Below are 144179 nucleotides of genomic sequence, written 5' to 3' on the forward strand. Positions count from 1 at the left end.
TGATTTTTCAAACTCGACACAGAATTATTATAAATACTAATTTTAAATGGAATATGGACATGGTAAATGTAGACTAAAATGCAGCTCATGTGTAAATTTGAACAAGATTAGAACTTTTTTCATGCAATGATGTTGTTTCTTATGGAAGTTGAATTTAATGATATTTTGAATTTGTTGTTTGTTTACCTTCGGGTAGAAAGTTTCGAGCTTTCAACATTCAATTTATTTTTGATTGACTACTGTACATTATGTTTCGTTTATTTTTTCACTTCCCTGTTCTAAGAAATGAAGAAAGGGAGAATTATCCTTGTCGACTTATTTTTCATTTTATTTTGCTCGACGCAGTAAAATTTTAAATCCTTTGGACATCCCTTTCCTGAAATCTTGTTAAACATTTTTTGGAATTTTTGGATATCTCGAAATTCGCGAAAATCGCGTAAATTTCGCTTTTGCTGGGCCTTCACGCCTAACGGGCTTCTTGTCTTCTTTACTTGTGAAATTCGAGTGACAGCGAATTTGTTTGTGCTATTTGAATTTACTAAACAAACTTATTAATATTATGTTTTTTTATACACCAAATTCAAAATATCCATACCGGGATCGGCTCAGGACGAAAGTATTTTCTATCACCCTTGGAATATTGAATCAAACATAAAAAGCCAAAGATTGTATGAACCAAATAACTAATTAAAACATAAACATTTTCTTTAAACGTTCTTTTGCAACTGCAGATACTTTGTATATTGCTTTTAAGTTTATTCTTGAATTTTAAACATTCAAGACCCTCATTAAAAAAAAGTTAAAAAAAAATCTAACATAAGAAATCATTATTCTCGGCTACAATACCCCCTGGCGTTTGGAAAAAGGAGGCTGATTTAGAATCAGGGCAAAAGAGGGAAATTTCAAACAATTTTTCCCAAAAATCAATAAGCAGGGGGGGGAGTTGGAATAAGAATATCCTGGGTGGAAAATTTTCAAAAAATTAATCAGCAGCCCCCCCCCCCCCCGGCTATTAGGTACCCGAGAATAGTAACAATAAATTTGAAATCTTTCATAACTGTACTCTCAATGAGACTTGTATTTTTTTTTGCAAACGTCGTTAGGCCAACCATCACTGCATCCGTCAGAGCTTTTGAGCACTCCAAAATTTGCAGAAGAATATTCACTGCAGGGATTCCATCACATGAAGGTTTGTCCACTGCTTCGACACCATCCGCTTGGCCGAGAACAGACTGTACCTTTCTCGCTTTCGCTGATGGCATTGGGCCAAACTAGTTGACATGAAGAGCTGCTTTTTAAGACACCCAAGTTACCACTAGCGTCTGTACAAACTTGGTCAGGGATTCCATCTGCATCGCAATCAATCATTGTAAAGGTGCGGTCTTGACCGCAAAAATTATTTCCTCTAGGACAACTGTTGCCTGCTTTACTTTTGCAAACACCCGACGGCCAAGTGGACTCGCAAGCATTTGAGCTTTCGATAACACCAAATTGACCATTTAAGGTGGAACAAACTGGATCAGGGATCCCATCATCATCACAATCCAGGTAAAAGTAAGCTGCGCCTACTCCACACCAATTAGCAGGCCGGGGACAAACTGTTCCTTTACATGTTTGACATAGTGCATTGGGCCACTGGCTTTTACATCCACTCGTCATCCCAATGAAACGCCAAACTGACCTTGTAAGCCTGAACAAACTGGGTCGAGTCTTCCGTCTTTATCACAATCCATGAGTGTGAAAGTTTGTGAATCAGGATGACACCAATTAGCTCGTCTCACACATGAGGGAAGTTTTTTACCACACTGCTTTGAAAAGACGCTCGAAGTTGTATACAACAAGAGCAAACTGAGCAAATTTTCTTCTGGTGTATATTGTTCTGTGCTAGTGTACTTATAAACTGAATGATCTTTAATATTTGATCTTCTATAAATAAGCTTTTTTTTGCCGAGAATAGATGTTGATGGCGCAGGAACTACATAGAAGGACCTTCCAAAAAATTTTCTTCTCCGTTCTCAGCTGGCACACGACGTTGTTTCAACGTTTATCTAACGTTCACAACGTCCATATAACGTTAGATGAACGTTGAAACAACGTTGTGTGCCAGCTGGGCTGTCCTTATTCTAGAGTTAATGTTTAACCTGATAAAGTGATGACATCGGACAGAAAAAAAACATCCCATTCAAAATTGACACAAAGTAGCCGAATGTGTATTTAAAGACATTTTCTTGATGTAAATCTGTTGCATAAGTAGATACTTAATTTGACTTAGCGTTTATAGATATGAAAGTTTTTAGTAGGGCAAAATGGGTTACGGGTATCTGTGTCAGGGTATCTTTTTTAGCCTCCACGAGTACCAGGTAGGGTCGCAAATCAGACCAAAGCACCAAATCAGAAAAATTAGTCCCCCGTAGGAAGCCTTTTTTGGAAAATTTGGAATAAAAGTAGAACATTTGAGAAAATTTTGGAATTTCAGTCCCATTCAGGGACACTTTTTTCGCAAATTTCTACACCATTTTTGAAAAAACGAGTCACACGTAGGGTCCATTTTTCAAAATCTCACCGGAACACCCCCGTCGGTCGGCAAGGGTAGTACCCCAGATGTACTATTTACCAGGGTTCACTATAAATAAAATTATTCTGGCATAGATTTATTTGAAAAATGCCAAACGAAGGTCGAAGGTTTGCAAGAAATAAACTGCGAAGTTTTATTGTCGACAACTAAAATTCCACCATGCACTCAATGAACAAGTAAGACAGGGGTGGGGCATTTAGTTTCTGATACTTAGTAAAAGTCACGCTCAAATAATTGGTATAAAATATCATCAAATAGTTCCGGACTATAAAGCTTTCTTACAAAATCCGTGCTAAAATTTGCTGAACAATTATACACCCCCTTCTCACAGACCCATTCTTCCCACTGGAAAAATTGGCCAAAATATCGTCCTCAGACGAAAAGTATACTCTAATTTTTGTCCCCGCTGAAAATAATAACATAAGCAAATCGTTAGATGGATAGATATGATATGAGCCCTCCGAATGCATTCGGAATGGGTCCTACCCACGAAGGAGTAGGAATCACGGCGCTAACAGACACTGCAACTTGACAGACGCGAGCTGCCAAGTCATGGCGTATATACCATGACACTCGGACGACACTGGGAGAGCGATGCTCACGCGAGGCGGAACCTTATGAGTGCCACGGCACGTCACAATGTCTGTCTAATCTACACACACTCTTGCATCAGAGTAATGGTACCTTATCCCCCTCACATGGCATGGGTTGACCCGGGCGATGCTAAATTCACTTGCCAAGTGAATTGTAGAGACACAGTGGGTATCGAACTCGGGCCTCCCAGGCGGGAGTCAAGAATGATAACCACTATACCACTACGCCTTTTAACATAAGCAAATCCTCACTGCAAAATATTGTTTTCTTTTTTCCATCCCCACTGAATTTTCTGGCCCTAAAAACAATGGAATTCGAATCCCCAGCCATAAAATAGATGGGATAATCAATCCCCATTAAGTTTTGGTCCGTTATCTTTACCACCACTATCTGAAAAAATACCACCGAGTCTGTGAGAAGGGGGTGTAATTGCATTACAAGAAATCTGTTAGCAATATTTTCAAATTTTTGATCCTCATCCAAGAATATCATCTCTTCCCACAATATATGTTTACAAACTAAAAGAATTTTTTTACGAATTAAAAGCCTTTAGATAACTTAATTTATTATATTATCAAGCTTAAAAGATAGAACTGTGAACTCTTCCCTGTAGGAGGGGATAAAAAATCATGAAAACATTTTCATTCAAAAGCCTCTCTTTTCTCAAAAGTTTTTCGATATCTCCGAGACAAACTGAAGGAAATTTTAAAATGACATTGGGCTTTTCCAGAAAAGAATTGTACCCCTTCTGTTGACCAACATGAATTTTTTTTCAATTTTTTCAGGACCCACTTTGATTTTTTCCTCATTTTTTTTGGACCACCCTGGATTTTCAAGTTTTACTGAACTTCATGGAACAAATACCACTTTTCTTCTTTACTTGTGAAATTCCAGTGACAGCGAACTTGTTTGTGCTATTTGAATTTACTAAACAAACTTATTAATATTATGTTTTTTTATACACCAAATTCAAAATATCTATACCGGGATCGGCTCAGGACGAAAGTTTTTCCTCTATCACCCTTGGAATATTGAATCAAACATAAAAAGCCAAAGATTGTATGAACCAAATAAGTAATTAAAACATAAACATTTCCTTTAAACGATCTTTTGCAAATGCAGATACTTTGTATATTGCTTATAAGTTTATTCTTGAATTTTAAACATTCAAGACCCTCATTAAAAAAAAAGTTAAAAAAAAAATCTAACATAAGAAATCATTACTCTCGGCTACAATAGCCAGGGGGTTTGGAATAAGCAGGGGGTCGGAAAAAATCTCAAAATTTAATAAGCGGGGAGGGGGGGTTGTAATAAAAATGTCCTGGGTGGAAAATGTTCGAAAAGGAGGCTGATTTAGAATTAGGGCAAAAGAGGGAAATTTCAAACAATTTTTTCCCAAAAATCAATAAGCAGGGGGGGGGTTGGAATAAGAATATCCTGGGTGGAAAATTTTCAAAAAATTAATCAGCAGCCCCCCCCCCGGCTATTAGGTACCCGAGAGTAGTTACAATGAATTTGAAATCTTTCATAACTGTACTCTCAATGAGACTTGTATTGTTTTTTGCAAACATCGTTAGGCCAACCATCACTGCATCCATCAGAGCTTTTGAGCACTCCAAACTTTACAGAAGAAAATTCACTGCAGACAGGGTCTGGGATTCCATCACCATCACAATCCTTGAACATGAAGGTTTGTCCACTGACTCGACACCATCCGTTTGGCCGAGAACAGACTGTACCTTTCTCGCTTTCGCAGATAGCATTGGGCCAATCTAATTGACATGAAGAGCTGCTTTTTAAGACACCCAAGTTACCACTAGAGTCTGTACAAACTGGGTCAGGGATTCCATCTGCATCGCAATCAATCATTGTAAAGGTGGCGCCTTGATGATTGCAAAAATTATTTACTCTAGGACAACTGTTGCCTGCTTTACTTTTGCAAACACCTGACGGCCAAGTGGCACCGCAAGCATTTGAGCTTTCGATAACACCAAATTTACCAGTTGATCCAGAACAAACTGGATCAGGGATCCCATCATCATCACAATCCAGGTAAAAGTAAGCTTCGCCTGCTGCTCCACACCAATTAGTAGGCCGGGGACAGACTGTTCCTTTACATGTTTGACATAGTGCATTGGGCCACTGGCTTTTACATCCACTCGTCATCCCAATGAAACCAAACTGACCTTGTAAGGATGAACAAACTGGGTCGAGTCTTCCGTCTTTATCACAATCCATGAGTGTGAAAGTTTGTGAAGGATTACACCAATTAGCTCGTCTCACACATGAGGGAAGTTTTTTACCACACTGCTTTGAGAAGACGCTCGAAGTTGTATACAACAAGAGCAAACTGAAGCAGATTTTGATCCACATTTTCTTCTGATGTATATTGCTCTGTGCTAGTGTACTTACAAACTGAATGATCTTAAATATTTGATCTTCTATATATAGGCTTTTTTTTGCCGAGAATAGATATTGATGGCGGAGGAGGTGAGAATCCTTGAGTTTATCTGCCGAAAATCTCACGTCAGGGGGGTCTGTGTCAATTAAAATCCAGGTGGTAGAGCTTCAAGAATCATTCGCTTCAAACTTTCAAACCCCCGTATTCATGAGATATGCATCACTGCATATAATTACATTCCAGATTCATTCAGTCAAGACAGTATTTAATTAAAAATAAGACTAGACAATTATCCAAGTTGCATCCCGCAATTAAAAGCTAGGTATTATTTGATATGTAGTTGTCATCCCCTTCCCCATTGTTCAAATTAATTAGCATATTTTGTCCTGGCGGCATTATGCCACTAATGGTTCGGATCATAATTCTTAATTCCGATTTCGGATTATTTTCGGGAAACGGATTGCATAAGAAAAATTGTTTTTGTAGTCTCAAGAAATAAACAAAGAACAGTCAATGATGACGAATACTGTTTAAAAAATTACAAATGATTAAGTACGATCTAATTAAACAAATTTCTTACACTAGTTTTCGCTACTAGATTCCACTATTAACCTATTTCATAGGATTCATGCATCTGTTGTGCTATTCAAACTTCGGTTAAGGAGTTTCTTAAAATCAATGTTTTTAATTTGTAATTGTGCGTAAATCCGATCAATCGTGATACAATTAAGGTCATAATATATTGAGAATTTTGGTTATTTTAACGTTTTTCAAGATTTAAAGTTCTGGCGAGAAAGTCGATTTTTGGCTATCTTTTTAATTTAATCGAATATTTCAATTTGGGAGGGGTTGGCAGACTTCCAGGCTATATTCTGAGTCTTACTGGACTATTTTTGAACTTTTGGATCCTTAGTCTTAAGTCTTAAGTCTCATGTTAAAACTCAGAGTTAAAACTCTACCCTTCCAACCTACTTTAGAGCACTTACAAATCGATTGTGGTTCAAAAACTTCCCGGTTGATTTCCCTTTTTTCTCAAATATTATGACCTTGATTGTAGTCGGGTTCGATTTCCCGATGTTTCCAGTTTGATTTCCCGATTTGGTATGCGTTTGTGCTTGCACTTACTAGGATATACTCTTTTAAATTTTATGTTAGATATTTTATAAGAATAGGATGACCCATGACAATTAACGGAGTTTGCAGCCGTCATTACGGCTGTTATTTTTCTATTCAATTTGATATGGGTAAAATGCACAAATCTGTGTTGGAAAGACGTTAAAAAAATAAGTGTTCTGTCATCATTCGATTGACTTGGAAACACTGAATGATCTTTAGAATCGTTCGCTTCAAACTCCCGTATTCATGAGATATGCATCACTGCATATAATTACTTTCCAGATTTATTCAGTCAAGAGAGCATTTAATTAAAAATGTCTAGACAATTATCCAAGTTGCATCTCGCAATTAAAAGCTATGTATTATTTGATATGTAGTTGTCATCTCCTGTGATTGTTCAAATTAGTTTGTTTATATTGTCCTGGCGGCATTATGCCGGGTTCGGATCATAATTCTTAATTCCGATTTCGGATTATTTTCGGGAAACGGATTGCATAAGGAAAATTGTTTTTGTAGTCTCAAGAAATAAACAAAGAACAGTCAATGATGACAAATACTGTCTAAAAAATTCCAAATGATTAAATACGATATAATCAAACAAGTTTCTTACATGCACTAGATTTCGCCATTAACCTATTTCATAAGATTTGTGCATCTGCTATGCTATTCAAACTCCGGTTAAGGAGTTTCTTAAAATCAATGTTTTTCATTTGTAATTGTGCGTAAATCCGATCAATTGCGATAGTCGGGTTCGGCTGACCTATAACAATTACCGGAGTTTGCAGCCGTCATTACGGCTATTTTATTTCTATTCAATTTGACATGAGAAAAATTCACAAATCTGTGTGGGAAAGACGTTAAAAAAATAAGTTTTCTTTCATCATTCGATTGATTTGGAAACTCTTTTCCATTGTTTTTGCTTTTGTAGAACTTATAATCTCGATTCGCAAAAATAGATTAATAACTGTAATGACGTAGAAAATATTATGTACTAAAAACACAAATACTATAAAATAGGCTAATGCTTAAGCAAGGGAGGGAATCTTAAGAATCCTGCAGTTACTCAAAATAAGCAAAGAGAACGACATATTTAAAGGGATTAAAGTAGCATAGCCAAGAGGGGCGCAAAATTTGTGTAAGAACGATCAGATTTTTATGACACCGTAATTATAATTACAGTGTCATAAAAATCTGCTCTCCTACACAAATCTTGCACCCCTCTTGGCTACGCTTCTAGATTAACCGATGATCTTTTATATTTGGCTTAGAGATACCTTTTATGGTCCTAAGAAACACCTCCAAAGTTTTTGATCCAATCATTATCCAAAGATGAGATATTCGACTTTGAATTTTCAAATTTTTATTTGAAAATAATAGAGGGCATATATTTGTTTCACTTATTATAAATGCTGTAGATGCTATCTGCTAAAAGTGCTATGAAATTCCATGAAAACTTTGAAAATGATAGCAAATATTTCAAGTTTTGTTGTCTGCCATCTTGATGGTCCCTGGTTGTGCTTTGAGTTTTAAAAAGTAATTTTCATTCCACTATTTTTTCACGGTTGTGTGGCCACCATCCCGCCATTATGAAAATAACTGCTATTTTGATTTCAGATAGACCCGTGCGTGGAGCAAGCTACAGTTTCTGCTCTTCCCTTCCCTTTTGTTGGTTTAAATTTGACAATCAGGCTAAGAAAACATCATCCAGTCTAATTTCAGATGCAATTTTTACTGTGAAGAAATTGCAAACTTTGCTTTGCTTGCTGAAGGTTGATGTTTTACTATTTTTGCTGATGGGGAGTTTGTAAGTTTATTTATAAAAAGTGCTAGAGATTTGGACAGCAAAAGTTTAAATGAGTGCACTTACAGTAAATATAGTAAAAATAGCGATGAAACAAATAGGCCCAAAAATTCGATGTAAAGACTTTGAAGACTGTGTAAAGACTCATTTTTAGAGATTCCCAAGTCAAATACCTCAGCTTTGGAAAAAAATTGGACCAAAAGATTTAGAGGTGTCTCTCTGGGCCATCTCTAAGCCAAATATCAAAAATTGTCTGATAATCCATTTAAAAGATAACGAAAAATTTCACCATCGCAATTTTTTTTTTTTTTTATATGATTTGAAAAACTACATTACACTTACGAACATATACTACTTACAAAAACAAACACAGAAAAATTAAATAGCTCCTCCCCCCGCAAGGCACTAAGTGATATCGCCAAGGTACTAAGCTATTGAATAGAAGAAAAAACTTAAAGGGAAAACCATCACTAAAAGGATAAACACAAATATTAAAAAAATATTAGAGCTGTGTAAGGAGATCATTAAGCTAAAATAAGGCAACACTAAACCTCTCAGAGTCAAGAATAAATTCAATGGCAAGATTAATTATTGAGTTGTTTAGGTTGAAAGGTAATTCTGAATCACCGTACAACAAAAGGTTGAAGAGCTTAAAAGGGCTTAGTGGATAAGTATTTATGTCTAGGTACTGAAGTTTGTTGAACAAAAGATGTCTTACCTGAGAGTAAATAGAGCAGTGCAAAAGAAAGTTGAGTGTTTTCGATGGAATTTGTCCTACACGCACAAAAGGATCTAAGGTATCACGAAAACCATGTCTAAATTTATGCCCATTGAGGTGACTAAATCCTACTCGAAGACGGTTGAGAAGGACCACACCCTGATTGTCACGAGCTCCAAAAACAGGAGAAGGTTTGGGCCTTAGAAACTCAAAGATTGCATTTTTGAAGGTAGATACTGAAGGCATATCTCTTATACGACCACCCAGAATATTCCACTGTGATATGCAGTAAGGATAAAAGGAATTTCGGAAACGCTCAGTTCGAATATTAAGTTGATAAATAGGATTTCTTGTTCTTAGATTATCTGGTTCCGCAAGTCTTGCTGGTAAGTAGTTACGTAAATAAGAGGAGGCTAAATTGTTCAAAATTTTGTAGAAGAAGATCATTCTTCTACTAAATCGACGATCAGCAAGACTCTCGAGACCAAGTTCAGAAAAAAGTTTTTCTTGAGACTTCCACGAAAGCAGCCTATTATAGCACGGCAGGCATTATATTGGATAGATTCAAGCTTACGCACAAAAGTCAAATTTCCAGGATGGTCGTATATGATATCCCCGTAGTCTAAGTGAGTTCTAATGTAAGATTTATATAAAGTAAGCAGAGATTTTCTTGGTACATGTTTGCGAAGTCTGTTAATGAGGCCAATACCTTTATTGTCAACGATGTCAAGGAACACTCCTCTCGTGTCCAAACCATCGCAATGCTCAACCATAGAACTGATACCACCTCCATAGTTTGATTTCTCTTTGTATATGATATTACGGAGATCATTGACATATGGTTAAAAGAACACCAAATTAGACAGCCCAGCTGGCACACAACGTTGTTTTGACGTCCATCTAATGTTCACAACGTCCATATAACGTTAGATGAACATTGAAACAACGTTGTGTGGTTTTATTACAATGTAAACCGAACTTTTCACCCGGTTCGTACTTCTGCGTATCTTTCTAAGCCTTTTAAACTGTTTTTCAAGCACAGCTTGTCTATTTACCTTTGACTGATCAAGAAGAAATGATAAAATTTCTCAATATTTCAGAGGCAAAGTAAAGAAAAATTTATATTACTTTTGTATTACTCTAATGGCAACAGAGATCCTAAAAGAGACATAGATATATAGAAGTACAGGTTTGATTCATTTACTTAATACCAAATCAATTAATTCTGCTCTCACCACTGAGCTCATTGCAACAGTGTCCTTAAAAATACATTAAACCATTATAAAGAATTAAATAGTCGCATGGTTTCTAAAGGTCAGTATGCTTTTTTAAAATGCATTCATGTGGACCTTTATACACCCTGGACCAAGTTTCTCAATACCAGCCAAGCAAAATCTTTGATAGGAGTTTTGTAACCCTAATGGCGGTACTACTCAATAGCGGTGTAAATGCATCGAGAGGGCTAGATCACAGATCTGTAAAGCCCGAAGGGCTAGATTTGCGGCTTTTATCGAAAAGTGAAGCCTAGGTTTGGAAGGATTTCCTACCAAAGTCACGTGACTAAAGTATGCAATTTCACCAGTTTAAGAGATGTGAAATAGCGTTTGCCGCCTACTTTTTTTGATCTCGCGCTCCGAAAACAATTAAAATGCTAGATCCTATCCATCGGCACGAAATTTAAAAAGTCAAATTTTTGCTTCCCTTTTTTTTGCTGGAGAAAGCTTAAAGTTACCTATCTAGCCCTTCGGGCTTTACAGATATCTGTGGGCTAGATCTACTTCTCCTCGAAAACTTCTTACATTCGAGCGTGTCTTTGGATTTTCCTTCTTCAATTGTAATACATTCAGATGGGCTGCAAAGGTCTTAAATTGATGCTGAACTTGGATGTTTTTGTAGATTTTCCTGAATTTTCACCGTCATTTTTACATCCTATAACAGCACATCCGTTCAGCTTGTATTTGATGTCAGAATATGTTGGATATTGAATTGTTGGATCTTATACTTGGTCACCAGTCGCCCCCCCCCTTGTTTGAGAAGACGATAAAAAATTTCCTTCAGAAAATCCATTAACGCATTTACTTTATTTGTCTTTAAAAGTTCGCTTAACATTAAAAAACACTAAGGGCCCGTTTACATGGATTTTTGGTTCGTGCCGTACTGAGAATTTTCGGTACGGTCTACGGTCTGAACGGTCTGAAGTCTCATTTCGTTTACATGTCAGACCGGTCTGAGATTTCAGTACGGCCCAATATTCGGTGCGGTCAAAATCACCACACTGAAATTACAATAAGGTCAAGAAAATTGATTCGAATCAATTTTTCTCCATTTTCTCAGGGACAAAAGTGAGAGACACACGAATGTTATTAAGGGCTCTGACCATAGTCCAAAAATTGATTTTGGTATTTGAACATAAAAGTTATATTTCAGGTTCCTTAACACTTTTAACAAAGAATTGCCTTTATAAATTGCTTTTTAATCGAATCCCTTAAGAGTAATTAAGAATTTAATTGCAAAAATGACGTTATGAACTTTAAAAAGATGTTGACAATATGTTGCATCACCGTCTTTTACAAAAAGTGCTTAGTTTTAATGGGTAATTAACTTTTTTGTTTCAAAATTTCTTTACACTGTCCGCAAAGAATTGAACTAAAGTCTGTCCAGATATAATTGGCAGTGGAAACAAGAATGCCTGTAACTTTTGATAGTCAAATATAATTATGGAAATTTTTTTTGCTTGTTTTAGAGAATCAAAAGCGCTATATTTGAATGTATTTGTGGTTGAAAAATTCGCAATTTTAAGTGGTTAAATTTGCGATTGCAAAAATTGAGCTTTTTTTCTACTTATGCTATAACGTTCATTTTTACACTAGTAGTAGTTCAACCTTAGGTTAAGAAGTTTGTTAAATTTCAAGGCAAACAAAAAAGTCCTTTGGAAGATATGGGACCCGAAATACCCCTTGGTAGCACTTTTCTGTGAAATATCAAATCTCCAACTTATTACTTGAAACGGGGGTAGTGATATGATTAATAAAACAGTTTTTCGATCATAACACATTTTACGATCTCTTTAATGACCTCATAGCCAAACTGTGTTTAGTGTTTTGGGAATTAGCAAAGTTCTTTAGACTTAAAAATAACAAAGGCAATATAAGTTCATGCTTATCTTTTCAATAAAAACAATTATACTGTGATTTCACTTCGTTTCGAAATAATAAATGGCTGCGTTTAGACCAGCCTGGCATTTATAATTGCTTGCAGTATTCTTTTGAATTCTATTGTTCCGCGCAATTGTTCGGTTTGTCAAATGCCTAATGATGCCAGAGTGTTGGCATTTCGTTGGCATTTGAAATGCCATTTTGAGCAAAGGAATCCCCTTTTCTGGCATTTCAAATCAAACAAAGGAACCAAAACAAAGAGAAAAAATGAAATTTTTGTTTTTTTAAAGTATTTGCACGTTTTTTATTCAGTTCTTTCTATAGATTGTAAAATTTGCAAGATTTGCCATAGCCTAGCCCTACGGCAAAAAGTTTCAGTCTTAATGACTGCAGTTTTTGAGAAATTCCATGCTTTTCATTGTTTGATCTGTCAAAGTTGAACTTGAGGGAATCACCTTTTCAGTAATGACTCTAAAAAGACGATTCCTTGAATGCCATGGCAGAAAATACAATGGAAAAGCTATTAAAATCGAATCCCTCATGATCAAATGCCAAATTACAAATGCCAGTTGGTCTAAACGCAGCCAATGATACCAATAGCAATAATACCAATGCACCAACACTTAACATTTTCCAACTTTTAATTGCACTGTTCAAAAAAGATAACATAACCCCCGTTTTTAGTAATAAGTTGGAGATTTGATATTTCACAGAAAAGTGCTACCAAGGTGTATTTCGGGTCCCATATCTTCTGAAGGACTTTTTTGTTTGCCTTGAAATTTAACAAACTTCTTAACCTAAGGTTGAACTACCACTGGTGTAAAAATGAACGTTATAGCATAAGTAGAAAAGAGCTCAATTTTTGCAATCGCAAATTTAACCGCTAAAAATCGCGAATTTTTCAACCAAAAATACATTTAAATACAGCACCTTTGACAGAAAATTTTTCTAAAAAGATGTGTCAAAAGTTGTGACTGCTTTTTTAAGCAAAATACAGATGAAAAATTTATGAAAAACCACTATTTTGAAGATTTCGAGACAAAGAAGCATTTACAAAAATGTTCTGCAAAGATTTTTGTTGTTCGGTAAAAGATCATCTACTGCAAAAAAATTTTCAAAATGTTTTTTCTTCGCCGAAACTACTCTCGGGTACCTAATAGCCGGGGGGTTTGGAATAAGCAGGGGGGGTTGGAAAAAATCTCAAAATTTAATAAGCCGGGGGGGGGGTTGGAATAAAAATGTCCTGGGTGGAAAATGTTCAAAAAGGAGGCTAATACAGCAAAATTAGGGCAAATAAGAATGTCCCGGGTGGAAAATATTCGAAAAATTAATTAGCGGCCCCCCGGCTATTAAGTACCCGAGAATAAGCTCTTCAAAGTTGAAATACTCTTCCTCGCAAAAGTCTTCATTTTCTTCTTCAACAAATTTTTTCAATGCAATTTTTGAATTTTCAGATTCAGGAATAGTTTGTCTAACAGAAAATGTATAACATGCCATAGTTTTGTTGGTTACATCAGTCAGAAAACACATATTAAACACGGCAATTATGAAAAATTCACTATGGACAGAGTCCTTAAAAGAGTGTTGTCGCTTTCACTTTTGTTGGTAGAAAGAAGAATGTGGTGAAGACACTAGAAAACGTTTCAGGTTGGTGGGATAGAGTATATTGCAATGCACCAACGCAAAAAATCTTCTCGTTTCCCCAAAGAAAGCTGGAGCAAAATTGATTCGAATAAAAAAAACCTTTATTTTCAGCGTATGGTTTGCTGGAGACAATGCTATGAAGTTTCAAAATCGTGATGTTTTTTGCTGGTATGCACGGTTACAGATATTGCTGGAATCACTCAGACTGTAAATGGTCCAACTGGCCTGCAAGTAAAGTTCTCCAGAAAGTGCAAAGTCCCGGGGGGGGGGGGGGTCACTGACCTTGACGGCCGACGGGGACGTGCCGCTGGAGTTCGTAAAGTTGACCTTGGTAAAATGGTGACCCTGTCAGAACGAAAAATTGAAAAATTTTCCAATTTCCACGCTAACAAGTGGCAAAGATGATTAAAAGAAAAAAACCGAAACGAAAACGAAAAACTGAAAAACTTTCTAATTTTTACCCTGAAAAAGTTGGCTTCGAAGTGATTTACCCCTCGCAAGTTATGGCTCACCAAAATGCTACGTTTCTAACCCTTTGAAATGATTCAGATCTCACCCATTCAGAAGATGAGCGAGAAGTTCTTCAGTAATATTAGTCTGAGAAATAACTTACATACTATTTAACAGTTTAATAAATATGGTTTGCTCATTCTTACACCCTCTGGCCTCACAGTTATTACGCGGAGCTCGTTTTACTCTAAGGGGTTGAAAATTTTTAAAGAAATTTTTATGGAATAAGAAATTTTAAGTCCAGCAGGGAGGGTTGGTGTAATTTAAGATGCACGATCTAACGATTTACGATTCACGATGCGCGATCCGTGCATAAAATATGTTAATTCATGCGTAATTATGCTAATCATGATAAAATATTTAGGCAATTTACAAACTTTCATTCGCTGAAACTCAATTATTTTTAAAAACATCATTTATGTAAGATTATACAAATTATTCTCTTTTCAATTTAAATTCAGTTATAGATCAAAAGAAAGTGAAGGTCACGTGCATTCACCTTCTGTACTCTCTCTTTTTCATAACTTGAATCAATATAGGGGAATTGTTTACCGAAAGAAAATTCTTTCTCATAATAGAGCACCCGTTTTTTACTTCGTACATTACGGTGCACAAAACATATTGTTCGCCAATATATTCTTTTATTTGCTTTAAGAAAGAAATTCCTATATTCGAATATGATTGTTAAAACTGATGACTGAGGAGAGCAAAAATATTTCTTGTGCATTGTTTACTATCACTTTCTGTCTATTGTAAGCATTGTAAGATGTTCACAAGGTAGCTTCCATTATCAATATTATGCAAGTTTGTTTTTTTCATAATTTTACGGTATCGTAATTATTCGTAGTTCCATTGCTTGCTTATTTCTTTTTTGTTGCATGAATTTAGTGTGGAAAACAAAAGCGAGAAAAGATTATGCCATTGTTTTAGAATTATGTTATATAATTTAAGTTTTATGATAATTATTAGGAATAATCAGCATACTTTATGCATGGATCGCGCATCGTGAATCGTAAATCGTTAGATCGTGCATCTTAAATTACACCAACCCCAGCAGGGATGGTTTTGGAATGTCATCATTTTCAATTCAATTTCAAATGGGAATTCAATTCAAAGACAATTTCCCAGTGAGGCTAGAATTGTAGCGATAATTTTTTCAGAGAAAATGGAAATTCAGTTATATAATTTCCCAGTGAGGCTAGAATTGTAGCGATAATTTTTTCAGAGAAAATGGAAATTCAGTTATATAATTTCCCAGTGAGGCTAGAATTGTAGCGATAATTTTTTTCAGAGAAAATGGAAATTCAGTTATATAATTTCCCAGTGAGGCTAGAATTGTAGCGATAATTTTTTTCAGAGAAAATGGAAATTCAGTTATATAATTTCCCAGTGAGGCTAGAAGTGTAGTGATAATTTTTTCAGAGAAATGGAAATTCAGTTATATAATTTCCCAGTGAGGCTAGAATTGTAGCGATAATTTTTTCAGAGAAAATGGAATTCAGTTATATAATTTCCCAGTGAGGCTAGAATTGTAGCGATAATTTTTTCAGAGAAAATGGAAATTCAGTTATATAATTTCCCAGTGAGGCTAGAATTGTAGCGATAATTTTTTCAGAGAAAATGGAAATTCAGTTATATAATTTCCCAGTGAGGCTAGAATTGTAGCGATAATTTTTTCAGAGAAAATGGAAATTCAGTTATATAATTTCCCAGTGAGGCTAGAATTGTAGCGATAATTTTTTCAGAGAAAATGGAAATTCAGTTATATAAATTTCCCAGTGAGGCTAGAATTGTAGCGATAATTTTTTTCAGAGAAAATGGAAATTCAGTTATATAATTTCCCAGTGAGGCTAGAATTGTAGCGATAATTTTTTCAGAGAAAATGGAAATTCAGTTATATAATTTCCCAGTGAGGCTAGAATTGTAGCGATAATTTTTTTCAGAGAAATGAATGGAAATTCAGTTATATAATTTCCCAGTGAGGCTAGAATTGTAGCGATAATTTTTTCAGAGAAAATGGAAATTCAGTTATATAATTTTCCAGTGAGGCTAGAATTGTAGCGATAATTTTTTCAGAGAAAATGGAAATTCAGTTATATAATTTTCCAGTGAAGCTAGAATTGTAGCGCGATAATTTTTTCAGAGAAAATGGAAATTCAGTTATATAATTTCCAGTGAGGCTAGAATTGTAGCGATAATTTTTTCAGAGAAAATGAATTCAGTTATATAATTTCCCAGTGAGGCTAGATTGCGATATTTTTTCAGAGAAAATGGAAATTCATTATATAATTCCAGTGAGGCTAGAATTGTAGCGATAATTTTTTCAGAGAAATGGAATCAGAGTGAGGCTAAAATTTTTTTCAGAGAAAATGGAAATTCAGTTATATAATTTTCCAGTGATGCGGGTGTCTGACTCTGAGTCTGTGACACGGGGTATTCTTTTCCCTCATTTTGCTAAATTTTTGAGATTGCAATTTGTAATTATTTATCAAACTTTTTATAATTTAGTCAAGTTTTTGTAACCCTTAGTGGGACTGAAATTAGATACTTTACATTTTTTACATCACTGAAAGGGACTTTGAAGGTCTGAAAAGGCACTGTTAAGATTGGTACATACCTGTATACCCTTGATTTAAATATGGTTTATTGCAGGTGCGAGCTTTGTAGTTTTTTACATATCCATGTATGCCACTTGAGTTTCACCGGAGTGGAAAGGTACCTACAACATCGGTCAAAACATATTGAGAATTTTGGCTAATTTCTATTGTTTTTCAAGATTTAAAGTTCGGGCGAGAAAGTGGCTTTTGGGTCATTTGTTAGATTTAATCGAATATTTCAATTTGGATGGGGTTTATAGACTTCCAGGTCATATTCTGAGCCCTATTAGACCGTTCTTGAACTTTTAGATCCTCAGATCCTAAGGTGTCCTAAGTCTTAAATATCATTTTAAAACTCTACCCTTCCAATCTAAGTTAGAGCGCTTCGAAATTGATCGTGGCTGTAAGATTTCGTGGGAATTTCCCTTTTTTCTCAAATATGATGGCTGGTATATTGTAGGAAAAAATAGGCGCTGATTTAATTTAATTTGCCAGTTTGAATCTTTAAATCCTTAAATCCAGGGTGTAAAGCTTTGAAAGCTTTTATTTATATGAAGTTGCAATAGAGAAACAGTTTTTGAGCTAAATTTGACCATAAAAGTGTTCACTGTTCAAATTGAATTTCATAGACCTTTAGTATTCTAGTTTTTGTCGCCATAAATAAATATGCAATCAACAAAATCAATGTCACAATTCAATTTTACCAATTTTGTCTTTTTTGTTTCAAAATTTTTCTCGTGTAGAATCTTTTGCCCATGCTTCTTGAATAAATATTGAAAGAAATTTCCTTAGGTCAATAATTCAATGGTGAAAGGCATAACCAGAAGCGTCATGTTTATTAAAAATATCAAACAAAAACATGACGCTATATTCTGATTATTCTATTCTTCTCACCCCTAAATTATTGGCCCAAGGAAGTATCTTCCGAATAAATATGAAAAACCAAGCTACTGATCTTTTTTTTTCTAAATTCATCCGTATTTACATTCAAGTATATTTCGCGGCTATACTTCAAATAAAAAGTTTTGACCCCGATAAATGTTCATATATTTGTTCCGATTAAATTATTTAACCAGGATTCGAATTCATTTTAGCCAATGTGATTCAAATGTGATTTTAAGTAAAGATAAAGCATATTCGGAAAAAACTTATTCTAAAATATTTTAATAAAATATTATGAATTATTTATGTTGATTCTATTCATTTACATTGCAAATAATCAAATGTTCAATCAATACTGTAATAGATTTGATGTGAATATGTCTTTTATTCAATTCTAAAATTTTCTATGCTTTTGCAAAAGATTTCTTTGTGCAAAATATTTTGTACAATATTTTAGATTAGAGCAAGTTACGTCGATATAGGGGAGGTGGCTCTCTTAGTTGACCTCGATCGTTTTTAGTTGTACTAAATTTTGCATGGTAAAAGAAATCATAAAATCTTTAAGAAAAAAGCTGCGTAATTCACAAAAGATTCTGAGTTAGTCAGGCCTCGAAGTAGGAGTTGCTTTTGCAACCAAGAAATAAAATTTTAAGAATTTTTTATTAGTTTGATTCTCGACCTTTAATTTTGCGAATTTCCGATTAAAGATCTGTTAATTTTGATTGTTTGGGTATACATTTCGTTATTGCTGAAAAAACCCAGGCCGGGAAGGTTAGGTTGTATTGTGGAAGATATTTTATTTCTTCTGGCTGTGGGTAATGTCATGAGTTTGAATATGAGCGTGTGTACTTGGGGAACCCAAGTAGTGTGTGATACAGGGTTATAGACCCGGGGGGGGGGGTGGAGGGCACAACGGTAAATGACCTACCATACGCGCGGCCCTTAAGGGTATATATTCCAAGCTACCCAAAGTGCACTGTAAGAGTTGAAATCAGCAAAGATGAGAAAAATTGCACATTAAAAGGGTGTAAAATTTCGAAAATCTGGCCATATTTTGCTGAAAATGGTCAAAAAGTTTGAAGGAAGTGCATCGTAAGGGTGGTTTTTTGCTCAATTTTGAAAAATTTTCTCTGCACCTTTTGTAAGGGCCCGATTTTAAAGGCTTAATTTTGGGCCACACGTATGGTGGCTTTTGAATCGAGTGCCCCCCCCCCTCGGGGACGATGCTGACTTTTGTCTTCAATGTTTTGATTTCCAACGATACTGTGACGACGTTGCAAGTGGATTCCTAAATATAACCGACAAAAAGGGCTGATTTGTTGTCATGGCAAATACCGTAGTCGAAATACTGAATAATATTTTAGTAGTCTCTTTCTCTTACAGTGTGATGAATTACGTACTTAAGTTGTTAAGGCTTCCGATTTTCCCTAATAATCTTCTTACAGGAAATCATATAAAGGAAAACAGCAAAATAATGCGCGTTTCCTTTCTATTAGAACGAGTTCATTTAAGCTAAGCCTGGATGTGGTTAGCTTGTGAGATTCACTCAGATTCCAATCTTTTGTTCGAAAATTCCAACATACATAAGAAAACTTACGCGAGCTTGAGTGTTTATTTATTAAATAAAACTTGTTGCAATTAAGTAGTTCTCTAAGCCAATCGGATCAAATGCCAAGGAGCAGATTCACTGTCATGGTGATATCAAGAAAAGCAGAGTCTGACCTGACGTTTTGTATTGTGATAAGAATTTTGTTAAAATTGACTCATTAAACTAAAACCACACCATAGCAACGGTCTGCAACGGCCCTATGTTCATTTACAAACAGAAAGTATAATCAAAACATCTTCTTCTCCCATCGCACGGCAAATAGCGGGCATCTACACTCCCCCTTCTAACAGTCCTAGTGGCATTTCTTCAGCCGAGGGGTGTTGTTCAATACAGGATCACAATGACAGACTGAAACTCGATAGAGATTGATATATTCCCTTGTGTTTATATTTGGCGGGGATGTGAATTATTGTTTTTAAAAGGAAGACACAGCACAATATTTTGCAGTGAGGTAACTTGTGTATCTACTAAAACCCCGGGGGGGGGGCAGTCAGGTAAATTGACCGACGGGTATGTGCGGCGGTTAAGGGTATGTTTTTCAAAATATCAGAAATGCACTGTAAGGGTGGTTTTTTGATAAATGCACTGTAAGGGTGGAAATTTCAGCAAATCTGGGAAAAATTGCAAATTTTTGCTCGAAAATGTTGATTCTTTTTGCTCTAAAAGAGTTTAAAATTTGAAAAAATGCACTGTAAGGGTATGAATTTCACCGTTTTTTTTTCTGCACTGTAAGGGTGCGATTCTAAAAGCCAATTTTTTCGCCGCACATACCAACTGCCCCCGCGGACTAAAACAAGAAAGAGGAAAATAAGAACAAAAAGCTTCTTGGTTTATTCCCGTTTTTCCGCATCCTTGTATAAAATTGTGACGGGATATTGTTTTTTTTTCGGTTATTGACTGTGAGGTCTCTTTATTTATTTCCAAAACAATTCTTTTTTCCGGGATTCTAAACAGAAACATACAGAGAAAATAATCTACTGATGTCAGTGCGTCAAACCAATTTTACATTACAAACAAAATTCGATTTTTTTCAAAACAAGAAGGAACAAATATGGAGCGTCTGTTTGCTTAAACGTTAACAAAAGTCATCTACTCAATACGGATTTACATATATGTCTCAGCACATACCAACTTAATTCTCTTGACATTCATTGATTATTCAAGTAAATCTCTGAATGGTTGATAAGGGTGTTGCATGCATTGAGTTTTGCTGATTATTGTTTAATTACCATCTGCGAATTACTGCTAATCAGACCATTTTTTTATGAAGTTACGATACGAGTAGTGAATCGAGAACAGCAAATGTCGTAATAATTGGTGTTTGATTGCTTTGAATTGAAGTTTTCAACGATTTTCCTGCTTCTTTTATTATCTTTTCACATTTTTTCTAGAGTGTTGAAATTTCAAATTGCAAAACTGAAAGAGGCAAACAGCATTGGCGTAGCTGTGTGAAATCTGTAAGGTGGTAACATCGTACAAGTGAAGAAATTGTTTTAGATTTTGAATTTTATTTTGGCTTTGCATTTGTGATATTTGTTGGAAATTGAAAAATGGCCACGAAAAGGGTATGGTGTTCTTTTTATTTTTCTCTCAGCCAGAAATCCTGTTGCCAATAGTTTCTCTGTTATTTATCTCCCGTGTAATAAGTGTAATGTAACTGCTAACTTTACCCTATTGCCCTAACTCTCAAACTGCAAAGTTCTGGACACAGGTAGTGGGGAGGACGGAAGTATCCCGGGCGGGAGTGCCTTTTGTGCACAGCCTCTCTTGAAAATATTGTATTCTTTATCTCGATGTTTTAATCAATATCTACCCTGTTGCCTTTCTTTCACCCATATAAAAATTTCTTTTGATCTGTGTATAATTACTAACGGTTCTTTCATCGTAACTCTCTTCATTTTCCCTCGTCAAAACCCCGTCAAAACCCCGTCAAAACATAAGTGTGTGTCACGCCCTCACCAAATGAAGTTCCCGCCATAATAACAAAAGGGCCGTATTTTTTTCAGGGCCGTATTTTTGTTTGTCTTCTCTAGAGAGGAGGTTTGTCCTTTCGAAGGAAGGCGCGCATGTGGGTTTTCAAGATTGCAGCACAGTATTTTTGATGATTTGACCTCAATTTCTGTTTTATATTTTCGTTAATTTTCTATCAGGGAAAGATAAACAAGATGTATCAAACTCCACCCCAAGAAGTTAGAAGCCCAAGATATTCTGGGGTTAAGTCTCCCAATGTTAGAAGTCGTGTTATGGAAAAAGAAGAACTTTCAGGCTTGAACGACAGATTGGCCACCTATATTGATCGCATGAGGCAACTTGAACAACAGAATAGTAAACTGTCTGCTGAAATTACAACTTCCAAAGAATCACAATCAAGAGAAGTAGCAGGTGTAAAAGTTTTGTATGAAGCTGAGCTAGCCGAAGCTAGGAAACTTCTCGACGATACATCAAAAGAGAAAGCCCTCCTTCAACTTGAGAACAAAAAGCTCAATGCATTGACTGAGGAATTGCACCAAAAGTAATATTTTAGTTTAACTTAATTCACCAAAATGTAAAAATCTTTATTCTCAGTCAACAATGAGAAATAGTGTGAAACGTGTTACCTTAACAAAAGTAAGAATTTCAGTTTAAGACGGCAATCAATAATATGTTCCATTTGGGTCGTCTCACCGACTATTTATTTACGAAAAACCCGATTCGGAAAGTCTGTAAAATCGTCAGGTTTTTTTGGGCGCTGTTCGCAGGTTCAGATCTTTCCCAGAATCCAGACCCGATCAATCGAACTTGTTGTCGAACCAATCGAACTACTCGAACTCCATCGAACGATTAAAGTTCGATTTAAAAAATTAATCGAACTCTAAGATTTTTTAACAGATTGTGAGTGTTCGATTAAGTTCGATCAATGGATTTCGGTTCAATCAGTTCCATAAACCAATTTTGTTCGACAAGTTTGTGCTGCTCTGCCACACCGTATATTAGCTTCATTTCAAAGCCAAATTCAGAATGTAAATTGGGAAATTACTTCCGATAACAGATTACACACTTTTCCTGTATCCTTATAGCGCCAGAGGCGGGGTTTGTTGGGGCATAGTATTCCGCAACTCGACCGCGCGCGAAATCGCTACATAGGGGGCTACGGACTTTATTCCAGATAGACAAATATCCGGGTACAATAAACCTCAAGCTGTTAAGTCCGGGAACTGTCGAAATGGCAATCGCGTGCCAGGACAAAGTTTTTGCAAGCGAGGGAAGATATATGAGGATTTGCTATACCAGGTTACGAAAAGTTTTTTACACCAACTGAATCTTCTAAAGGTGGAGTAGCCTTATATATTTCACACTCTTTCTCTTACAAACCTAGGACAGACCTAGACCAAGTTTGCTATTCTTCATGTAGTCTTGAATCATGCTTTGCTGAAATTATCCTACCAAACAGTACCAATATCATTGTTGGTACTATATATCGCCATCCAAAAATGGTTGGCTTCAATCAAGATTTTCTAAAACCTCTGCTTAGTAAAATTTCTTCTGAGAAAAAGCAACTCCTCCTTCTTGGAGACTTCAATCTTAATCTTTTAAAATGCGAGGATGATTCAGAAATAATGTCCTTCATGGATATCCTCGATTCTAATCTTATACTTCCACAGATCCTTTTACCAACAAGAATAACTGAGGACTCAAGGACTCTCATTGATAATATTATTTCTAGCCCATCTGATAATGGAACTGTATCTGGCAACATATGCTTTTCCATATCAGATCATCTCCCCCAGTTTTGTCTCTTTCCATCATTTGAAGGTAAGTTTCCCGGTGAAGATAATACTTTTTTTCAGCAAGACTGGTCTCGTTTCAACCGAGAAGAATTTATTCTGGATTTTCTTGAAGTTGATTGGGACACCCTTTTTTTGAGATTTGGTCATAATCCAGACTCCTGTTTCAATATTTTTAATGACAGAATGAAAGTACTAGTAGAGAGACATCTACCCACAGTCAAACTTACCAAACGTCAAGTTAGATCAAAAACAAAACCATGGATAACGCCAGGAATTTTGAAGTCAATAAAAAAACGTATTCCTATAAAAATCCTTAAACTTTTAAGACTTGATATTTCTGTGCCAATATCGGCGCTGATAAACTACTCCTTTCTCAGTGGTATTTTTCCCTCTACTCTCAAAATATCCAAAGTTGTGCCTGTCTTCAAACACAAAGGTTCTCCCCTTGAAGTCTCTAATTATAGGCCAATTTCACTCTTATCTAACATTGAAAAAATTTTTGAGAAAGTGATGTACTCACGTCTTTCTGATTTTCTTGAAAACCATAATCAAATCTACTCTCGACAATTTGGTTTTCGTAAGGCTCACTCTACTGAGCATACACTCATTAATATTGTCGAACGTATCCGAAACTATCTTGACAATGGTGGGTTTGCCTGTGGTGTATTTGTCGATCTACAAAAGGCTTTCGACACAGTTGATCACGAAATCTTACTTGAAAAACTTGATCACTACGGAGTCAGAGGCATTGTTAATGACTGGTTCCGATCTTACCTCACTAACCGCTCCCAGTATGTTTCTCTTTCTGGCTCAAATTCCCTTTTAAAATCTATTAATCATGGAGTTCCTCAGGGTTCAGTCTTGGGTCCTCTGCTGTTCTTGTTGTATATAAACGATCTTCACCGCTGTATAAGAACCTCTGAAACATATCATTTTGCTGATGATACTCATTTACTAAATTTTTCAAAAACTGTATGGAGTCTTTGTGGGAGGGTTAATGCTGATCTCAGAGTTTTAGTCAGCTGGCTTAATGCCAACAAAATTTCTTTGAATGCTAGCAAAACTGAGTTTGTTATTTTTCGTTCCCCTTGGAGACAGATGGACTGTATTCCAAGAATTAAGCTTTGCGGGAAAATTCTATCACCAAGTAAGAGTGTGAAGTATTTGGGTGTTCACCTTGACAATCATCTAAACTGGAAGGTTCATACTTCTTTCGTTGCTGCTACATTGAGAAGGGCAAATGGGGCAATATCCAAACTTCGTCACTATGTTCCAATTCACATCCTTCTAAACATTTATCATGCAATTTTTGCTTCTCATGTTCGCTATGCTAGTCAACTCTGGGGACTGTGTGACAATACTGTCACACATAGAATTCTTACTCTTCAAAACACTGCACTAAGACTCATGACCTTTAGTGAACCAAGAACTTCTGCCACTCCCCTGTTTGCTGAACTTAAATTACTCAAAATCTTTGATCAGGTGAAAGTAATGAATATCTTATTTATTCAAAAATACCTCCAGGGTAATCTTCCATCTGATGTCCTATCAACACTTAATTTTGATGAAATTGATCACAAAACTGGCACCAGGGGCAAAGCTATTAAACTACTAAAACTTTCAACGGTCAAAACCACAAATTTTGGACTTAACTCTTTCTCTCGTCTTTCGTCAAAACAATGGAATGAGTTACTAATAAATCATCCTGACACTGATTTTCACAACCTTGATACTGATGAACTAAAATCTTTAGCTACAAAATTCTATTTAGACAAATACAAAGCTGAAAACGAATAATCTTTGTGTGTGTGTGTGTGTGTGTGTGTGTGTGTGGTGTGTGCGTAATTGTGTGTGCATGAGCTTAGTGTGTTTTCCCAGGGTGGGAGGGGGTGGGTCGTGTAACAGGAAGAACTTTATAGATAAAACCACTCAAAGAAATTTTCATAAAATAAAAGTAAAAATATTTCTTATTTTCATTATTTTGTGTCACTATTAATATTTTGATAATCGTTTATTCATTTGTTCTTTAGTTCTGTAATAATTTTTCAGTTTCTTCTAGGTTCCCCATTGTATTAGAGAAATCTATTTTTTTTTTTTGTAAGGGGTTATCCTGCTGTGTTGCAGCGAAAATATATTCAATTCAATTCAATTCAATTCAATTTAATATCATCGAACTAATCGAACTTTTTACTGACCGAACTCATCGAACTGCTATTGCTTCAAAAATTGTGAGTGTTCGCTTAGGTTCGATTAATTTTTTTAATCGAACTTTAATCGTTCGATGGAGTTCGATTTGTCCGATTGTTCGATTGGTTCGACAAGTTTGATTGATCGGGTCTGGCAGAATGGCAGGCACGGGCGAACAGAGCATATTTCTTTGAATCATTATTTTTTGTTTACTTATCCCACATTGAGTCTCCTTCAAGTTTTTTCATATACCCTTATTGAAATTTTAGGGTAGGGCCAATACCCTGGGGGCCGAAAATAAGGGCCTCTTTAAGGTTAACACATTTAGTTTGGCAAATTAAAGATGGCAGCATAAGATTCTGTTGATTGCCGACTTGATTCATCGCGATTTACTAGATCTTAAAAATCCGACAAAATTTACTACCGACCGACCGACAGACTGGATTTGAAGATGTTTTAGAACCCGAATGGAACACATTTTTGATTGCCGCCTAACTTTATTTGCCAAAATGTAGAAACATGTTACTGTAATGTTCTGTTTCTGTTTCCAATTCCAATTTCATCTTTTCACACAGGGGCCCACAACAGGTTTGTGTGCATACTTTTCAATAAGACGTAAGGAAAGGTCTCATATGGTGAGCGAAAAATTTCGCGTGTCAATTATACAATTTGATTCTATAGAAGAATATCTAAGGGCGTTTTGCACACTAAAGTTGGTTCACCTGAGTGATTTCGTAAAAATTTTGTGTGTCGTGCGCGTTGCCTTTGTTTCGTGAGTGATCCGTCGCACTCCTACTTATTTCTTCCTGGAAAAGCCTGGTGTGTGAAAATTTCAAAACATTTGCATGAGTACGTAAATACAGAAAACTTTGCCTGAACAGAAATTGGTTGAAATGCAAAAAAAAATTACACAAATGCTTCTTCTCAAAAAAGGGGGAACTAAAATTGTTTGATTAAATTCTAATCAAGTTAGAATTACTTTTTTAGGTTGGATAAAGAATTAACACATCGAAGTCGGATTGAAGATGAGCTCAAACGTGTTGAAAGACGATTACACGAAAAAGAATCCTTGATTTCTGTCATCTCCAAAGAGCGTAAACAACTTGATGAGCAAGTGAAAGATCTAGAAGGTGAACTGAAACGCCTTGAAGATGAACTGGAAAGCCAAAAGAAACTATTGGAAAGTGAAATCATTCGTCGAGTTGAAGCTGAAAATAGAGCACAAACACTGGAAGAAGAGGCTTCTTTCAATGCACAAATACATCAAAGGGTAATTTTGCTGTCAGTTTGTTGCTCTAATTATCAAAACACACATAATAATGGTGGAATATTCAAATCATATGGTCTTGTTGTGTTTCTCTGCACAATTAAGAGTGTTCAATACTTAAGTAGAGCTTGTTACATAAAGATTAAGAAACAGTGTATTTCTTCTCAATACTTAAAGTTTCTTAATCAACTGATGAATGCATAAGCAAGAAACTTTAAGTATTGAGAAGAAATACACCGTTTCTTAATTTTTATGGAATCATAATATGGTCAATATTCCGTTTACTTTTGTTTCTTCTAGAACTAGAAGTTAAAAAATTATTCACATAAGTTCAAAATTATTCACATAAGTTCAAAATTAGGAACTTTCTCGAACATGAGTTCTTGAAAAATAGACCAGGGTCCAAGATTCAGAAAAGGCCTTAAAAGTGGTTTTCGTAGGACACCCCTTAGATCAGGGAAAATTTTTAATATTATGCTCCTAATAGGTTTAAGAATTGTCAAAATAAATTTGCCCTTCGAATCTCCTGCAGTTTTCGAAAAAAATGGACGTTTTGGGCATTTTCTGATGACGTCATCATTTTCCTAGCCCGGTGTCCACTTAAGGGCTCTGACCATAGTGAATTTTTCATAATTGCCGTGTTTAAAATGTGTTTTCTGACTGATGTAACCAACAAAACTATGGCATGTTATACATTTTCTGTTAGACAAACTATTCCCGAATCTGAAAATTCAAAAATTGCATTGAAAAAATTTAATGAAGAAGAAAACGAAGACTTTTGCAAGGAAGAGTATATCAACTTTGAATAACTTAGTTTCGGCGAAGAAAAAACATTTTGAAAATGTTTTTGCAGTAGTTGGTGTATCTTTTACCAAACAATAAAAATTTTTGCGGAAAATTTTTGTAAATGCTTCTTTGTCTCGAAATCTTCAAAATAGTGGTTTTTCATCAATTTTTCATCTGGATTTTGCTTAAAAAAACAGTCATAACTTTTGACACATCTTTTTAGAAAGATTTTCCGCAAAATTTAAAATAGTTCAATTCTTTGCGGACAGTTTGAAAAAAGTTCGAAAGAAAAAGGTTAATTACCCATTAAAACTTAGCACTTTTTATAAAAGAAGGTGATGCAACATATTATTAACGTCTTTTTAAAGTTCATAACGTCATTTTTGCAATTAAGTTCTTAATTACTTTTAAGGAGTTTGATTAAAAAGCAATTTATAAAGGCAATTCTTTGTTAAAAATGTTAAAGAATCTAAAAGATAACTTTTATGTTCAGATACTAAAATCAATTTTCTGTCTATGGCCAGAGCCCTTAAAGCTTTTTTTATATAGACTGGATGGCGCGATTAAGTGGACCGGTAGTATATTTTGGTTTAAATATTGAAAATTATCGATATTTTTTGCTGAGTCAGCAGTTTTTCAGCATATTTACCAACCTTGAAAACTAAATATCTAAAGATCGGAACTTGGAAAGTTAACAAACCAAACCATTTTCGGATACTACTAATTCAGGGCTATCCAGCTGTGGGAATGATTTTTTCTGAAAATGTTCCCAGAAAAATGCTGACGTCATCGGAAAACGCCAAAAACGTAAATTTTTCGTCTTAAAAATGCTATTTCTCGGCACCAGGTGGTTGAAACTTAACAAATAACCCCATCTTCTTTATCTACTTTTCACGCTTAATCCGTTGGTAGCCTCAGATATCTGATTTTCAGACTTCGAAAAAACCGTTAGTAAAGAGGGGGGGGGACCCTTGATTAGTTCTATCGATTTACTAAAAATCGATTCACTCGAAAACTGCAGGAGATTCAAAGGACAAATTTTTTTTGTCCATTCTACATCCTATAAGCAGCATAATATAAAAAATTTGCCCTGATCTGAAGGGGTGCCCTACAAAGTGACACAATTCACTACCTCGGCACCTGGTCTAAAATATTTGTAGTCTGTTTAGCTTCATTACTGATTGTCATTCTAATCTTCAAGAAATTTTCGGAATTGCAATCACTTTTAGGAACTTGCTGAACTGAAATCTTCAAGTGAAACCTTCAAACTAAGCATTGATAGAGTTGACGGTGGACCAGCTGATTATGATACACTTGTAAGAGATAAACTTCAAGAGCTTCGAGATGAATTTGAAGATGAAGCTGAAAATGCAAAAGAAGAGCTTGAGACTGCTTACAAAATAAAGGTGATTAAAAATGTCATATTTTTGTTGCCAAGAATTCTGGCTATATAGCCAATTTCAAAGTCTATAATATAATAGATCCTCCCTTTTGTGCAAAATTTTGTTTCAGCAAGATACCAAAACAGGTCCTTCCACAAAATTCTGCACAGTTTGAAGATTTCTGCTAATTATGTTGTGTGAAGTGCATTTTTCAATGAGACAAATAACTTCCCTTCGACCACTGCTTTATATCAAAATCATTTCTAATTTCTCTTCATTTTTATACTAGTTTGAAGACATGCGCTCAAGCTCTGATAGAGAAAGAAGTCAACTAAGCAGAATAATTGAAAAACATGCCCTGATGTCAAAGGAAATGGAGAAATTACGTTCTGACTACAACTTACTTGAATCCAAGGTTTGAGAAAGTTTTCTTTTTTAATTTTCGAAATTCACAATAAGCTAATTGATTGTTTGCCAAGGTTAGCCTAAACAACTCAAAGATTTTTGAAATAACCAGTAAGCATCCTTTTTCACTGAGAATCGTCTGTTTTCACTGAGAATCGTCTGTTTTCAATTTGATCATTTTTAACAGGGTGTCTACGGGACCTTGAAAACCTTGAAAATAAACCACCCAACCTCGAAAACCTTGAAAACTATCAGTTTTCTGGGAAAAACCTTGAAAACCTTGAAAAGCACTATCCAGTCATTCGAAAAGTAAGAATAAGTAAAAAACTGCCTGCGGCGCTAAACCTTTATAACATTTAGAGAATTCCATATTTCCCTGTTTCTGTTGCGATTCTGTCGCAACTAATGCAACATATTCTTTTATCATTAGCTGAGTTTTTGTCACTAATATTCCGTTTGCACGAGCTCTAAGAAATCGACTGTTCCCCAATTTTCAAATCGCTTATCAATAAAATTTCGAGGATTCCTTAAAACAACTCTTTTGGCAATTGATTTTTGTAAAAAAAAAAATCAAAAAAAAGGCGTTTTTTAGCCATTTGAAAGAGTCAAAATCAAAATTTTCTCCCGTTGGCGCAAACCATGGTTGTCCCTCCTCGGTCACTGTAAACAATTGGTTTTGCTTCTAATTCTTCATTTCTACAGTTGGAAGACTAGGGAGCTGGAGTATTTCTTTTTGTGGTATTGTTCTCGAGAGGGAGATAGGAATTTAACTGTGGAAATAATTCCCCAGGCACCAAAAGCGAATAAATTTTATTTGCTGTCCTCTATTTTTCTTTCACCTACCACTCTGAAAGAAAACCAAAATTCCTGTAGAGAGCCATGTCAACTGAGTATCAAAAAACCTTGATAAGTGCCAAAGTTTTGGCCAAAAAACCTTGAAAAACCACTTAAAATGACCAAAAAAACCTTTAAAACCTTGAAAATTCTGAAAAAAAATCCGTAGACACCCTATTTAATGGCTGGTAATTTATGATAAATTAAAAATTCTCTATGTTTTAGAATGGGTCTATGCAAAGCCGAGTTAGTGAACTCGAGAAGTTACGACTTCTTGACCAAGAGGAGTTCAAACAACAACTAGATGACAAGAATGACAAAATCAGAGTTCTCAACGAATCTTTGGACAACTTAGAAAAAGAATACGAGACCCTCCTAGGAATCAAGATTGGACTAGATATTGAAATTGCTGCTTACAGGAAAATGCTTGAAGGAGAGGAAGAAAGGTAATATATAGAATTTCCCTTGGAAACAAAGGCCTTTGAAAGAAAAGTGGTTCCCTTTATTTGATAGTACATAGCGTCAGCCTAGTATGGGGGGGTTGCACCCTAAATCTTTCCCAAAAAAGGAGTGGGCTGGAAGTACACCATTTTTTTTTGGGGGGGGGGACCTATATAATTGGGGGGAGCTAAAATCTCATCACTTAACGTGGGGGCTAAAATAATTCAGCTTAATAGTTGGCTTCAATTACCAAAATTGAAGCTCGTGAATCTGAAAAATTTTATCTTAAACTTAGAACTGAACGTAATTTACCTTGCTTGGAAAACCCTTATTTTCGGGACAAGCTGAAGTTTTTACAAGTTCTTTGATGACTCTGTTGGTCGTTAAATGTTGAGACAAACGATTTTATTACTTTTTCTAAAGAACGCGTCATCCCTATTGTTTAAAAATAACCAATCAGTTAAGCATCTTGTAAAAATCCCTTTTTTACTGGATCAATTTTTTGAAAGTGTCTAGGTAGTGGGGTTGTCTAGCATAATTTAAGGGAAAAAATAAGATCCAGCTGAAACTTTCTCCAGACCTTCTCTATAGGATAGTTATGCCTCAGGAAAAAATCCCCTAAAATCCCACTGGTGGAAAATCCTTTTTTTGGGACATTTCTTTTTCCCCAGGCAAAACCCTAAGGGCAAAATTTTTTGAAAATTTCAAACTCATTTTCAGACATTATCAAGTATACCATTCGAAAGCTCTCGAAAAACTATATAGAAGACTCTTAAACGGGTATAGCTCATTCTCGATTTTTCTTTTAGATTAAAGATTCCGACTCCACAATCAGAACGCACAGTGCGCCGAAGGGGAACAAAGCGTGGCCGTGAAGAAGACTCACCACCAGAGGTTGAAAATGTTGCAGCTGGAAACATTGAAGTTGAGGAGTGTGACATCGAAGGAAAATACATCAAATTGAAGAACAACTCTGAAAATGTATGTGTGTAGTTTAAATCGTTTCGTGTATGCTTTAACACAATATAGTTTTAGAATTACAAGATAACAGGTATTCAGAATTTCATCATAATTTCATATCATAATGCCATCGTCTGATTAAACTGGTAAGTATATTAGAAAACGATGCACACAATGCTTACCTTACAACTAATTAGATGGTTCTAATCATCTTTTTTAGGACGAGCCACTTGGTGGATGGTTTATTCAACGAATCATTGATGGAAAAGAAGATGAAGCTGTCGAGTATAAGTTCACACCGAAATATATTTTGAAAGGTGGACAATCTGTCACTGTAAGAATCTACTGTAATGTTGTGTTGTTTCTTTTTCAAATCTATTGTGTTTGGCTGCCGTCTACGCTAAAGCATTGAAGGGACATGTCAATTTACCATCAGAGAGGAATAGTGATGATAGTCTTTTGATGTACTGAATCCCCAGCCAATCCCCACCTAACTCTAAAATTCCCACCCTCAATCCAGACAGACTCCCAGATCCCAGCTAAAAATGCTATCCCCACGAAAAATTATACTAATTCGAGGAACGAAACAAAAATTCTTACAGTATAATATAATAAAAAGGAGAAAAGTTTATTATAGTAAAAAAATTATTTATAGAATATAAAATTTAGAAAAAATTATGATTAAAATGGAAATAAGAAAAACACTAAAAATCCCCCACCTGGAGACTTTTGACCCAAAACACCAAAAACCCCACTCTTCTGGGGGGGGGGGCATGGAGTATGGATCGTCCGCTGCTTAGAAGTGGTCTGGCGAAATTCCTTAATCCAACATTCCAGATTTATCAAATTATCACGGCCTTTAGAGAGCTTAACATGTCTAAAGAAAATTTCTACACCAGGTGCCAGATAAAAATTCCAAAGACAAAAGTAGAAGTATTTAATATACAGATTCTTAAACAGGTTCGAAAATCTTCTGTCCTTTTCTTGTCTCATATGTCTAAGTGTACTATTTAAAAAATGCTAAACAGTGCCAATATCCTCTCTCGTACCCTAGGTATGGAGTCAATCTGCTGGCGTGAAACATAAAGCACCAACCGACATGGTCATGAAGGGAAGTGACTGGAACACTGGAAGTGAAATGATCACAAACATCATTAACGCTGAAGCCGAAGTAAGTTAATATTCAGTCATATTATATGCATGGTCTTTGTTAACCTTTATTTATATTTTTAAGGGAATACTGGTTTTTAATTTAAACAATTAAACACTTGCTTTGTTTGATAAAGTTGCGTCTGAGTTACAACATATCCTGTCGATTTTATTAATACACTGGCTTTTTCTGTTTGGTGGGTAAGCTAATGGTAATAGCTCCTGAATTAATAAAGCTATGGAAATTAAACTTCAATAGCTTCCAAACTTTTACTTCGCTTTATTTAACACATGATGAGTGACGTCATCGAAAAATTTATTTTGTCCTTATATCACAAGAATCTTGTGTGCCAAATTTAATTCTCAAAGACCAACTAGATAAAAGTTGAGAGAAAGCCTAGAGGGTTAAAAGCAGTCTAGGTTATGGTTTTTTGTTAATAAATAATTACCCTTTGATTATCATTTCAGATTCTTGCCAAGTATACAATGAAGGTTGTCTCAGAGGGTACTTACAGACGCTCACGAAAGGTACGTCCTATTTCCAGGTCCCTAAAAGCCTGAACAAAGAGGGGACCAAAAGCCAAAGTTTGACGACAAACTACTAGATACTAACTACGTTGAGGGCGTGGTCGAAATTATCCTTAAGTTTAACAAACTACGGGCACCTCTTCTAGCTTTAGACTGCTTTAGAATGGTTGGAAATTGAGAAGAGCATTTTTTGGGCTATCTCTGTATAGGACTATTTAAAGTTACCAAATAGCATTTTTAGCTGTTTTTAGTGTTTGCTACAAACTTATCATTTTCTTCTTGATTCAAGTGGTGATTTTCTAGAGTTCATTTGCTTTAAGTGTGTACTTTATTTCGCCACCGTATGGAAGCCAACCTCAAGAACTGACCACTATTATCATTCACAAATTCGTTAATATTTCCATTTTTTTAATTTTTCAGAGACGTACAGGTGGTGAACGTGAATCCTGTGCTTTGATGTAAATTCCCATGAAATGATGACACAAAAACATAGATGCTCCATCCATTAACCAATCAGAAACGTGTCCAAAACAAATTTTTTATTGCATGTTGCATACTTCACAGTAGATAGATAGAACTTTATTACTAGTGCTATAACGAATTTTACGATAATGATATGCTTCGCAACAACCAACAGTTTCGACTTAATCTGAAAGGGAATGGCAGAGTCACAAGTCTCCAAAAGGGATGCTAATCATCAAGTTAATGTCCCTGTCGGGCTAACCGTAGGGATATAAATGGTAATTGGGTCAACCTACCACACTGGTAGTAGTTTCAAAGGTGTACTGTTTGTATCTAGATTCTGAAGCGAATATCGTTATATAATTTGGTTTTATAAAAGATTTGTATATATTCCTTTTTTTTGTAATTTTAAAAACTTTTCTTCATTGCCTTTTCAATCTAATTACTGTATGCTTCACTGATTTTCTGGAATTAATTGCGTAGAGCTTCTTCATTGTACGAATAATTTTTCCCCTAACGAACCTAAATGCTTTATGAAATCCCTACTTTTAAGTGACTTTTGCCAAACCTCAACATAATAACCTGAAAAAATCTTTACAGAAAATCAGTTTTTATTGTTTTATTTATTTTTAAAAAAAGACTAGCAGAAATTTTCCTTTGTGTTACTCTCAAGATAACGTTTTCTTTGTAACATTTCCTTTGCTTTTACGCATTTCATTTTTTACATTCATTTGATAATAGGCTTACGATTTTTACAATATATCTGATATATCTAGTCTTCAAAATAATTCCTTGTACTTTTTTGCATTCAAAATTTTTCATTTTTCGTAATTTAAATTGAGACTTTTTGAGTCACAATTTGAGGCTTTTTTTCGATTTGGATTTCTAAAACTTACTGCGTTTAGTACTTAGATTTATAAATCAAAATGTAGACACATCAAAGCAAAGGATTTTGATTCTCTTCTGGATCCTAGATAGAGACTTATTCAATACAAGCGCCTTTTGATGGAAAACTGATAGCCCAAATTTCTTTGTCGTGTCTACATTTTGTTATATTTTGTCCAGTTTAATACTTCATGCATTCATCTCCCTTCATTATTATATTGATTTTCTAAAGTAAAGATTTTAAAAATTCGTCGTCTTTTCCCTCGCATTCCTTATGTATCAATTCATTTGAATTTTTGTTAATTTACATGAACCCCAGCACCTTTATCAATATGATGCAATATAATATACTTCGAAATGATGAATATATTTCTGTAACCAAACGACGTTTTGAAGAAAAAAAATCAATTGATAAACTAACAAATTCATAAACTTCTAATAATTATCGTTTTAGAAATCAGAAATATATTTGGAATAAATATTCTCCTCGATCCAACTAACAAAATTTCCAACTCTTGCAAAGACGGTGAAGAATTCGCTTGCTTTACAATCACTTACACCCCAACTGACTGCACCCTGGACAACAAACTGCCCAGCTTGGTTCAAACACACATATGGACCACCTGAATCACCAAAACACCCACCTCGGTTGTTACCGCCACCACAAACCATCTGGTCTGTAACTTTGTTGATATGCTTCATGTCTGTTTGGGAGATGTGAAAAACAATAATCAATAGGTATGTTTGATTTCCTAATGACTGTAGATTATTTTATGTAAAAGGTATGTAGGCAATTGAGAGCTGCGTTAATTTTAGCCCTCTACAATAACTACAGCCTCAAATTCTTATAACCGGCACTTTTAATGGAACTCTTCACACTCTAAGAGCATTTAATTTGTATGATGCTATTTCTAGCCTACTTTAATGGGATAGATTTCGCGGGAATTAAATTTCGTTAAGCCCATCTGCAAAATCTGCGAAATTTAATCCCCACAAAAATTGATCCTATTAAATAAAGTACATAATTCATGGAGTTCTAGAAAGACATTTGGAAGGATAGACTACGTCATATCTTCCTTCGTTTCGAGCGTTAAAACCCTACTCTTTGGGATATAATATGCGCTATTCTTGTTTTGAATATTGAATTTCTCCGGATACATCGCATGCACACTGAGGTTTTGATGACACATCAGAGTTTCGAAAAAGCCAATCAGCTGTGTTTTAAACATTCATTTCTCTATTGATAAACTTCTTTTGTGAAAGTTGTCTATTATGTTTAATTCAATTAAAAAGCGAATTCCCGGTGGGGGTCACTGATGGCCGCTTATAGCAGTGCCTATAGACCAAGAGTAAGTCCTAAAAACCTGGAGCTATCTATGGTGTAGACTATGACTATGAGAAGGATCGATTTTTTTGTATTTTGACCGAAAATGATTTCTCGCCAAAATTAGTTGCTTTTGTTCCCTTATTTGTATCAAAAGCGATACAAATGAAAGTACAAATGAATGCGAACGTTCCATTAAGCTCATGGAAGGTTCCAGACAGAACGCTCATATGCTACTTGTACAATACGAAATTCAACCTTTGCCCACACCTTAAGGGAACTTATTTTGGCGGGAACTAATTTGGCGGATTTGCCAAAATAACTTTCCGCCAAAATTTAATTTTTTGTTTCTTTGCCTAAATAACCCCTAAAATTCATTAAAATTGCTCAAAATAAGGCAAAATAGAACAGATTTACGCTGTCATTCGCCAAAATTAGTTCCCGCCAAAATAAAAAAATTCACTATTCGCCAAAATAAGTTCCTGCCAAATAAAGTTCCCTTAAGGTACTTACTTGTGTAACATTCTTTATTAGATACAGACGGGAGTCTTGCGTGTTTCAAGACAACAGGTGTTCCGCTCCCGACGTATTCATCTCCCCAACCGCTCACGAAACAATCTTCACCTAAAATGTCAATTCATTGGATTTTCATAACTCAAAAAATGTTGGTAAGTAGAACAGTTTTCATGTTTTAGAATTCAAGGCGTTGTGTTTTTATATGGAAGCACCAAAAGTAGCCCGGGCCCTTTTTGGGGTGCTTTCGTCATGAATATTATGAATTCATTAATAAAGATAATTATATTGAATAGTGCTCGATGATAAACAAACAAGATATCAGAGCCAAGTAAAATTGAGAGAGTTTTCTTCCAATTAAAATACACGACTTAATATTTCGTGCTTCTGCATTTGAACTAGTCAAATGTACAAGAAATTTACGAGATCAATGATACATGGAGCAAGTGCAGAAGCACGACATTTTCAGTTGCGTAATTTTATTGAAAGAAAACTCTCTCAATTTTACTTGGCTCTGATATCTTGTTTGTTTATCATCGAGCACTATTCAATATAATTTCATGGCAATGATTGAGTTCATTAATACATAGCATTGACCGATTACCGAGCAATCTACCTTATTACGCGTTTAATTAACACGAAATGTTTCCAATCCATTCGTGTTAATTACATGTCTACTTATATTCGTTTATCGAGGTAATTACTTTGATCAGGCTATTTCTAGTTGGAACAAGACTGGCAAAGATTAAAACTCAGACATGCAGAAATGAAATATTTAATTGTCATCATGCATACAGGGTGTCTACGGGACCTTAAAAACCTTGAAAACCTTGAAAATGAACCACCCAACCTTGAAAACCTTGAAAACTATCAATTTTCTGGGAAAAACCTTGAAAACCTTGAAAAATCGTTAAAAACCTTGAAAAGCACTATCCAGTCATTCGAAAAATAAAAATAACTAAAAAACCGCCTGCGGCGCTAAACCTTTATAACATATAGAGAATTCCATATTTCCCTGTTTCTGTTGCGATTCTGTCGCAACGAATGCAACATATATTCTTTTATCATTAGCTGAGTTTTTGTCACTAATTTTCCGTTTGCATGAGCCCTAAGAAATCGACTGTTCCCCAATTTTCAAATCGCTTCAGGGCGTCTTGGAATAATGGCCGTTCATCAATAAAATTTCGAGGACGCCTTAAAACAACTTTTTTGGCAATTGATTTTTGTAAAAAATTAATAAAAAACAAGGCGTCTTTAGCGATTTGAAAGAGTCAAAATCAAAATTTTCTCTCGTCGGCGCAAACCATGGTTGCGCCTCCTCGGTCACTGTAAACAATTGGTTTGCTTCTAATTCTTTATTTTTACAGTTGGAAGACTAGGGAGTTGGAGTATTTCTTTTTTTGGTATTGTTCTCGAGAGGGAGATAAAAATTTAACTGTGGAAGTAATTACCCGGGCACCAAAAGCGAATAAATTTTATTTGCCGTCCTCTATTTTTCTTTCAACTATCACTCTGAAAAAAAACCAAAATTCCTGTAGAGAGCCATGTCAACTGAGTATCAAAAAACCTTGAAAAGTGCCAAAGTTTTTGCCAAAAAACCTTGAAAAACCACTTAAAAATGACCAAAAAAAACTTTAAAACCTTGAAAATCCTGAAAAAAAATCCGTAGACACCCTGGCATAGTGTTATAACATTTTCTATTTTTTTTCAAAAGGGACTCTCGCTCGAGTATGCCATTTTGTTAGGACTGAGCTAAAAAATGACCGGTCCATAATTACAAACCTGGTGGTAATTGATATCCAGGAGCCGGTAAACAAGCCAATTGAACATCGGGCGTTATTAATACCGGACGGTCTAATTGAAGTAATGTCAAATCGTTGTTTATTTTATCTGGGTTGTAGTTTGGATGGATGAGCATTTTCTTAACTCGGAAAGTTTGTTCCGATCTCTCGTGCCTAGAAAAGAGAAATATCCTACTCATGTACACTGTTTTCTCAAATATGGACACATACCGTAATGTACATTGTATTATAATAATAGGTATTGTTTTTTCCAACCCCCACTCTTATAATACATTCGATTTTAATTGACAACTATTTAATGAAGACTCATAGAAAGAGGTTATTTTTTACCCTTTACTACGAAATTACTAACGTAACGTAAACGTAAAGTAAGTTAGACAAATTGACCCTGGTGGAATCTTGAAGATCCTTTGGATATAGTTTCTCTTTTATCCAGATTTGGGATGAACATTAAATAATCCCTTGGGCGCGTGTTGAAGAACTTTATTTTCCAGGGGTAACCCGGGAAAAACTTTGTAAATTATAGCAATTTCCAGGTGATATCCTCACTGTCTCATTTTCAAGAATTAGGTTCGTATGGATTTTAAACGGGACGACACAATGTTCACTTACTGATAACGATTATGTTCACCAAGTGTTATGATATAATTATCTTTACTTTGATCATTGAAATAGCAATGAGAGGCACTTAACACCCATTCAGGGTGGATAAGGGTTCCACCACAGTGATGTTCGTTGGATGTCTTACGGATCTGTGCTTGCCAAGGCCATTGTGATTTAGCTGATGTATCACCCATGACCACTCTTGGCTGTGCGGGGGCTCTACCACAATTAACTGTAAAAATCATTTGATAAAGATGCGTTAAGATGGATTGTTATGAATGGAGAAATAGTATACGCTTAGTAGAAGGGCTTTATTTAGCTTTATTTGAGAATAATGTGGAGTTTCTTTAACTTTAACTCTTAATGTCTCCTTAACTCGAACAAGTTTTATGGTTTCGTCAGTTAACAATGCCTTATAAAACCTTACTTTATAACTCGAAAATTTTTCAACTCGAACAGATTTGTGTTCCCCGTGCCTGTTTGAGTTATGAAGACTTCACTGTATAGCAATCAGCTACAACGTTTCACCGACAAAAAAACATAAAGGTTTGGTGGCTAAATGTGTCTCAAGCTATGTAATTAACTTTTACCAAACTCTTATTTCATTGCAAAGAAGAAGAAGGCTTTAAATGTGTGACTTGCTTTTTAAAATCCACTTCGATGACAATGATAACCTAATAAAGTTAAAATTTACTTTTCAAAAAGTAAAGAATCACAAATTTTAAAATTAGCACCTTTTTCTTCTCGTGTAGCCTCGATGTGACGTGTTGAAACTCCGTATTGTTTTTTCAGCCATTTTCTGACGACAAATCTTGACGTTTTCAAAGAGTTGTAGTGGCGAACACGAGCCTTCAAATACCAGAAAAATTGTGGACATCAAGGAAAATTGGACAGCAAGGTTTCGTGGGATCTTTGCAGAATGTCCTTTTTACGAAAGTCTTTTTCTTGAAATTTGGTTTTTCTCCCAACTTCTGTTTCCTTTGCTTTTACTTTAATTCAATTATAATCATTTTCAAAATGCTTGACCACACGAAAGGTTCAGTCCTGTCCGAGAGTTACCCCAATTTCGGGGAACCAAAAGTTGCACGAGTTTATAAAATTTTACAAAATTTTATCACATTCAATCAAAGAAAGAAACAAATGAAGTCATTGTGTTGTTGTTTTCATTAAGACAGCAATATTGTAGACGTTTCGCATCCCCTATATCAAAACATATCAGAGGGGATGCGTGCAGCCTTAGACTAGCAAACTAGTCTGTTAATTAATCATGTCAGAGGGCGGGAACATAGTAGTGGGAACATGGTAGAATAGGAGCTGTGTAGAAGAGCGAGCAAAACTTCGTGAGTGGCTGTTGATTAACAGAGCTTTCAGCCCTTGCCGCCGACGAAATCTTCTTCCTACGCTTACTTAACTCCTACGCTCACTTTTCCCACGTGATACCGTTCCAGCCCAATACACTCTTCTCGAGATGCATAAATTTATATGTTGTCCTCGTTTTCAACCAGATTTCATTGCTATGAAATTATACCAAAACAAAAGTACTTGAAATTCAAAATGTCTCATGAGGTGTAAACAACACAATTATCATTGTGAATATGTAATTTTATAGCAATGAAATCTGTTTGAAAACGAGGACAACAATAAATTTATGCATCTCGAGAAGAGTGTATTGGCGTGTCAGTCTAGTGCAGCCTACGATCTTACCTTTGGTTGCATTCGCATTCGCATTCGCATTCTTACCTCTTCAAGTTTCCAGTCAGCATACATGCCATCACTATCTTGTCCGACTTGTATTTTGTTGATCTGTCCATAATTCGCATCAAATGTCACATCAAACTTGTCGATACTACATAAAGAAACAAAAAAGTGTTTTATGTGGAAGCTCCCAAAACAGCCCGGCCGTTTGCCACCAGTTTTTTTATTGTTTAAATTCAAAATAAGTGGCAAAGACCCGGTCTGTTTTGGGTGTGTCCGTTTAAAACATTACACCAGGAATACCATGAATAGACGTTTCATACCGTACACCATTTTGGATGGAGCTTTAGAATGATTTTCTTCCTAAGACTTTTTATTTTATTTAAGCCGATGTGATTGAACAAAAGACGTTTTGGATCTTGGAGCAGTTGGTTTTGGTGACAAATGCTAATGTAAGTGTTTCCTTTATTTTGATTTAGTTTTTTCTGTTCTCGAGATTTATCAAAATCAATGCGGTCTCCGCCACAAAGGTGAAAACACTAATTATGTCTATAATGGCGTTGAAGTATCTTGGCAACAATACACATTTTCGACGGTAGCCGCCAATTCTCGCGCGGGCATATTTTTGTCTCCGTTATCCCACTAAAACCGCCGCAGTCCTTTTTTCGCACCTAAAGACGATAGAAAAATGTGTCAAAAAAGGATTGGATCGAGTTTAGGGGGATAATGACACGCACCTGACTGCGCAACTACGGTCGAAAAAAGTGTATACTTTGCAGACGAATTCCGCAAAGGTATTAAAAATGCCCTTACGAGAAGAGTCATTTCGGCCTTTTTTAACATTGTTGTAACGTTGTTTAATTGTGGACGTCAGATAGATGCAAATTTAAATTTTGAAATCTGTGCACCGAAAAGGGTTTCATCTCTAAATTTAGTCAATGTTGTGCGATAAAATAAGCTACCGTAAGCTGGTCTTCTTTGAGCAACCCCTTCTAATTCAGTCGGCCTTTATTTAGAGTTAGGATTAAACGAAACGTCGGAATCACTGATTGAAACTGAAATTGCTTCGCTTTTGAGTAGCGGCAAAGAAAAATTTAATTAGTGATATTCAGACCTTCCAACTATTTTCATCTCTAAAGTAAGATGAGAGGTGTCAAGGCTAGTTCAATTTACGCTAAGCTCATACTCACCTTCCTTTCTCGTAATATTTTTTATCATTGGGTAATTTCTTCCATTCGGAATGTCCAGCGTTTCCAAAGATCTTGATCCAAACTCCCGCATTTGTTCCGGCCCAACTCTCATGACCGGTGTAAAGTGTGATCTCATACACTTTATCATACATAATGGTGGCTAACAATGAGAAAAATTGTTCATTGTGAGACTGTTCATTGTCATACATAGTGTTTACCCCCACTATAGGGGTTTGTTGATTTGGGCTTCCGAAGTGTAATTTTGTTAACTATTTTAAAGATAATAACATTTAGTATACTTAGCTATCATAAGTCCTCGATAAAACAAGCTATTTTGTGTTACCTTAATTCTTTTTCAGAGTTTGAATTTTTCTAAATGAAGTGCTGGGACTTAGGGTCGCTGAATTTAGGTGGGAGTTTTAAGTAGTGGTGGGACCTCATTTTTTTGGTGGGACCTGGAACCTTTGATGTGAACATCTACAATGACCAAAACCATGCTTGGAACTCAAAAGTTAAACACATTGTACGAACATTCTTAGCTCTGTGGATTTCGTAGATTTTTATTTCAGGAGTTAGGACAAATGAAAAATCTAAACATCTTGCTAAAAACACTTCTGTGTCACAGACCTGCTGGGACCCCAGCCCACTGGAAAATTTGCCAAAAATTGCGTCCCCGGTGGGAAAATACCCTGAAATTTCAGCCCCACTAGGGAATTGACTTTAATTCCCATCCCCATTCAATGTTGAATTATCCAAACCCATCCCTACTGGATCTTTAAACCTTGGAACAAGAATTTCTGTCCCTATTGGGATTTCAATAGGACTTTTTATCCCCACTGAGGAAGAAAGTTCCACCGGGGCTGTGAGACAGGGGTGTAAAAAAGGTGTTTACCTGATGTTGCCAGTTGGCACTGATAGGTCAAAAGTACCATGAAAAAGATTTGAATTTTCATTGTTACTATTCACCAAATTCAAAATTGAACTCTTTGATCTTGCACGTTTTAAAGTCAGAGCTGAAATGACACTAAGCTTTTTCTAATACTCTGATTTATATTTTATGGATATACAAATATTACATAATGTGAAATGCGTATAGATATGGCTATTCTTTCGTATGCCAAAGTTGATCCTTGTTCAAAAGAGAGCCCTTAAAATGTCCTGGGCACGAGGCTTATCTTGCTTTTTTTCTATTTAGAAAGTCTGTTTCGTTATGAAGAAAGGATTGCAAATCTGTATTTGAAATAAGTTTTCACATTTACATGTAAATTTTTGAAAACATGAAAATTACATAGAAATTTTCATGTATTTAAAATGTACTGCTTGAAAAATCGTTTTACAAAAATTAAATTGTTTTGTATATATTGTTTTCGGGCACTGTTTTTTTCGAGTATACTTTTTTATAAGAACAGATGAGACTCCGATGGCCAAAATATTAAAAAAATCCAATTTTTTAGGTAATTGGACAAAAATACTCACAAATGATGAAATTAAGAACATTTTAAGAACACTCAACACTCAAAAAGGTATGGACATCTAAAGGCTTCAAAAATTTTGGAAGTTCTTATAAAAAAAGCTTTTAGGAGTCTCTGGGATTTTACCAGATGACTGTTGAGACAGCTGGTACAAATATTGAAAACTCCTTGATATTGCGGAACAAATTTAATTTGCCATATAACAGTCATTGTTGAAGGGCTTTTATTCCCAAAAATCAAAATTTTGCCCTTATTCTAAATCCCGAAAGTAACACACCTTCTGTCTCACAGCCCTGGAAAAAGTTTTCAATGGGAAATTCTATTGTTACAAGCTAGAAATAAATGCATTGGGGTGGTTTTAGAGAGGAACTTTATCTGTTGAATTTTAGATGGCGATAAAACAAAAGTCATTTCTAAGTGAGATGGGGCTTAAATTGTAGAGAATTTTCACAACCGGGGACGAAATTTTGGCCCAATTTTCCAGTGAGGTGGGGGTCCCTGCGAGTTTGTGACACGGTGGCTTACATACAAACTGACAATTTTAGCATACAGGGGATGAAAAAAAAATCCTCAGATACTTGACTCGATGAAAGACTCTTTCTTATAAATAACATTTAAAACAAAGGATTCGCATTCCATTAACTAAGAAATTCGGTTGAGGAATGTATTGTCAGAAAGTTGTAAAAATGTCTTCAGGGCAGGGGAGGGACATGCCAAAATATCGTAAAAAGACAAAGACAAACTATCAAAGTTTTAGAATTTCTATGGCACTAATTGGCTCTACAAGTAAAACAATTTTTGTTTGACCAATTTTCTTTTGCCCACCTTGTATTAGCCTGGATATCCAGGCTGTAAACTAATTCACAGTCTAGTTTTTTATATTTTATGTACTGGTCTCCCTAAAGCGATTTGCATTCTCCATATTAGAATGCAGTCCGCTTGCTTGCGCTCACTTCGCTAAAGCCGTACGGACTTATCTACACGTCGCGGGCTAATTTGAAGCAAAAAAAGGATAGTCCTCCACTTGCTAGTGAAGATAGAGCTTTATGTTACATGAAAACATGAAAAAGAAGAAAACAGAGGCAAGTTCGTTTTCCAAGAAAACATGGTTGGTCATGATAATACATGCAAACTTGTTCATGGACTCTGGTGTAATCTTTGGATATTTTAAATAGTTTTAGATTCTTGTAAGGCTGCTTTTTATTGAATTCTGTTTCGTTGCCCTGGGTTGGCTAGGAAAAACATGGGTTTGCACTTTCATGCTCTAGGGAGACCAAGCTCTATAATTTTAGAACTTTGTATGTTGAGGTAAATTTAGTTTTTTTTTTGGATATCCAGGCTAACCTTGTATATGTAGTGCAGTAATTTTTAGTTCGCATTTATGGAATTTTGGTGGAAGTTAAAGAGTATCAAAGAGCGGTCGCAAAATATGGAATTTTTGCTCCAATATGATAGATAGTATAGGAGCCTTGCAGTATTTTGGGGAGGTTTTTATATTTCTTTTTAATAATGTTTCGATATTTGAAAAAAAAAATTTAATTTAAATTTCCTAAAGTTTAAAGTCTAATTTAAAGAATTTATAATATGCATAAAACAGGAGAATTCATCTGCGACATGTCATTATTGGGACAATCATTTCTGTGTAAATTGTGAATATCAACAACACGAGAAGACAGGACGATGGTAACGCAACCATAAATAAAATTTCCTGCTCCGGGGAGAGCGAGAGAGTTCCGGGTTGAGATGGTGTTGAATGTGTTGACTGGGCTTCTCGTAAACTATGGAAATAAAAAAAATATCAAAAATACAAATGAAAGCATTGATACTCTAAAGTCCCGAATAGACGTCCCCACCCGCTTATTAATTTTCGAAAATTTTTCGAACCCCCCGTTCTTATTAGGACCCCCCCGTTTATTAATTTTCAAGTTTTTTTGTTTTTGAGTTGAAGTGTAAATCAGGCTTAATCTATTTCGAACGACCTTAGAGTACTGCAAACCAGGTCAAATACGTGTCAAATGATGATGATTTTCAGGCCCCCCGTTTATTCAGACCCTCCCGTTTATTATATTTTGCAAAAATTTCGGACGCCCCCTTTTATTCAGACCCCCCCCCTATTATTCAGGACCTTAGAGTAGAAGAGAAGAGCAAGGTGAATAGAAGAAGCTCAGTAGAGCTTAAATTACTTAATGACTCCTTAACTAGAATCAGTTTACTGTATTTTTGAAATCTTTCATATATACAGTAATGGGTATACTTCGACCCTCCTGTAGGCCGACCTTCCAATCAGAAAAAAATCAACGTGGAGCTAGAGGGATAAAGTGATAAAAATCTACTTACACATCCATTTCAACAGCATCGTTAAAATACCATCCAGATGCAATAACAGCCATAGCAACAATTGTAACGGCCAACAACATTCTTTTTAAAGAAAACGTTTGCAAGAATCTTTCGCAGATCGTTTTTCCGTAAGTTACGACGGTTTCAACGAAACCCATGATCATCGAAGATCCTCGCTTGTAGAACCTTTGACCATTGTCTTTCAAAATCCTCATGATGACGGTCACCCTCAAAATGTTTTTCAATGCAAATGCAACTTTGCGGTTGATTATTTTTTTATATTCGTCAAGAAACTTATCAATGATGAATTTTGTGTAAAGCAATATTGAAATTTTATGGTGATATGTCATCATTGGCACAATCATTTCTGTGTAAATTGTAAACATCAACAACACGAGAAGACAGGACGATGGTAAGGCAACCATAAATAAAATCTCCTGTTCTGGGGAGAGCGAGAGAGTTTCTGGGGGCGATGGTATTGAAGGTGTTGGTGGTAAACTATGAAGATAAAGTAAAAACAAAAGTACATATGAAAGTACTAATAGAACGAGGAAAAAGTAAAAACACAGTTGAGTTTCAATAACTCGAATGTGTCCTTAACGCGAACGATTTCCTAATCCTCCCGTTTCCGTTCGAGTTATCGAAACTCTATTGTATTATTGGATTCTTTTAGGGGCCGTCCACATAGTACGTACGCACTAAGGGGGGAGGGGGGGTCTTCTTAAAAGCGTATACTTGCGTACAGGGGGAGGGGAGGGGTAAAAGAAAAATTTACGTACGCAAAGATAGTTTTTTCATAGCCCTTTTTCGCTTGTTTCTTTGTCGACTTTTACGCTTGTTATACGCATCAAGGAAAAGAAAAAGTTTCTTGATAAACATTGAGTTTCTTATATGAGATAAAGGTCCGAACAAACGATTTGAATTCAAAATTTTCTTCAACCGAGGGGGGGGGGGTTTGAATGAAAAAGTACGTACTTACCAGAGGGGGGTATAATAGCCATTTGCGTACGCTTGCGTACAGGCGAGAAGGGGTTACTCGATTTTCGATATTTTACAGCGTACGTACTATGCGGACGGCCCTTTCTATGATCGGTTTTTAGTCTTTCAATCAGAAAAAAATCAACCAGAGGAGCTAGGCAGTTAAGATGACAAAGGTCTACTTACACGGACGTTTCAACAGCATCGTTAAAGTACCATCCAGATGCCATAACAGCGATTACAACAATAGTAATGGCCAACAACATTCTTTTTAAAGAACACTTTTGCAAGTATCTTTCGTAAATCGTTTTTCCATAAGTTACGACGGTCTCAACGAAGCCCATGATCAACAATGATCGTCGTTTGTAGAATCTTTGACCATTGTCTTTCAAAATCCTTACAAACACAGTCACCCTCAACATGAATCTCAATGCAAAGAAAACTTTATGGTTGATGTTTCCTTCGTATTTTTCCATAAGCTCATCATGGAAGAACTTGAACGTTTTATATAACGCTAGTATCGTAATCTTAATTTTCTTGTAGGTGTTTTGCATTGAAATTTTCAATGAAATCCTTTTCCCAAATACCATTACAGCCTTTGCAAAGCAGATGGCAGACATTATAACGATCGATCCAATCAAACTATACAGAACAAAGTCTTTCAAAATATCCATTTTTTGAAAGTCTTGTGAGCTCTTTGCAGACTCCAATGGAGTAATATTCTCAGATCTAAAAATAAGAAAATGATTGATAATTTAGAAATATTGCAGAGTTGAGTTTAATTACTGGAAGAATTACATCTGATTTATTTGCGTTCGATTTGTTAGATCCCACCCTTACCTAAGACCACCTTTTAACCATGCTAGAGTTTTTTAACTTAATAGGTTGGTACGGGTCAAGTAGCTCAGTCGATAGAGCATTCGCCTTACAGTCTAAGGGTTGTGGTCTGGATCCACGGTCACCGCCAACTCAGGGAGAATAGCTTAGGTCAGTTAGTCAGATCTAGGTGGTAAGTTACTGAGAGTAAGTGTGGCGCTCCACCTCAGCATTGGATCTCCCAAGTTTAGCGCCCGTGGGGGAGGGGGCACTCGATTTTGAAACAACGGTATGTGCCGCGCAAAAACTACTTTTCAAAATCGCAACCTTACAGTGCAGTTTGAGATGGTTGACAAGGTACCCTTTCAGTGCATTTTGTCTTGGTTTACCTAACCCTTATAGTGCATTATGTTTCTCAACTTTTTCTCAAATAAAACGGGTAAATATTTAATTTTAAAGTTAAGCCTTGCTGCGAAAGAAAGTTACGGAAATAACAGAATAAGATTATTTTTAACTTATCTGCAGTCAAGCAAGTGTTATCATTTAATATTGGCTTGGCTGAAAACCGGTTAACAATATTGTAAAATTCGACCCTTACAGTGCAATACCACAGAAACACACCCTTACAGTGTATTTTGGGGATGCTAAAAAACCTACTCTTAAGCGCGGCACATGACGTAGGCCAGATCATATGAGTACCCCTCCCCTGGGGTTTAGCGCAAATAGAAAAGGGGATAGACTCCCTCACTCCCGGGTCCGCCGACAGCCACCGACAGACACTTACTTTAGGTTGGTATTTTCAATATCAGCACTTTCTTTGTACCTAGGATAAAGTGTCAATTATTTTCAAATTTGAAATATTATAGGTTGTAAGAAACTTACCCAAATAGTTTAAAATTATATCCAGTAAAATAGCAGATTGCCAAACAAATGACAACAAATCCACCAAAAGCTGCAACATAACGTTTCTTTGGTCCTTTAAAATTTTCTCTTTGTGCCAAAACTCCAAGCGCAATAGGCAAGCCAACCAACATCACCATTTGGCACAAATAATTGACAAGGATTTCCCTGAAGAAACCAACTGGCACTGGTGGTGGTGATGGTGGTGCACGTGTAAAGAACGCACGTAAATCTGCAAACCTATGGAATAATGGAAGATGGAATAACGAATTCTCTTTTGAGATCAACAGTTAGATGCCTCGGGAGCTTAAGAGGTCAAGTACGTCTCCCTCACGATCAAATTTGAATTTTTTTATCATATAAATAGGTAATAGTTATCGGACCGTTGCGAGTACAATATGAGAAATATAGTTCCAAGGATTTTTCCCGGGTATACGGAAAATCTGAAACGAGTGAAATATTACTTTATCGGCAACCCAAAAACAAATTTGCAATCTGATTGGTTCAAAAGAGTTCAATATACCGCCCCCCCACACTTCTAGAATTGGTGGGAATGTTTTTTGTTTTCAAGAAAGAAAACTTGTTCCTATCAACAAAACCTTTTACCAACAAAGGTTTTTCCCTTGAGGTACTATTTACTTACCGGTATGATCGGTACATATATACGGTCGCTGACGAAATAGCAACGGTGCTTAAGACAATGACCAGATTCTTCACCTTCCTCTTTCGATCGATAAACTCATTTATTCTATTTTCTCGGCGATCATAGCTATAGAGTGAAAATAAATATGACATAAGTCTAATCATTCATCTGTGAGAGATATTAAAGCTGCCCTTAAAATAGACTATGCTATAGTCTATAAAGACAAATCAGTAACTAAGAAATAAGCCCAAAGTCGTAGAAAACTCGCAAGCAGGGTCTTTTGCCGAACAGAGTATACATCTGGTAGAATTTTCCATTCTTCAGCCAAACTAGCATGTACCAGGGAGACTCTTCTTCGCTGACTGAAAAGATAACGCGAAGTTCGGTTTGTTATGGTTAGACAACATTCGGTGTCTCAGAACATTGTATGCAAAATTCTGAACGTCTCTGCAAAACATAAAAAACGCCCGTGGGAGCGGGGTGGTAAAGGGTACAACAAAACTCTCCCGCCGATTTTTGTTCGTATACTGCCATTAAGGCTCTAAGGAGGATCAATAAGTTAAACCTTGAAGACTAATAATCTCATGATTAATGAAAAATTTACTTACCTTGATTTGTAACGAGAAAAACCAAAGACAATGAGGAAATAAAGGGCGTTAAACGCCCATAAAGCGTAAAGTTCATGCCAAACATTCTGGGCGTTTACTTTGGGTGGTCCATTGAAAAAAATTTGTATTGTCGTGTACCAAGTCTTTTGTGGTGGGTACCTACAGGAAATTGAAGGCGTATATCAAATATTTAGTTAGAGATCATTTTGAAAAGATAGAATTACGATTCGACATCTCAATCAATTCAAACAGAGACAGACAAAACGGTTTCTTTTGACATAAAAAGCTAAGTAGGTAGGCAAAATAATAAGACATTGTTCCCATGTAGGCCTTTAGGGTGCTTTACTGATTTGAAACTTAAAAAAAAAAAAAAAAATAAAGAATAGACACATAGACTTACAGAACATTTTGAATTTCTTTTGGAACAATAGTTCCAAAAACCCACAAAAATGACAGTGCGCAGCATATGTATATATTGAAACTATGACAGCTGTGCGTCAGACGAAAATTTTCGTCTGAAAATACGATTTTAGGGTCTGTATAGTTTTCCACACCAAGTTGCTTCTCCACTTCAACTTCAACACTGCTTGTGGTGCAGTGGGTATCAAATTCGTTCGGTTGCTCACTTAATTTACTTTTCAGTGTGCAAACTGATTTCTTCAGGTCGATAAACTAATAAAGTTGAAAAAATAATAATAAATAATAGGAGGTTATTTTAGAAGACTTGGACATTAGAAATGTGGTAGATATGACATTTAGTTAGAGTAGACTTTGTACGGATCCCCTTTGATTTGTTTTGGTATAAGGGATGCCTAGACGATCCTTTAGTCTAAGACGAAATCGTACAAAAGAAAGGAAAAGTAGCCACGCGGGAAGTAACAAGTCGGGCGAGAATTTTGTCCGCGCAGGCGGGTAAAATTTCGGAGGGACCCAATGTCTAATGCGTCCAATACGTATCATTCATCACTTCCGCGGCATTTATCCTCTACGGCCATGAACGGCTTTAACCTCCGCAACATATTTTCCCGAGCGCTAATCTTGACGGACGATAACATTGTCTAAGGGGATGCGTATCATGTATAAAATTCCCGTCGGACAATTACCGTTCGTCTTTGTAAGTACTTATTAGCTTGATGAGTAAGTTTTATGATATTACAATTGTTGGATTTTTAAACCTTTCTTAGAAAATTGAAACATGTTACCCCGAATTTGATGTAACTCTCAGACAGGGATTTTATACACGATACACATCGATCTCCTGTATCAAAACATCAAAGGAGAAGCGTTCAGCCTACATTTTGAGTGGTAGGGCTACTGAGCCCCCATCTCACCCCCAGCGGATTGTCCGATCACGCCATCACGCCATAAATTCTTCTTAGGCGAGGCCACATTTACTTATACGTGAACATAATAATGGAAATCTTAAAGGTTTTATTTTTACATAAGTGTTCCCGTTGCTTATCAGACACATATTTCATATCAGGACAGTGTCTGCCTATTATTTTATTGTGCTGATAGAGCTAAACAAAAAAAAAGTTTTTCTTTTCCTCTTTCTGATCATCTTGCTCCACATCCGTGTCAATCCAATGTGAAAAAGCTTGTAAATTAAAATTGACGAGTAAGCAAACGATATCACTCTTATTTAAAAACAAAACTTTTAAAAAACTTTAGAATTCAAAACATACGAAAATTTAAAAAATGTAAGACCTCAAGCTAAGTAATTTCTAGGAAATCATCTCTACAAACGTATATAAATAACAAACGAAAAGTACTCTACATACCTGGTTTTCAGCAAGGGGACTTAAATTTTCCATTCTTCAAAAAATCAATCAAATAGTGACTCTGCATCCATAACAAACACTATAGAGCCATTCCTTGCTATATACAAACTCAACTACTTTTGTTATGAACTCAATTTTCTTTATTAATAAGAAAAAATATATTTGACGTCACTTTTAGAGCCGTGTTCAAACTAAAATCTTTTTTTTTTTGGGAGAGATAAACCATGGTTCTTTTCTTCTTATCGGGTTTACTTTTTAATTGAAATTTTAGAGATACGCAGTAAAGGCCGGTATCCACTTTAGTGCGACATGAGTGACAACTTTTTGAGGTTTTTATAAGGTCATTGGTCGGATGAAAAATGAAGCAATTCCATTGGTCGAAATTGATGTAACGGATCAAAAAAGTAGAACTTATTTCAACTTTTTTTTTTGTTCGCACGAAACTTTATTATGACGTAACCTTTTTCTTCAGGCAAAAAAGGTTAAGAAAGAAACTATCGCCCATTTCGCGCGAAAGTGGAGACCGGCCTTAACACTTATGTCCATTCTCCTCAGGTACCGCGTGTGATTCGCGATGGTTCCTGTAGTTCCAAATACTGATAGGAATACTCGTCAGCTCTGGATGGCAGATCTTTTTTCACGCGACTTCACGAGTTTTATTTTCGAGAAAGTTGTAAAAACTTATAAAAACGTGACAAAGTTTTTTTACTGACGATTCTTTATAGCCGACGAAATTTTATGCCAACAAATTTTTTGCCGACAACGGTATTTGTTGTTAGACTCGTTTAATATGATACTAGTTTTCAATGAAATATCGAAATTTTGAGAAAATGTTGATCATTTCGGCGAATTTATTTGTCGCCTGTTGACTACAGTAATTGATCTCGATGTCACCGGTATTGAGTTGCTCGAAGTGTATGAAAGCTCAGGGATATTTGAAGGTTTTGTCGTTTTTTTTACACTGCTCTTAAAATTTCATGTAAGACTTCTTTTACTTTTCTTGCATCAATTTTCCAAACATATTTTTCCTAATAAAGGGCTTAATAGCCTTGTAGACTACTTAATTCAATAAGTTTAATATTTGTTTCGATAATACAACAAATGCCACTAATTTTGGATAGAGATAATATTTTACATGGATGGCCTAGTAACCTCTTGTTTAGGCTACTGCTCATCCTCTACTGAAAAAAAATTATTCTATAAAGGAAGTATATCTATAGAGGTCTGCGATTCAGACTACCCCTCGTTTGTTTTCACAGGGTCAACGGCCTTTTAACTCCGGGGGGATGGTACTAGGTGCCGCCCGGCTTCCTAACCCTGGGATCGGGAAAGATTCATGGAGAGTATCTTACAATACTTTCCAGTCGAGAGAACCATTTTTTTAGTTCGAATTAAAGAAAGACTCGAGTTATAGAAAATCGAATTATAGAAGATCGGAAATGGAAAATTTTGTGAATTTTACGACCCTTCTTAGTACTAATCTGACGAAATCTCGATTTTTTTGGGGAGAAAAAAATTTTCTGACCCTTACAGTGACTGTCAGGTTACAAAAAGGTACCCATACGGGTGGCACATACCCGTACCTTCACTTGCCTAAGCACCCCCCTCTCCGGGCCTTCTAAAAGCCGAGTATGAATGGGATTAATCAAATTTTTCGACACATTATATCTGTGAATGACATTCTGATGAAACATACCAATATTTGAAAAGATTTCTTACTGGACCAGATAAATTTGATAAAAAAAGTGAAAACTAGAATAAATTTAATTTTCATTATTGTTGACGTTTCGGTGTCTTCTTTGCACCATGATCACAAGTTAGTAATAAAATTCAAATCAAATTTCAATTTACAACATTCAATAATAATATTTGTTAAAAGCTCACTTAAATATGACAAGTTTTAGTGGCAAGGAAATGTTTCCCTCGTAGCTGAAGGTTTTTTTAATTCTTTACAATTTTTTTAGGGTTCAGTTTATAGTTGATTCTCGGTACCCAGTCGGGCGACATCGTTCATCTAACGTTGTATGAATGTCAGATTGACGTTATTACGAGGTTCTGTTCCAGCTGCGTATGCTTTTAGAAAACCATGTAATGCAAAATGTGAGAAAGTCAACAACAAGGGCTAGAATGGTTTCTAATCAGATCATAGGATGCATTCAAATTGACTTTAACAGGCTAACACTCTTCGGGCGTTACTCCTAACACTCTGCGGGCGTTAAATCTAACACTCTGCGGGCGTTACTCCTAACACTCTGCGGGCATTAAATCTAACACTCTGCGGGCGTACTCCTAACACTCTTCGGGCGTTACTCCTAACACTCTTAGGGCGTTATTCTTTTCATTGGACAACAGCATAGTTTGCGGATGTTCTTTTTGAAATTGTTGGTCTGGAAAAAATAAATGATTGGATTAGCGCATGCCGAATTCAATGTGGATAGTAAGAATCCAACAAAGAAGCCAAAATCTTGTCCAGAGGTATTGTTTATTGCTGAAACAGCTCCTATACAAGTGATACACATTGCTATTAAAACTACCGAATGAAGAAACAAGATACTTAGAACCTTCTTAATCAATCTTTGTTGTCGGAGTTTGCTTTGTGTGGTTGTTGTGGGTGGTTTTATGCTTGTCGATACACTGTTTTTACCACTTGAAGAGGATGTCGTTGGTTGATCTTTAGCTGTTGAGATACTTGCTTTGCCTTTGGCAGACTGGAACGAGGCTACCAAAACGGTTGTCGTTCGCTGATATCGATAAATGATTATGTAACACAAAATGAGAATTATGATTGTTGAAACAATGGTTAAAATGATTGTTATTCCGAATACTATTGAGCTGTAGAAAGATGACGAAAGAATCGTTCCTTCAAATACCCAACAAATCAAAATTAATCTGACAATTCGTCTGTTTTCCACCCAATCTAGATGTTTATTTGAAAGTGTGATTTTAATCAGTCGCTCCAACGATAATAAATTCAAATTGCAGAGGGACATCAATAATGAGATACCTGATATATATCGAATCACTTGTAATTCGATGTCACCCCTTTCGCCCATTAGTAGCACATATGTTCCGAATGTTGGCAGAGGTATCATACTAACTAGAAGGTCTGTAATGGATAAGGATAGCAAGCAAATATCAGATGCTTCAAAAGATGAAAAACTACTCGTCTTCTTGTACATATGAAGTATGGATAACGAATTTCCTGTGAATCCCATAAGCGATACAACGAAATAACCAATAGATAACATCTTTATTGATCCCATTTTTTTCCCCTGTTACATGAATTTATTCAACATCCATTCAGATTAACAAATATTCCAATTTAAAAACTTTTTTGTAGTAAAAAAGAATAAACGTTGAAATGATCCCCGGAGACTGATACCCTTTCCGTGAGATTTAAGCAGGCTGTTTTTACACTTTAAAAACTTCTTCGCCAACGGCATGACGTCTGAACTGGGGTACAACCAGAACACTTACTAAAGATTATTTATGTGTTTTCAGTAAACATAATCTTTTAGTGAGTTAAACCATAGTGTTTTTTTTATTCTCAAAATTATTAAATCTTATTGGTTGAAGATGTCACATGACTTTCCGTGGCAAAGAATACATTGTTGTTGTTATGTGTAATATTGCTAACAGTAGGTATTTTGTCTTTAATATTTTTTTTTTTGATTGCAAAAAAAATGTGGTATCTACTGTGTAATATATGAAAAACAAATTTTGGACTGTAATTATCTTCAAGAATATTCTTTCATCATTTGTGATAGTTTTCTCAAATTTTATTTTATGAATCATATTTTATTAAAATGGAAGAAGTGGCTTTTGTTTACATTCTGTTAAATAACGAGATTGCTCACGAGAATTTTTAACCCGCGCGAGCAAACTCGCACCTGTCAATCATTTTTTAGACCTGTCAATCATTTTTTAGCTGCTTTTCTTTTTAGTAGGGGGAAATTTGTAAAATCGCTCGATTTTTTAGTCAAAGCACTTGTTATACATTTTTGGAAAGCTAAGGGGTAGGGGAATCAAAATAACTTGGGTGCCAATTTTTTTTCGGACACTTTGGCGACCTTAAAAAACCGTACAAATTTCTGTGGTTCTGAAAAAAGTGATAATAATAAAAAAAGACGAAAGTCGATTTTTATGCATTTTTTTAGTTGAAAGTTATGGAATACTGGATTTTCAAGAGAAGGGAAAGTCGTGACTCTTAACTCTTGACTCTCCATCCGCTAACCAACCTGATCTATTTTGAAAGACTGTACTTGAGTCAAACTGCACTGAGGTGACACCACTTAGAAAACTTTTGTTTCTTAAAAATATAACGGGAATTTTCAAAAGTATCAATAAGAGCTCATAAAACCAGAAAAAGTTTGGTCAATGCTGACAAAATAACACGAACTCCAACGCACTGTATAGGATTCGAACTCTCGAAAATGTCTTACACTAACATACCAGTCCAACGCCTTATCCCCTATGCCACTTCAAATGTATCATGGAGAGTAATAGCATCATACAATAAGTTTTTTGCCATGACCTTTATAATTTTATTTACCCTGTCAAGGTATTAACTTCTTAAACAAATGATTTATCATTTCAAACATACGGGAGCCGATCGCCGATTCTCAGGGGATTTACAGGGCTGCTCTATAGTGGGACTGCTGCAAACGGGCTGGAAACCCTGCTAGTGCCTGTGAAATTAGAATTTCCACTCTCCAATCTCCTTAAAGTCTCAAAAGACTGAGGAGAGGAGCTTTTTATTGCATACAGTACCCATATACAGCAGACAGAATCCACAGAGCGTACACGCACGGGCGATTAAACACGATCGCGCGGAATGCGGGTCAAAAAATTCCCGTGAGCAATCTCGTTATTTAGTCTTTGGTTTTCCAGACGGTGTTGTTTTGCAACGAGACACAAAAGGTTTCTCGAATAAAAAGGTTTTAATTTTTTGCCTTTTACATTACGAGGTTTATAAATGAGCGAAAATTAAGAAATATTAGAAATAAATTAATTTAATACTCAGTTTGATATTTACTTTGATATTCGAGGTTCAGTTTGATATTCGACTTTCCGCTCTACGAAAGAGAGCAGACATTTGTTCGACTTCTAAACTTCAAAAGATGTTAGCTACTATTCCTAAATATCATTTCCATCAAAAATGGTCGCTCTCCACCACAGTGGGGCAAGCTCTAAAATTATGCATCCACTTAGTTTGAAAGCCGTCTAATTAGCGTTTTGAGCCCTGTGAAGGAGAGGAGTCATCTGTTGGGCTTCTAAACTTCAAAAAATGTTAGCCACTATTCCTAAGTATCATTTCCACCAAAAATGGTCGCTCTCCACCACAGTGGGAAAGCTCTAAAATTGTACAAAGGACTTTTTATGAAAATTAGCTAAATAGCAAATAAGCCCCTACGAAGGGGCTTTTTTTTCAATTTCAATCGTCAACTTGTTACGTCTTGCACAAACGACACACAAATCATCTGCAGCTTGCTATAAGCCCTCTCTATCCACCCAGTGTTAGGTGGGATAGTCAGAATAAATTTATTTGGTAAAAAAGCTTCAAACCCCCTATATAACCAACCCCCACGTAAAAGCCAAACCCCCCTATTAATTGAGGCTTTTTCGAACTCCCCTTACAGGGCTGTCTGAGAATTTAATAACCCCCCTAACTTTAGGGGGGAGGAAACTATGATTGTAGTAAATTATAAAAGAAAATCCATCACTCACGATTTTATACTTGAGATTAAAGATAAGAAGAACATGAAAATGACCAAAGCCTTCCAACTGCTTTTTTTAAGTAGTATATTTCTAATTACCAGTGGATACCCCTTAAAACCCACAATAAAAAGTGGTACCCTCTATCTCATTGTTTAGTTGGAGTGTAAGGCTGAAACTTTTTGTGTTGAAAGTACGTTGTCTATGATTGTCTTCCCTAGCAGTGATGTTTTGTAGAAAACAGTTTTCAGTTTTTCACGAGAAAGTGAAAAAGTGCAGTTTCAGCTATTTACCACTTAAAACCTACAAAATGGTTTTTCTCGAATAACTTTTTACAAAAAAGTTCTTTTGACCTCAAATTTTGAACAGTGATTCACTGTAAAGTTACTAATGTTATGAATATACCATTAGTACCTAAATGATCTCAAAAATATGTGTTAAAATCAAAATACCCCTTAAAACCTACAAAAATAAGGCTAAAAACCACAAAGTCCGACCCTTGCTAACGGGATACTCAAGCTGATGGATACAAATTTGGTGTTGCTTCGTGATTCAATGGTTCAAAGACTTGCTAGAAATTCATTCCCACAACAATATTTTCATTTTTCAGGATTTCATGCCCATAATGCAATTGTGTGTGGTTTTTTTCGTCAAAAACGGCTACGAAAGGCCAAAACCTTCATTCGCTTCATTTTTGACCTATGGTTCTAATGTTTTTCTAAATCTCCATCAAATTTGTGACATTTTGGTATGCAACATGACCAGGTTTTGAGATTTATTGATCATCACCATAAAAGTGCTTTAAAGTAGAATTTTAAGGGCCTGTCATTTTCGTTGGGGTCTATTCACGAAGATGAAAATGATTTTTTCATACCTACCATAAGTATAGGTATCTAAAAAGTATAGGTTTTATGACCTTAAATTCAATTGTGTAATTTCTAGGTCCAAAAAACCTGATTTTTTGAAGGGATTTTTGATAAAATTCTGAATAACTTCGAATTTTAAGATACTTTAGCATCTTTAAAATCCTTAAAATTTGGTATTTTATGAAAGAACATTTATAAGAGGTTGTAAAAAAGTGAAACATACCACATAAAATTAAATCTGGTAGTTATGAAAGCCAAAAATGCAACATTGTGGGTTTTAAGGGGTATGTGGTTTTAAGGGGTATCCACTGGTACCAGATTTTATGACTTAAAAGCTGACTAGAAAATTGCATTATTACTCCATGGAATACTAAACACAATAGATGTTTTTGGAATTTTTTTTCGTGATTGCGTGATCAAAGGTCAAAACGTAATCGTGATTTGAAAGCTTTTTGAGCCGTGATGCGTGATTTGGACTTTTTCAAAAGGATGCGTGATTGTCCATTTTTTTTTTGCTGATTTGCGTGATCGTGATTGACGACAAAAACTCGCGTGATATAGTCGCGCGGCTGAGGTCGAAAAACGTTTCATTTCGTGATACATATTTTAGATTCCAAAAAAAACAACGGAAACTCGCGAATTAGTATGTGTAGATTACAAAATCAAAAAGTTTCCACGATATTATCGTGCAAGTAACGAGTAATTGGCGATTTTTTGCGTTTCCAGGCAAAATTGCAAGGCCTGGAAATTCATTTTTTTTCATGATTTTTGAGGGGTCTTCAAATTAAAAAAAGACCTATACCACATGATAGAGCTCTTCAAACTGAGCAAAAAAATGTATTACACCAAAGTCCCAACTTCTCTAGATCAAAAGTTATGGGCCTATTTGTGGTAAAAAACTGATGGAAAACAGGGAATTTCCCCACAATCTGCATTAATTTATGCAAAATTAAACACCTTTTTGACCACAAATAGGCCCATAACTTTTGATCTAGAGAAGTTGGGACTTTGGTGTAATACACTTTTTTGCTCAGTTTGAAGAGCTCTATCATGTGATATAGGTCTTTTTTTAATTTGAAGACCCCCCAAAAATCATGAATTTCCAGGCCTTGCAATTTTGCCTGGAAACGCAAAAAATCGCCATTTACTCGTTACTTGCACGATAATATCGTGGAAACTTTTTGATTTTGGAATCTACATATACTAATTCGAGAGTTTCCATCGAAAAAAGTGGAATCTAAGAGGTGTATCACGAAAATCATTTTCTAGCCACTTTTTTCGACCTCAGCCGCGCGACTAATATCGTGATCAGACTTATCGCTGGGGGGGGGGGGAGAAATATCCCTTTTTTTGCCCCTGATTCAATCAAAATGCTAAGAATGAAAACCTAAGGCACACGTGGTCACAATCAACCTTGTCAACATCATCCTAAAGGTTTGGGGACAGACACGAGACGTTTTTTTGGCGTTGGTGGATGCAACATGCTCTATCCCACCAACACAAGAAAAAAAGTGTCCTATGGTTTCTTTTTTTGTTTCACGGGACAAAAAGTGAGGGAAATACCCAAAAGACACGCTGATTTTGTCACTGGGACAAAAGTAAGATCTCTCTTTTATTGGTAGAAAGAAAAATGGGGTGGAGACACAAGAAAGCGTTTCAGGTTGATGGGATGGAGCATGTTGCATTGCACCAACGCAAAAAAAAACTTCTCGTGTCCCCAAGCCTTAACACAAGAAATGAATTGTTTTAGATTTCTTTATAATATAATATTTTGGTATTTAAAAAAAGATTTAAATTCTAAATAAATAAAAGTTGGTAATATACACAATAAAATTTATAAAAAGGTATACACCCAAACTTGGTGGGATGTTTAACCGGTATTAAACATCTCCATAAAAATCTGCTTAACCTAAAATTTAACAATATTTTCTGCTATAGATGAGATCAATATATCTTTAAAGAGTCGCGAAGGGTTCTTTTTTCGGCGCTTAACTCCTCGGACCTACTTCTTAAAAGCTCTTCACTTCAAATTTAAAAGGGTGTATCTTTGAAATAAATTCTAGAGATTTTCGTTGTATAATCATTGACTCCTTGGAATGTGTCTGCACTGTTTTTGTAAGAGAGGCTGGAAAATGCTGACAACTGCCTGGAATAACTGAATTTTAGACAAATTTTGGGTTCAAAGCCTCAATACTGACCTATAATAAGAGTAATTTTGGGATAATTTGAGGCTGAAAGTGCCAAAAATTAAGAACCACCATGCAGGAAAAAATTGACCAGTTCTTATAAAAAAGGAGCGTGGTGGAATACTCTTAGCCATTGCAAAACAGGAGGTAAATAACATGTTTACACTGAATATGATATTAATTTTCATTTTTAGTAAAAATCTCGGAAATAAAAATGATCGTTACAAAGCCTTCAGCTCTTGAAAATGAAGCTTTGAAATGGAGCAAAAGAGATCAATATATATGTACACAATATTCCACTGTATTATGGTATTATGGTATTATCCGTTGCGCTTAAACAGCGACATTCGATTGGTTTCTCATACTGTCCAATATTCTTCCGTGGAAGAATGTCACACGATGGTATGTTACGAACTAGCAAAGCATCTCATTTGAAGGTGTGAGCGTCCATTCCAGCAGCTTTGGCAAGATCAGGAAGTTCATTGTTGTATCCTTCTTTTCCCGTCAAGAAAAAGGTAACGATTGTTCCTTTACCCTGTAAAATAACATATTTGTAGTGAGAGAAAATGGATTTATAGCGTTGACGCTCTTCAATTCCGTTTTCAAGGGGGATCGGATCTTCATCAAGTGAGGGAGCGTATCGGATAGTCGAGCATCTAATCAGTAACCTAATAACAGCTGTTCATAATTTTCTTACGTGCACGGTAAACTTCTGAAAGCACTTGAAAATTAAACATTTGAGGAAAATAGCCATCCCGCAGAAAATTCTACAACAAGAGTCTTGTTGTGCGCTGGAAAGTCAAAAAACTAAATTTTCCTGATATGGTGCCCTGTTTTTAAGCATAATCACGCAACTTTGTTGTCATTCTTAGTTATTTTAGACGAGCGCGGTCCTTACGATTTTGATAAAGTATAATTTATAAATAGCAACACTTCCCTCGTCGTCTCCCCTCTCTCAGCCGTACTCTATACTAATACAGCGGTCGGTTTGAAAAATCTCAAATTAGAATCAATGACAACAGACCCTCTACGGCAATGAATTTTGAAATTACCCGTAGATATATCGGGTCTGTAACAGACAAACCTTAACGATAAGGTCGGCTTTTAAGGGGAATTGAATTTACAAGAAAAATTTCTCTCGGTGCACGGCATTTTTAATCAAACTAAGCGGACTCCCGCCAGAACTCTAGAGACAAACCTTCATAGGGACCGGTCCACGCTCCTCCAGCTCATAGCCACTCAACAAATCCAGGATTTCTTTACACTCAGGACTAACGTGTATTCTCAATGCCAATCCACTGGATTCCATACGACTCGCATAATTCACTGTATCCCCGAATAAACAGTATGTTACGGCAACTCAAAAGAACCTGATATCGTGATCAGACTTATCGCTGGGGGGGGGGAGAAATATCCCTTTTTTTGCCTCTGATTCAATCAAAATGCTAAGAATGAAAACCTAAGGCACACGTGGTCACAATCAACCTTGTCAACATCATCCTAAAGGTTTGGGGACAGACACGAGACGTTTTTTTGGCGTTGGTGGATGCAACATGCTCTATCCCACCAACACAAGAAAAAAAGTGTCCTATGGTTTCTTTTTTTGTTTCACGGGACAAAAAGTGAGGGAAATACCCATAAGAGACACGCTGATTTTGTCACTGGGACAAAAGTAAGATCTCTCTTTTATTGGTAGAAAGAAAAATGGGGTGGAGACACAAGAAAGCGTTTCAGGTTGATGGGATGGAGCATGTTGCATTGCACCAACGCAAAAAAAAACTTCTCGTGTCCCCAAGCCTTAACACAAAAAATGAATTGTTCTGGATTTCTTTATAATATAATATTTTGGTATTTAAAAAAAGATTTAAATTCTAAATAAATAAAAGTTGGTAATATACAGAATAAATTTTATGAAAAGGTATACATCCAAACTTATTGGGATGTTTAACCGGTATTAAACATCTCAATAAAAATCTGCTTAACCTAAAATTTAACAATATTTTCTGCTATAGATGAGATCAATACATCTTTAAAGAGTCGCGAAGGGTTCTTTTTTCGGCGCTTAACTCCTCGGACCTACTTCTTAAAAGCTCTTCACTTCAAATTTAAAAGGGTGTATCTTTGAAATGAATTCTAGAGACTTTCGTTGTATAATCATTGACTCCTTGGAATGTGTCTACACTGTTTTTGTAAGAGAGGCTGGAAAATACTGACAACTGCCTGGAATAACTGAATTTTAGACAAATTTTGGGTTCAAAGCCTCAATACTGACCTATAATAAGAATAATTATGGAATAATTTGAGGCTGAAATTGCCAAGATTAAGAACCACAGAGCATCAAAAAATTGACCGGTGAAGCTTTGAAATGGAGCAAAAGAGATCAATATATGTACACAATATTCCATGGTATTATGGTATTATCCGACGCGCGTAAACAGCGACATTCCATTGGTTATTTTATACTGTCCAGTATTCTTTCGTGGAAGCTACAATGTCATACGATGGTATGTTACGAACTAACAAAGCATCTCATTTGAAAGTGTGAGCATCTATACTGGCAGCTTTGGCAAGATCAGGAAGTTCATTGCTGTATCCTTTTTTGCCAGTCAAGAAAAAGGTAACGATTGTTCCTTTACCCTGTAAAATTTGTAGTGAGAGAAAATGGATTTATAGCGTTGACGCTCTTCATTTCCGTTTTCAAGGGGGATCGGATTTTCATCAAGTAAGGGAGCGTATCGGATAGTCGAGCTTCTAATTAGTAACCTGATAACAGCTGTTCATAATTTTCTTACGTGCACGGTAAACTTCTGAAAGCACTTGAAAATTAAACATTTGAGGAAAATAGCCATCCCGCAGAAAATTCTACAACAAGAGTCTTGTTGTGCGCTGGAAAGTCAAAAAACTAAATTTTCCTGATATGGTGCCCTATTTTTAAGCATAATCACGCAACTTTGTTGTCATTCTTAGTTATTTTAGACGAGCGCGGTCCTTACGATTTTGATAAAGTATAATTTATAAATAGCAACACTTCCCTCGTCGTCTCCCCTCTCTCAGCCGTACTCTATACTAATACAGCGGTCGGTTTGAAAAATCTCAAATTAGAAAATACAATGACAACAGACCCTCTACGGCAATGAATTTTGAAATTACCCGTAGATATATCGGGTCTGTAACAGACAACCCTTAACGATAAGGTCGGCTTTTGAGGGGAATTGAATTTACAAGGAAAATTTCTCTCGGTGCACGGCATTTTTAATCAAACTAAGCGGACTCCCGCCAGAACTCTAGAGACAAACCTTCATAGGGACCGGTCCACGCTCCTCCAGCTCATAGCCACTCAACAAATCCAGGATTTCTTTACACTCAGGACTAACGTGTATTCTCAATGCCAATCCACTGGATTCCATACGACTCGCATAATTCACTGTATCCCCGAATAAACAGTACCTTGGCATTTTGAGGCCGACCACTCCAGCGACGCAAGGGCCTGCAACGAATAATAAAGAATCAATGGTTGTTTCGGTATGTGATTTTGTTTCTCTTTTTGTTTTTCTTTCAAATTCTAGGGTACAATAGCACTCTTGATTAGGCCTTTTTTATAAATTATTTCGAGTGCAACGAGTGCCTCGTTTTGAAACCATTGCCAAGGTGATTAAATTTCCAGAGTCTGTGTTATTTTATAAATAAAAAAAAAATTTTATGAACTCCTCTGAGAATCAATTACCGTAGCAATAATTTAAAAATGAGGTAAAACGCGTTGCTAGTGACGTAATTTGTGAAAAGGTCTATTCGAAGTTATATAATTCGAACGAATTACCGATCCTCGTTAATTTGCGTAGAATAACCATTACAGATTCGAATGTTTGCTTTCATAATGGCAGAAGTTACGTCACTTAACAAAACATGACAAATCTCTACACTCACCTGTGTGTAATCCGATTCGGAGTTGCATCTGTAATTCGGGTTTATGTTTCACTCTGAATGTTCGTACGGAAGACAAGAGGTCGAGAGACATTGTAGCGATTTCGCCTGCGTGACGCGAACCATTTCGAACAGGCAAACCGCTGACGACCATGTAAGCATCCCCTATAGTCTCAACCTAGAATATAAAGGAGGAATACACGTTTTTTTATAAGAAAATCTAAAATTTTGGCCAAAAACTCTTTTGAAAATGAAAAAGTGAGTTATAAAAGAGGCCAATTTGCGAAATTTTACCCTTGTGAAAATTTCCGAATTCTCAATCAATTCGAAAATAAAAAGTCTACGCAAAAAATTAATCTACTTAAGGAGTACATGAAATAATTTTCCTTTGAGTTGCTAATGCTTTGATCAGTCGCCGCCGATTCTGATTTAACAAAAATATAAAAATCTCCAAAATTTCATCTAAAGAGAATTAAACTGTCAAGTTGAAATACCGCAAAGGAAGAAATTTTGCTGGAAAGAAGTTTATAGGTCAATCGCCTAAATAAATTCTCGCTAAATTTAATTTTTTTCAATTTAGTTTCTATTTCTCTTCAAAGCCCCTTTTTTTCCTCTTTTTTCAGCTAAAATATTGAACAAAAATGAGTTGTTCGCCAGAATTTCTTCCTGCAAAAATTTCTTGACTTAAGGTATATTCTACCTTGTAAACATCATGCGAGTCGATGATATTATCAAAACAACTGTATAGATCATTCAACATTTCGACCACCTGTATTGGAGTACTTTCTGAACATAATGCTGTGAAGCCAACAATATCAGAAAAGAAAATGGTCACTGAATCGAATTGTTCCGCTAATACCGGTTGTCCTTCTTTCAATTTGTTTGCTACGGTCCTTTAGAATAAAGAAAGATAGACTTGTCTTACAAAGATTGGTTGGGCACACATGTATCTAATTCACGATACAATATAAAGTTTTAAGCCTAAAAGTGTTATTAAAATGTGCTTATTTTTTACCGTTTTGTTATTATTTTTTTTTCATTTTCCTTTAAGAAATTAGGTGTCTTGGAGTCCGCAAAGCCTTAAAACTTAAAATGCTCTGTTCTGAATATTTAGGTCATCGAAGTCTTATGTTCTTGTATAGTTTCATTTTACGTTGTTAAAAATAATAATTGTTTGTTCTTATAACATTTTCAGCGGACACACCTTGGCTGGAAAACCAGCCGATTTTAATCATTCCATGGAGAGCGTATTTTGGCCCTGATCCTTAGTAAATAAAAAGAAGTATGTTTTTAACCAGTTTCAGTACAGTTTTTTAATATTGGTCAGAATGTCTTTTGGAATACCTTTACTAGTATTCTAGCTAAGAAAAATACAAATTGGTTAATACGGAGGTACACATACACAGGGATTGTTTTGTTTCTAATTAGGAAATGAATGGTTATTGAATGTAGATATAGCCTTGCGTTAACGTATTTTGGTACTCGTAAAGCCCTACTTACACGGGTAGCATTTTGTACAAAAGTGTTTCTGTTTTGATTTTTTCTTCTTCTAGTTGTCGAGTTCGATCGGCAACAATATCTTCCAAGTTGTTTGTATATTTCTCCATCATCATTAACATATGGTCTATCAAGGATCCTTTCCTGAATGGTATAATGTTAGGAAGATACATGAGTAATATTAGAGAGATAAGGTATTCTCCATCATCATTGGCATATGGTCTATCAATGATCCTTTCCCGAATGCCATAGACATAATTGAACAATATTAGAGAGATAAGATATTTTCCATCATCATTAACACATGGTCTATAAAAGATCGTTTCCTATATTGTGTAATGCTAGGGAGATAAAAAAATCTTTCATAAAATCTTTTATCAAATGTTAAATTCAAAAGTATCTTAGATAGTTCTACCTAAGACCTTTCCCAAGTTTCGATTTTAGACGGATGAAACGCAAAATCTTGGAGATCAAAGCCTTCTTTGGGAGATAAAATCAAATTCAACATATAATTGACGAAAAGAATGATACAAAAGGTCTATCAAACAACCTTATTTTATGAGGTCATGGTAAGAGATAAAATTGACCCTAGTTTGAAGGTAGAGCTCCCTACAATGTGTAAGTTTCTGGGCACGACTCCAGTCGAGTAAGATCTAAGATCAAAGATCTAGCTTGATAAATGGTATTTGATGTATTTCTGCTTGGTCCTCAACAACTGAGGATATTGGTCAGGGGTAATTGTAAAAAGCCAGAAAGGAGTGGCGTCCACGTCTCACACCCAACAAAAGATAGCCGCCCTCAAATATGATCAAAAACTTGGTTAATATTTGTGATTACAAGGTGATTTCTTTTTGAATGATATAAATTACATCGCTTACATCAATCTCATATCCAGAGCCACCTGCATTACTTTCTGATTTTAATGATGGACGTGATACAATGGGCTTTTCCAAAAAACCGTATGAGGAGGTCCATCCCTCTGTGGCTGGAAATGCTGTAAACCCCTAGAATTCCAGGTAATTTCAGGTTTAAACCCCTCTGGAATTCTGAATTTTAGTAGGATTTAAAAAGCTACCACCATGGAATTCCAGTTATTTTTGACAGATTTTTGTATCTTCCTATGGAAATCCGCCACATATCAAACTTTACACTCTTGGAATGGAAATGGACCTCCTCAACAGGGGCTTTACGTTTTTTTTCTGGGAAAGCCCAATCGTGAGCGCTATCAAAATTATCAAAAAGCGAGCTAAGGGACTGGATACAAGTTTGCGCTTACATTCCAAAATCTCGATTGAGTTTGTGAACAGTTTTGTTGATATCTTTGATTTGACATCTCTCCTCGGGATCTTGTTCCCAACATCTTCTCATCAAATTGTTGTAATCACCAGGTGCCCCATTCCCTTCCATAATGGTAGGTCTAAAGGGTTTCTCATTGGCTCCCTTAGATCGCACCATTTCAATGATGTCTAAAAGAGGAAAATGAACAAGACAGGTTAATTTTTTCATTTTCAAATTAGCCGCTTGATTGAAGTTCAAAAACATACCGGCGTCAGTACGATCAAGACAAGATTTGAAGTCAAAATCACAGTAGACGCTGACAGTTAGTTGGTCTTAAAGCAGCTGTATTTCTTTGTGTGTTTTAGTCAAAGAGTTGTTGTAATACAATTTTTTGCTCAGAATTTCATGCTCTATCAGATGATATCAATCATTTTCGTTTATTTTGACTTTTGAAAATCAGCTATCTTCCTACCCCTTATTTTCCCTTGCAGTTTTGCCAATGGCGTCACTATTTTGGTCACAAAATATTTTCCCGGGCCTTAAAAATTTGACTATTTTCAAAAAATTCTAATTATATACTAAACTTTGAAATGGAACAGGTTTCGTTTAGTCCTATAAAAGTTGCCACAGGACCTGAGACTTGGCCCCCTACTAGAAGCACAATCTTTAAAAATCAAGTTCGCCAGGTCCGGTAACGTCCAGAATAAAGAAGTTTTGCACGATTTCCAGAGATTTTCTTATTAATTTTCTTATTTAATAGTTTCTGTTGATTAAGCCAGGAAGGTGCATAAAAGCAACTCGTATCAGTGATGATGACTTCACATCATAATTTCCTTATCACCGTTTTCCCGTTTTCCCGCTTTCCGCAACTCACCTCTAGGTTGTAATCCCGATCTTCGCATTTCGTAATGAAAAGGGTCATCGCGGACGCTGATTTCATACAATATGATCCCATAACTATAAATGTCACCTTCTTTGCTCGGCGCCAAATCGTAGTCGATAATATGTTCAGGTGCTTTCCAAAATTGCTCTGTAATCAAATGGAAGCTTATACATCACACCCCTTCTCACAGAACCCGGCAGGAGTTTTTCAGCCAGTGTGGGGTAAAAAATGACGGACTGAAACTCGATGGGGACTGATATTCCTATATTTTTTATGGCTGGAGATATAAATTCTGTTGTTTTCAAGTCAGAAAATTCAGTGGGTCTGTGAGGAGGGGTTGTTACATTTCTGTCTTTCTCCCAGAGAATTAAAAAAGAGTTATAAATTCAAGTGTCACACCAATTAAGATATAATGATCTGAAAATATTACTACTTACTTTTGTAAGCCTCGTACGAATTATCGGGTAACGTTTTTATCCCCGATTTGAAGTGAGTCAACCCGAAGTTTGATATTTTACAGACCCATCGGTTGTCAATCAAACAATTGGATGAATTCAGGTTGCCATGCACTCCACCATTCTTGAAAATCTCAGTCAACCCCTAAAATGGTTATATATGTAGAGTGTGATATATACTAAATAAAAGCAGATCCTTTTTTATAATTATTAGGTATTTAGTTTGATTATAATATTTTTATTGGTTTTTCGTGGTTTTCTCGATATACACGTTTTTTATAAAAAAAACTCTAAGAACATGAGGCTTCGATGGCCAAAATGTTAAAAACAAGTTAAGAAATTTTTTTAAAGATTTGGGGACTCGAAAACACTCGATTTCTTAGGAAAATAGACAAAAACACTCATAAAATAGGAAAAACAAGAACGGGTCAAGAACATTTTTAGGCTTAAAACTCAAAAAGTTAAGAACATTCAACAGCTTCAAAAATCTTGGATACTCTTATAAAAAAGCATATTGACAACTTTGGTTTACCTTAGCAATATCATTGATAAACGATAAACGAAAAGTCCAGTCGCATTCGATGTCTTCATTTTGTAAGACGTCTTGAAGGCTTCCTTTCTGACAGACATTCCACAAAATGTGAAAATCATGTCCTTGTTGAAAAACTCCCAAAAAAGGGTTGACGTTCGTGTGGTTGATGTCTTTTAGCTGAAAAGTGAAAGTTTTTCTTTTAATGAAGCTTTTGTTTTAAATTCCCGAATAAATGTGTCCCCGGGTTAATTTTCAAAAAATTCTCTGCTATTAAGAGCTGAATCGTACTAAATAGACTGCTTTTAGTCTTAAATCACCTCACTTTGAGGGTTTTTAGATAGAGTTACAATTGTAAGCCCTCTGACAATTAGGTACAACCTTAGGTTAGGATGTCCAGGGGGGGGGGGGAGTTGACAGATAGTCGAAATTTGAATATCAATAGACTCTCCACCGCTATATATCGATTTTTTCAGGAAGAGCCTTTAAATGCATCATCATCATCATCAAGGTTGCAGCATACATCGAATAAGATTGCCACAAAAGTCTAGTCACGATAAATGTGCACTCTTTTTTCTTTTACCTATAACTTTTGAAGGAATTCTTTAATCTTTAAAAATTTGGTATTATCGGAAAGATATTAGTGAGTGGAACAATTTAAAATAAAAAAATATTAAAAAAACATTTAAAAATAAAGATGAAAATGAAGAAGAAAAAATGAAGATCTTGTAGAAAAGTGCAATAACTATCATTTTCGCTGAAGTAAATCATTGATCATCGAACGTTATCACTGTGAAAAAATATTTCAAAAATAATCATTCAGTCAAAAGATATCAAACAAAATTATAAGCTGATTGACGTCTAAAAACGCTTTTTCTGCTGTTTTTTGCTGTTTTTTGGGGTCAATCACTTATCAAATTTATATCATAACTTTATATTGAATAAATATTTTAATACATATTTTTCACAGTGATGACCTCTAAGATCAAAAAATCTCTCCAGTGAAAATTAAAGTTATAGCTTTTATCTACAAGATCTTCATTTTTTTCTTCTTCATTTTCATCTTCATTTTTAGAATTTTTTTAAATATTTATTTATTTCAAATTGTTCCACTCACTAATATCTTTCCGATGATACCAAATTTATAAAGATTGAAGAATTCCTTCAAAAGTTATAGGTAGATGAAAAAGAGTGCACACTTATCGTGAATAGACTTTAGTTTCACGTAAATAATTCAAACCTTAATCTTTTTCCAACAAAAACTCCGTGGGGGGGGGGCACTGACCTTGACGGCCAAAGGGGACGTGCCGCTGGAGTTTGAAAATCGGACCCTGTCGGATGAGAATTTTCGGAAAATTGGGACCCTGTCAGAACGAAAAATTGAAATTTTTCTTATTTTCACCATGACAATTAGCAAAATTAATGAAAACGACTGAAAATAGTTGAAAATTTGAAAACTTTTCTAATTTCCACCCTGAAAATTGTCTTAAAAAACCAGAAGTCGACCCTGGCAGATATCTTTAGAGCCAAAAAAAGTGACCCTGACGAGCGGCACGTCCCCGTACCCAATTTTGCCTAGGTGCCCCGGGAAAAAGCTAATTTACAGGGATCATCTTTAAATCGATTCTTTTAGCCCCTTAAAATGTCCCCCACTTACTCGCAAACCCGTTAGAAGCAATGAAAAACTATACTGTGATAAACAGTTTTTTACCCTTTTTAATTTAATGAGAAGCATCTTTGTCAAGTCCACTTTACACTTTTTGATTATCTTCACGAAGGCTTTTTCACCACGCCAAATGACCACTTTTGATTTTGCCAACCGTCGTAAATTGATGAAACCGCTATCTCGTGTAGCTGAACTCATCTATGCAACAAAAAATACACGGTTTGCAGAATTATATCAATGCAGTCAAAACATGTGGTATTTAGGCAAAAATGGGTGCTGGGAATGTGCGGATGGTAAGGCTTGTTTTTTCTCACCTTTAAAGTCTCTCATAGGGTCGCAAAAAATCATTTTTTTTAATTTAGAGTGAAGAAATTGTAAAAAAGTCACTCTAAAGGGAAGGGAATTTTTCAAAAATCGAAGAAAAAAAGTCTCTTTTAAGGGTCACCTTTTCAGCAAAAATCAGTCTCTCTAAGGGTCAGTTTTTGGAGGTCCCATCACAACATACCCCCTCATTTGAAAACCCTAGTACCCCCTCCCCGGGGGGTAACCAAGAGATGTCGATTGAACCACTAGCCTATACTATACGTCGCCTGCGTTTATTCTACGCAAATAGATTTTAAAAAAAATGAAAACTTTAATACTTGAAACTTCATTTTTGGTAGAAAGGTGCTTTATCTCATTTTGTTTTTCTAGTATGATAGTACTAGGTTTTATGTATCGAGAACGATAAGCACGACGGCAAGCACACATTTTCAAGGTGTCTTAATTTTATATCTTGATACCATCCAATCAGATTTCGGCTTTATAATGTTCACCACTACTCGGGAAATCTGTGGGTAGTTAGCCTGTTAAGGAAGGAAATTTTGGCGGGAATCTAATTTGGTGGATGGCTTAAAATGCTGTTTTAGAGGGAATTTAATTTTGTGGGAATTTCAAATGACGGGTGAAGTAGATTTTTGGCCAAGGCCTGAAAAAGCACACATTACGAGAATTATTATAGTAACATCCGCCACATCCATCAATTTGTTTTCACCAAAATCTGTTCCCTTATTTGAAAGCATTGTGTGAAGGAGTTTGATATCTGTGGATTCAAACATTGTGAAAAGAACTTACAGCAGATATTCGACTTCTGAATGAAGCAGTTTCAACATTATCCAATCCGAACGAAATTTCTTTGGAGTCGATCAATAATCCTTTACAAAGCATACTCATTTCATACTTTCTCTTGCTGTATAACAACAAAATAATGTAAATTTATAAATTTAGACAAGCGAATTTATGTTGGCATTTAGTTTAGCGAAAACTTCCCGTAAAGGTTCGTAAAAACGACAGTTTAGCGAAAACTTCCCGTAAAGGTTCGTAAAAACGACAGTTTAGCGAAAACTTCCCGTAAAGGTTCGTAAAAACGACAGTTTAGCGAAAACTTCCCGTAAAGGCTCGTAAAAACGACAGTTTAGCGAAAACTTCCCGTAAAGGTTCGTAAAAACGACAAAAATGGAGCAAAATTTTAGATATTCGGTCTCTCACCGGGTTGATTTTCGAAACATTGGTTCCAGGGAGCTTAATTTTGGCAAATTTTGAATGAATTTGACAAATTCGCTAAAATTATGATAATTCCATATTAAGGCAGTGAATGATAAATACCAATGAAGTTTCTTTTCTATACAGTAAACTATTTCTCTAATTCTAGCTGCCGTTATTCGAATCTTTGTATGATTTTTGAACTCAAATAATGGTACCCTCAGCTGGAGAGTGTTGTACAATGTAACCTTATTTGAATCGTTTACACTATATCCTGATTCCATATAAAAGCATTCTTCATTCTATAATTGAAATTAAATTTTTATTTAACTTTTGCTGCTCTCAATCCTTTCAATCAACCAAAATTCATTCAAAACTAGAGTTGAACAAACTGAATCAAGTCTTAGCAGATCTTAGAACTTTTTTAGTTGTGATAAAACTTTTCTGTACATAACGTTCATTATATAGGCATCATCATTATGTTACAAAGACTTTAGGCCTGCCTAATACAATGAGTTTTTTATCTAGTCTAGTTTATCAACTAGTTTTATGAATTTGATACATTTTGCCAATTTAGTTCAAGAAACTTAATTTACTTTGTGTTAGAATGAGAAAATCTTGTTTTCATTTTCAGGAGTCTTAAGTGTGGTACATAATATAAGTGATTAATAAGAGGAATGTTCTTTGAATAAAAACATCCACAGATTTTGTTTAGCATCCGTTGTATACAGTATCCTATGCATATAACTTCTTGCATTTTTACTGATTGCCAATTTAGGGGGGTGTGGGTCCCCCTTTTTCAGAAAAATCAGGATTTTCAAGTTCGTATCGATACCAATTTAGGGGGGTGGGTCCCCACTTTTTCAAAAAATCAGGATTTTCATGTTGGTATCGATACCAATTTAGGGGGGTGGGTCCCCCCTTTTTTAGAAAATTGGGTTTTTCAAGTTGGTATTGATACCAATTTAGGGGGTGGTGGTGTCTACTACTTTCAAATCTCGAAAAGTCAGGATTTTGGGCCCTGGGTTGGTATCCTAGACCCTGACCCCCCTGTCAACCGTAGAACTTCTGCAATTGCTAGAAATTGAAAAGCAAAGTCTATACTGTCATTTCAGATGGAAAAAATACTCTGCAGATTTCGTACACGTTTTCTTATGAGAACGTCCAAAATTTTGGAAGTCTTCCTATGTTCTTAACTGTTTGAGATTAAAGTCTAAAAATATTCTTAAAATGTTCTTATTTTGATCATTTTGTTAGTACTTTTATGCAATCTCTTAGGAAAGTTGGTAGGGTAAAATGTTCTTAACTTATTTTCAATATTTTGTCTATCGAAGCCTTATAATCTTATACAGTTTTCCCCCTTATATAAAAAAATATAACGGAATAAATAAGCTTACTTGTGTACATAAAGACCCATGAATGTCAGAAGAATGACGAAAATCGGTACACCAACGTAAATCACCAAATAGTTGAATTCTGCCTCCTCTATAAAATGAAAATAAGGATACCTTTGGTGATACTTTTTAGCAAGGCATTTGATAACATTTGCTGTAACATATTTATGCGGCTATTGTTTGTCATATGCTTAGATCATCTATCTAAAAAGCTTTTTCCTTTACGAGATAGTGGCAAAAAATGGCTAATTTCAGGGCTTGAGCCTTAGCAACCTGGTTGCTAATATAAAAAATGGGTACCAGATTGGCAACCTGGTTGCTTATATAAAAAGTGGGTACCAGATTGGCAACCTACTTGCTTATATAAAAAATGGGTATCCACCTTAGCAACCTGGTTGCTTATATAAAAAATGGGTACCATATTGGTCACCACTTACCTACAATACAAAATTCATTATGAAAACCACAGACTGGCACGTCAAGTGGTATTTGTGTAGTATTGCCAGGGAAAACGAAAGTGATATTCGAATGTAGTTCACCCGCATCAGTTAAAGGGCTGTATTCGTAAAGATTGACAACAACACCATCTACCAAATTCGAAATATGGAAATCTGGGATTCGATCTCCCTGTGCATCTAAGTGTAAAGGTCCTGTAAAACCTATAAAAAAATTTTTCACATTAGTTTTCGCACGGCCCACGGTACACGCTGCAGTGCAATGTGTTGCAGGTTTTCTAACGTAACCCTAAATCCAATGTCCTAATTTACGTCCGCAAAATCTGAATTTTTTCCATTTTCACCCTGACTCTGATTAAAATCCGATCCCTTACGCTGGCATTCATTACGACTCCCTTGTGTCACAGACCGGCTGGGACCCCAGCCCCACAGGAAAATTTAGCAAAAATTTCGTCCCTGGTAGGAAAATACCCGGAAATTTCAGCCCCACTGGGAAATTGACTTTGATTTCATCCTCGTCCGAAAATCAATGTTTTAAAACTGCACTCCAAAACCAAACCCGATGGATTTTTTTAACCTTGGAACAATAGAATTTATATCCCCATTTGAATTTCAATAGAAATTTTATCCTCACTGAGGAAAAAAGTTCCACCGGGGCTGTGAGACAGTGATGTATTACGACGGCAACCAAAAGATAACACCAAAATGGGCCGGCTGAAAAAGTGCCAATAAGATATCTGGATCTGTTATTGATCATCCAGGAATGTTTTAAAATTAATGATATGTGACCTACCATTGAAAGTTGTGTTGATAACGGTTTCATAAATCAAACGTGGATCGTTCAGAGTAGAGTTTGGATTTTCTTTCAAAATGAGATCCATTGCCATAGCAACTAACCAGACAGTGTCATACGTATAAGCAGAATTAACAGCATTTGGCTGAAACGTTAAAGAAAAGAAGTAGGTTATTTCCAACATTGTCCAGGAGGGGGGGGTAGAAAAAATGAAAATTCTGCATCTGACCAGGTCCAATCTTTTCTAAAGATTGGTTTTCGCTGCGTCACGCGCCACTTCTATCTTAAAACAATTGATAGGGCTACTTGTCTTTCTTTAATTCAAGGCAGTTGAAGCAAAATAATGTGTCATCTTTGCTGATAAGACCACAGTTCGGTATGAACAAATTGCCGGTACGGTAGTTGTTTGTCTTGATTGATCAAATAGACCTTTTCATAAATTACGTCACGAACATCACTTGCCTTGTATTCAAACAATTACCATGGTGATTATGTCCTTTGAGATATTAAATAATCTTTTTATGAATATAACGTGTAGTTTCAAATAAAAAGATAAACTCCACTGGGAGTTAATCACCATAGCAATAATTTCAAAACGAGGCAAGGGATGTTTGTGACTTAATTTATGCAAAGGTTTATTGTTAGTATTAAACTGTGTCCTAGAATTAAAAGTGACGCATTATTTTGGTCCAGCCAAGGGCCGAGTAGCTCCATCTAGTCTCCCCGATCTAGTGCTTTATATAAGTTATCTGCAATTTTTGCATGTGTGAAGTTCGTTTAGGGCGTCACAGTCCTGTCAACTGCCTTCGCCCAATGTAAGTGCCACTTACATCTCTTAATGGCCAAGACTCATTATACGGTAGAACGTCCCACGGTGCCATGTGCTTCATCTTCTCCACGTCTTGTTCAAATTGGGCGAATTTTGGATTCCCTTGGTTGGTTGGGCGTACTGCTGATACTGTTATTAAGCCTTGTAAAATATGTTTATGTAAAAAGTTTACTCTATCTTCGTCTGTTTCACCTGGTACATTGTGTTCGGGTAGAATTTCAAAGAAAGCAATTTTGAAATCGATGGTGAGGAAAGCGAAGCCTTTTTCTTTGGTTAACAAACCACGATGGTATGCGTGTATTAAAAATTCGTTGAGTGATCCTTTGTCAGTCACGATGAAGAACACTGGAATATAATATGATGGATAAAATTTTCCACTATTGATGAACCAGTATGTTTCTAACAGCCTTATCCCTTCCCTCCGTCCAATCTCCCTTTTTTCTCGCCTACTTTCTTAAATGGTGGATCTAGGAGGGAGTTCTTCTTTTAACTGTACTACTTATAAAATGAATAAAGATTTTAAATTAGAATCTAGAAGCCCTCTTATTCTGCTATAGGACTCCTTATTTTCCCGATGAAACTTATTTCTAAAGACAGGAGTGTGCTATTTATTGCACTTTATCATAGTACACCCCCTTCTCACAGACCCACTAAGACCCCTTCCTATTATTATTAAAGAATTGGCCAAAATATCGTCTCCAGTGGACAATTATGCTCTAATCTTTGTCCCCACTGAAATAATTAGATTTAAACAAATCCTCACTGCAAAATATGTGATATTCTTTCCATCCCCACTGAACTTTCTGGTTCAAAAACAATGGAATTCAGATGAAAAATGGCACTTTCAAGTACAGGGGTGTGATAAATTAGCGAGTAGTTTTTTCATAGGGTTGAGAATTTACTAATATGAAAGTGAAGATCATAGGACAGTAGCATACCGTGGCCAATCTAAAAATAGATATGTTTTTTGTTTTGAATTCAATCCCATCGAACTTTGTGGTAATTAGGGTAATACTAAAACACACAACCACCCACAACCACCCACAACGAGCTACAACCACCCACAACCACCCACAACCAGCCACAACGAGCTACAACCACCCACAACCAGCCACAACCAGCCACAACCAGCCAGAAAATGGCACAACCAGCCACAACCAGCCAGAAAAAGGCACAACCAACTTTTGAATTACCTTAAGGGAACTTATCTTAGTGGGAACTAATTTTGGCGAATTTGGCGAATTTAGACAAAAAGTTACTTGCGAATTTAGACGAAAGTTCCTGTCAAAAATAAAGCTTTTGCTCACTCACCAAAATAACTTCTTGAGTTCACAAAAAAAGCTCCAAATAAGGCAAAAAAGAACAGATTTACACTGTCATTCGCGAAAAATTAGTTTCTGCCAAAATAAGCTCCCTACTTAAGACGAAAAGGAGGATGTGATTGAATTTCGGTCAAATAAGAGAGGTGATAATAATGACGTTTGCATAACAAAGCGCTTTTCTACATGAATTCGTTTATTTTTCATTCCGCTTATTGGTGAGTTCCACTTAGACTATTTTCGAAAAATAGAAGCCTTTCAAGTGTTCTGATATGCAAATCCGATTTATTCGTTACTGCATGAGTTTCAAAAGTTTAAAGTGGTGTCAAAAATTAAAATCTGGACTCAAAAAACATTCGAAAAAGTCGAATAGACGTTACTGCGTAAAAATAAAAGCCATGACGTCCTCACCTCTACATCTGTCTTGCAAGCTGGCTAGATATTCTTCTTTTTCTTGGAAAGTAGTATCTTCATAATAGAATCTCTCTCGGTAGACCGTATAATTCTGTGATAAAAATTCTTCTCGTAGATTCTCAGATACCAGCGTATAAATTTCGTGAACACGTTCAATGATACATACTTGACGCCAGTTCATTCTTTTCGTGATTGCTGTAAGAGCTCTCGTTGCCCATGGTCCTGTACGCGCGAACGGTTTTGTACGCGCGAAGTATGGATAGTTGTCTTTGTTTGATAATTCAATTGAAGAGCAAGAGTAGGAAATCAAAGGGATCTGTTTACTCGTCGATAGTAAGCCAGCTGAAAGACAACAAACTGAACAAGCGGGCCCAATCATTGCTTTCACGCCCGCATTATAAAGATCAACCGCCGCCCCGATCGCCATGCTTTCGTCGCATCCTGAGTCAGCAAGTTTTACGTTCAAACGGGTGCCATTTAAAATGGTATCCCTATTATTGATATCATCTAATACTTTCACCAGACCTCCTTTGATATTGTTTAGTTTGAATGCCTTTGAAAAGCCAGGGTGCAGAAACCCAATCGTAATCTCTTGTGGCACACCAGAAACCATGACAACATTACTGGATATTACCAGAAGCATAAGAAGTGTCAGCAATTTTCCCTCTGTCGCCAGTAACTCTTTGCACATTTTTGTCATCCTTGATCTATGATATATGAGAATCATACCTAGAAAAGTGACATATTACTATTACACTATGACATATTTACTATATAGTACTTAATTATAATAGACACAGTTGATCGGAGATGTATTCATTCAAAAGTTAATATATAGTGGATTACTGTGGCATTCATTCATATGGCTCATGTCTTCTCCTTTGTAAAGTCTTTATAATTGTAAGGTTCGACATCTCCAACACACTTTTTACAACACACCTTTTTAACAGACCTGGTAAGATTTCTTCAGCCAAAGGGGTAAAACTAACGGACTGAAACTCGGGGATTGCGACCCTTGTTTTTTTTATGGCTGAAGATTTAAATTCAGAAAATTTCAGTGGGGATGGAAAAATAGCACAACATTTTTGCAGTGAGGATTTGTTGATATGATTATTCACAGCGGGACAAAAATTATGGTAGAGTAAAATTTTCCACTAGAAACGATATTTTGTCAAACCTTTCCAGTTGGAGGGGGTTCTACCGGGCCTGTGAGAAGGGGGTGTTTTGGGCTCAAGACTGAGGACTTTTGCTTCACCTTTTAGTTTAGGTTCTAAAATAATTGCCATTCTAAAATCATTTTGAATATTTCACAATATTCATATGCTCATTGGATAAACGACTTTTGTTTACCTCCGTTAAATTATCTAATTTTTTGTTTCAGAAAAAGATTTCCAAAAGCAATGCGAAAGCTGACAGTTCAAAATGTTTTTCTGATTTCAGGACACTAGCTTTATTTACTTGGTTGATGCTTATAAAGTATTTTAGAGATTGTCACAGTTTTAAGATTATGGAGGACGAAATGTCAGGATGGTGTGATCAAGACTTTAGTGTGTAGTGGTTGGTATTTTGTGAAGGAGTAGGAAGATGATGAATAGACTTGAGAGTCATTTTATTGCTAATTTATTTATTTATTGATTGATTTTATAGCAGATTTTATAGCGTATTGTTTTATTTGATCTTACCAATTATCCTCGTTTGTAAATTTTTTTTAAAACAATTTGTTAACATTTTCAGATTAGAAATTTTCATTTCGATGTTTTTAATCTGATGATGGTGGTCGGATGACACCGAAACGTCTTGAATAAATTTTGATTTTATGAAAATAAAATGAAGTCGCTTCTGTGTTTGAAATTTTTATTGAACTCATTCAGGAGGATCAACCAATTTGAAGATGATAAATAGATTTCATTTACCCGTCTAGCATCGAAGATCAAACTAAAAATATCAAAGGTAATTTGTGTTTTGGCAATCCTCTAGAACCTGGAAATAAATCTGAGCTTTGATAATCAAAAGACCTTACAAATGTATCGCCCTTAGTTTTTTAATCCATAAAGCCTGTATATCTGGTGATGGGTCAACATGTGACGACTCTCCCCATACCTCTCTACTACAAATGATCTGAAAATAAAGTTTGTCCAAAAAAGGTGGACAAAGATAAGGAAATACCGGCTTCAAGTTATGGAGACTTTTACTATGTATTGTATTTGATTCCTCTTTTAATTATCTTCCCTACAAATCTTCCAAAAAATTTGCATCCAACCTTATCCCAGTAAGTCAAGATATTATTTCTACCTTTTCTTTCCAAAATTTGTATTTTTTTGTAAGTGTTAACTGAGGAGATAAGTTGGAAAACAATTTTCCATTCTCATGTGTTTACAGTTCAACAACCAAATACCATTTGAGTAATCACTTAGGAGCGTACGACTTAAGTTTTAAAGGGGCAGTCACGTTTTCAAAAGCAGATGTTTTTTTTTCAGTTATTTTGGGTCCATTTCACGATCCGGTCCACTTTTTTTTGCCAGAATAATTTTATAAGAACACAAAAAGGATGAAAAGCACCCAAAATAACTTGAAAAAACATCTGCTTTGAAAGAATTGTTTATGAAAAATATTGATGTTTTTTACATTGCGGCGAAAAAGTTTTTAGTTTATTTTCCTGTTGATGAAAACTTTTTTAGTGGTTTCAAGGGAATATGTTTTTGTTGAGAAAGAAGTTTGTTTTGGTATTAAAAGAAGATTTCAGGAAAACCAAAGTTGTGTAAATATGTTTTCCTCACTCTTTGCCACACCCTGCCCTCTTTGCATTTTTTCTAAACTTACACCTAATGGCCGCTCGCTCTTCAATCAGAATATTGTTTTGTTTCAAATTATGTAACCTGTTTACTTGGGGACTGGAGATGGGGGTAGTAGAAAAGCTTGTCCTTATAATACGACAACTTCACATTGAAACTTTATTGAGATTAAGCTCTTATGACATTATCGTCTGCGTAGAAATGGAAAAAAGTAACCCTGATGCTTTGTCCAATGCTATCAAATGATGTAAAGAAAGGGCCCACGTACTGATCCGTGTTGAATACCGTATTCTCTTCAACTGTCATTTCTAAGCAGGCATCTCCAAAGAGATTGTATTGAACTCTGTCATAAATAGGATTGAAACCAGGCGAAAGAATTATCCTTGATCCAATAACAGAAAAGTGTTTTGAGGAGTATTTTTTGATCCAATGTATAAAAAGCCTTTTTTAAATCAACAAGAACCAGCACACAAATAATTTCCTTTCCAAGTTCCACAAGGATAAAGTTGGGCTATTCCAGTAATAGTCTGGTACTTCCAACGTCGAGGAGGTATGACGTCGGAAATCTAGGGTGGTCAATACCACGAGGTCGAAAATCCATGGTGGTCCAAAGAAAGAGAAAAATCCAAGAGGGTCCTGAAAATTTGGAAAAAATCCAGGGGATCACCTTTTTATAAGGCTTCCTTGACATAGGGATACAAATTTTTCCTGGAACAGCCCATTAGAAACACATATCACTGCATTATCACTTGAGTACTCGTTCCAGAAGCCAGATTGTGAACAACTTGAGAGTGAACAATTGGGCTATTCCATTTTATATCATAAAAGGGGTGGGGGTGGACGAACATTTCCAGGGGGCAATCGGAGAAAAATTTCCAAGAAGTAAAACAAAGTATTTTTTTCATTTTTTCAAATTTATTCTAAAATTACTAGGGGGTTAAAGACTGATTTTAGTTCCTCCACCCTTACTTTTAGGGTATGTAAAACATTTTTTCAAGGTTTTTTTTTTACAAATTTTGCCATTTTTTAGGGGGTATTCATATATTTCTAAGAATGTATATTTGCCTTAAAAAGGTTCGGTTCCAATGTATGGGAATTTAATGGAACAGCCCATCGCTTGAAACATTTTCATATGGTTTATTGGTAATATTGGAATGGGCTTTTAGTTGTTTACATCGTCACAATATCCCTTTAAAAACTGGAGTCACTTGCAATGGGCTTTTCCAGAAAAAAATCGTGCACCCCCTGTTGAGGAGGTCCATTTCCGTTCCAAGGGGGTAAGGTTTGAAATGCAGTGGAATTCGATAAGGATAGACGAAAATCCGTCAAAAATAAGCGGAATTCCAAGGGGGTAATGATTGAAAATTTGTAAAAATTCGGAATTCCAGAGGGGTATGATCCTAAAATTGCCTGGAATTCCAAAGGGGTAGGTCACAAAAGGTTGGACCTCCTCAACAGGGGGTGCACCGGTTTTTTTCTGGAAAAGCCCAATCTACGTCAAAATATATTGAGAATTAGTTTATTATAGTCTTCTCTGTGACTTGGTATATTGGGAAATTTATAACGTGTGTACTTACAGGTCACTCGGGTTTGAAGAGTTAGAATAATCAGTTGTTTTGGGCCTAGGAAACATTTTTCACAAATGGCCTCTAAATAGTTGGAAAATACTGAATTTGAGCCCATTGTGTTGTGGACCTTTAATTAGCGTATTCATTGTAATTATCTCGGAGTAGGAAAGAAAACCGACAAGTCCTGTCTTTTTTTTGGATGAGATTTTTATATTTCTTTATAATAATATTTCGATATCTAAAAAAAGCTATAAATCTAAAATTAAATTAAAAAAGTCTAATATAATGTACATAAAACTCCAAACCGGAGAATTCATTTCTGACATGTCATCAGAGGAATGATAATTTCTGTATAAACAGTGAAAATCCATAACATTAGTAGACAAGATGTCGGCAACGCAACCATAAATAGAATCTCCTGCTCTGGTGAGGGAGAGGAAATTTCGGGCGGTGATGACGGTAGTGGTGTTGATGGCATTGGTTGTGTGTCTTGTAATCTATATAAGGAGAATATAAACTATCAAAAATATTTTGACTTTGAACGATTTCCTAACACCCCTTGCCGTTTGAGAAAAGCATATGATATTTTATTGAAATCCTTGAATTCAGGGGGCTTACCTTAACCTTTATTGAAAATCTTCTATAAAACAGCAAACTACCGTCGGATGGCAAAATTTCTTGGCGCATTTTCGGGATCGTTTTGCTGGTTTTTTTTTTGCGAATATATTGGCAAAAATAATCCCGTACAAATGCTTAGACAGCACACAAAGACCTTGAGACTGACGGTCTAAAACTTTGGGGCAGGCTGGAGACTTCAAAAATGGTCCGATTTGGCTGAAATTTTGCACACTTGATCCTTGGGCAAATCCCTGGGGGTATTTTTTTCATTTTTTCAAAATTTTGATTTTTGGGGCCTGGGGACGAGTTTTTCGCCAAAACGAGGCTAAAACTTTGGGGCGGCCTTTTCGGTTTTAATGTGACAATAGAAAAGTTGACCGGGAATGAGAAAATTTTGCCATTCTATGAAGTAATCATGACAGCGAGCGGTGACATTTTCTAAAATAGGACTTCAGTATAGGGGAGAACAAAAAGTTATGATGCAGATTCCAACCCATAGATTTATCAAGCTCGAAAGGCTAAATGTCGTGCTTTAAGCCATCGCAGGAAAAAAGTGGATATCGGAAAAAATATTGTTGCTATTGCTTCTGATTGGTCAAGCGCTGAAATTTTATTGTAATGTCACGAGACTTAGGTAGAATTTCCTACCTAACTACGGCACACTTTTCAGTAAAAGTACGCCATCTAGCCCTTCGAGCTTTATAAATCTATGATTCAAACCCTTATTACCCGAAAGATTTTATTCATACACTTATCAAATTTCTACCTTCTTTTTTCCCCTCGTGAAATCGCTTAAACCTAAATTGCGTGTGGTACCTCACCAAAACCCGGGATCTTTCACTCCGTAGAAAGCCGTGACGTCTAGTATAGGCTAAATACGAGCATACGAGTCTAAAATATTAAGTGAGAGTGGCAAGCGGAGATTGAATTAACGATAAAGGTCTACTTACACTGGCATATCAACAGCATCGTTGAAGCACCATCCAGATGCAATAACAACCATAGCAGCGAAAGTAACAAGAAACAATATTCTTTTTGAAGAAACTATTTGTAAGATTGTCCCGAAGATCGTTTTTCCATAACATACGACAGTGGTAATAAAACCCATCAACACAGATGCTCCTTTCTTTAAGAGCTTTTGACTCTTTTCATTCAAAATCCTTAAAAATACGGTTACCCTCAATATCAATTTCAATGCAAAGAAAATTTTACGGTTGATGCTTCCCTCATATTTTTCCAAAAGCTTATCAATAAAGATCTTCAAAGTTGCGTATAACGCTAGTATCGAAATCTTAATTTTCTGGTAGGTGTGTAGCATTAAATTTGTCAACGAAATCCTTTGCCCAAATACCATTACAACCTTTTCAAAGGCAATAACAAACAGTATGACGGCCAATCCAATCAAACTATACAAAGCGAACTCTCTCAAATTATCCATAATGTCAACTCGTCCAAATTCTTCTACCTTTTTCACAGGCTCTAACGGTGCGATATGTCGAGATCTAAAAATGATTAGAGAAATGAGAAAAACTACACCCTTAGTTTGTGTTCGAGTTATGGAAAGTTAGACAGCGCAGCTAATATTGTAATGTTCCACTGAGTGAAAAAGTCATCTCATCATCATAGTGGGAGAGCATCCAGCTACGGTTCACAAGGTTGTGGGTTCAACCCCAAGCCGGTTCATACCTAAGATTCTCAAAATGTTACATGATGCCTCTCTGCTTAATGCTCAGCAATTAAGAGAATGATCAAGGGTAAGTGGAGAAATCCAGGGAGAAAGAGTGGCATCCTCCCCTACCTTTGGGTAGATAGCTATCCACAGAGGGTCGCCTCCGACTGCGGTCGTAGACTTTACTAAAAAATCTTCAAAAAAGAAAACTTACTCAAATACTCCACAATCATATCCAGTATAATAACAAATTGCTAGACCAAGGGCTGTAATACCAAAGAATGCTGCCACGTAATTTTTCTTTAATTGATGGAAGATTTTTCTTTGTGCTAAAAATCCAAGCACCATTGGCAAGCCAACTAACAGCACCATTTGACGCAAATAGTTCATCAAAATTTCTGTAAAGAATCCTTTAGGGACAGGTGGTGGTGCTGGTTTTGCTGGGGTTAAAAGTGCAACAAAATCTGCTAACCTATAAATTAGAAACAAAAAAAAATGTTTTTCACACTTCCAGTACATCCATTATACACTAACCGTAGCCGTCAATTGCAGCGCGGCCATTTTTGTCCGTTTTTCCCTACTAAACTCAATCCAATCCTTTTTTACACCTTTTTCTATTGTATATAGGTGCGAAGAAGGACGGTTTTAGGGTGGTAAAACGAAAAAAAGGCCCGTGCGGTAATTGGCGGCTACAAAGAGATCAGCATAGAATGAAAACGAACTTTAACGAAAAATTTTGCCAACAAGGTATTTCTCCATTTAAAAACACCTTATTCACAGACGTCTGTCGGGTCGACCCGGTAGGATTTTTTAAAGCGGATGGGGGTAATAAAAATAACGGACCAAAACTCGATGGGGATTGATATGACCATATCTTTTATGGCTGGTGATTTAAACGCCATTGTTTCGAGCCGAAAGATTCAGTGGGGATGGAAGAAATGGAACAATATTTTGTAGTATATTTTGCTTTTCTGATTATTTTCAGCAGGGCAAAAAGCAGAGTTTAATTTTCCACTGGGAACGATATTTTGGCCGATTTTCCAGTGTTAAGGGATCCCAGTGGGTCTGTGAGAAGGGGTTGTATTTAAAAAGTATTACTTACCGGTATGATCTGTAGATGTAGACGGCAGCCGACGAAAAGACAACAGTACTTGAGACAATGAGAGAATTCTTCAGTTTTCTCTTTCGTTCGATCAATTCATTCGTCTGTTTTTCTCGGCGGTCATAGCTAGAATACAACAAATGAAAATAAATAAGGGCTAGACTACTTTTGTAGGATTCGAGAAAATCTGTACGACATGTATTTTGAAAAATTGCGTATTAATTGCTTATACCTCATCGGCCCTTTTACCCCTTATACACCGGCTCTAATTATCTGATCCCTCACTCCTGCCCTTATTACGCCAGTGACGAAAATTAAAGCCGCAATAAGGGCCAGAGTTGAAAGGGGCGATAAGGCTATTGTAAGAAATAAAGAGAAATATATTTTTTTATTTAAAAAATTATGAGTTGTCTTTCCAAGAGGCATGGCTGTTTCTTAACATAATCGAGTTGAGTTAGGGAAAGTTCGGCTCAAAGTTAGGAAATTTATTGGTTCTAGGGGGGGTCTAGGGTTGAAAAGTGAGGTATGAGGTATATTTTCAGATTATGGTAGAATTGAATCATTGATTGAAAAATGCCAAGCAAACCAAGAACTGGTAAACACTTTTAAAAGCAAAGGGGATTTGATATTTACTTACTTTGATAATCTACTGTTCACAACATACACGATGAAAAAGTAGACGGCGTAAAACGCCCATAGGGCGTACAATTCATTCAAGACATTGACTGTTGTTATCTCCGGCGGTCCGTGGATGAGATTCTGAATGGTCATGTACCAGCTCGATTCCTTTATCTTTGGAGGATACCTATAAGAAAGTTAGAAGTTTTATAAAGTCAGTAAATTTTTGCAACTCAAAAGTCAGAGAAGAGAAAATCCCGCATTTTCTTGGAAGATCATTATTGGGCTAAAAACATAGTTTATTGGGTTTGTATACAGCTGATGTGTCGTTTCCTTTGTTTAACAAAAGCTGAGGACACACCTTTTATCCTTGGGACAAGCTGGAGTTTTTACAAGCTCTTATTTGATTTGGTTGGTCGTTAACCAGTAATAAAACAATTTTGTTACTTTTTCTAAAGAACGCGTCATCTCTATCACTTCAAATGACCAATTAGTGAAGTATGTTGTAAAAACTCCAGCTCATCCCTTATCCTTAAAGTACCTTCGTATTATAAGACACACCTGTGTCACAGACCTGGAGGGACCACCTACCCAACGGAAAATATGCCTAAAATTTCGTCTCCTTTTGGAAAAATGCGCTTCAATTTTAGCCCCACTGGAAAATTAACTTTCTTTTTATCCCCATTTGAAATTCAATAGGAAAAGATTGCACTCCAAAACCATCCCCATTGGATTTTTTTGACCCGGTTATAATAAAATTTTAATCCTAAAAAAAAGTTCACCGGGACAGGATGTGAGACAGGGGTGCTATACCACGGGGGGGGGAGGCAGTCAGGCAAATTGACCGACGGGTATGTGCGGCGGTTAAGGGTATGTTTTTCAAAATATCAGAAATGCACTGTAAGGTTAGACTTTTGATAAATGCACTGTAAGGGTGGAAATTTCAGTAAATCTGGGAAAAATTGCAATTTTTGAAAATGTTGAGTTTCTTTGCTCTAAAAGAGTTCAAAATTTGAAAAAATGCACTGTAAGGGTATGAATTTCACCGATTTTTTTCTGCACTGTAAGGGTGTGATTCTAAAGGCCAATTTTTTTGCCGCACATATCGTCAGTTGGTAAACCCACTGCCCCCTGGGTGTTATACGTAATTCGTCTTATGATAATCAAAACTTAGCTCTGTAATGATTTGTAGACTTAAAACATAAAAACAACTTACAGATAATTATGGATTTCTTTTGGAACAATAGTTCCAATTATCCATACCAATGACGTTGCGCATATTAAGTAGATGTTGAAATTGTGGCAACGGTGGGTAGGATAAAAATTTTCATCCGAGAAAATGATTTTTGGGTCATTATCTATCCCCATTTCCACAGTGCTTGGAACGTTACTTTCGATCTCATAGTTTTCATCAGGTCGTTGGCTTAACTTATTGTCAAGTCCACAGACTGACTTTGGCAGGTCGATAACCTAAGAAATTTATATGAATAAAGGTGGAAAAGTTGTAAGTAGGATAGTTAGGTTTGTAATGGTTTCAGGCTTGGCCTCATTGAAAACAATTTGTGTTCTTTGAATATTGGAAATTAGTTAGCTATTCACTAAGGGTATGCTAGTACATGGAAAAAGTTGTTAGTAAAATAGTTGGGCCTGTAATGGTTTGAAAAGGATTCTTTCTTTAAATCTAGCGTTGAGATTTTTTGTTGTCACTGAAAGTAGCTTCGAAAGGGGTCTGGAGCAAAGCAAATGATTATTCTCATTTCATTCAAATCCAACACTAAGACAAATAACTTTCTAAAACTCACGAGAAGTTAATTTTCTTGTACTATAGAAAAAATCGTTATACAGTTTTTTATAAGAACGAGCTATATAAGGCTTCGAAGATCGAAACATTGAGAACAAGGTAAGAACATTTTTATGGACCCTAAAAACACCTAGTTTTCTAGGAAATGCCCAAAAATACTCAACAAAATGACAAAAATAATAATAATTGGTAAGGATAAATATTGCTGGTCTTAAAAAAGGATGGACAGCTTCAAAGGGTCGACGTTCCTCAGAAAAAGAAGGTGTAAAAACTAAAACAACAGCTTAAAGTCAATTTTGGAAAAAAAATATAGAAAATATCTTGTTATGAGGGGCCAAATGTCCCCTTTGCTTAAGCAACAAGCGAACGTTGCATTTAATTCTAGAAAAAAAAAAAATTCATGCTCGATTTAATAAGTTCCAAAACTTTTTTGCAATGAAAGAGTTGTAGATTATTGAATTACCAAACAAGAAATTACATACCGGGTCCTCAAGGGGACTTGAATTATCCATCTTCTAACTTCAATACAATAATCTATATATTAATAGTATAACGCGTATGTCATTTTGTTTTCTGTTTTCTGTCTGTGTGTCACTTTCGATTTCGCAAGCAATGTTTTGTTCTTTTAAAAGATGACTTTTGCTTCTTGCTCCACAAATGTGTTAAATCAGATTCGCGCCGTTTTATAAAGACTTTGTTTTGATTGCTGATAGATTAGACTTTTTCTTTTTTTTATTTCTTTTCTTTTGTTTTATATTTTCGAATGTAATTAACGACCTATTTGATTTGAGACATTCGAATTCTTTTCAAAACAAAAGAAAATCTTTTAAACAGAATCTGTTAAAGAAAAGAACAATATAAAATAAAACATAAGAATCACAAGACAAGTTTGTTGTTAGAACAACAGCAACATTAAAAATACATTCAAAAGGCGGTAAAAACTAGAGTTCTTTCTTCGTAAAAAGGGACCTTTAAACATCTATGTCGATAATTATTTTGCTGTAAATCTAAGTCATTGTTGAATTTGAAAAGTTATCGAAGTTATGACGAAGTTATTTTATAAAAAGCACCATAAAATTGCTGCCTTCCGGGGGACTATGGTTGCGCGCTGACTTTCGGCCCTGCCCCTTGGACCCTTAGCAGAATAAAGAGGAGAAGAAACAAGGGATATTGTGTGAATTTTAATTCACTTTTTGGGACTAATTTCACCAAATTTCTATCTTTCTGGGGGCAAAAAGTTAAAATTTTCCTATTTTTCCGATTCTTAGTGGGACTGAAGTTTGATTTTCCGATTTTTCAAACTGCCATGTTTCAAAAAAGGCACCTTTAAGGCCGGCATATACCAATACCCTTCCTTCTCTTGCCTAAGCACCCCCCGGGCTGCCTTTTTTCGACGAATCGTGTGTCATGTCTATTATTTCACTCCGCTTATCTTGACATCAAAGTTTTTCCTAAACATCAAGAAATACGGCAAATATAACGCGAGCGAAGCGAGAAAAAAAATCTAATTGCAGAGCCGTCTCGGATGTCGCTGGTCGCCGGTATGGTGTAATTTGGGAATGGCGCCCTTTCTGCTTTCTGATCATTTTTGCCACAAAAATATTTTTCAAAATATGGTTAAAAGATACGTCACCCGGGAGGGATAGAGTCAAACTTTGAAGAGAATTCTTCCCTTTAATTTTGATTTCATCGTGTTTAAGGGGTGTTTAAGCCACCTTCCCAACATCCAAAGGACTTTAAATGCGTTCAGCAAACAGCTAAACCGGCGTGCGACGCCGGGTACCGGCTAGTTATTATTAATAGTCCATAGAAAAAACTACCATGAAATTTCTCGGCTATAAAAACGTCTTCTCCCTTGCTATGAACTCAATTTAAATGTTTTTTATTCTTGAAGTTTACTTTTCTTTTTGCAAAAATAACATATTTGACGTCAATTTTAAGAGAAATGAAATATTTGATGTCAATTTTATGTAAAGAGTATTTGACTTTAGTTTTATAGTCGTGGTCAAACTGACTTCTTTTTTTTGTAGGGTTCAACCATGCATGATCCTCCACCAATTTTAACTCCTCGGTTAATTAGACAAACCTTCTTTTTGGAACGTTTTAGAGCACAGACATCTAGAATAAAGACTGGAATTGGCATTTCAATAGCATCTCAATATTTCAATAGCAGTTATTGTCAAAAAAGAATACTTATATTTTTCAAAGTATTCGTGTTTTGCATGCGGGAAAAAGTTCGCTAATTCTTTCCCTTCGCAAATGATCAACCCACAGATTTTTGTGAATCCCGAATGGCTAAGACGTCGTGCTTTAAGTTCTTCCAAGCAAAAAAAGTAAATATCGCAAAAAATATTGCTGCTATTGTTTTCGAAAACCCGCGAAGCTTCTTATTGGTCAAGTGCTGAAATTCTATTGTAATTTCACGTGACCTAAGGTAGGATTTTCTACCTGACCTCCGCATAGCGTGCACCCCCCCCCCAGAATAGTGGGGGGGGGGTTTGCTTGGGTCGAAAATATTCAAGTGGGATTTGGGGTTTTCCAGGTTTTAGGTGGGAGAAAAAATTTAAGGTGGGAGTTAATTTCTTTAGGTGGGACTTTAGGTGTTTTGGAAAAAGTTAAAGTAAAATTTCTTATTTTCAGATTTTATGATATATTTTTTTTATATATTTCATAAATAATTTTTTACCATGCTAAACTTTTCTTTTTATTATTACAGGTCATTTGATGTGTGAATAAATATCTTTAAGAATGTTTTTTTTTTTACTTTTGCTTACCTTATTACACTTATATAACTAGTCAAGTAAAAGTACGCGGGTAAAATGAGTGCGAGAATTTATTAACGCGAAAGGCAGGGTTTTCGAAAATAACCACGGCTCGAATTTTGTTTAAACATTTGTAATTAACGCGAGGTAAGCAATTCGCATCAATAAGATGAGTAGTTATATAAGTGTAATAAGGTATTTTGAGAAGCACCAAAATGTAAGAAATGGAACTATACATATACGAATAATTACCACAGTAAAATAATGATAATAACTAGACTTACATAATGTGAACAATACGCAAGAAATATTTTTGCTCTTATTTTTAACAATCATAATCGTATATTGACGAACAATATATTGCATCTTCATATTACGGTAAAGAAATTTTGCTTTGTTCCTCGAATTAGTATATTTTTTTTGTTTTTAGCTGGGATCTGGGAGTCTGGGCTGAAGGTGGGAATTTTAGGATAAGGTGGGACCTGAATTTTCAGGTGGGACCTGGAACCCCCTTGCACACTATGCTCCGGCACACTATTCAGCCAAAGCATGACATCTAGCACTTCGGGATTTATAAATCTATGATCAGCCAGCTATCCACTCCAGTAATTATTTTATCATAATGTGTAGCCGGGTAGCTTTAGTCAATAGAGCATTTGCCTTACGGTCCAAAGATTGATGGTTCGATCCCCGGTCACCTCCAACTCAGCCAATGAGTAGCTTAGATTGGGTAATATGATTTAGGTGGTAAGTTACTGGGAGAGAGGGTAGGTGTCCTGGCGCCCAATTCAGCATTCATTCAGCTCTTTCACAGCCACTCCGCCGACAGCCACGAGAACAATTATTATTTGCATAATGTGGAGCCGTAAACCTTTAATATGAATAATGTTTTTTTCTCATCTCTTCAGGTATACCGCAAGGACGATTTTTCCTTGACCGTAAACTTCACATGGTTTTTATGAGATGTCGATATATATGACCCCCGGTTGAGCCATTATTTTTATTATTTCTTTACATTTTAATGCATCTTATCTTCGATAATTTCTTATTGATTGGTCACTTATCTTTATAGGATGCTTATAGAGGTGGCCTGGCCTGGCTAGGTAAGGTGGGGTAGATTTTCTAAACCTTATTCATCACAGTTTTTAACGAATCAAATGGCTAAAAAAAGATCACGTGACGTTCAAAAATCTATCCCACCTCACTTAGCCAAACCAACCTGAGATACGGTATTCGAAAAAGGAAAAAAAAAGACAGTGCTACTTCCGATTAGACTTCATAAATGGCAAATATTTATTTCTTTAACTTCATTAGCTTTTACAAGTATCTTTTCTTCTTTCGCCAAAAAAGGACTTTACCAAAGCTTAATTCTTGATTTTGTGACGCCTTTAGTCAATGGGCCACTTTCGAAAAAGAGGCTACAGTCTCGTTTCGATCCGGAAATTTGATACTTTTTGCATGTGGATTCGTTATAGCGTGTCCATGCTTCCATGTGAACAGGGCGTCTTTTATACCGCCCCTCTGTGCTAACTATAGGTCCATATCGCGTGTCTTTGTGATAAATAGCGTTACACTTGTTACAGCCAATCATTTCGTCGAATGTTCCAAAACGGTTGAATCCGATTTCGTCCGATTCGAACATGATTGTTCCGACCGGAATAATTTTACCTGGTGTAGCGCCCTTCTTGATTGTGACACTAACTTGCCAGACAGAACCTGAAAAATAATGACATAATGTAAAAATAATCATCCTTTTACGCGCCGACTTTAATCCACGATTCTCTTTTTTGTATGTATATACACTAAAATATACCGTGAACATTTCAATATACGCCATTGCCATGGCAAATTTTCACAATTTTTTCAATACTGCATATCTTTCACACCTATATCCGGGAAAGGTCATCATCCGGCTTTAGACCACGTACGATTACTTAATCCAAAAATAAAATGTTACATTTCAATCTCTGCATGGTGTCTACGAGACCTTGAAAAGTACTAAAATTTTTGCCAAAAAGCCTTGAAAAACAGCTTTAAAATGACCCAAAAACTTGAAAACCTTGAAAATGCTGAAAACAAATTCGTAGAGACCTTGCTCTGGCTTTCACAAATAACGTGAAAAGCCTGTTTTACGCAGGAACGAGGCTAGACTACTACAAACCTTTGATGAAACGGTTTTTCTCTCCTAAAACTTCTTCATGAACTTTTCTAAAACCACCAAATTGTGAAGTGTGAATTTGTTTTCTCGGTACAGCTTTTGATAGCTTGACTGTATAGCGATCACCAACCTGAAAGTTGATGATTGAAAAGTTTTATTGCTCCAAGCTGTTGGATGCTGGATGAGACTCAATTTTGATCAACAAGCTCAAATTTAAGTAAAGGTACGAATGGGAATAGTTTCATGGTCACTTCGAGAAGTACTGTGTGTTTAGGGACCATTCAAAAAGTACATACACCCTGAGGGGGGATCTTTCGAAAAGCGTACGAAAGCTTGGTGGCGGGGTGGGGTTCCATCAGGAAAATGTACGTACGTTTTGCAATTTTTTCCAATATACAAACTGATTTTTCCAACTTTCTATTTTAATCAAAATATTTTAACCCATCTTACTAGTGTAGTGTCAGTTACTTTGGCTGGACTAAATACCTCGGAGGTAGGACTTATAGTAAGTCTTACCCCACGGCATGTGATGGTGTACCAGACGCAGCACACCCTGGTTGTCGAAGACCTGCAATTGACCCATTAAGTTTGAGTATATCGTACCTATTTAACGACCGAAATCAGATAATAAGGGCTGACTTGACTCTGGTCACAAGCCGTTCACCGTATATAGGGTCAAATGACAAAGGCTACCTTAGGCAACTGTCGCTTTAGCGAAGCAATAATTAGACCACTTCACTAGTCTCAGGGTCCACCGGGCCAGGGGAGCATTATCCCTCACTTTTTTGCAAAGTAAAATTCTTTGGTTGCGCCTCCTTAGACTCTATATTCATTGCTCTAACAATTTCATGATGTTGGCCCTGAGTCTGATCCATAGGATTATCTTAATTTAGAAGAGGGACAAATACCTTCATTGGATATTTTGTTATACATTTAGTACCAGTCGTAAAACCTCGTTTGGCAATATCCCGTAATGAAGGTAGTCCACAATCTTGACAGTTCCGCTTGCAGTTTCTTAAATCCATGGGACAAACCAATTTGGTGGATTTCTTGACTTGTTTCTTTCCATTTGAAAGTCGATATGTTCGATCACCGTCCCAAATTGAGAAAATAAATCCACCTAAAGATTTAAATTAAATTTAATTGCTAGATGCAAACCACCCTGCAACACGATTTCAAATCAGTTACATAGTTTCTTTTTCACAATAAAATCACCCTACAATCCAATTGCGAAAATAGCTTCCACCAAAATTAAAAGAATAAAGTGCGCCGTCAAAGTAATAAAAAATTTGCTGCTCGCTAAAATTATTTCTCGCCTAAATGTGTTCCCCGTAAGGTATTAATAAACACTTATTATGGATTACAAAAATCTTACCATAAGTTCCGCCCATTTGAACGCCAAAATATCCGCCCGGTCCATTTTTCATACCCATTGTATATGATACGTATACGCCTCCACGCTTATGTCTATTCTCGGTTGGATGAAATTGCAAATCATTCCATTCCACATCAACTTCAAATGACGTCATTGGTTTTTGACTAAGAGGAGGGTTGAACATCATTTTACCATACATTGCTTTGAGCTTTGTTGTTTGAGAACATCTGGCTTTACTGAGAGGTGGCCATCTTTGGGCTATGGATGATTTCTGAGCTACAAAGGAAATTAAACGATATCATTAGCACATTTTTTATATAAGCAGCTTCAGATTTTCTGCATCTTGCAATTTCATTTTATATTAGTTGCTTTATCAGTCAGACGATTTCCCAAATTAAACTGCTAAGATTTCTACGTCTGAATGCTTAAAATATTTATTTAATATTGTCATTCCTATCTAGAGCCTTTAAATTTTTTTGGTGTCACTGGCATAATTAAAGTCTGTCTCAAAAGCATATAAAACTAAATATAACATTTTTTGGAAATTTACCCCCCCCCCTGGACATTGTGACTTTTGATCCCCTGGACAGCAGGTCTAACCCACCCCGCCCCAGACATCAGTTGAGTAGTTGAGCTCCAGCTTCTGGACTAAAAAATGGCAGGGTAAAAACTAGCCAACTTTAAGCTTTAAAGAAATAATACTCATTGAGATTAAACTTTGACTCCTTTATAACTGCTTTAAACGGCATTCCATTAAACAAACCCTCCCCAATCTCTTGATGTTTATCCCGTGAAAAAATAAAGGGGAAAGATTCCAGAAAAGTAACAAGATTCTTAGTGCAGAAATGGGAATCTTATACAAACAACGGTAGCATGATTCAAAATGAAAATCCTAATTAGCAAAATCTGTATCAAGATCGGTGAAGTTTGATTGAAGCTTGATTAGTTTGATTTATTACCTTGTTTCCATTCTTTTTACATTTTTTACGGCTTATTTAGCAGACGCCCACGCTAAAGTTTAAAGAGCGAGCCAATATCTATCATCCCATCAGGGAGGAAAATCTGGAACTTTTACTAACCAAACTCACCGAACACCAATCAAACTTCATTGGATAAAAAACTGTCATCATTTAACAAAGACCGCTGTACATTGTGCGGTCCCCTACAAATCTGGATTGTATTTGAATTGTACAATTCAAAGGTGTTTCAAAAAAGGTTCAATTACAATTCAACAAACAATCCATTTACATTTCACGAATATTTCAAAAGCAATTCGTGAACTGTTTTTGGATTGTCTTGTTTGGATTGTTTTTGAATTACAATGTTCAAGAAAGTTTTAAAAATTCAAATGCATTTCAAAAGTACATTTCAAAAGCAATTCGTGAACTGTTTTTGGATTGTCTTGTTTGGATTGTTTTTGAATTACAATGTTCAAGAAAGTTTTAAAAATTCAAATGCATTTCAAAAGTACACTTCAAAAGCAATTCGTGAATTGTTTTTGGATTGTGTTGTTTGAATTGTTTTTGAATTGCAATGTTAAAGAAAATTTTAAAAATTCAAATGCATTTCAACAGTGCACTTCAAAAGCACTTCGTGAATTGTTTTTGGATTTTCTCGTTTGGATTGTTTTTGAATTTTAATGTTCGAGAAATTTTAAAAATTCAAATGCATTTCAAAAGCAATACACCTTTTCGACCGTAGTCGCCAAAATTGTCGCGTGGGTTGTTTACCTGTCCGCTTTATCCCACTAAAATCGATCCAATCCTTTTTTGACACATTTTTCTATTGTCTATAGGTGCGAATAGTCACTTTTTATATAAGCAAGTAAATTTTGGAACGAAGATAAAGGTGTGCTTAAATTCCTATTGTTCTATAACAATGGCTCGAATTTTTCTACTTAAATGGAAAAATTCTGTTCATTGCTCAATTCAACAATGATGCTGAAATTACATTTGGGGTGTAATTTGGAATGTCTATATATCAAATATTGAATTGTAAATGGATTGTTACGCAATGGTTATCATACTAGAGAAATACCAAATGAAATTTTAGACCGATTTACTTCTGAACATATAGGTTGGTATTTGACTTTCTGAATGTGGATGATCTGTAGGTATTTATCATTACAATCATTGCTATAAGAATTTATAATCTGAATCCACAGATAGAACTTATCAGAATCGGTTGAATTAAAAAATGACATATAAAGATTATCACTTACGAAAACCAATAATGATGTTTCTAATATGACACTTTCTCGATTGATATGATCGTCGTTATGATCTTCAATGTTCCAACCAAATGAATGATCTCTTCCTAGTTTATTAACTTCATGGAGTTTGATTCTATTTAGATCTTTTTTCAGATATTCTTATCTCTAAAACAGAATAAATACATATAGGATGATATCTTAGTTAAAAACAAAACGAAACTGTTGTAAAACTTGAAATATTGAAGGATAACAAGAAAACATATTTTGAAGCAAATATCTCATATCCATAAATGAGAAATGGCAATTAGTGGACTCATTATACCCGGAATATCGAATATAAATCAATATTAAAGCTATCCCAAATCAGAGTTATCAATTGATATAACCTTTTATTTTATTGAAATTTAATAAATAACCTCAAACATTAAGTACTAGTAATTGAAATTGAATACAAATAACACTCGATATAATTAATGAAATTGAAATTGAATAAATTGAGAGATTAGAATTGGAAATAACGTACTGATATAATACAAATAAGAATTATGGTAGTCAAAGTAAATTTTGTAAAAATTCTAACTTCTCTTATACTTTCAATGGCACAGCAAATATAATAAAACACGGAGGAAGTTAATTTTGAGTAGACAGTGAAGATTTGCACCAATCTTCTTAAGGAGAATTTATGATCTCCAAATTTATGAGAGTAAAGAGAGCAAGAAAAATTTTGAATTAAGGTAGTTTATTTTCAAATTTCCTTGTGTTAAATCTCAATGCAAAAACTCACGCACTGAAAAAATCAAGTTCACGTATTCACAATAGAAAGAAGGCTCATTCACGTGTCACGCCAGCCCCTGGGGGAGCCTCCCTTAAAGCAAAAATTTTGACAGAGGAGTTTAATTTGGTAGAAGACCAGAAATTTTCTTTTCAGGGGTAATTCATTACTAGAGAGACGCATTTGACGAGAATTTGATTTGATTATAATGGCCGAAATTGAACGACAATTTTTTCTAGGAACTGATTTGGCAGGTTTTAGCCGAATCCATCAACTCTGACAAATTTTTCCTTTAAGAAGGTAAATTGGAATCCTCATTACTGGCGTGGTCCTCAGCCTCAGAATGAACAGTCCAAGGTTTCCCAAGCTTATGATAGGTCCTTGCTGACTGGACCAAGTTTGTACAAAGCTTGTTAATGCGCTCTTCAGTGATGGGCACTCTCGTATTGTCAGCTCTGCCCTTTGTGTCAAAACAATTGGTTTTGGCAAACACTGAAACATAAAAAGAATCACACAGCTTCTTTTAAGGAAAGAATTTAATCATCTCAGGGAGACTAAATTTTGGATGTCTAGGAAAATTAGTTCAACAAAATAAAATGACAAAGCTCCAAGGAAAATGAAAGATTTTGGTCAAAAGATGGGGTTGAGTGAGGAAATAAGTACCGCCTAAGTCTTTGGGTTTTATAAGCATTGGGCTCTTCCAGAAAAAAAATTTACACGGGGGGGTGGAGGATATAACAATTTAAAGTTATTTAAAGAAATGTCTATAACTCACAGTATATGGTGTTTATAACATCTGAAGGAAATGCATCATTTCCATTCACACCTTTGTGGTTCATGCTGCACAGCTCTTGTTGAGAAAAAAATCTAAATATATAAGAGCGGGTAGATTCTTCTTAATATTGTGAAAGTCTAAATCTTTCAAAATTGCAAAATAAATAACCTAATATCGCTAAAATGTAAAAATTTCACTCCTTGTCACTTTAGTTAAAGACTTTGGGATCCTTTTAATTGTTTTATTGAAAACGTGAAACACTTCTTTGAAAAGCAATACATAATACAACAATACTAACCTTTTTAGAAGGTATGGGACACATTTCCCTACTTCTGGCTTTAGGTGAGCCCTGCACACTGTCGCCTTTGTCAGGTAAATACCCTTACCTCGCACAACTTCCATCTAGATGGAAAGGAAATACAAAATAAAAACAACTTTCCATGTATGCCATGTATGATTTGTAATGTTTATTATCAATATTTTGCAAACGATATTTGAAAAACAAACCTGCAAGGTGACCAGAGATCTAAATGAAAGGTCATTTCCTCAGACTGCAGTATAAAATTCAGATTCCAGAATTAATAATTATGTTAAAAGTAATAATAATAGGAAATACTGTATTTCTTCGAATAAGCGTCTGAACCTTTTTGAATTTACAAGATAATAATTGGTGTGTCACTTAAATTGGAAAAGCTAAAAATTACATCAATAAGTTTCCATTTCTGTTATGTTTCCACTGGCAATTCTATTCATTCTATTATTCAAATAGACTAGTAAAAATGTAGTAAAAATTGTTTCAATGTTTTATGAATTTAAAGAAACTAGATAAAAAAGGGATTTGAAAATTTGACTTTGTACCTTATCCTCTGCATTTTTCATGTAGAACTTTTCTTTGTGTGTATTGCTTCTTTGACGTTGTTCCTTAAAATAGATTGATAGATAATAAACCTGTCAGTCTTAACGTTTCATCTATTGTTATGCAAACAGAGAACCAGCAACATAGTGAAGGCAGAGAAGAGAGCTGTTCCTCAGTTTTGGATATCAAACTCCCTAGTATTCATCTTCTCTCATTGAAATTTTAATTTAATATTATTTAACTTATACAAATTCAATGAAAACAATTTTTACCTTCCTAAAATCGTTGAAACCTCTGTTGACTTTTTGTTTATCTAATAAATTAAATAATAGGTTTAAGATTTTTGCGATATTTAATATTTCAAGGTAAAAAATTGTATCTTTCTTAATTTATTTTTCGAATCAGTGATTTCAAACATTTCAGACAAAAAGTGAGTTGAAAATGGCCTTGGAAACTCAAATTTCCTCCAAAAATTTTCATAGATTTTGACAAGCTTGCGAATAATTTAGGGCAAAAGTGGCATATTTTGAAGTCAATCGAATTGGCTGTTAGTCATTTAATTTCTGAAACATACAAGCTTCCACCAATTTTTTGAGTCTTCTTAACTCTCTGTCTTTTTCTTGACACCTTTTGCAGTTTACTGACTGCCCAGCTTTCATGGCCAATATTCTTTGTGAAGGGCTCCCTGAAAATGAAAGAGCAAATGCTTATGAAAGTAATAATAGCCTCTCATCTCAAAACGTGCTTTTTCTACAGCTTTGCTTCCAGGCCATTTTTCATAACCTTTAAGCATTGTTAAAAATTATCTAAAAGAATATATAACCCAATCTTCGAATGATTCTCTTGTATCTGAAAATCTACACATTGCAAGCCTGATTATGTTACATGAAAATTTGGATAACAAAAGAGCTGAAATGTTCGTATAGCTATGATAAATTACCAGCAGGAAGTGTAGGAGGGGGTTGATAGGGTATTTCTGGTGAATCATCTTGAGTGTTTCTATCTGTATCTAAACAGTGCGTCTCAAACCGCGATATTTCGAGAGCACGGAAGCGCGTCAAAACACCAGCTTTTTTAGAGTTTTGTCTCGTTTACCCAAACGCTGCAATCCTGCGTAGGCTTTGGGCTCAAGACTAGAACCCCCAATACGAGACATTGGCCTGACCGAAAAAAAATCATCATCATCAATTTTGTTAATTGTCAGAGTCGTTTACTCACTGGAAATACGCAACTTTCTGAAGTTTCGTTTTTTTTCGGTTGTGCTTCATTTTAAAAATAACGAAGATGAAAAGTTACCATCAATCCCGCGAGTAAAAGAAAGTACTCCGACTAGTCTACGAAAAGTGCGCTCGCGCGGCGAATATAATATCTCGCAAATTAATATATGCATAAAACTGACGAAATCCTTTCTTTTTTATGCTTAGGTGACGTCACCATCGATCCTGACTCGACAATGGAGAACCAAATTTGGCAATGTATAATTATTACGAGCGGCCGAGAAAGTTTGTGTGACGCAAAAATTGCGCGATAATCGAAGCCCTAGAAGAACGCCCACTGAAAATTGAAACCAGGAATTTATTGAATATTTCACTAATGAAGTATCAAACTTTTTGTTTTTTGTAATTATTATAAATTCATAATTTTTAAATACTATTTTTTGAATGTCAAAGGACAATTAAAGTGAATTTAAGCTGATTGGGTGGATATTGGGCGGACGGGCGTTTTGCACGTGCCGAGATTGGAAATTAAATGAGAGTAAAAGACGGGGGCGTCTTAGTATGTAATATTAATTCATTATTCTTTTATTTTTATTTTTCGCGAATGAAAAATGAATTTTTGATTTTTGAATTAAGGAAATATAGTATAATATATTTTATTTGATTGTCAATGCCAAAAGATACTTACGAATAATCTGCTGTGTTGCTTCGCTATTTACCCCCGGATTGTTTTAGTAGGCACTTCGGTCACGTAAATAAAACACGTGTATATGTTGAAGCCGACTGTGGACTGACCGCAATTGCAATTACATAAATTATTGTGGAAGGGAACGCTTGAGACGAATGTTTGGGAAATCAAAAAGACAACTTTTGTGAGAATGTTGAGTTTTGTTTATATGGCTGTTTGGGACGCACTGCTAAAACAAATGGAAATAGGATATACTAGAAGGTTACTTAAGTGTTGCTAAATGCACACAATTCTCCTAGAGATGGCTATTGAACTTGAACCTTGATTTATCTTACTGTTTTAAGGGCTACCGTGATGATCTGGGATGTCGTCAACACTGGGTGACATACAGCCCTTTCGATTGACTTCCAAATTTGCCATACTCACCAACTTTGCCAAATCCACAATTTCAATGTCAAAAGATCACAGCTTCATGGCAAATTTGTACATCGCTACTCTGCCATTATGATTTCCGTTTTGTGATGCTTAGTCAGCAGTTTTCTGTCGGCGTTTGTAAACAGTCGAGTACTATTGCAAATTAGGAGAAATGCGGGTATTTCGCTTAAATAGGATGAATTATCCTAAATAAGATAAAATCGATAGCTTAGTTAGGAGAAATAGAAGAAAAAGTTGATTTTCTGAACAAATTCAGAGATCCGCGTCTTTATTACTCTCTAAATCAATTGTGCTCATACAGAAGATCATTTTAAACCAAAAGTTAGCTTCTTATCAGCGCGGAGTGAAAAAATATAAGCATTTATCCTATTTTGGATAAAATGTACTAAATAAGAGAAATAGTATTTTTGTTTACTTTCTTTCCCGTAATAAAAAAGATGAAGAATTAAAAAGGTTTGAGTGGACGAAAAGTGTCGAAAGCGTTCAATCGTGTCTGTTACAATTACTGTTTAATACATCTTAATTTCTATATCTTCAAAACATGAGTCAAGTTTTTACTAAAAGAATTAGATGTTTAACATCTGAAGTGTTTCAAGAAGCCGATTTGGAAGATATTGTTCAGCACAACCGATTCAGGTTCGACAATAATCTCCGTAAAAAGCCCTTTTTAGGGTTTTATTCTACAGTCAATGGGTATCATCGCTTTCACGTGAGACCCTACTCATGCAGGATGACTTGTATGAGAGAACCAGAAAACAATTATGACCCAAAGGCGATCAAAATCCTGAAAGAAGATGGTACATGTGTTGGAAGGATGCCAGCGACATGCTGCCGCATTGTATCCAAGTACATCGATCTTGGCCATATAATCAAAACCAGTGTTTACTGGAAAAATGATAAATGGCAACATGGACCCTCCATTGATTTTGGTGATGGCCCTAAACTCGTTTCTTTTTATGCTTTCGAGTTCGAATCCGTCCAGAAGAGAAACGAACTCGCAGAAGAACTGATGAATAAATTAATTGCCGTTGAAGAAGCTCGCGTCCCTTGAACAGTTTAGCGTACTTTGATTATTTTAGGAGAATCCATGTAAAAATTTATCTCCATCTAGTATGCAATGTATAGTCTGCGAGTAATAAACAATTTTTTCTTGACTACAAGATTTCTCTTAGTCCTATTTTTTTTCTACATCTCCAGCTGAAACTTTGCTCGTTTGGAGGACAGGATATGACTTTTCTCGGACTATTTGCAAGCGTTTTACAGTGTACCCTTTCGAATTCGAATTCTCATCAACAGAATATCCATTTTTTTTTCGAATTACAAAGACTGATATTAAGAAGTTCGAATCAGGGAGAGTGAGAGAGGAGCAATTCTTTACAAAAAAGAAGTATAAAATATCAGTTACTTAATTTTAACTTCTCTTCTACAGAAAAAAGTAAAAAAAAACAACATAGAAATAGAATGGAACAAGAAACATTAGAAGAAATCGAAGAAACACCTTTTGTTTATGATGAAAATCTCAAAAAGTATCCAATTCGCGACTCTAATAAGAAACACTCTTCGAAAGAAGAAACCCTGGCCAATGGTAAAAAAACAAGAAGAAGGGCTGAAGGATATATAACAAATCCGTCTAAGCGATCAGATGCCAGACATAAAAGGAAAAACGGTATTGATTTGTTTATGTAATACAATTTTTCATTTATTTACTCCGTTCTCCATAAACAAATTGACAATTGCCTATATACTGTATGAATCTAGCGACAATAGAACTTAAAATAGTTTTTAAAATGATAAAATATCCTGAGGTGGGTACTAGGGCAAAATGTAAGTATATTGTGGTACACATTTTTTTTTAATAAACAACCGAGTTGCTGAGGGCTCAGGCCTCAAAATTGCCCAAAAAATAAGCAACTTGCTTAGCAATCCTGAGGCCTCAAATTCAAATTAGTAACTTTTTTCCTCAGCAATGAAAAATATCTTTGACACAACTTTAAAAGAAAGCGTTGAAAATCTTTGAAAAATACCTCTACTGCCCATTCAAAATTGAAGAATTGTTGAAAAATGCAAAACTGTGCTTTTCAACCATTTTAAGCTTGAAAATTTTTAAGCAACCTTACAAGCAACTTTGGGCCTGGACTTCGAAAAATCCTTAGCAAATCTAGGCCTGACCCGAAAAATGGAGTTACTTATAAAAAAAAGTGTAGATCTTGATAGTTCTAGAAGTATAAAACAGCAAGATTTTATCTATTTTTTCTTAGGACTTCTTCTCTCAGCGTATCAATATACGTTGGTCACTGGTGGGAGAGTGTATATTGAATTTGAATACGAAGATGGCAGGAAAAAAAGCAAAGTTACAGAAAGATACAGCTCATCATTGGGTATGATGCACGATAAGAGAATGAAAGAAACCAATGAACAACTTCAGTCTTCCTCATCTACCATCACGTCACCAAGGTCACTTGGCTCGCCTATGTCTCTGGGCTCTCCACTTTTTCTAGGTTCATCTCCTGAATCGACAGATCTACTTGACTTTTGTTCTCAAGTTACACCAGTACACGGAGAACAACCTACCCAAACAAGTACACCAAAGTCCATATTCGTTCAAACAAATGCATCAAATCCGATCGTTCGAACAAATGCACCAACGTCAACCATACAAACAAATACACCAAAGTCCATAATCGTTCAAACAAATGCATCAAATCCGATCGTTCGAACAAATGCACCAACGTCAACCATACAAACAAATACACCAAAGTCCATAATCGTTCGAACAAATGCACCAAATCCGATCGTTCGAACAAATGCACCAACGTCAACCATACAAACAAATACACCAAAGTCCATAATCGTTCTAACAAATGCACCAAATCCGATCGTTCGAGCAAATTCATCAAAAGTAAACTCAATTGTTCAAGAAAAATCGACCATTCAAGCAAATTCATTAAAAACAAATTCGATCATTCAAGCAAATTCATTAAAAGCAAATTCGATCATTCAAGCAAATTCATTAAAAGCAAATTCGATCATTCAAGCAAATTCATTAAAAGCAAATTCGATCGTTCAAGCAAGCTCATTAAAAGCAAATTCAATCGTTCAGGTCCAGGCAAACTCACCGATCGTTCAGAGTAATACATTTAAACCGTATTCATTAATCGCACAAACAAATTCATTCGTACCCACGTCAATTGTTCAAACAAACGCACAAAAAACTATCAAAATAGTTGCAACACATGGAGCAAAACCTGTACAACAGTTAGGTCAAAATCAAAAGAATCCCAAGGTTATAATACTAGGACAAACACAACAAGAAAGAAAAGCACCTCTGCCTTTTACGAACCATGGTAGTTATTCGTTAAAACCAACGATCACTGATAAATTGTTAAAAGATATTTCGCCATCAGCCAAACTTTTTCCTGTTAAAAGGGGAGGTGAGCCAAAATTAAGAGGACCATCAGGACTGCAAAGAAAAAAAGCAAAGAAATAGACTCTGTATATGTACGACTATCATTGTGTTTACAAAACATTTTTCATACCTGAAGCTGAAAAACTTAACTATAACGTAATTATTCTTTAGTTTAAATTTCTTTTGATATTTAACAGTTACACATGTAGGAAACATGACCTATATACATGACCATATACTATACAAAAATCTCAGTTGTTTCTAATCAAAATTTGACTACAATTTCATACGTAAGAAGAAATTTATGGTGTAAATGAATGAAAATATTTCTAATGTCCCTAAAGGAAGATAGATCTTCTGGCCTAAGGATCACTTCTGATCCTGATGAAAAATTCTTGATTTTGTACACAATTATTTTCCAATGCAAAAATGTTAGTTTTCAAAAATTTTCGTAGTTTCTACACTTAAATTTTTTTTTAAAGAGTGAAAAGATTCATATATATTTATATTATATATGAATCTTTTCACTCTTTTAGAGAAACTTTACAGAAAATGGATTGGTCAAAAATTGGAGGTTTTCTCAGGACTATGAATCAAAGACCCTTCATAGTCCTGAGAAAACCTCCAATTTTATTTTTTTTAAATTTTGCTACAATAAAAAACTATCTATTATAATGATTAGGTTTAGAGGAGCTTAAAAATATTTTGAGGGTTTTTCCTGAAATTATAAACAGTGCATTCACCTCACAAAGGATAAGTAAAGTTTTAGAGGGTTTACAGTTCCCCAACCTCCCCCTCTCACTCCCCCAAAAAACTGAATATTTTCTCACATTTTCTCACACAAAATTTACCATTTTCCCAAATTTTAATATTTATCTTATATTTTATCTTTATATTTTCATATTTATCAAAATGTATATAGATTTTACATTAGATTAATTATATCCAGTCAACTGTGGCCCTGGAAAATATAGTTTATCATTCTTTTTCAAAAAAATTCTTCCTTATTGTTACTTCCATCAGAACCAAGAAAATGAAAATTTTGATAATTCTAATAAATTTTAATTTCATCAAAAGTCAAACTGATAAAATTTGAAAGCATTAGTGGGCTTTGATTTTCAGTATCACTCACTAGGAAAAATCTTGATCAAGTCATATTTAATTGACTCAAAAGAAGTTCCATTCATATAAGTTCTCCAATATTCTTTGCGTTTTGATTTAAGATTTGATGTGAGATTTACTAAGTCATCACTCAAAATATCACCATAAATGTTGTACACAGTATCTTTACTTGTATATTCAAGAAATTGAGACTGTCTTAAAATGGCTCTCCATTCATTAATTTCGTCGCTTAACAGTACAACTCTTGGGTAAGTATCAGTTTCCAAATGTAACAATTTGGACGCATTGGAATAGATGCTATCTAGAGTATCGACTGATCTAGATATACGTTGCCAGGTAGATTTGTTAACAATACCTTTCGGAGCCATTAACTTTTGCCGTTGGACTTTTTGCTCCAGCATGAAATCCCCACCCTGGTTTCTGCTATTTACATTGTGAGAAGAGAATGTCAAATTTTCTCTTGTTTGCTGCTCTACTTCTTCAGGCATTGTAGATTTCATTAACAAATCTCTATATTCAATTTCACGATAATAAGGATGATTAAAGCCATAAAACCAATCATTGAAGGCATACCTTCCAGCATTGCTAACATTGGCATCGTTATTGCGGTCACCCACTCGTTGAATGTATACCCCAAGCGCAAAGTCCAACAAATGAAATATAAACTTTAGTGTAGCGGAAGATTGTTCTGACTGCCAATGAACAAATCCTGCAGGAGACAATTCTTCCATGTCTTTTCTATCGGCATACAAACGAATAAGCTCAAGTACTGTACCATGCAAAAAAATTTCAAATGTTTCCCAAGCTCTATGAGTGTCACTACAGCTAATGAACGACGAGTAAGCTAATGTTGAATTGAAGTTGAGTACGTCCTGACCAAGTGGTTCGAAGCATACTTTATCCATGATCTAAAAGTTTAAAATATATAGAAAAACTCATTAGACTTTCTTAAAAATTGCATTAAAAAACAAAAAAAAATAAAATACATAACTCCAAGGTTAATTTATGAAATAATATATAGTTGAAGGGGTCAAGGATACCAACCCAAGGCTTGAAAACCTAACTTATTTTTGAAATTTGAAAGTAGTAGACTCCAGCAACCACTCATTTAGGTATCAAAATCAACTTCAAAAGATTCCCTTACTTTTTGAAAAAGGGGACCTAGTTCCTCATTTTGGTATGGATAGCAACTGGACACTTGACTTTTTGAAATTTGAAGAAAATACTAACACAACTGTCGACCCCCTGTGTGGATGGATTAAAACATAGCTTTGAGCTGCTTTGAAGCTGGTAAATAACTTTTTTAAGAAGCTCTTTAAATACACGCTTTTTTTATAAGAATACCTTCTATAAGAATATCAGGGTGAAAATTGGCCAAATCGTAAGAATACTTCCAGGGTGAGTTTCACATATTTTGATAAGAATATAGTCATTTTCTATTTGGTAAGAAAAATAACTGGGTTTTTTGTTCGACTTAAATTGAGACTTAAAGGTAGAAATGTAATTTTGGCTTCAAATGTGCGCTAGATAGCAAGAAACTCTCAAATAGGTCATTTCTTGTACTTGTATAAAGGTCAAGTCTGAGAAAGTAAGAGTAAATCAAGAATATTTTACCCTCAATCCCGGCAATTTCTTAAGAATACTTGAGCCTTAGCCAAAGTACACTTTTCTTATAAAAATTATTCAGCACAAAACAAATTGGCAAAGTAAGCTTCAGTTTAGTTTGTATCTGTGTGTCTGATAGCGGACACAAAAGGCAATAAGGAAAATTAGAGAGAAAAAATCACCTTGAAGAATCCTTTCATTTGATTCATATTAAGATGCCCAAGGCCAGGTTGCATGGCAACCCAATCATATTTCTCTTTGTTTTGATCAATCAATCTGTTGGCCAAGCAGTACGGTGGACCATCACATCCAATAAATGTCCATTGCCTCTGATGACCAATTCCCAGGTTAATCTTCAGCTGATCCAATATATGTTTCAGATTTTCATAGGAGTTAGGGTTAAGTAGAATTGGCTCTCCAACCATCTGGGGACACACATTTATATGTTTGGTTTCACCAATAAAGAGATATTTTTCGCCATCTGAAGAGCTTTGGACAGTCCTTTCCTCTTTTTTCTTTTCTTTCCTCTTTACGTCGGCACCGCAAGTGTCACAAACACGTTTTCTTGGTCCATATTCTGTCATGCATGTCTAAAATTTTAAAATAAAATGAAATACAAAAAAGTTATGTGATGAGTGAACCTAAGTGGCTGTTGTAAATATCTCAACAAAATATTTCAAGAATATTACTTTTAGAAAAATTTGCAACATTTTGTTCTGGATTTAAAAATAGGATACTGGTGTCTAATTTTCCCTTGTAAAAATAAGCTTATTATAAAGAGGTTAAAGTAAACACCCTTCAGCCCTTAACACAGTAAATTTTGTAACCCACTTTACCCAACAAAACAAGTGATATAAGGTATTTATAAAAATAAATTTAATTTTTACCTGATTCGTACATATTCGAGTTTTAACAGACATCAACTCTTCTATTCTAGAAGTTATTTTGTCATCTTCTTGTTTGAAAAGATGTATCATTTGAAACAAATAGTTGTAGCGGCATCTACGGAAGATTATTCTGGAATTTTGTATGAAGGTTTCCATCTTTTCTTGTTTTTGTTCCACTGTTAAACCTGCACCCCAGACAATAGGCTTCAAGCTTGCGTCAGTTTGGAGTGAATGAATGGTCCGGAGTATGATGTGTAGAGTGGTTGTGATGACATCTGCTGCTCCTACTTTATCTTTTGAAACTCTATAATTTTTAATGATATATTTTCCAATATTATCAATGAATGTTATTATGTCCCCAAGAGGACATTCTAACGGAGCACTTCCAATTTCATTCAACCAAGTCAAAAATGTTGTATATCCACCTCCAGGAGTCAACTTCCCATTGAGCACACTGACTACTTTTGATCCGGAGATGAAGGATTGAACCACGTTTGATACAAAATGATAGGGAAAAATCCACTTTACATTACAAAAAGAGTAGATAGCTTCAATAGTCATGATTAGCTGATATTGTAATTGCGAATCCAAACTCGAAATATTTCTGTTAGACAGCCCTTCAAGAAAAGAGACCAGAAAGGTATCGTAGTGTTCAACATCGTTTTTTGGAAGTATTGATTGAAGATAGTTCACATTTGTGTACTTTTGGGATAGGCTTTCTCCAGTTTGTTGAATCCGTGGATTTAACACAATCTTCCCCAATGTTCTGAAACATTTTTTCCAAATTGATTCCTCAACAGTGTCAATATCCTTGGAAAATTCTGTTAGGGCTGAATTGAATGATGTAACAGCACTACTAAGCGATTTTGGTTCAGGGAGCCTGTCACTAGGTGAAATAATACGTTTTGTCTTTGCAATACATGCCTGACATAGAAACTTTTCTCTTTCACCAAGAAAAAGGTGGTCTCTGAGGAACTCGACAACTTCCACGTATACTTTTGACCGTACAATGTGCAGGACACTTTCATCTGGTGTAAAATCCTTCCAAATCTCGTGGAATGAGCAGCAACAATAAAATTTACTTTTCTTCGCCTCCTCATTCACTGATTGTTCATCCGCCATGTTGAAAATTTCAATTTTGTATTTCCGTGAAAGTTTATGCCGAGTCAGCAGAATTTCGGAATCAATTTCGCTTAGCTCAGCGGAATTCCAAGTATTTTTCTGAACTACGCATGCGTACTACTTAAAAGTTGAATAACTTCTGAACGCACGCTGACTGGTGGATCAGACTTCACAAGCATACTATGCTGGCTCCAAATTTCTTAAATTTATGCAAAACTTGACGCGGATCTCTGAATTTGTTCAGAAAATCAACTTTTTCTTCTATTTCTCCTAACTAAGCTATCGATTTTATCTTATTTAGGATAATTCATCCTATTTAAGCGAAATACCCGCATTTCTCCTAATTTGCAATAGTACTCGACTGGTAAAGCGAACGATTTTTTAACCAATCAAATTGCCGATCGGCATTGTTTTGCTTTAGCATTGGAAGGTCTTCTATTTTCAAAAACTTTGGCAAAAGTGGCAAAATTGGAGCCGAAAAGAACACAGGTCTCGTGGGAACAGTGTTTTGTATAGAGACGTATGGAGGTAAGTTCCAAAAACGCCAAGAATGCCAGATTCACCACATCTTTTTTATTTGGCATTTATGGCACTCAAATTTTGCCACATTTGCCAAATTTTTGTCAATCGAATGCAAAATAATTGGCAAACAGGGCAAAAGTGGCATATTTTGAAGTCAATCGAATTGGCTGATAGTGTGACATGCATATTTCATAAATCCATTTAGTTTATTAAGATACATGAAATATTTCGGAGAACGAATTCTTAAAATGAAATTAACAGTGTAGACGTTTTTCTAATGTGAAGTACACCATTTTCCTGTTTGTAAAATAGAAATGTTTTGAACATTCAAATGATGACCATAACCATTCAAAATTGAAATGTTGTTTCATTGAGTATAGATCGTACCTGTCATCCACAAGGGAACATCTTCGAGAGGAGAATCTAGAAGCTCTGAAATTACAAAAAAGAATACAAGCTGATCAATCATTTAAGACAAAAAAGCTGATAATAATCAATTTATTACTCCCTTCTCATTATGCTCAAACTTTAGCAACCTGCTTCCTCGAGAAAGAAAAATGTGTTTCATGACAAACAACATGAGTTTAATAAGTATATATTTGTCTTGTCATTAACAGTGCTTTTCTGATAAGATAAAATAATCTCTGTGGGAATTCAAAATTTTTTTATCTTTTAAAGATGCCCTTCAAAATTCGAGATTTAAGATCAGAAGATTAGTCACATAAAAGAATGTTACCAGAGTAATATCCACGCCTTTTCTCCAAGTTCGTGTAAATTTTTTCTTGAGGCGGTGTGTAATAATTTTGCTTTGCTCCTATAAATAAAAAAAAGACTTAGGACATCTGGTTGAATTCAAAATTGGTATATTACTTGACTGATTTCAAACAAATTCTTTAACACACCCCGCTACTACATATTAAGTGTGATTAAGTGTTACATACGTACCCATTGGTGCATTTAGTGTTTTTGAAGACACTTGGTCCTGTTGAGTATGAACCTGACTTGGTTGATTTTGCGTTTCTAAAATAAATTAAAGAAACACAAATGAAGTGAGAGTTTGTGGTAATTAAATTTGTTTGCTTAAAAGAAACCATTGCATTGACATCAAAGGAAGGGATCCAATTAACTTTTGAGAACAAAACATGTGTCGACAAGGATTAAATGGTTAGCTACGTACGAATTGGTATAATAGGTGTTCTTGAAAACACTTGGTCATGTTGCGTATCAATCTGATTTGGTTGATTTTGCGTTTCTAAAAATAAATTAAATGAACACAAAAGAAGTGAGAGTTTGAAGTATTCAGTTTCATTTGCGTTAAATACCGTTGCATTGACATCCAAGGAAGAGATCAACTTGACTTTCAAGAACAAAACATGCGTCGATAAGAATTAAATTGTTAGATACGTACGAATTGGTGTAGTTAGTGTTCTTGAAGACACTTGGTCCTGTTGAGTATCAGGTTGATTTGGTTGATTTTGCGTTTCTAAAAATAAATTAAATGAACACAAATGAAGTGAGAGTTTCAAGTATTCAGCTTCGTTTGCTTTAAAGAAATCGTTGCATTGACATCGAAAGAAAAGATCAACTTGACTGTCAACAAGGATTAAAGTGTTAGATACGTACGAATTGGTGTAATTAGTGTTCTTGAAGACGCTTGTTGAGTATCAACCTGATTTGGTTGATTTTGTATTTCTAAAAAAAAATTAAATGAACACAAATGAAGTGAGAGTTTGTGGTATTAAAATTGTTTGCTTTTAAAAGGAAACATTGCATTGACATTAAAGGAATAAGGGATTAAGTTATTAAAATGACTTTTGAGAGCAAATATGTGTCGACAAGGATTAAAGTCTTAGATACGTACGAATTGGTGTTCTTGAAGACACTTGGTCATGTTGCGTATCAATCTGATTTGGTTGACTTTGCGTTTCTAAAATAAATTAAATGAACACAAATGAAGTGAGAGTTTGAAGTATTCAGTTTCATTTGCGTTAAATACCGTTGCATTGACATCCAAGGAAGAGATCAACTTGACTTTCAAGAACAAAACATGCGTCGATAAGAATTAAATTGTTAGATACGTACGAATTGGTGTAGTTAGTGTTCTTGAAGACACTTGGTCCTGTTGAGTATCAGGTTGATTTGGTTGATTTTGCGTTTCTAAAAATAAATTAAATGAACACAAATGAAGTGAGAGTTTCCAGTATTCAGCTTTGTTTGCTTCAAAGAAATCGTTGCATTGATATCCAAGGAAGAGATCAACTTGACTTTTGAGAACAAAACATGTGTCGACAAGAATTAAAGTGTTAGATACGTACGAATTGGTGTAGTTAGTGTTCTTGAAGACAGTTGGTCATGTTGCGTATGAACCTGACTTGGTTGATTTTGCGTTTCTAAAATAAATTAAATGAACACAAATGAAGTGTTAAAGTATGTGGTAATTAAATTTGTTTGCTTAAAAGAAACCATTACATTGACATTAAAGGAAGGGATCCAATTAACTTTTGAGAACAAAACTTGTATCGACAAGGATTACATGGTTAGCTACGTACCAATTGGGGTAGTTAGTGTTCTTGAAGACACTTGGTCATGTTGCGTATCAATCTGATTTGGTTGATTTTGCGTTTCTAAAAATAAATTAAATGAACACAAATGAAGTGAGAGTTTCGAGTATTCAGTTTCGTTTGCCTTAAATACCGTTGCATTGACATCAAAGGAAGATATCAACTTGACTGTCAACAAGGATTAAAGTGTTAGATACGTACGAATTGGTGTAGTTAGTGTTCTTGAAGACACTTGGTCCTGTTGAGTATCAGGTTGATTTTGCGTTTCTAAAATAAATTAAATGAACACAAATCAAGTGAGAGTTTGTGGTATTAAATTTGTTTGCTTAAAAGAAAGAAAACATTGCATTAACATCAAGAGAAGAGATCAACTTGACTTTCAAGAACAAAACTTACGCGGTGAGTTGTTCTGGTTAAGAAGATGCCAAATAGATTGATGAGGTGTACTAAAACAATTAAAATGCAAAATGAATCAAATTTAAATAAGTTTTAAATCATACCTACAAATGTTTGTTTTGAAAATGAAAACAAAAGAACTAGTTTCAGATTTCTATTAACAAACGACCCCATCCTAATAAACCTTTAGGGGAACACGGTAGTCTATTGAATAACAAATTTCTATAATCCTTTCATTAATTAAATTTCCCACGAATTAATCGAACCTAATCGAACGCGATCGAATACTGTAATTGCGATTCGATTGTCGAACGTATCGAAGCAATCGAACGGCAAATCCTGGGTAATATTCGATTGTGATCCGATTGCGTTCGACAATCAAATTGCAATTATTCGATTGCATTCAATTGTGTTCAATAGACCTTTTTTCAAAGAGGCCACCCTGTTGAATAATTATGTAGTCCAGCGGAAAAACAATGATAAAACCATGCATAATTATTACAATATGCATGATACAGTAATTATGCATGGCTCTATGATTGTTTTTATAGCTGGACTACATAATTATTCAACAGGACGTCCTCTTTGAGAAAAGGTCTATTGATTCGGCGTTCGATTCGTTCGATTGACACCGTCTGGATATTGACAAACTTTTTTCACTAACCCCCCTGGAAATTTTGGATAACAAAAATTATCCCCTGGAAATTAGGAGTCGACCCCCTCCCTGGAAAATGAAATTTTGTGAAAAAGGGCCTGGAAAGTGACTATTGATGCCAGTTTAGGAGGAGAGAACCCCCTGGAAACCTTTAATAACCCCTTGGAAAATCTGAAAATGACCAAAAGCCCCCTGGAAAATCAAGGCTCAGATCCCTCTGGAAAAGTTTGTCAATATCCATGTATGGTTTAAAAATGGAATGGCCCATTGCTACCGTGAGATTGGGTAACTTGCATCAGTGGAGGCTAACATGCATAGCCCTAAAATGAATGACCTGGCTTGGTCATTGAAATACAAAGTTAAATCAAAACAAAAATGATAGAGTGTAGAGCTGTGAGCGGAGCTGAATATAGTTTATTTCAATAGTCAGCCAGGTCATTCATTTGAGGGCTACTGTATGCATGTTAGCCTCCACTGATGCTAGTTACCCACTCTCACGGTTTGTGTTGCAAAATTAAGTTAAGTTAGCTATGATGACCGCTATATATATATAATTAAACAAGGTATGTCTGCATTATAATACAGTGTAGTGCTGCAATCACAAATGACTTGTGTTTGCGTCGTTTTATAGATAAAAAAGAGTTGATCGGTCACAGAATAAAAGGTCAAACTATGATGATGAGTACAACCCTGCGCCAACAACGCACCGGACAGTCCGGTGTTTTGTCCAGTGCCAAAAAGTATCCTTCAGCCACACCAGAAACCTTTAGTCCTGTGTTAGTCCGGTGTTAATTTTTCAAACTTCTGGACACCGGACACATGTGTTTCAAAAATAATGCGCACCAAACTTTGGTGTTGAGATATGTCTGGTTGTAAAAAGTATTCTCATCTGACACCTGGACTTGCTTGTCCAGTGTTCATGAAGTCCGGTGTGTCAGCATGGTTGTTGATGAGTTAGGCAGAAATCATATCTATCGAGAATAGATCTTTTGCCTTTCCATCTGCCATCTTGAATTGTATGCAAAAATACAGGAACAAAAAAGCTGTGGTTGGTTTTAGTTGGAAAATATGCAAAACATATGCAAAGTTTACACAAAGATTAAAAAGACAACAAAGCATCTATATTATATATTATAATCATTAGTACAATAAAAGATGGGCTATATTAATACTTTCTTTTTGGATAGGTTTTACATATTTTCAATGCACCACTGGAATTAGGCCACCTTAAATTTTTCATACAATTCAATATGGCCTGAATATGGCGGATGGAAAAGCGAACAGGTCTATTGAAAGTAAATACCCTGCAGTTTTGCTGTCTTTATGACAGTCCTCAACCGCGGTCCTTGGATTTCACAATAAGACCCTTTTTTTACAAGTATATATCTATTCTAAAATAAGAAATAATATCCCCATCCCTTTCCTATAGGTTTGCTGGAATCTTTTACTATTTCCCTAGTCATGAAGACAGAAATATTGTGGTGCGATTTTGGTACAGTTTTGACACTGGAAACTTCTTGAATTGTATGACAAGCATATCTGGACTTGGTAAAGTGGCAGTTCTGTACAAAGATAATGGACTAAACGGTGGCACTTCCTGCATTGTAGGGTATCTTTTGGTGCGTTTTCTTCATTTATGATGCACTTTGACGGGCTGCAAAAGTCGTTTATTGATGGTGATTTTTGATTATTTTCCTGGATTTTTTCCGCCATCTTTGTGCATTTTTCAGACAACAACCGTTCAGTTTTGTATTTGACGTCAACTGTGTGAATCATTAAAGGTGGTGATGAACATTAGTTGACCCAATGGACAATCAAAATTACCCTCAAACAGAGCAAAATTACCCCCAAACAGAGCAAGTTTACCCCCCGGACAAGGCTGTTTCCCAGGATTATTCAAATATTTTGAATATGAAGGAATTCAATACGGGATGTAGCACATTTTTAACATTCTTACAGGAATAACAATTTAATGGCAATCGACGTTAACGCTATTATGGAAAAAAAGATATGTCTTTCACAGAGGAATACCGTTTTTTTAGTTGACCTGGTAAACAGCAATGAAAGTGATTGAGGAAGAACAAAAACGTTTCAGCATAGAAAAGATACCTTATTACACGAATATTAATAGTCATTTTATTAACACGAATTGAATAATTTCGTGTTAATAAAAACCCCCCTTAATTAAAACCAGCCACCGTTTCCTTGAAAAAGCAGAAAAATTCGTGTTAATTTCAGATCGTACAAATTTCAAGGCCGTTGAATACTTGCCTAGTAGTATTCGTGTAATAAGGTAACCATTTAAGGAGTTGGAAACTAACAATGACAAAATTATTGTAAAAATGTTAGCAAATTAGTTGTTATGAATAGGATATATAAATCTAATAAGATTTATTTCTCAGTGCTAAATTTTAATTATTTGTATATTCACTAATTGTGTACTTTGGCCTAAAAATCGAAATTTCCTCTCTCGGAGGTTCAAAAATCAACAAAATTGACAAAAATTTTGAGAAAAGTCCCTCAAAGGGTCCAAACAACGACAAATATTCTCTCTAATTTTGGGAAAAGTCCCAAAGGGTCCCAAAAAAGCAAATTTTCCCTCTCTCTAAGGGTCGAATTTCGATTTTTGGCTCGGACATACCCAGGTATATGATTTTAGCCACTGTTTTTAGAGAAAATATGTAGATATTATATTTTTTATTGAGTATGTACTTATTTCATCCTACAGGACCCACATACTTGATTATCGCTTATAGGAAAAATTGATTGAATAACTTAATGTCTTTTTTTCTCTCTTTCATTTTCTGTGTTTTTGGCAAAAATCCTGCTCTAATAATGTTCATAAAAACTCGTGAAGCTTGAGAAATGTAATCTTTGCGTAAACTTGTCCCCTTAACAACACCTCTGTCTCCATGCTTCCGTTAGAATTTTTCGAAAATTGAATGAAAAGACCAATAAATGCCATCCTTGCGCTTAAACAAAAGAAAGATGATTCTGCCTCTCTTTCCTTTCAATTTCCCGACATTTTGAGTATTTTGTGTCTAAGCCTATAGATCTCTTTTTTTTTTCGTTACAGACACTTGTTAAACAATAAAAGTATAATAAACATATATTGATTTAATCGCCGTTGTTGCTGTCCACGTTAATATTTGTTACAATATTGTTGTTAGCTTCTGGTCATTGGATTCTGCTGATTGATGTTCTAACATTGGCATTATTATTGATGGTACTTAATACACCTTAATTCTCAAATTACAAAGCTAATGAAGAATCGCATGCATCGAAAATTGGTGAGTTCACTCAAATATTAGAACATCTTTTAGTCAGTAATAACCTATGCAAGACGTCATCCGCGCTTTTTTCTCCACGCAATTAACGTTTATTCAACTTTGCGACTTTTTCGAATGTTTGGAGCCAAATATTCGATTTTTTAACGTCACTTAAACTTTCGAAGCTCCTGCATTATAGTCAAAAAATGAATTTGCGTCGTTTTCTGAAAATAGTCAAAATAAAACTGAAAATGATTATTTAGCAAAACTAAACCAGGTGCAGATAAGAGTATATTTCGAATAAAGGGGGTGGGGGTTATTGGAATTTTTTCCTTAAAGAGGGGCGTTTATTCGAAGTTATACGGTAATATAAAGAATTAGAAAAGAAGTAGGGAAAAGTGACAGATACATTCCAAAATTCAAGGAACTTGGATTTTATTTGAAATGTTTTCAGGAAAATATAGTTTAAACATTTCAAAAACATTTCATTGCTCAGAGAACTTGGATTGTTTTTGAAATGCTTTCAGGAAAGTTGTTTAAACAATAGAGAACTTCGATTGTATTTGAAATGCTTTCAGGAAAGTTGTTTAAACAATTCAAAAACATTTCATTGCTCAGAGAACTTGGATTGTCTTTGAAATGTTTCCAGGAAAGTTGTCTAAACAATTCAAAAACATTTCATTGCTCAAAAATTTGAATTGTCTTTGAAATGCTTTCATGAAAAGAAGTTTCAACAATTCAAATACAATTCATTTTTTCTTTAATTTTGAATTGTATTTGAATTGCGTTCTTTAATTTTGAAATGCATTTGAACTATGTTAAAGGATTTTATTTTATGGAATGTGTTTGAAATGTCTGTAAAATGCTTTTGGATTTCCTGGAATTCGTAAGGGGTGGTGTACGGTGGGGCTGGATCTAAATGTGCTTTGTACGGCGGTGAAAATAGGTTAATTTGAAATCTGCTGTATTATCTGTACACCCCACCTTACCTTACCTTACCTTAAGTCACCGTACAATGACAATGTACGGCAGTGTCTAGGCAGGGTTGTTTCGATTATACAAAAATGATTGCTGAATTTCAATTGACATGATTTCTAAGAAATACTGTGAGATCGGGTAACTTGCATAAGCCCTCAAATGAATGACCCATTTGGTCATTAAAATACAAAGTTAAATCAAAACAAAAATGGTAGGCTAGAGCTGCAAGCGGAGCTGCGTAGTTCATTTGTTTTGAAATTTTGCTGCTTTGATTGGTCAGTCGTTTGATGGCTGTGCAAGTTACCCTCCACTGAGATGCAAGTCACCCGACTTCACGGTACTTGCTAAAACTGACTGTTTGTCACAACTAGTTTCACTATTAACACATAACTATCTGGTGAAAAAAGGAAAAAAAGATCATACCTGTGCTGTTTGTAGTTTTGGTGAAGAAGAGAAGAGAGGGTTATTAATGTTGTTGTTTGTTGTGGAAAATTAACTCTTCTTGTACTGCTTACTGAGCATGATCAATTTATTGGTGCATTCACTAACTACACAAAATACTTATAGTAGTAAACAAATATCAAACCTCTTTAAATACTCTACAAAAGACCAGAAAATATGATAAAAATTTATACAGCAGCAGCAAGTTTCAAAAGCATGTCTGATGTGCATAATCAAGCAGCCATTAAAAAGTTTCACAATGATTGTTTACAAAGGCTTGGTTACACTTTTTGCACTAGCGTATTTTATTTATTAAGAAAAGCCCTGTTTTTTATCACTTTTTATCTTTGTGAGTGAGTCCACCTTTAGAATATTTGCCGTAGTACGCCCGAAGCCAAACGCCCACGCCATAATTTGCGCCCCAAAAAATGTCTCGCCAGCCAGACACACGGAAGGCTATCGTAATACTTTCGCTAAGCGAAATTAATAATAATAATAATAATAAAAGTTTACAATCTAAACCCTACAAGGATTGGATTGGCAATAGAGCTTCAAAGAATGCTTGACAACTATATCGTCCCCGGTTGAATCAAATGATTTTATGGTCCAGAGAGACACCTCTAAATCTTTTGACCCAATTTTTTTCCAAAGCTGAGATATTTGACTTTGAAATCTCTAAAAATGAGTCTTTACACAGTCTTTATACATTGAATTTCTATTGTTTTCAAGTAAAAATTTGAAAATTCAAAGTCGAATATCTCAGCTTTGGAAAATAATTGGGTCAAACAGTTTCCTTAGGACCATAAAATGAATCTCTAAGTCAAATATCAAAAATCATCTGATAATGCCTTTAGAACTTTTTCAGATCTTTGACGAACACTTCCTCCTTACAGACCCAGTAGGACTTTTTCAGCCAGTGGGGATAAAAATGACGGACTGAAACTTTATGGGGATCGATATTCCCATATTTTTTATGCCTGGGGATTTCAATTCTTTTGTTTTCAGGGCAGAAAATTCATTGGGGATGGGAAAATTTGGCATAATATTTTGAATTGAGTATTGGTTTATTTGATTATTCTCAGTGGCGACAAAGATTGGAGGATAATTTTCAACCGGGGACGATATTTTGGCCATTTTTTCTGTGAGAAGGGGGTGTTGACGATGATAATATGGTAAACTTTTTCTTGAATTTGAAATGTGCACTCGTACCACTTTTGAATTCTATTACTGATAGAGCTTTGTGCAATCATGATCATGAAAAGCGATTTAACGGACTGGGAACGAGTTTGAATTCCTTTGTACTTAAATAGGTATATCTATTTATTTTTATTTCATGTAAGCTAAATCGCCGTTCAGTCAGGTTGCTATCATATCTTTTTAACATGATGTTAGAATTCAAAATCATACCTCCAGAGTGTGATAATTCAATCCCAAAACGTCCTTCAGGGCCATTTTTCATTCCCAAAGTGTACACCACGTTCATGCCTCCTTTCATCTCCATATTCTCCGTTGAGTGAAACTTCAAATCATTCCATTCGACGTCAACTTCAAATGACGTCATTGGGGACTCACTAAGTGGAGGGTCAAAGGTCATTTTTCCATGCATAGCTTTTTGTTTGGTATCTGTCGAACATTCTTCCTCGCTGACAGGTGGCCATTCGTTAGCTGAAATAAATAGGATTAGATTAATCTAAAAGCCGGTTTCTACCCGCGGGCGCTGCAATCGCACTATTTGGCTTCAATCCTTTTTGCTTAAAAATGTAGCGCGCGCGCAAAAAAAAAGTTGAACACATTTCCAAATTTTTCAAAAGTTACGTCAGATCGCGCCAATGGAATTGCTTCATTTTTCTTTTGACCAATAGCGTGGTAGATCTACTAAAAAAGTGCGATCGCGGCGCGCACAAGTGGAGACTGGCCTTAAGATATGTAAATAGTACTACAGTTAACTCTCGCTTATTTGAACTTAAATTATTCAAGTCTTGCTATATTTCGAAGTTGTTTCCACTCCCCTTCAAGGAGAACCCCTCTTGAAATGCATTCTATAATTCGAATCTCTCTGTAATTCTAACAAATAAAATTGCCCATTTGTGTTCGAATTAGCGATAGTCGACTGTACTTTTTCTGTTGGTAGCGACCGTAGTGCAGAGTTAGATCATCCGTCTATGTAGTCGATGCTATCGTCCGTATAATATTTTTTATGATATAACATAGTTTGTATATTATAAAACGTAATATGTTTCGCGGCGGATAGAGTCTGTGTTTAAGACAACAGCCACTCCCGTAAAAAATTTCCGTCTTCACATTTGTTCCTTTTAGATGAAACTCGTCTTAGACTATTATACCGAAGACTTCGCTTTAGTATAAAAAATTACTGAAATTCTTTCTGCTTTGATGCTCAGCAATTTAAGAGAAGGATCAATCGTAAGTGGAGCAATCTAGGGAGAAAGAGTAGCGCCTTTCCCTACCTCCAGGTAATCATTATCAAAAGAGGAGCCTTGGGTCGCACACTTACTTATTTTGTTGTTGTATATAAAAAACTTCCTTCTGAATTGTAAAAACGACGGTTTGAAATATATACCTTAGAACACATCTCCTTAGCTTAAATTCAGTTTCGAAGGTTTAAAAGGGTGATTCGACTGAAATTTTAGTTCATTTTACATACCCCGATACTTTTTTATGGATAGTACACATTAGATAGTACATTAAGGAGCTAATTTTGACGAAAACTAATTTTGGTGAGCAGCATAAATCTTGAGAACTTATTTTGGTGAATATGGTCAGATTTATTGGTTTTTGCGAGAACTAATTTTAACAAATGACTGAATCTGGTCTATTTTGCCTTTTTTTCAGCAATTTTAGATGAAATTGGGGATGTTTTTGCGAAATACAAAAGCATTCAATTGTGGCAAGAACTCATTTTGGTGAATTGAATGGGCCAAAGTATTTAACTTTGATGAGAACTTATTCTGGCGAATCTTGTCTAAACTCACCAAATTTGCCAAAAATATTTCTCGCCTAAATGAGCTTTTAATGTAGTCTTTTGATAATTTTCACGAACTCCAATACAGTACTAATTTATATATGCATGGATTGGGGAATCACTCTGTTTGCTGTTTGATCACCAGCAATAGCGTGGTGGCAGGGGCTCCAGCAGTCGGATTTTTTCGGGGCGCCGAAATACAACGGGCGCAAAAAGATGCCTTTCATTTCTAATTTCAGCGCCCCTTTACTCTTTTACAACTCGGATATAGCATAACTTTTCCAAAAACATTTGATTTTCTTAGGGGACGCCAAAATCAAAATCTTGATAACTTGACAAAAGATTGAAACGGGTTGGGATTTCAAACTTACCGTAAACTAAAACAACTGCAGTAAATATCAAGAAGTAAAGCTTCATGCCTTGTAAATTTTTGAGTTAACGCCAATCACTACCAATCACCGCCAGTCTGTCAAAAAAATATCAGCATTCTGATTTCTTAATAACGAAGCAATCTTTTATATAAAGAAGCACTCGGTTGACACTAGAGTCTTACATCGCACCTTATTATTTCATCAATTTTAATAACATTTTGAAATTAATACATCAGACACTACTATGCGTTTTTCGCTGTCCTACCTGTTAAATGATATACGTTTTTATTAGAACAAACTATATAAGAAAGTAAACCTTCGATGACTAAAATATCAAGAACAAGTTAATGGACGGTTTCTTAGGAAATTGCAAAAGAAATACTCACATAATGGTGAAATACGAACATGTTAAGACAACTTTTAGGCTTAAAACTCAAAAAGTTATGAACATCCGAAGGCTTCAATCAGGTTGGATTTTTTAATAAAAACGATATGCTTTACTTAGTAAAAGAGAACTCTACTGTCCAAATAGGGAGTATTCAGATAAAAGAAACTCTCTGTTTCATAATCATAGATTTTGAGGTCCGCCTACACCCTTCATACTCCAGTGGTGCTGTGAACCGACCGTCAAATAACTGATTGTTAGACCTATTAATCTCTCAATGATAGTTTCATATTAATACCATACTCAGCAAGTATGTGTAGGATATTGCACCTTAGTTTAATCCAGTTAGCGGTTCAAATATCCATTCTATTTATTACATTACTTGCATAGGTTGGTTATTATCAATTAAAATGTTCCTATTATCTATCGAGTTAGGCTGTGATTTTATTTTCTATCTTGCCACAGTATGCTGAAGATAAAAGTGCCCACCATGTTATTAATCTTCGAAAACTTTTTGAGCCCCCTTCCCCGCCCTTATTAGTATTCCCCATCCGTTTATTAGTTTTCTTTACCATTTTGTGAGTATTTTGTGCAATTTCCTATGAGTTTGGGTGTTTAGAGTCCGCAAAGCCCACTCTCGTGTTATATCTTTAGGGTTTTTAATCAATAGACGTTTTAACGCTTGAAATTTCAATATTACACGATAGCTTTTTTTCAGCCGCCCTCACCCGTTTATTCAGGCCTTACCAGTTAATTCACTATTCGGAACCATAGAACACCCCCTTCTCACAGTAAGCGGGGGTGAAAATATCGGACTGAAAATTGATGGGGACTGATATTTCAATATTTTCTATGACTGGGTAATTATATTCCATTGTTTTCAAGTCAAAAAATTCAGTGGGAACGGGGAAAATAGCATAACATTTTGCAGTGAGGATTAGTTTATTTGAAAATTTTCAGTGGGAACAAAAATTGGGGTGTAATTATCCACTGGGGACAATATTTTGTCAAATTTATCCAGTGGGAAGGGGTCCCACTGGGTCTGCGAGAAGGGGGTGTCATAGCATTATTTTACAGGTAATAAAAATATTACTTTAGAATAGGATATAACTGGAATAATTGCTGTTCCATTTAATAACATTATTACTAGGTATATTTATTAATAGGTTGGACCATAGTATAAGAAAGCCGCGGCTTTCTTATACTATGGTTGGACGAACCTTTCAAGCAAAAAAAATAATTCTTGAAAATGTACCCCCCTGGAAAATGGTAAAATTTACAAAAAACGTTTAGGAAAAATTTTCTTCATACCTTTAAGTGAAAGTGGACGAACTAAAACCAGTCTATAACCAGTGTCGTAGCCACCGGGGGTGGCCGGGGGGGGGGGGTGCCCCCCAAAAAAAGATTTTCAGATTATGGTTTTTTTTGAAAAAGTTGTAAATTTCGTCAACGTTGTCTGTATGTTTACTTTTAAAAAATGTAATGCACTAACTATTTAAGCTGATAATCTTATGATTTGAAAATATACTAATATGCGAGCGATTTCTACTTGCCTTTTGCTAAAAGTTGACTTTCGGAGAGGCAGTTTTAGCCAATCTGGAGGGCATGAAGTTCAAAACTTTTTCTGGCCCGTCTGCCCCAACCATGGTGCGGCCTCCTTGCCTCCTTAGATACTAAACTTATAGGGCCCCTCTAAAATATTATTTGTGTCTACGGCACTGATAACACTCAGGAAGTTTTAGACTAATTTTTAACCCCCTTTAAAATTGAAAAGACTTTCCTTAGACCCCTGGAAATACTTCTTCGGATTACCTCGTGGAAATCGTCCAAGCCCTGTATGGATATAAAATAAAATGGTCCTATCCAATTACAATATGAAAAAATTACGTGCTTTGTATTGAACACGAAAATGTTAAGGTTAAGTGTTCAAGAAAAAGGTAAAATAAGCTCTTAAATATACAACTCGCAAGATTTTCAGTTAAGATTTTTATTAAGACTCTTAAAAGTCAACTATACTTGCAAATATACAAACCGATGTAATCTATATGTTGTATACAACAGTTACCAAATTTGTGTTTTGGTCTTTGTAACTCCTTCAGTTAGAGGGCCACTCTCAAATGAGATACTCGTCTCATCTTTTGAGCCAGAAATAAAATACTTTTTGCAAGAAGATTTGTAATATTTCGTGTCGCCATACATCTTTGTAGGTTTACGGACACTTCTGTCGTCCCCGCCGATCTTGGGTCCATATCGAGTGTCCTTGTGATAGATAGCGTTACATTTGTTACAGCCAATCATTTCGTCAAATGTCCCAAGACGGTTGAATCCGATTTCAGCCGATTCGAACATGATTGTTCCGATTGGGATTTCGGAACCTTGGTTTTCACCTTTTACGACAATAACTTTGACTTCCCATACAGATCCTATAGGAACAATTTTCTTGATTTAACTGTTTAAAGATTTGTTATATTTATTCCTAGTCTGCTCCCTAGATTCCCTAGACTGTAAGTATCCCCCTGATATGGTTTGATATACGGGATGCGTTTCGTGTATAAAATTCCCGTCCGAGAGTTACCCCCGTCTTTGTTTTTTTGAGTTTCTTCATAAGCTTGACTTGTAAGTCTTATATGAAATATATTTAAATTTCATTAAATTTGAATTAAAAATTGGAATGACTAGATGTTAATATAATCATTGGGTTTCTCAACAATTTTAAGAAAGTTGAAACAGGTTACCCAAAATTTGGGTTACTGTTCGGAAGGGGATTTTATACACGATTAGCATCCCCAATATCAAAACATATCAGAGAGGTTGCTTGCAGCCTACAATTCCCCCTAATTGATATTCTCATTAATATTTACTTTGGTTAAAATAATGTATGATTAGTAAGTACGTATGTTATAAATATGCTAATATTGCATTTCCGACCTGTTTTGGACACTTCTTCAAAACGTACCAACTTTCACGTCAATTTAGGGTAGGTAAATTCTGTCCGATCTGCTGCCTCGGGGGAATCATATTTAGACTGGTATATACTACAAGATTTAATAAGGGAGGGAGCTATTTTAGGAGCATAGGATTGGCTTTCTCTCAGTATTAACTGATAGTATTTTCGAGAAAATATTTCAGTTTTATTTTACCTGTGACGTCACGATCAACTTCTCCCAAAACGTCTTGATGGACTTTTTTGAAACCTTCGAAATCAGCGGTGTTGATAGTATCTTGATCTGGTACACACTCCAATTTGACCTTGTATCGATCACCAGCCTAATGAGGGTATTGGTGTGAATAAATAATGACTGTATCTTGGTGGGCTGTAGACTACATCTGTAAACCCCAAAGACTTAGATTTACTATCCCTCTCCTAAAAGGTTTAATGTTTCATGTTGATAAACCAAACCTATAGCAGTTACTATTCTCGAAGCACGCTTTCGAGAAATGTGAGACTGTTCATCTAACGTTTCCAGACCATCAAAAAGAACGACAATAACTATTAAAAAAACGAAAAAAAGAACGACAAAGAACGACATATTTTTCACATTCTCGCACTCTCTATTTTTATCCCTATACATTACTCTATTGAATGGCACATTAGAAGGAGCGGGAATTCAAGGAGCGAAATTCTGGCTTGAGAGACTGACGCCTTTCACCACTTGACTATCACTCTAGATCGAAACATCCCCTTCTCACAGACCCACTGGGACCCCTTCCCACGGGAAAAATTGCCCAAAATATCGTCCCCAGTGGAAAATTCTACTCCAGATTGTGTACCCACTGAAAATAATGAATTATCTCCACTAAATTTTCTGACTTGAAAACAAAATGGAATTTAAATCCCCAACCATGAAACCATGGGAATATCACAGACCTTCCGTTCGTTATGGTTGGCTGAAAAAATTCTAACGGGTCTTTGAGAAAAGGGTGTACGGAAAAATACAAAAAGGTGTTACCTTCATCGATGGATGGTTTTTGGTGCACTTTGTACCAGTAGTGAAACCTTTTTTACCAATCTCTTTTAAGTAGGGTACACCACAATCTTGGCAATTCCGTTTACAATTTTCCGTATCCATCGGCCATGCTAGTTTTGATGATTTTTTAACGTGTTTGATACCGTCTGCTTTGTTTGTCCGATCTGCATCCCAGACGGAGAAAATGAATTGGCCTAAAATTAAAACATTTTGGGGTTGATGGCACTGACCTTAATAAAACCTAGACCAAGCCTTATCCGCCATTTTTGATCGTTTTTTGAGAGGGGTACCCACAATGAAGACATTATAGTTTTAAAATCTTGCCTAACGACAAACGGCGCTACATCTTTACTGCACAAGTAGATCGCTCTCGATTCGGGTACCACTTTCAAAAAAACTTCGATCAAAATATCTTGCTTGTCCGGTATTGAGAAACTGCTTCCCAGGGTCTAAATGAAGCTCATTGGTTGATGGGTCAAAAGTGTTGTGAGAAAATCTTTTGTAATTTCCAAGGGCTTTTCTCTGGAAATACCATTAAACTGGTAGGTGACTGGTGTTATATTGATTTTAATTGCATTAAACATAAGCAATCGTATTTTTTCAAAAATGTGAAGCCATTTTAGCTGTTAGTTTTCGAAAATACTTCAACTTCCTTTCAATTAGTTTGATTTCTGAATTCGATTATGTAAAATACAGAATAGTTTATTTCACCGAGAATGACTATTTTGGGCTAATCGTCCTAGTGGGAAAAGGTTCCACATTGATTTACACCATTGACAATACAGTTGACTGTCCATAATCCGATTTTCAAGGGGGGCTTGGATCTTTATCAAAATGGGGAGCGTATTGAATAGTAGAGCGTCGTTTATTAGAGTTTCTTGTTGACGGTGACTTTCAATATCATAGGATAGGAGTGTATCGAATAATAGGACGTCGTATTAGAGAATAACAACTGTATGAGTTAGATCACAAACAACTCAAACAAACCTCCATCAGCATGAATTTGTATTCCAAAATATCCTCCGGGTCCGTTTTTCATACCGAAAGTGTACGCTATATAAACTCCTCCATGTTTCTTCGTATTTTCAGTCAGATGAAATTCCAGAGCGTTCCATTCAATATCAATTTCAAATGATGTCATCGGTTTCTTTTTGAGAGATGTTTCAAAATGCAAGATTCCGTACATGACTTTAAGTTTAGTTGATTGTGAGCATCTGTTGGAGCTTATGGGCGGCCATTGTGGTTGTGGCGTTTTTTCATCGTGGAGAAATATTTCATCCCCACCGCCCTCTACTTTTTCATCATGAGGAAAAAGTTCGTCAACACCGTCCAAGTCAAACAAATCCTTGCCTGTTTATGAGAAATTTTCAACACAGTTTTTAATAAGAGCAAACTATATATAATAACATAAATTTTAAAAACACATTATCGTAGGGGCCAAGCCTGGGGTCCCTTATCTTTTTTACGACCTAGCAATTTTTAGCCTATTCCAAAGAGCAGTATATTATAAGATATTTTTGAGAGAGAGGACGCGGATTAGGCCCGGGAAAACGTTTTATGACCAAAATAGTGACGCCATAGCTAAAACTACAAGGGACAATGAGGGGTAGGAAAGTAGCTGATTTTCAAAAGTCAAAATAAACGAAAATGATTGGTACCATCTGAAATAGCATGAAATTCTGAGTAAAAAATGTATTACAGGAACTCTCTGACTCAAACACAAAAGGCTTGGCCCCCTACTATTAAGAACAATTTAAGGCTTTTTGGAATCTAAAAATAATCACATAATGCGGTGAAATAAGAAAGTTTCAAAAACACACTTATGGGCCTAGATCTCGAAAAGTTATGACATCAAAAGGCTTCAAAATCTGTGGACAGATACCACAACAGGAAAATCCCCTCCCGGGTACCACAATTGGAGAGGATCGAAAGATTAAATTAATAGATAGCCCAAAAAAGTAAAGCTTGGGTAAGAGAAACAACAGCTCAAATTAGAAGGTTTTTCTTTTTATCCTCTATTACTACACTATTTATGTTGATGTTATATCTTATCTGGGATAAACCAAAAAAATACACCTTCAGAAACTGCAAAAACTGCTTGTCATTTTTTCTAGCTTGACATCGAAAATATGCACGTGTTAGAAATATCCTGAATTAATATAAATTGACCACGATGAATAAAACTTTCTCTTGACAATCCGTATATGATTTATCGATAGACTTTAAAATAGTAGCGAGGTTAAGCACGGGTTTATTTTGACCGTAAAGTGCGATACCGTAGGCCTGTACATAACTTGCCAAAGCAAACCATGCATATGAAATCTTATGTACAGGCCTACGATATCGCATTGAACAGTCTAAATGAACACTTGCTTAGCCTCGCTAGTACAAAGCCGAAGCGTTATGAAATACAAGCGATTTTTACAAGGCGCCGTTTCTTCCATTGGATGGCCATGAATTGGCCAAGCGTTACTTCGTCAAAAACGGATATATAACAAAGTGTGGACACAGTGACATGCAAATGAAAGGCCACGATGTTGAGCCTGTAACTATCGATAAAACCATAGTATACTATGATCAAACGATACAACAAACAACAAAAACGAAGTGATGATTTATTTTATTGGAGACCTTACCTTGAGTGAACGCAAGTCCCACCAAAATCAATAGGCGAAGGTTCATCTTCCTAATGCCTTCTTACAGAGCGTTCCTTGACTGAAATATTTTTCTACTTCCCTAAATACAGGTTGTAGTATTGCAACTTGTATTGCAATTTCTCGATAGATTTTAAATTGAGGTTTCTTTTGAGTCGCGTTTTGCTTTTTGTTTATAATGTTTATACCGTCATAGCGAATTTAAGTAAAAAGCTTCATGTAATAACCCCTTTAAGGGTTTTCGATGTTAAATTTTATATAATGAATATTCGTTCTGATAATGATGGCAACCACGGGCTTTCCGCGAGGAAGACTCTATTTATGGCTTTTTTTAAAAATAGTTATTTTATCGCGAGGCAAAATCTTGGCCAAAACCTAAAGATATGCTACAAACTCTCAAGACGTTCATTTCGGAATAAATAATTGATTTAGAAAGCATAAAAACCGGTGTCCTAAGATAGGAATACTTATTTTGGTTCTTAGTCTTGCGACTGCAGTTGGAGGCGATCCGAAGCTCTTCTTTAGATAGATATTTACCCGTTAGGGCTCCATTGAACCCATGATTCTGTTTCACAGCTTATTGGAGGGTCGGTGAATTTCTTTTATATTGTAGGAATCTCATTTTCTCAAAATAATAGTAAAAAAGAAATAGATGTATGTAATGATATAACCTGCTTAGGCTTAACATAGAAATGCGCGCTTTTTACTTTCGATTCTTTGAATAGTAATGTGACTGAGACATGCGTGATAAAATTTATGTGGTTCGTCCCATTGAGTTTCAAGCCGAAGGCAAGAGGTCAATCTCCTTGGTAGGATTTGAAGCCAACAAATCCTACCAAAGTTGCGCGGCCTTGAGTGACCCGCAAGGTTTTTACACAAATGACAGATTGAAACTAAAATTTACCGCTTAATTTCGAAAAATATATCACTTGAAAACAAAGGAATTGCTAGATTCAATCCGTCATCAAAAATACGGCGCATATTTTAAGGCTTCAATTTTTCTTGCCTGAGAAAGGTTAGAGATTGACCTCTAGCCCTTCGGGCTTGAAACTCAATGGTTCGTCCTCACAGGTCGAGTTCAAAGAAAACTAAACTGTAATGACCACCGTAACGACCTTGCAAACCGTAACTGAATACTCTATCTTTGCACTACAATTCGTCTTCTCAAAGGTATAGTAGATCATGTCCACTACACCTTGTTTTATAAGAACAAACCATATAAGAACATAAAGTTGGGTAGGGTAGCTTATTAGTTATAGCATTCGCCTTACAATCCAAGGGTTGTGGGTTTGATCCCTGGTCACCGCTAACTCAGCGAATGAGTAGCTTAGATTGAGTAATCTTATCTAGGCGGTAAGTTACTGGGAGCTGAGAGTAGGTGTGACGCTCCACCTCAGTATTCGATCTCCCAGGTCTAGCGCATATAGAAAGGGAATAGACTACCTCTTTCCAGACTCCATAGACTAGTAAACTAGTCGGTTATTACTTATAACCTTATAATAAAACTGTCAATCAAATAATGTAAACACTAATTAAATATTCAGCGCGCGTGAAAGAAAAGGAAAATAACCGACTAGAAGCTACTTCCAACGCCTTTTTTTCTTCACCTAAAATCGTAAGGAGAGACGTACAGATTTCTGTATGTCTGACCCGTGCGGGATTGCATTTATTTTTCTTTCTGTTTATTGCGTTTTTAGAAATGCTCATTTATTTATATGTTCCCATGTTCAATGTTACTATGAAATATTATTTAGTCAAAAAAGTTGGATGGATTCTCAAAAACCTAAAAAAAGGTGTAAAATTAAACAACGTTTTTTGAGGGAAGTAGCTTCTAGTCGTTGAAATTCAGAAAAGAGACGCAACTTCTATTTGGAGCTTGATTTTTTGTATAATAGGTCTGTTTTCAACGACTAGTTTAATAGTCTACAGACTCCACCGATAGCCACTAGATGAATATAATTATTTACTTAAGGTTAACGATGGTAAAAATGTTAAGAACAAGCTAAGAACATTATAGGCCTTTGTGAAATTTAAAACACTAAAATGCTGAAAATAAGAACATGTTACGAACATTTTAGGCTTCCAACTCAAAAAGTTAAGAACATTTGAAAAGTCTTTAAAATTTTTGGATGTTCTTAAAAAAAACTTGTGCTTATATCGAATCTAAAGGACTGCCCTCCACCAAGGCGTGAGCTCGATCAGATAAAATTATTCCATGCCTTTATTTTTAGAGTTTTTCACCTACGTAATTCATATTTTTACATCAAAATAAAACTTTTGCCCACATTATGCCTGCATTTTTATTACATAACGTACTTTTATAACATTTATACATCATCACAAAAAAACAAAAGTGGCAAAAATTATAAAACCATCGGGAGTTTTTTTATGTTTCAGAACCAACGAAATCGACCACAGAAAAGAGAGTTTTTATCAAAATACTTAGGCAAGTGACAAGCAAACGAATCGGTAAAACTAAAAGCATGCAAAGAAAGAATTGCCCCTGTCAAACCCTAAAATCGTAAAACTAGGCAAACACAATTTGAACCGGTAAAAATAATGAAATTAAACTGAAAATTTAATTCTTTTGAAATAATTGTCATAAAAGCGGAATAGCGCACTCAGCTACTCAGTACCAGGGAGTCGATAATTAAGGCAAAGTAAAAAATATTTGCTTACAAAGCTTTTTTAAAGAAAAAGGAAAGAGAAAATTTCTTATCCCGCAGCGCGCAAGCACAGATTTCAAGAATGTCTTCTGTTAATTTTGCTTTGCCTTGCGCGCCTCTTTTCTGTATAAAAGAAAAGATTACGGTGGAGTCGCCATAACTGGAACACGCACGTTGGCCACAAATTTATTCAAGTGGTAAGGAAATTTACAGTTTTAAATTGTTAACTGAGGGAGGAGACTATGAAACCTGATGGAATTCAGAAGACATTCGAGTTATAAAGGTTTTACTTAAATAGAAATTATAGAAATTGAACCATTGGAGCGCACAACCGAACATGGACTTCGCCAATGTCAGATGGACATTGAAAGAACGTTATGTGCTACAAAGGGTGGACGTAGATTGGAGTAAGGAGTATATGTATAAAGCGTATTTTCCTGACCTAGCTATTACGACAAAGCATATAATTTGATGCTTAGCCTAATTAACACCAATTAGAGTTTAATTGATTGAACAAATCACCCCTATTGCCTCTCAATTAAGTTCACGTTGATTTTCTAAAAGGTTTACCTTTGAGTATCTCGACATGCGCGTTTCATTTTTTATGCACATAGTGTCATAAGATACCCACTTTCTATGACAGCGAGGATTGCTTCCTTTAGATCCTTTATTCAAGTATGTTAGACAAAGGTTTATGGGATATTCTACCGTTAAGAAGATCTATTAGTACTACCCGCCATCCGGTATACTTTGAGTTTTTACTTTTATTATCAAATGGGACGTGTCCATTCCTACTGTCCTAGATTCATACATTCATTCAACGTTCATCTGACGCAATAAAGGATATTTTTGGATGATAGTTGGAAGTTGGTCAGTGGTTTTGTGGAAGGCGTGGTGGGTGGTCAGTTATTTAGATATTTTAAAACCTTCTCCCCGGGGCCTTCTCTTGGAGGTTCCTGAACGACCATGTCACGTAGCAATCAAAGCCTCTCTTGGGCGTCCATGAAAAATAAGGTTAAATAATGATATCTTACTAACGAGGAGTTGTTGCCGTATCACCAGCTGTAACGCTTGTACATTCGAAAAAACAGAAGAGGTATCGTTGATACTGGAGTTTTGCGTAAGTTTATCTACTACGTATCTATACGCAGACACGTGTTTTGTCTTTCCAAGGACTCGGGTCAGTAAGAACAGACTACTGTTATCACAAAAGCTCAAAACTTGGTGTTCTTTATAAGAACAGAAGTGATATATCTACCCGCAGACACGTATGTTGAGCGGTGAAAAAGAACACGGCTACTATATTTTGACTTTTCCCAACCTGTTTCGGACTCGGTCCGTTCTTGAGGGAATGATCCGCAGACACGTATCTACTGCTATAAAAATTTTGGTTTGATGTGTTGTTTTCCCCTTCGAGTCAGCTTCTATTCTAAGATGCATACTCTAACTTTATCTCATGGGTAACCGTCTGGCGTTGTAAACCGGTATTTTAGGTTCTCGGTAACAGGAAAGTCTTTTTTGTATCTTACGATGATATAACTGCCTAACCCTATAACCCCTTTTTATCGATATATTTACCTTTCATTTCAGTTTTCATGAATTTGTGTACAATGCATTGGTGCAATTTCCTTTTGGTTGTCTTTACACTGATACAAGGTAAGTGAAACATTTTGTTCTGTTTTCACACTCAGTTACTTACTACCGAGTTTATGTATGTGTGTTTTTCTGTGACGGAGACGATAAGGTTCTAATTTGACTAGATCCTTACCAGCTGAGGACGATGGTAAATCAGCACTTTTATCATCCTCAATTTATTGTGGGTCAGAAATGCGGGTTATTCCGAACCGCTTCACTCACTTTCTCACTTTACCGTCTTCAAAAGGGCAAATACATAAACTCGCTATTAACACAATACCGTAGGATTTCTTTACTTTCTAATTCCCGGGTAAAGATTCCTATCGCATTCCCGGGATCTATCCGCTGTTTTTTTTCTGAGCTTAACGGAAAAAGTTTTTTTCTTGTGTACAAATGCGTAGTCAGCACGCAACGGCCTTGTTACTGACCTCCTGAAAAGTTGAAGCTACTCTATGTAAGTGTTAGTCTTTTTATGCTGCTGGAAGTTGAAATAGGAAAGTTACTCTGGGAAAACGGTATCTCTTGGACAGTTTTGTTGGGATATACCGGACTTTATGTTTGTTTGTTTTTTACTTTGAAATGCTTATACGAGGACATCATCCCAGCAAATTGCAAACTCTTATAACTTTTTACAAAAACATACATAAACAGGCATGTTTTATGGTCGAAATTTTATGCTCTTTCCACTGTCATTGAATATTTTTTTATGATTCGAAATAATAAATAAGTGACATTAATACAATAATGACCAGTTAGTGAGAACTGCACTGAAAATATTACCCGAGGTCCAAGCGTTAATCAAGGGCAATGTTTCACAGTACAGCCCAAAAAAACTGGTCATTATTGTATTTGTTAATCGTTTCCTTCAGCTTCGATAGATTTTTCGTGTTTCATTCAGAAAAAAATCAAAAGAAAAACAGGCGCGAAAAGAGATCCAAAATTGTTTTAATTTCTGACGTCAAAAATGAAAAAATGAGACAAATGATATCAACAGTGTTCATTTTCCTTTGAAGAACTGATTGATCACAATGAATTTTCCAAAAGACGGGCAGCTCATGTCATGCGAAAAGAACCAATACACTCTTCTCGAGATGCATAAATTTATTGTTGTCCTCGTTTTCAAACACATTTCATTGCTATGAAATTATACATTTAAACCAATTTAAATTCCCAAAAGGCAAACATTAACTCTAAAACAAAAGTACTTGAAATTCAAAAAGTCTCACGAGGTGTGAACAACACAATTATCATTGTGAATATGTAATTTTATAGCAATGAAATCTGTTTGAAAACGAGGACAACAATAAATTTATGCATCTCGAGATGAGTGTATTGCATTACGCAAAAAGTCGTGTAGCCCGCTTCAAAAAAGTAACCGGTTAACAGTAGTAAGGTCTGACCCAACCATTTGTGGTGTGAAATATTTATAGGTGAATTCCTCATTCGTCATAGTTTCACAATGCAGAAATTCATCTGATAAGGAGGGTTTCCATGAGAACTTCATATGGCCGACAATCGATACAGGGTCGTGTACACAAGGCACCAAACAGAAGGCCATGTACGGAAGAATGATTTTCGAGCCTCCACTCAGTGAAAAACCCATGACGTCACTTGCAGTTGATGTTGAATGGAATGAATTGTAATTCCATCCGACCGAGAATAAACAAAAGAAGGGCGGTGTTTATGTGGCGTACACTATGGGCATGAAGGATGGACCGGGCGGTTATTTTGGCGTTCAGATCAGAGCATCGGGAGGTATGATTGATTATTTTTGATTGTCTTTTTTTTATCTCAACTCAATATTGGTCCCACAAAAAGTCACATTCAAATTTTCACCGTTAATATCGAAGAAATGTAATCGAATAAAATCGATTACTTCAAAGTTACTTTTGATTCGATTTTTTGATAAAAATGAAGTGTTTTACTTTTTCGATAAGAACAAATCAAGGTGAAAAATTAAGTAATTTTGTTCCATAATCGATTGTGCTCATTTACTTGGAGTTAGATTTTTTTCCAGTAATCGAAAAGAGTAATCAAATTCGATTTGATTTAATGTTCGAACACAATCGAATGTCACTATTGAACAGTTTTCTTCAAAATGTACGGAAATATAAAAGATGTTCGATTGATTGATTAAGAATAGCCTAAAAGCTTTTTTATTGGTCATCTAAATCTCGATCTCGATTAAAGTTTGATTACGCTCATTAAACGATATCGAATTAATCGTTTCGTTTTGTGCTCCATCGATCTTGATTGAAGCATCAAAAAATTATTTTACTTCAATCAAAAGTTTAGAGAGGTCGGCTGTTTGGATCTTTCTCAAGCAAAAATATTTTGTGTTTTGTTTTTGAAATTGCTCGAAATTTTGCAACTACTGAACCAAACGCCTTACAAGTGTGAAGATGCGACACACACACGTTGTTTCGACGTACATCTAACACTAGAGCTAATTCATAGTCATATGACAGTCACACAAAACAAAAATTTTCCCTTTTTATTTTCTCAGAAAGACATACACTGGCATGTTCACAAGGCCCTTAAAAGTAACTATTTTATAAGAATATCTTTCATAAAAATAAAATCGACTGTAGGACTAATGAGATGTATGAATACACCCCCTTCTCACAGACCCGAACCCTTCCCATTGGAAAAATTGGCCAAAATATCGTCCCCAGTGGAAAATAATATTCTAATTTTTGCCCCCGCTGAAAATAATCAGATGAGCAAATCCCCACTGCAAAATATTGTACTATTTTTCCATCTTTATTGAATCTTTTGGCTAGAAAACAATGGAATTCAAATCCCCAGCCATAAGAAACATGGAACTATCAATCCCCATTGAGTTCTGGTCCGTTATTTCTACCCCTGCTGGCTGATAAAATCCCACCGGGTCTGTGAGAAGGGGTGTATGAATAGGGTTTTACTTAGGGAAAATAGTTAATTTACCCAGCTGGCACACAACGTTGTTTCAATGTTCAAATAACGTTCTTAACGTTCATTTAACGTTATTTGAACGTTGAAACAACGTTGTGTGCCAGCTGGGTAAGTATTAAGTAACCAAGGACGCTATCCTAAGTGATCGCGGCGGTCCCAAAATTCTTTATTCTTTAACGCAGAGTAGTGTTTGACCTATGCTACCTAGTATGCCCCTAAATTTAAATTCAAAAGAAAATCAAAGCATTTTGGTCGTTATTTCATTTTGTTCTCTCTTGCTTTTCTTGTTTCGACTTGTAGGAAGATTTTGTCATTAGTTAAGAAGACTTTTAATGTGTCTTCGAGGACTGGCACTCTAGGAAACCATAGAAATTTCATAACATCATGGGGCTTGCCATAACTTGTTGGAGTATCCACATTTAGGAGGATAAGGATGTATGCTTATCTGTTGAAATTAAATTTTAGCGAATACACGTTTTTTATGAGAACAAACTATATAAGAACATAAGGCTTTGATGAACAAAATAGTAAGAACAAGTTGAGAACAATTTTAAGGCTTTGTGGACTCTGAAACGCTCGATTTCAAAGGAATAAGGACAACAAATATATAATATAAGAACACATAAAAAAAACTATTTTTAGGCTTAAAATAAGTCAAAAAGCTAAGAACATCGAAAGGCATTTTTATCATAGAATGTCTTTTTCGAAAGTATTGTTAAAGAATTCTTACAATTTATTGCATTTTTCATTCAAGAAATTCTTATAAAAACTAGTCTTACAGGAAAGAGTGTGTCTTTTACAAAGGCTTGGCTTTTAATTAATTCGGCTTTTTAATTTGATTGCGTCAGCCTTTACCTTTACATAGGGTCATGGTCGGGGTCGAGATGTTATCGATTGCTGATGTTAGGTTTTATCTTAAATTTCATTCTTTTATTCTCACAACAATGATCTTATAGTTAAAATGTTTCCAAGTTCTATGACAACGATAACAAAATAGTGTATAAGGAAAAATGTGGGATTCCCCTATCGATACGGTTTGTTTTATCGAATTCGAAATTTGATATCTGTCATCGGCGCTTTTTGGACGCCTTATTTCATGATTAGACATGTTCCTTTCAACTTATTGTGGATGTTAAAAAACTTTATATCAAATCATGTGAATATCATAAAAGCACTATACTAATCTACAGAGGCGTACATGGTCACAACTTTTTAGAGTAAGATCAATGAATCAATAACATTAACACACTTTTTAAAATTATCTTTGAAAAAAATTAACACAGAAATGTACAGGCATGGTTATACCAATTATACGAGTATATCTAAGGTTTCAGAACATTAAATAATAAAGACGAGTTCATTTGTCAAGCTTCAAACTAAGGTAAGCCATTTGATTTCTTTTGCTTTAACGGACAGCCAGTGACGCATCCTAGCTGGCACACAACGTTTTTTCGACGTTTATCTAACGTTCACAACGTCCATATAACGCTAGATGAACGTTAAAACAACGTTGTGTGCCGGCTGAGATACTATATTTTGCTGACATATATCAGTTTCATATGCTTCAAAAGGAAAATATTGACAAGAGTATGGGCGTCTACTTGCGCAATTCTGACGGACTTTACTCTTTTTTTATTACAAGAACAATCTTACAAAAACAACGAGGCTCAAAAAGCCAAAAATTAATTTTAGAACAGGCCTGAGCCTGAATGACTTTAGAGAACACCAGATTTGGACAAAAATGCTGAAAAAATGGGGAAAATAAAAACATAGTAAGAACATTTTTAGGCTAGGAACTCAAAAAGTTAAGAAAATCCAAAGGCTTTAAAGATTTTTGATGTTCTTATCAAAAAAACCTGTATAGCTTTTAGTAATTTAATTAAGTATCTCACCTAACTTACCCCTGTATCACTGAAAAGGGCTAAATTTATTCAATTTCAAGGAATTTATTTAGTAACCAAAACTAATAAATTTTACTGCTCATCTAACTTAACTCACCTCTGTATCAATGACAGAGATAAGTTTTATTCAAATTTAATGAATATTTTCTTTGATTAACATGTCTCATTAATTTGAATGTTTATCACACTTAACTCACCTCTGTATCAATGGAAGAGAGTAAATTTATTAAATTTTTAGGAATGTTTTCTTTAATCAACATGTCTCGTTAATTTAAATGTGTATCTCACTTAACTTACCCCTGTTTCACTGAAAGAGATTCGTTTTATTCAAATTTTAATTAATATTTTCTTTGATTAACACGTCTTATTAATTTGAATGTGTATCTCACTTAACTTACCCCTGTATCACTGAAAGAGATTAGTTTCATTCAAATTTTAATGAATATTTTCTTTGACTAACACGTCTAATCAATTTGAATGTGTATCTCACTTAACTCACCCCTGTATCACTGAAAGAGAATAGTTTTATTCAAATTTTAATTAATATTTTCTTTGATTATCACCTCTAATTAATTTGAATGTGTATCTCACTTAACTCACCCCTGTATCACTAAAAGAGAATAGTTTTATTCAAATTTTAATTAATATTTTCTTTGATTAACACGTCTAATTAATTTGAATGTGTGTCTCACTTGACCTACCCCTGTTTCACTTAAAGTCATCAAGGAGATTAGTTTCATTTAAATTTTAATGAATATTTTCTTTGACTAACACGTCTAATTAATTTGAATGTGTATCTCACTTAACTCACCCCTGTAGCACTGAAAGAGAATAGTTTTATTCAAATTTTAATTAATATTTTCTTTGACTAACACGTCTCATTAATTTGAATGTGTGTCTCACTTGACCTACCCCTGTTTCACTTAAAGTCATCAAAGAGATTAGTTTCATTCAAATTTAAGGATTCTTTTCTTTGATTAACACATCTCATTAATTTGAATGTGTCTCTCACTTAACTTATCCCTGTATCACTAAAGGAGATAAGTCTTATTCAAATTTTAATTAATATTTTCTTTGATTAACACGTCTCGTTAATTTGAATGTGTATTTCACTTAACTTACCCCTGTTTCACCGAAAGAGAATAGTTTCATTCAAATTTAAGGAATATTTTCTTTGATTAACTTGTCTCATTAATTTAAATGTGTATCTCGCTAAACTTACCTCTGTATCACTGAAAGAGATTAGTTTCATTCAAATTTAAAGAATATTTTCTTTGATTAACTTGTCTCATTAATTTAAATATGTATCTCACTTAAGTTACCCCTGTTTCACTGAAATAGATTAGTTTCATTCAAATTTAAAGAATATTTTCTTTGATTAACATGTCTCGTTAATTTAAATGTGTATCTCACTTAACTTACCCCTGTATCACTAAAAGAGAATAGTTTCATTCAAATTTTAATGAACATTTTCTTTGATTAACACGTCTAATTAATTTGAATGTGTATCACACTTAACTCACCTCTGTATCACTGAAAGAGATTAGTTTCACTTAATTCTGATGAATATTTTCTTTGATTAACATGTCTCATTAATTTGAATGTGTCTTTTATTTAACACACCTTTGTATCATTGAAAGAGAGTAAATTTATTAGACTTTAAGGAATATTTTCTTTGATTAACATGTCTCGTTAATTTAAATGTGTATCTCACTTAACTTACCCTTGTATCACTAAAAGAGAATAGTTTTATTCAAATTTTAATGAACATTTTCTTTGACTAACACGTCTAATTAATTTGAATGTGTATCTCACTTAACTCACCCCTGTAGCACTGAAAGAGAATAGTTTTATTCAAATTTTAACTAATATTTTCTTTAATTAACATGTCTCGTTAATTTGAATGTGTATCTCACTTAACTTACCCCTGTATCACTGAAAGAGATTAGTTTTATTCAAATCTAATGAATCTTTTCTTTGATTAACACGTCTCATCAATTTAAATGTGTATCTCACTTAACTTACCCCTGTATCACTGAAAGAGATTAGTTTTATTCAAATTTAATGAATATTTTCTTTGATTAACACATCTCATTAATTTAAATGTGTATCTCACTTAACTCACCTCTTTATCCCTAATCCCTGAAAGAGATAAGTTTTATTCAAATTTTAATGAATATTTTCTTTTGATTATTACTTCTCATTAATTTGAATGTTTATAACACTTCTCAACTCTGTATCTTGTTCTATTTTGAAATTTGTTTTCTTTTGGTCATCACCTCCAATCTATTTGTCTATCTCATTTATCTTACTCCTGTATCACTATGTATTATGGCATATTTTTCTTGATTGACACATCCAATTAAATTCTGTATTTCACTTAACTTACCTCTGTATCACTGAAAGAGAGTAAATTCATTTAATTTTAAGAAATATATTTCCTTATTAACACGACCAATTAATTCAACTGTTAACCCTTTAAGTGCCGATGTCGTATATATACGACATGGGCTATATAGGAGGGCGAAGCCCTCCTGTAATGCCCAGTTTGAGTTAGAAATCGTTATTTTTGGTCGAACTCGTAGGAATTAGATTGTCCTTTATGGTCAAGCAAAAAAAAATTCAAAAGTGAGTCTTTCCAGCGAAATTTTAAGCAAAAAAGTCAAAAAAATGCAAAAAATTGACAAAAATTCACTTTTTTGAGATTCTGACCGTTTTTTGACTATTTTTGGTCAACGAGTGATCCAAGAACCTCCAAATTTGGCCCTGTTTTACTTTATTCTGTCTTCTAGTGAATTGATTTGAAAATTTACCACTGGGCACCTTTTCATCAGTTCAGTCAGGTCCGCGCAGCGGGCCTGACTGCTTTAATTCCCTAACCTACCCCCCCCCCCTTGACCGCCGCCCACCACGTCCTTCCTATATCGAGCGGCGCCGAAGGCGCCCAAAAGAAAGAAGAGACTCTAAGCTATCCAACGAGCTATATACGAGCTTCTAATTCCTTCTAGATCAGGAGATATAAGCCCTTAAAGTTTGAACTAGCGATTTTTTAAAAAAAACTTAGAAAAAAGGACCCTGGCACTCAAAGGGTTAAAGAAAAATTGCAAAAATTATTTTTTTTTTTAGATTTCTCAATTTTTGGCCTAAACTCACTCAAAAATGCTGAAAAACACCAAAAAATCACATTTTCAAAATTTTTTTTTCACTTTGTTTAACCCTTTAAGTGCCGATGTCGTATATATACGACATGGGCTATATAGGAGGGCGAAGCCCTCCTGTAATGCCCAGTTTGAGTTAGAAATCGTTATTTTTGGTCGAACTCGTAGGAATTAGATTGTCCTTTATGGTCAAGCAAAAAAAAATTCAAAAGTGAGTCTTTCCAGCGAAATTTTAAGCAAAAAAGTCAAAAAAATGCAAAAAATTGACAAAAATTCACTTTTTTGAGATTCTGACCGTTTTTTGACTATTTTTGGTCAACAAGTGATCCAAGAACCTCCAAATTTGGCCCTGTTTTACTTTATTCTGTCTTCTAGTGAATTGAATTGAAATTTTACCACTGGGCACCTTTTCATCAGTTCAGTCAGGTCCGCGCAGCGGGCCTGACTGCTTTAATTCCCTAACCTACCCCCCCCCCCTTGGCCGCCGCCCACCACGCCCTTCCTATATCGGGCGGCGCCGAAGGCGCCCAAAAGAAAGAAGAGACTCTAAGCTATCCAACGAGCTATATACGAGCTTCTAATTCCTTCTAGATCAGGAGATATAAGCCCTTAAAGTTTGAACTAGCGATTTTTTAAAAAAAACTTAGAAAAAAGGACCCTGGCACTCAAAGGGTTAATGGCATTAAAGGTTTAATTTTTACACAAGAGTTCCCGTTTCATACACATATTTCATATCAGTACACTGTCTGCGTTTTGTTATAATATGCTGATATAAACGAAAAAATGTTTTTCTTTTCCTGTTTCTGGCCAATCTTGCTCCACATACGTGTTAATCCAGCTTGAAAAAGCTGGTGATGTAAAATTGATGAGTAAGCAAACCTTTAAACCTATTGATGACTGAAAGAGAAGTAGTTTCTTTTAATCTAAAGGAGCATCTCTGTTTTACTTACACTCTCAGTTAATTTCATGGACTTTATTGGGTTTATTTAATGTATGACCTATCATTTTCTTAAACAGCATTGAGTATTTTTTTAGAAAAGCAATATTGGTGAGATTCAATTTAGGTGATGCTGTTTTTTTAATACTGTCTAATTTGCCCAAATTATTTTTCTAACTAGTTCCCTTAACTCTTTCAGTAATTCCCAGATTAATTTTTTCCGTTTATGTACCGGTTTGTGTAAACCGCAGGTTACAGGTCACAGGTTACAGGTTACAGGTTACAGGTCAGTGATGACAGGTTGACTCTAATCAATGTCATTGCAGAGGAAAATGTTTGGAAAACACAAAGAATTATCAAAAACATAATTCTCAAGCAATTTCATCCATATAAAACCATTTCAAACATCAAAATTTAACCATGTGCTTTTATCCATCTTTTGCAGTTTGCGCCGTGTATAACGCAGACCAGAAAACATTTGAAACCATATTATACGTAAAACAGGTATATTACATATTGTAATGTTTGTAATGTTATATGATGGTTACATATAATAAAACACATCGCTCTAAAACTACCTTCTCAGAGAACTCACGAGCTTCTGATTGGTGTAATTTTATATCCAGCCATATTGTTATCATCACATTCGGTATGCTAAATATATTTGGTGTTTTTCTCTTGTAAGACATGATATTTTGTGATTCTGTCAATATTTTTGTCAAAAATTGTCATTAAGTCATTAAAATAACAATTGAATGATTAATTAGTTTCATCCTTCTAAAACCACTCTCTTAGGGACCTCACAAGCTTCTGATTGGTGCCGTTTTATATCCATTCACACTATCAACATCACATTCTGTATTATAAATATTTTTCGTGTTTTTGTCTTTTCTTGCATCAGATTTTATGATTCTCTTAATATTTTTGTCAAAAATTGTCACTAAGACATTAAAATAATAACTGAATAATCAATTAGTTCCATCCTTCTAAAACCACTCTCTTAGGGACCTTGCAAGCTTATGTTTGGTGCCATTTTTTCTACATCACATTTTGCATGATAAATATTTTACGTGCTTTTGTCTTGTTAGGCATCATATTTTATGATTTTGTCATTATTTTTGTAAGTAAGTGTCACTAGGTTGTTATTCTATTCAATTGTCATTTTATAATATCTAAATAACATGTATTACTTTTTTGTAATTTAATGCGTTATATATTGATGTTATGTTATGTATATGTTATGATCTTACTATCTTTTTTCCGGTCTGCACTTTGTTGACCTGTAACCTGTGACCTGTAACCTGTGACCTGTAACCTGTAACCTGCGACCTGTAACCTGCGGTTTACACAAACCGTTTATGTACCATTTTTTGGTGGCCACTATTGTTGTTGCGAATAAAGATTAATTTTGAAAAGAGTTTTACAGCGAATCCAAACATTAACTATTTTGCTTTAGCCAAAGCCGGGAAGATTGCACTTGAAGTTGCCATATCGTGGCTTTGAAATAATCTGCCAAAAATCTTTAAATTTCAGTTTAAGAGCAAGCATTAGCTTGTAAACTAGTCCAAAATGTACAAAGAAGCTATTTGAACTTTAATGCGTTACCAGTTAGTAAGGGTGGAATGAAGTTTGATTAAATCTAACTTTGATCTTGACAGTTTTGTTTGTATTTTTATTGTGTCATGTATTATTTACAACATTTGAAAGAACCCTAAAAATATTCAAAATAAAAAAAAATATATTCAAAACTTGCTGACCAACAAAAGGCAACAAAAGACTTCAATGGATAACTGTTCCCAAAATTCTAATTTTTCAATTTGGATAGAGTTGATTTAAGAGGCAAGACAATCTTAAAATTTCTCGTAAGGTCTTTAAATATGTTGGCTCAAAGTTTTTTACAAGTCAAAAAAGTTATTTCTGAAAGCAAGGCCAAAACAAAACAAAAGCTAGAACAACGCTGTATTAGTATTTTTCCCTTTTTTTCATAATTCTTACGAGGGATTGGGCTTGAGTTTTCCCTTCCTCTTTTAAATGGAAAAGTAATTGATAAACACGTGTACTATGCCATCAAACCTTACGTACTTTTCAGTGTGATGCCTGGTATCTCTCATGTAGATTTTCCAATATTCTGTATAATTAAATTACCTCTTCATGTCTTGTATTGTTTCTTGATATAACTGACTGGTAGCTAATACCAAAAGTTTTTACTGGCAACATATTCCAGATCCGTGGATTACACACAAAATATCGAGTCTTGTTGGTAAAATGGTAATTTTATAAATGTCTTACTTAACTTAAGTAAGCCTGTAAGGCTGTTAATGTTGACGAAAACAAATGAAGATACAAGCCTTTAACTTCAGCTTACTTTTTTCTTTCGCCATCTCCTACACTCCAAGCATTCGAATGTTCCATTTTAGACAAGATAACACTAAAGCTTAGTCCAATCATGCTCATGATTTTGTGTAAGCCAACAATTACCTAATTTATGGTCTGTTTTGTACCAAATTTCATATCTACATTATCCGCAGTTTGAATTTAGTCAGTCCACTCTTCTTGATGCTGTCGTTGATTGTAAGCTGTTTTGAAGGTTTATGTTGACAATATTATTTCCGTCCATAGCATTTAAATTTAAATTGGGTAAGGAATAGGGTAAAAGAACGTATACGATTTGCCCTGTTCCTAAACAATGGTTTTGTGAGACTACATTGCCTTCAAATGTTCTTTGAAGGTTCCTATTTGTACTGTTTGCATTCGTCGCATTGACAGTATTATCAATTCCATTATTACCTGAGGAATAACTTGATAATACGTATTCATATTCATCCATATTCATAAAAATATTATTTTAAAACTGATAATTATACCAATGTAACAGCAGATTTTATATTTTCAAAATGGCGGATAAATACTTCGCTTAGAACGTAAACCGACGTAAACACACTCGCTCCACCTTCCCGTCTCGGCTCTCCCACGGAGAGATTTTGTTTACATTAATGCAGATATGTTTTTTTAGAGTTCATTTGAATTTTACCTGTTCTTTTTTATTTCTTATGGCATTAAGGTAAACTTTTAATTTCATAAATTGTATAGAAGCAGAAGAGGAAGTGAAACCAATGATATGATTTTTAGTAATCGATGAAATTTTTTGAGGTGTAGACGTTTAGTTTCAA

The 144179-nt window shown here is 35.3% G+C and overlaps 9 protein-coding genes and 1 long non-coding RNA gene across 10 annotated transcripts; 1 reads left to right on the forward strand and 9 right to left on the reverse strand.

The window, feature by feature from the left end:
- The first annotated feature begins 20991 nt into the window (after positions 1-20991).
- On the forward strand, positions 20992-34607 carry LOC136806137 (lamin-B2.L-like). Its single transcript, XM_067062704.1, has 11 exons — positions 20992-21167; positions 21753-22114; positions 26544-26826; positions 28839-29015; positions 29281-29406; positions 30456-30676; positions 31481-31652; positions 31852-31965; positions 32686-32802; positions 33249-33308; positions 33729-34607. Exons 1-11 carry the CDS (start codon positions 21153-21155, stop codon positions 33768-33770), a joined length of 1689 nt encoding a protein of 562 aa, XP_066918805.1. The 5' UTR covers positions 20992-21152; the 3' UTR covers positions 33771-34607.
- A 396-nt stretch (positions 34608-35003) lies between these two features.
- On the reverse strand, positions 35004-42828 carry LOC136806138 (chymotrypsinogen B-like). The gene is made up of 8 exons (XM_067062705.1): positions 42675-42828; positions 41783-41942; positions 40638-40743; positions 39632-39746; positions 38907-39129; positions 38275-38447; positions 36493-36603; positions 35004-35359 (listed from the first exon to the last, which is right to left on the reverse strand). Exons 1-8 carry the CDS (start codon positions 42733-42735, stop codon positions 35106-35108), a joined length of 1203 nt encoding a protein of 400 aa, XP_066918806.1. The 5' UTR covers positions 42736-42828; the 3' UTR covers positions 35004-35105.
- A 1920-nt stretch (positions 42829-44748) lies between these two features.
- Positions 44749-51407, reverse strand: LOC136806139 (uncharacterized). The gene is made up of 8 exons (XM_067062706.1): positions 51318-51407; positions 49937-50208; positions 49537-49695; positions 48929-49054; positions 48268-48525; positions 46756-47298; positions 45592-46089; positions 44749-45032 (listed from the first exon to the last, which is right to left on the reverse strand). Exons 1-8 carry the CDS (start codon positions 51348-51350, stop codon positions 44858-44860), a joined length of 2064 nt encoding a protein of 687 aa, XP_066918807.1. The 5' UTR covers positions 51351-51407; the 3' UTR covers positions 44749-44857.
- Positions 51408-53638: 2231 nt separating this feature from the next.
- On the reverse strand, positions 53639-54580 carry LOC136806146 (cholecystokinin receptor-like). The gene has a single exon (XM_067062713.1). The coding sequence runs from the start codon at positions 54578-54580 to the stop codon at positions 53639-53641; it is 942 nt and encodes a 313-aa protein (XP_066918814.1).
- A 7823-nt stretch (positions 54581-62403) lies between these two features.
- LOC136806147 (speract receptor-like) lies at positions 62404-79374 on the reverse strand. The gene is made up of 17 exons (XM_067062714.1): positions 79231-79374; positions 77036-77745; positions 75307-75650; positions 74477-74621; positions 73666-73887; positions 73232-73319; positions 71427-71541; positions 70359-70511; positions 68651-68827; positions 68101-68263; positions 67655-67810; positions 66779-66968; positions 65506-65646; positions 64706-64898; positions 64009-64183; positions 63381-63571; positions 62404-62721 (listed from the first exon to the last, which is right to left on the reverse strand). The coding sequence occupies exons 2-17, from the start codon at positions 77736-77738 to the stop codon at positions 62614-62616; spliced, it is 3264 nt and encodes a 1087-aa protein (XP_066918815.1). The 5' UTR covers positions 77739-77745; positions 79231-79374; the 3' UTR covers positions 62404-62613.
- Positions 79375-81601: 2227 nt separating this feature from the next.
- LOC136806156 (uncharacterized) lies at positions 81602-87740 on the reverse strand. The gene is made up of 7 exons (XM_067062719.1): positions 87689-87740; positions 86622-86875; positions 85425-85592; positions 84788-84913; positions 83900-84157; positions 82967-83518; positions 81602-81895 (listed from the first exon to the last, which is right to left on the reverse strand). The coding sequence occupies exons 1-7, from the start codon at positions 87716-87718 to the stop codon at positions 81712-81714; spliced, it is 1572 nt and encodes a 523-aa protein (XP_066918820.1). The 5' UTR covers positions 87719-87740; the 3' UTR covers positions 81602-81711.
- Positions 87741-91237: 3497 nt separating this feature from the next.
- LOC136806140 (uncharacterized) lies at positions 91238-93794 on the reverse strand. The gene is made up of 4 exons (XM_067062707.1): positions 93502-93794; positions 93035-93246; positions 92130-92256; positions 91238-91684 (listed from the first exon to the last, which is right to left on the reverse strand). Exons 1-4 carry the CDS (start codon positions 93698-93700, stop codon positions 91323-91325), a joined length of 900 nt encoding a protein of 299 aa, XP_066918808.1. The 5' UTR covers positions 93701-93794; the 3' UTR covers positions 91238-91322.
- A 2948-nt stretch (positions 93795-96742) lies between these two features.
- LOC136806157 (uncharacterized) lies at positions 96743-97651 on the reverse strand. The gene is made up of 3 exons (XR_010846526.1): positions 97559-97651; positions 97261-97352; positions 96743-96977 (listed from the first exon to the last, which is right to left on the reverse strand). It is a non-coding gene; the product is annotated as an uncharacterized lncRNA (long non-coding RNA).
- A 7129-nt stretch (positions 97652-104780) lies between these two features.
- LOC136806141 (uncharacterized) lies at positions 104781-108790 on the reverse strand. Its single transcript, XM_067062708.1, has 3 exons — positions 107477-108790; positions 106772-107179; positions 104781-105892 (listed from the first exon to the last, which is right to left on the reverse strand). The coding sequence occupies exons 1-3, from the start codon at positions 108596-108598 to the stop codon at positions 104987-104989; spliced, it is 2436 nt and encodes an 811-aa protein (XP_066918809.1). The 5' UTR covers positions 108599-108790; the 3' UTR covers positions 104781-104986.
- Positions 108791-123131: 14341 nt separating this feature from the next.
- LOC136806158 (uncharacterized) lies at positions 123132-127862 on the reverse strand. The gene is made up of 5 exons (XM_067062721.1): positions 127761-127862; positions 126112-126474; positions 125107-125318; positions 124297-124423; positions 123132-123579 (listed from the first exon to the last, which is right to left on the reverse strand). The coding sequence occupies exons 1-5, from the start codon at positions 127804-127806 to the stop codon at positions 123218-123220; spliced, it is 1110 nt and encodes a 369-aa protein (XP_066918822.1). The 5' UTR covers positions 127807-127862; the 3' UTR covers positions 123132-123217.
- Positions 127863-144179: the final 16317 nt, after the last annotated feature.

This window comes from Clytia hemisphaerica, unplaced genomic scaffold (genome assembly GCF_902728285.1).
Source record: "Clytia hemisphaerica strain Z4C2 unplaced genomic scaffold, Clytia hemisphaerica genome assembly, whole genome shotgun sequence".
Lineage (NCBI taxonomy): Eukaryota > Metazoa > Cnidaria > Hydrozoa > Leptothecata > Clytiidae > Clytia > Clytia hemisphaerica.

Excerpts from the sequence above, each read along its gene's own strand:
- LOC136806139 (XM_067062706.1), bottom strand. The coding sequence starts at position 51,350 with ATGGAAAATTTAAGTCCCCTTGCTGAAAACCAG. Across the intron at positions 49,055-49,536 it reads TTTTCTCGTTACAAATCAAG|CTATGATCGCCGAGAAAATA; the intron begins GTAAGTAAATTT and ends TTCACTCTATAG. Across the intron at positions 46,090-46,755 it reads GATGCTGTTGAAACGTCCGT|TTTACCACCAACACCTTCAA; the intron begins GTAAGTAGACCT and ends TTATCTTCATAG.
- LOC136806158 (XM_067062721.1), bottom strand. The coding sequence starts at position 127,806 with ATGAACCTTCGCCTATTGATTTTGGTGGGACTTGCGTTCACTCAAG. Across the intron at positions 126,475-127,760 it reads GGGACTTGCGTTCACTCAAG|GCAAGGATTTGTTTGACTTG; the intron begins GTAAGGTCTCCA and ends TCTCATAAACAG. Across the intron at positions 124,424-125,106 it reads AAAACCATCCATCGATGAAG|GCTGGTGATCGATACAAGGT; the intron begins GTAACACCTTTT and ends TACCCTCATTAG.
- LOC136806147 (XM_067062714.1), bottom strand. The coding sequence starts at position 77,738 with ATGACAAAAATGTGCAAAGAGTTACTGGCGACAGAGGGAAAATTGCTG. Across the intron at positions 75,651-77,035 it reads CTTGCAAGACAGATGTAGAG|TGTTCTTCATCGTGACTGAC; the intron begins GTGAGGACGTCA and ends ATTATATTCCAG. Across the intron at positions 73,888-74,476 it reads TATCAACACAACTTTCAATG|GTTTTACAGGACCTTTACAC; the intron begins GTAGGTCACATA and ends ATTTTTTTATAG.
- LOC136806140 (XM_067062707.1), bottom strand. The coding sequence starts at position 93,700 with ATGTATGGTAAAATGATGTTCAACCCTCCTCTTAGTCAAAAACCAATG. Across the intron at positions 93,247-93,501 it reads TCAAATGGGCGGAACTTATG|GTGGATTTATTTTCTCAATT; the intron begins GTAAGATTTTTG and ends TTAAATCTTTAG. Across the intron at positions 91,685-92,129 it reads GAAAAACCGTTTCATCAAAG|GTTCTGTCTGGCAAGTTAGT; the intron begins GTTTGTAGTAGT and ends ATTATTTTTCAG.
- LOC136806137 (XM_067062704.1), top strand. Across the intron at positions 22,115-26,543 it reads ACTGAGGAATTGCACCAAAA|GTTGGATAAAGAATTAACAC; the intron begins GTAATATTTTAG and ends TTACTTTTTTAG. Across the intron at positions 30,677-31,480 it reads CTTGAAGGAGAGGAAGAAAG|ATTAAAGATTCCGACTCCAC; the intron begins GTAATATATAGA and ends TTTTTCTTTTAG.
- LOC136806141 (XM_067062708.1), bottom strand. The coding sequence starts at position 108,598 with ATGGCGGATGAACAATCAGTGAATGAGGAGGCGAAGAAAAGTAAATTT. Across the intron at positions 107,180-107,476 it reads CTCGAATATGTACGAATCAG|ACATGCATGACAGAATATGG; the intron begins GTAAAAATTAAA and ends TTAAAATTTTAG. Across the intron at positions 105,893-106,771 it reads AAATGAAAGGATTCTTCAAG|ATCATGGATAAAGTATGCTT; the intron begins GTGATTTTTTCT and ends TTAAACTTTTAG.
- LOC136806156 (XM_067062719.1), bottom strand. The coding sequence starts at position 87,718 with ATGGATAATTCAAGTCCCCTTGAGGACCCG. Across the intron at positions 86,876-87,688 it reads CAAGTCCCCTTGAGGACCCG|GTTATCGACCTGCCAAAGTC; the intron begins GTATGTAATTTC and ends TAAATTTCTTAG. Across the intron at positions 84,914-85,424 it reads GTGAACAGTAGATTATCAAA|CTATGACCGCCGAGAAAAAC; the intron begins GTAAGTAAATAT and ends GTTGTATTCTAG.
- LOC136806146 (XM_067062713.1), bottom strand. The coding sequence starts at position 54,580 with ATGGGATCAATAAAGATGTTATCTATTGGTTATTTCGTTGTATCGCTT.
- LOC136806138 (XM_067062705.1), bottom strand. The coding sequence starts at position 42,735 with ATGAAAATTCAAATCTTTTTCATGGTACTTTTGACCTATCAGTGCCAA. Across the intron at positions 40,744-41,782 it reads AAATATTACGAGAAAGGAAG|TATCGACAAGTTTGATGTGA; the intron begins GTGAGTATGAGC and ends TTCTTTATGTAG. Across the intron at positions 36,604-38,274 it reads TGGATATCAATTACCACCAG|GTGAAGATTGTTTCGTGAGC; the intron begins GTTTGTAATTAT and ends TTGACATTTTAG.